The 121,896-nt window shown below is 43.8% G+C and overlaps 1 protein-coding gene across 3 annotated transcripts; it reads right to left on the reverse strand.

The window, feature by feature from the left end:
- Window positions 1-50,648: 50,648 nt before the first annotated feature.
- Window positions 50,649-121,637, reverse strand: LOC142370423 (melanoma receptor tyrosine-protein kinase-like). 3 transcript variants are annotated; one of them, XR_012767858.1, is made up of 28 exons: window positions 121,427-121,637; window positions 79,228-79,379; window positions 78,867-79,074; window positions 77,068-77,202; window positions 76,919-76,987; window positions 76,689-76,807; window positions 75,322-75,463; window positions 74,107-74,220; window positions 73,902-74,028; window positions 71,793-71,866; window positions 71,620-71,713; window positions 68,451-68,644; window positions 68,202-68,334; window positions 67,174-67,264; window positions 66,658-66,815; window positions 65,358-65,390; window positions 63,179-63,323; window positions 62,973-63,095; window positions 62,792-62,890; window positions 61,332-61,517; window positions 59,106-59,261; window positions 58,812-58,887; window positions 57,252-57,398; window positions 56,863-56,960; window positions 56,129-56,272; window positions 55,755-55,848; window positions 52,244-53,446; window positions 50,649-51,446 (listed from the first exon to the last, which is right to left on the reverse strand). XR_012767858.1 is itself a non-coding variant. In XM_075452993.1 (27 exons), exons 1-27 carry the CDS (start codon window positions 121,515-121,517, stop codon window positions 53,142-53,144), a joined length of 3,507 nt encoding a protein of 1,168 aa, XP_075309108.1. In that variant the 5' UTR covers window positions 121,518-121,637; the 3' UTR covers window positions 50,649-53,141. The 3 variants fall into 3 exon arrangements, 1 of the variants encoding a protein (XP_075309108.1); XR_012767857.1 differs by having other exon boundaries at window positions 50,649-51,538; XM_075452993.1 differs by having other exon boundaries at window positions 50,649-53,446.
- Between the last annotated feature and the right edge of the window lie 259 nt (window positions 121,638-121,896).

Below are 121,896 nucleotides of genomic sequence, written 5' to 3' on the forward strand. Positions count from 1 at the left end.
AAATTGTTGCAGGTGCACCTGTTTAAAAGGTTGTAATGTGAATGTATGTGAGTGTGTACGTGGGAATCTCCGTTGCAGTCTTGGCTCACCACCGGAATGTCGTCCTGATCCGGATTTTCACGTCCTCTCAAAACCTATAAACAAGGTCATATTTATTACACTCTACTCTCAGATGCATCGTTTAAGGTTTAAATGTCTAAAATCCAGAATAATGCATCAAACCTCACATAAATCTTATCAAATCTACAACATTCAATGTTCAAGTATATCAAATATGAGGACTAAACATTCAAGAACTCACATGTTTAACTGTTCCAATCACACTTATGGTAGGTAACCATTCGAAATATAAATCATAAACATATCAAAACCATGTGCAAATACAGTAACAGTACACATTGAGTTTGTTCAGAGGTATCAAAGAAGTGTGCTTAATTACTCCTACAATAGCGGCCTACTAATGCGAGAAACTGCACCAAAAATTACCCTCTGAGCTGCTTTAAACTTACAGTTAGGGGTGGGCGATATGGAAAAAATGTTGTATCACGATTTTTTTGCATAAAATCACGATCTTCCATCCAAAAAAAAAAAAAAAGACCAATTACAGTAGAGTTAAGTCGACATGCTGAACCACAGAAGAGCTAAGGAGTAAAAGAAAGAATTTGGCAATCAACACATTGTAATTCAACTGTAACCCAATTCAAGATGAAGAATAATGATCTAATTAATGACATCTGACACAGTGAGAGTGAAGCAACCGGAAATAGAAAAACGAACCACTGATGACGACTTGACTCCACCTCATGATGCCATTTAGCAACAGATGAGCAACGCTGCATGTTCATTTACTGCAGCCACAGTCACGCACTGCCATCACCAGAGCGCCCTAAAGGAATACTTTCCAACTGTGTAATGTTTGTCACGGTCGCGGTGCATCCCTTTTCTCTTGCACCGTAGTTAGCTTACGAGCTAGCGGTTTCCTCATCCGACCCGAGAGTGCTGCTGCTGGCCGTGAGTTTCTCCCGTGCGCCGCTATGGATGTGCTGTAGATGGTGGCGCTGCTGCCGTTCCCATTCCTGATGTGGACCAGCAGCAGTGGGTTAGGGTAGAAGAAAACCCGAACCAATTCCAAGTTACAGAGGTGGATTTCCTCTTCTTCACCAGCTCGTCGGCTTGGCTTTCAGCCATGGCTGTCCATGCGTTTTCTAAGTTTTTACAAACACAACATGGAGGCGTGTAAGAAAGTGTCACGACGCACAGTTCGCTATGATTGGTCGGTTAGGTTAAGGACGCCCTACGTCTGCCGCATCGGCGGGAACCAGCATTGAAAAAAAAATAAAATCATTGCGCTGATTGGCAAAGGCGATCTATACGGTTTCTCTAATTTGGTAGATCGCGTGCGATTCTCCACTCTTCCTCGCCAGTCACGATTTTATATCGTCAGATCGCGCACCCCTACTTACAGTTAAAGTTAAATAAATTCCTTCAATTAGTTAAAATACTACAGAATAAAATATTCTTTTACATTCATCATGACATATCAAAATTACTTTCTTTTTCCCTTTAAATTGGCATTAGAAAAACAAAACAACTTCCCCTTAAGGCGAGACACGGCAGGCAAAAACGGTGATTTTTGAGATTTTGGGCCAGTCTACTCCTTCAACATGTGTTCTTTCAACCTGCTATAAAGAAAACGTTGAAAACATCAATTTAAATGTTTAGTTTATTACATTTTGTTTACTCGCTGCAGTACTTTTCGCCAGAATTTACCAAAAAGTTAGCATTCCTACGCGCCGTGCCGAGCCTCGTCTATTTACTGAAGTCTGTCATGACCGGAAAGCTCCGAGTCTCCTGCACAATGATATGTCACGCAAATAATGGCGCTTCCTTTCTATCAGTAACCAATCAGGAATGTCTAAAGGCGGATTTATAGCTAATGACCAAATCTCATTGGCTGCTGCTCGTTTCTGCTAACGGGATTCGCTCAGACGCATCACGTGGTGGACTCTGACGCTCTGACTATTGAGCTTGTATTCTTTATTAATAAGATTATTTTATTCTATATTAGCATTACTAAGGGCCTGAGCATTTATTCGGTTTTTGAGCATTTTTTTCCAATACAAATGTATTGAATTCCCCTATTTAAATCTTTAAATGCCGTTTTCTCAAAATCAGTTTTTTGTATTTTTCCAGTATCAATATCTCAGCCTATGGAGCACCTACTAACACCAAACTTTCCAGTTATACACTTAGCAGTATTCTGAAGATATTTACAGAAGGATTTGTTGATAAAGCATTCCTAGCCTGATTTACGTGACATTATAATGAAAAAAATATGGCGAAAATCTATATTTTTTAGGCTATGGACAGTATATTTTGATTGAAATGAAAGCATATATCCTGAAATCCCTCTGTAATATTCTTTTCATTTTGTGTGTAAACAAAATAAAAAAGAATTTTGCACCTGGCTTTATTATATGTTCAGAACTAGCTTCCGGAAATATATGCAAATCTGTGCATATTAAACGAGATAATGCATCATTTGCATAATTAAACATACAAATTTCTAAAACTTGTAATACATTTTTTTTTCATACTTGAACAAGTAACCAACTGAGGAAGTTTCATGGTGATATCTATTATTTTAAAATATTACCCTATTCACCTCACCTTAAATATATGTATATATACTGTATATCGGCATTAAATTAAAGACTCAATACACACAAGTTCCAAAATATTGCACCATTATCCACCTCAGTTCACTCTCATAGACTTTTATATCACCACAGCTTTCTTTAGCACACAGAGAAACAACAGAAAAACAGCTTCAGAGCAGCTAAACAGACGTTTCTCACCGTTGCTCTGAGCTAGCAGCTAGCAGCGGCTCTACAGGTGACAGTTAAGTGGTTAGCCTGTTAGCCACAGAGCTAGCATTAGCATGGATGACGACGGTAAGCGTTAACAAGCCCTTTTTTTAAAATAAATGACTCGTCTTACCGACGTACTTGTCTCCTTTGTGTAGCCACTCGGCTCCGGACTTCCAAACGGTACGTGCTCTGACTTTCTCTTTCAGTGAAACTCGGGATTTTTCTCCTTTTTCTGTCCTTTTCACACATAGCTGCCCTCAGTTTTCTGGCTAAGGTCAGAAAAAAACGGAAAAATCACGCGCCTGCAGTTCACCTCCGAGCTGAGAGGCTGAACGTGGCCTGCGTAGCCCCTGATTGGCTGTTGAGGCACTCCCCACGTGGGGTCATAGCAACTGTGAGTTTCAATGCGTCCAGCACTGTATAAACGAAGTAAACACCTGGATGAGAATTTTCTACAATTAAATGAAGACAAATCTGAGATCATTCTGTTTGGTAAATCAAATCAAATCAAAATCAAATCAAATTTAGTTATATAGCACATTTCATGTACAAACAATTCAAAGTGCTTTACATAAAATAAAAGCATTGCAGCAGGGAGTGTAAGAAGCATTAAAAATACATAAAAGAATATAAAGAGAAACAAATAAAATCATTTATACGAATTTAATAACCAGCAACAGTCCAGATAAGTTCAAAGATAGCGTGCAGATTCCATGCATAGACACATGAGAACAGAAATGTTTTTAACCTGGATTTAAAAATGTCTCCATTTAGTGAAAGTTTAATCTCCACTGGCAGTTTGGCACGTTCTGTTTGTGCTTCTCGGTGGAACCTGACTCTCCGCCTTCGCCTCTAATTGCTGCTTTGCACAAACATTTTCTGTCAGAATCTCCACATCTCCACCAGTGTTTGGCTCTCCTGTTTAATTTATCGCCCTGTTTATGCCGCTCGCACTTGACAGCTGCAAACATGTCTGCACCAAATCCAGACACAAAAGGACCCCGATGCACGGCTGAAAAACATTCCCGCCACCCGGCCCTTTCATCCTCCCTCTTCCTCACCTCTCTCTGGCTCCTGCTCCTGATTTTCTCCGGGTTTTTGTCTCGTTCGCGCCACGTTTACTGACTGCAGCTGCTGAATTATTCATCCCTGGCTGTAATGTGAGAGGGGTTTATGTAATATTATGTATTTTTGATGACTTGGTGTCACACGGAGGCTTCAGTCTCCTGAGAGGACTTTATGTAACTCAAATGAATCATTTCACCAGCGGGGAGTTTTCCTGCTTCACGCCTTGTTTGTGTGAGTAAAACGATGGAGTGAAACCGAGCTGAAAACTAACCGTTAAAGAGAAATGCCGAACGGGCCTCACATAAGTCTTTGTGAAGGTTAAAGTTAGAGATCAAATATTTCTGTCAGTGTTTGAAAACAGCCTCGTTTTATTTCAGACTGAATAAAAAAGCAAAGATTCCTCCAAAGCTTTTTACTCTTTTACCAAAGCCTTTTTGTTTTTTAAATCACCACTATAAAGAATCCTCAAACCAGGTCAACAATCAGCAGCCGGTGCTTTTTATCACCTTTAAAGTGTCCTGATCAGCAGTTCTGCAGCTTCCTGAAGCTCTTTCAGAGTTTCTCTTTGGGCATTTTATGCTTCTTCCCTCATCTTCAGTCCTTGTACCTGAGCATCTTCAGAGGAATTTGTTTTCTCTTCGTTAAGCCACTTAACTCTGAGCTGTGAACCATTCAGGCAGGAAAAAGGCTCCTAACTCAAGGGATGAACCAGTGTTGTGTCCACACAGAACAGACAACTTAGTCTAGTGACCCAAAGTCACCAAATAAAACAGAAAAACACAAAATAAAACAGAAAAAACACAAAATAAAACAAAAAAACACAAAATAAAACAGAAAAAACACAAAATAAAACAAAAAAACACAAAATAAAACAGAAAAAACACTAAATAAAACAGAAAAACACAAAATAAAACAGAGAAAACACAAAATAAAACAAAAAACGGCAAAAACACTAGATAAAACAGAAAAACACAAAATAAAACAGAAAAAACACAAAATAAAACAAAATACCACAAAATAAAAACAGAAAAACACAAAATAAAACAGAGAAAACACAAAATAAAAAAAAAAAAAACAAAATAAAACAGAAAAAACACAAAATAAAACAGAAAAAACGGCAAAAACACTAGATAAAACAGAAAAAACACTAGATAAAACAGAAAAAACAATAAATAAAACAGAAAAACAATAAATAAAATCAATACACAGACAACTTAGCATAGAAGCCATTTTAAACTGGATCTTTAGGCACTTTGTTCCCAGCAGCCTGTCACACACTCTCCTCCAGTGAAAGTGAAAAACAGGACTTTATATCACCAAACAGGAATACAATTCCCTTTGATTTGGAGTCAAACGAGCAACAATAAATTATTTGATTTGATTTTTTTTCATTCATTTACTCAAATAGTGGCCTAAAATGAACAGAAACACACATTTAATTATAATTTCTTGTATAACAATTAATGTCCAACCACATTTGTATGATTTTGACAGCCATATTAAGGATTTTATGTGGTTTTTGAAGCATTTTGGTCATGAGACGCCTCTTATTTCTTTATATTTTGCATCCAAGCAGCTTAAGTGATCTTCAGCAATTGTTTCAACACTTTCTGAAGCTCTTTCATAGTTTTTCTTTGGACATTTCCTGCTTTTTTCCTCATTTTCAGTCCAGTTTTTCTTTGTTAAGCCACTTAACTCTGAGCTGTGAACCATTCAGGCAGGAAAAAGGCTCCTAACTCAAGGGATGAACCAGTGTTGTGTCCAACTTAGCAAAGAAGCCGTTTTAAACTGGATCTTTAGGCACTTTGTCATTGTCATTCATTTAAAGAGTTTTGTGAAAGTTAAACAAAAAAAATCAATCTGCTCAGAACTGAAACAACTCTGTTTCTGCCTCAGATTCTGGGTTTACGTTCATGTTTGAACATGTTTCAATGAATTTCTGCAGCTGCTTCCTGGTTTTTATGGAAATAAATAAAGAAATGAAGCTGATCAGGATGTTTGGACTCTGTTTTATAACAGTTCTGGTGTTAAATAACTATTTTCACACATGGATTCAGTCCTGAAACGTTCTGGAGATGTTCTGTTCTTCTGCTGCTCTTCATTCCTCATCACATCCTCACATACATGTGGAAGTGATATCATCACAGAAAGAGTCATCCCTGTACAGGAAGCACATGTCCACACTGAAGGTTTTACATCACATGCTGCCTCCTGTGCACTCTAAAGCTCCAGCTCCCCCCCCCCTCCTGTTTCCAGCTGTCAGAACATCTCCAGCTGTGACCGAACCTGTGGAAACAGGAACATTTCTTACACATCTGCAGCGTTCCTGAGTGAAAACTGTAGCATAGTCAGACCAAAGGTCAGAAGTTCTTCACTCTCGTCTCTGGGGCAGTACCCTCTGAAGGTATAGTTTTGTACCCTTATACTAAAGTAGCCTAACACAGACTGTCTATTGTACCCCAGCATGTAGAAAAAAGGTACATATATGCACCTATTGGACCCTCGAAAAGGTACATATAGGTACCTTTAGTACCAATATGGGCATCGCACCCGTGGGGGATGGGGGTGTTTCGACACCCCCACTTTTATAGCAAGATGATTTCACCTTTTTGAATTTTCAATGACCAAATAAAGTTTTAACAAATCATAAAATGTGTTTTAAAGACTCTTTACCCTCTTTAGAATAATTCCATCCAGATTCGAGCAGTGTAACTATTGTAGTTTCCATACAGGACCCAGTTTAGGGCGATCAAAATGCAAAAAAAATGCAGTAAAATGGCCATATTCTGCATTTTCCCAAATCAGAGAAAAGTTTCACAAATCCCAAACAAGGTTTTAATGAATCTATAGCATCTTTAGAATAATTATATCCAGATTTTAGCAGTGTAACTATTGTAGTTTCCATACAGGACCTGGTTTAAGGTGATCAAAATGCAAAAAAATGCAGTGAAATGGCCCTTTATGCCCATCCATTTATTTCACGAATCGGATGCCAACTTCAGCGTCGTGTCTCTGGGCTTGATGTGGCGCTCATGTGCCCCCCCACATTTAAAATCACTGCTCCACCCCTGCCTTTAGGCCCAATAATTAACCCTAGGGGGTACATTAGTATAGATTGTACCTCAGGGGACAAAAAAAGGACTCTTACTGTACCCCTATTTCTGAGAGTGTTTCATCAAACGTGACAGAAGGGTTCAAATAAAAAGACTTTAGGGCTTTAGTTTCAGTCAAGGACGAGAATCTGGGAACAAGCGTCACAGCTGGACCCTCAGAGTCTCCACACATGGTCAAAAATCTGGATCCAGGCCTCAAAAAAGCCTGAAAATAACCCGAGAATCTGACAGAGCTGCAGCTTTTTTACAGGAAGAAGGAGGGAAAATCCTTCCGAGAAGCCCTGGAGGACCCTGAAGGACCCTGAGCTGCCACAGGTGTCCCTGGATCCTTCACTGTAATCTAAGAGGACCGAGCCTCTGGGTCCAGGTGCAGGAAGACCACAAAAAGAAGCCCAGCATCCCATAACACACCACCAGAGTCAGGAGAAGTCCACCTGTTTGTCTGGAAGATGCGGGCTTCAGTCGCTGCACGGGTCCCAGATTTCCTCCATGAATCAGACGGAGCTGAGAGCAGGACAGAGTGAAGCGGCTGCAGATGTGGAGGCGGCTGCAGATGTGGGGGCGGCTGCAGATGTGGAGGCGGCTGCAGATGTGGAGGCGGCTGCAGATGTGGAAGCGGCTGCAGATGTGGAAGCGGCTGCAGATGTGGAGGCGGCTGCAGATGTGGAGGCGGCTGCAGATGTGGTGGAGGCGGCTGCAGATGATGGAGGCGGCTGCAGATGTGGTGGAGGCGGCTGCAGATGTGGTGGAGGCGGCTGCAGATGTGGAGGCGGCTGCAGATGTGGTGGAGGCGGCTGCAGATGTGGTGGAGGCGGCTGCAGATGTGGAGGCGGCTGCAGATGTGGTGGAGGCGGCTGCAGATGTGGAGGCGGCTGCAGATGTGGAGGCGGCTGCAGATGTGGAGGCGGCTGCAGATGTGGAAGCGGCTGCAGATGTGGAAACGGCTGCAGATGTGGAGGCGGCTGCAGATGTGGAAGCGGCTGCAGATGTGGAAACGGCTGCAGATGTGGAGGCGGCTGCAGATGTGGAAGCGGCTGCAGATGTGGAAGCGGCTGCAGATGTGGAAGCGGCTGCAGATGTGGAAGCGGCTGCAGATGTGGAGGCGGCTGCAGATGATGGAGGCGGCTGCAGATGATGGAGGCGGCTGCAGATGTGGAAGCGGCTGCAGATGTGGAAGCGGCTGCAGATGTGGAGGCGGCTGCAGATGTGGAGGCGGCTGCAGATGTGGAGGCGGCTGCAGATGTGGAGGCGGCTGCAGATGATGGAGGCGGCTGCAGATGTGGAAGCGGCTGCAGATGTGGAAGCGGCTGCAGATGTGGAGGCGGCTGCAGATGTGGAGGCGGCTGCAGATGTGGAGGCGGCTGCAGATGTGGAAGCGGCTGCAGATGTGGAAGCGGCTGCAGATGTGGAAGCGGCTGCAGATGTGGAGGCGGCTGCAGATGTGGAGGCGGCTGCAGATGTGGAAGCGGCTGCAGATGTGGAAGCGGCTGCAGATGTGGAAGCGGCTGCAGATGTGGAGGCGGCTGCAGATGATGGAGGCGGCTGCAGATGTGGAGGCGGCTGCAGATGTGGAGGCGGCTGCAGATGTGGAAGCGGCTGCAGATGTGGAAGCGGCTGCAGATGTGGAAGCGGCTGCAGATGTGGAGGCGGCTGCAGATGATGGAGGCGGCTGCAGATGTGGAGGTGGCTGCAGATGTGGAGGCGGCTGCAGATGTGGAGGCGGCTGCAGATGTGGAGGCGGCTGCAGATGTGGAAGCGGCTGCAGATGTGGAGGCGGGTGCAGATGTGGAGGCGGCTGCAGATGTGGAGGCGGCTGCAGATGTGGAAGCGGCTGCAGATGTGGAGGCGGCTGCAGATGTGGAGGCGGCTGCAGATGATGGAGGCGGCTGCAGATGTGGAGGCGGCTGCAGATGTGGAGGCGGCTGCAGATGTGGAGGCGGCTGCAGATGTGGTGGAGGCGGCTGCAGATGTGGTGGAGGCGGCTGCAGATGTGGAGGCGGCTGCAGATGTGGTGGAGGCGGCTGCAGATGTGGAGGCGGCTGCAGATGTGGAGGCGGCTGCAGATGATGGAGAACTGACCTCGCAGCTCTTCTCCAGAGAGACGAAGTTACAGCTCAGCTCCGGTTTCTGTTCCCTGCTGTCTGCAGACGTCTGTCTGCTTTCTCTTCACCGTTCCCTCCATCATGTTTCTGTGAGCCACACATCCAGAGGGGGGTAGGAACGAGTTACATTTACTTGAGTAAGTTTTTGAAAACATTATACTTCTAGGAGTAGTTTTAAATCTCTATACTTTTTACTTTTCCTTGAGTAGATGTGTGCAGCAGAAACTGTCCTCTTACTCCGCTACATTAGGCTACAATGAGCTGGTTACTTCTCTTCTTACCTCTTTGGTATTCTACGCCTCATTATTTTTATCCCCCCGCGTACGCCTCATTTTAATGTTTTATTCTGACAGAGAGAGAGACTTCCACCAAAGGCTCTACCACCTGACTGTGTTCCACCAATCAGACGCAGCCGTGCGGTCTGGTCACGTGACCGTACTCGATCTCAGCGGCGGGACGGGTTAGCTTTACTAGCCAAAGTCTCAAAAATGGGTTGAACCTGACATGGTCTGCCATACTTTTTATTTGTGTTTCTTATGTTCAGTTTGACCCTAAGAAGCAATAATCAGAGGGTCTGCTCTGCCGGAAACATGGCGGAAAAAAATGGTGGCCATTTTAGTGCATGTACCCGTCATTTTTTTGATAGAAAATGTTGGAAAATTACAATTTTCCACAAATCCTCAGTGGGTTGGGTAAGCTGTCAATAAATGCATTCTATTAGCACAGAACACATGTGGAGACAACATCCAATTAAATTATAACTCTTAAAATACATTTCTACATGAGTTTGGCTCAATTTAATGCAAAGAAAGCAGGTTTTTTTTCACCTTTTTCCAATATTTTCATCTTTACTTCATTGGCAATCAATTATTCCCCCAAATTATGACATCAGTCAACAACTATCGCCAACTCGGCCCAGCAGTGAATCATCACAGATCCAGTGATTTTGGTTGGATCTTTCCATTTATTTCTGTGGAATGAGTTTACTGTTTGGTGAACAGAACGGCATGTTGACTGATAGACACAAAGAGCGTCCATCCAAACTTTATCCAGACTTTATGAGGAACAAACGCACCTCAAACTGCCTCACAGAAGTCTTCATTTTCCAGTTTACGAGAGACATCCTGGCTGGGTAGATGATGAGGGATGGACGTTCCTGATGTTTCACACTGAATTATTCCAGTTTCCTTCGTCTGTCAGGTGTCGTTTCAAAGGCTCAGTTGGGCTCCCCCTGGGGGCAGAGAAGGGGATTACAGAAACAAACACTTAGGGACAGTTCGCCTCTTTAAAGGGACAGTTCGCCTCTTTAAAGGGACAGTTCGCCTCTTCTGACATGAAGCTGTGTGACATCCCATATCAGCAACATCATTTATGAACATCTTCTTACCCCCTGCTGCGTCCTGTGAGCAGAGTTCCAGCCTCGTTTTGGTGTTGATGAAGGTAGTCCGGCTAGTTGGCTGGGGTTTAAAAAATAAAGCGTTTTGCTTCTCAGAACAATATGCGTTCAACAGAGTAATACATTTGCATCACAAAATGGTTCTCCAGGAAAAAGTCAGACCTCACCATCTCTTGGCCCTATTTTCTCTCCCTTCGTATCACTGCCTGCTGCCGCCTGCCGACAGCCACGCCTGTTACGCTGTTTGCTGCTCGGTCTGCACAGCAGGTAAAGGAAAGGAAACGAAACGAAAGGAAACAAAAGGAAAGGAAAGGAAAGGAAACAAAAGGAAACAAAAGGAAAGGAAAGGAAAGGAAACAAAAGGAAACAAAAGGAAAGGAAAGGAAAGGAAAGGAAACAAAAGGAAAGGAAAGGAAAGGAAAGGAAACAAAAGGAAAGGAAAGGAAACAAACGGAAAGGAAAGGAAAGGAAAGGAAACAAAAGGAAAGGAAACAAAAGGAAAGGAAAGGAAAGGAAAGGAAACAAAAGGAAACAAAAGGAAAGGAAAGGAAACAAAAGGAAAGGAAAGGAAAGGAAAGGAAACAAAAGGAAAGGAAAGGAAACAAAAGGAAAGGAAAGGGAAGGAAAGGAAACAAAAGGAAAGGAAAGGAAACAAAAGAAAAGGAAAGGAAAAGAAAGGAAACAAAAGGAAAGGAAAGGAAACAAAAGGAAAGGAAAGGAAAGGAAAGGAAAGGAAAGGAAACAAAAGGAAAGGAAAGGAAACAAAAGGAAACAAAAGGAAAGGAAACAAAAGGAAAGGAAAGGAAAGGAAACATAAGGAAAGGAAAGGAAAGGAAACAAAAGGAAACAAAAGGAAAGGAAAGGAAAGGAAACAAAAGGAAACAAAAGGAAAGGAAAGGAAAGGAAAGGAAACAAAAGGAAACAAAAGGAAAGGAAACAAAAGGAAAGGAAAGGAAAGGAAACAAAAGGAAACAAAAGGAAAGGAAAGGAAAGGAAACAAAAGGAAACAAAAGGAAAGGAAAGGAAACAAAAGGAAACAAAAGGAAAGGAAACAAAAGGAAAGGAAAGGAAAGGAAACAAAAGGAAACAAAAGGAAAGGAAAGGAAAGGAAACAAAAGGAAACAAAAGGAAAGGAAAGGAAAGGAAAGGAAACAAAAGGAAAGGAAAGGAAAGGAAAGGAAACAAAAGGAAAGGAAAGGAAACAAACGGAAAGGAAAGGAAAGGAAAGGAAACAAAAGGAAAGGAAACAAAAGGAAAGGAAAGGAAAGGAAAGGAAACAAAAGGAAACAAAAGGAAAGGAAAGGAAACAAAAGGAAAGGAAAGGAAAGGAAAGGAAACAAAAGGAAAGGAAAGGAAACAAAAGGAAAGGAAAGGGAAGGAAAGGAAACAAAAGGAAAGGAAAGGAAACAAAAGAAAAGGAAAGGAAAGGAAAGGAAACAAAAGGAAAGGAAAGGAAACAAAAGGAAAGGAAAGGAAAGGAAAGGAAAGGAAAGGAAACAAAAGGAAAGGAAAGGAAACAAAAGGAAACAAAAGGAAAGGAAACAAAAGGAAAGGAAAGGAAAGGAAACATAAGGAAAGGAAAGGAAACAAAAGGAAAGGAAAGGAAACAAAAGGAAACAAAAGGAAAGGAAACAAAAGGAAAGGAAACAAAAGGAAAGGAAAGGAAAGGAAACATAAGGAAAGGAAAGGAAACAAAAGGAAAGGAAAGGAAACAAAAGGAAACAAAAGGAAAGGAAAGGAAAGGAAAGGAAACATAAGGAAAGGAAAGGAAACAAAAGGAAAGGAAAGGAAACAAAAGGAAACAAAAGGAAAGGAAACAAAAGGAAAGGAAACATAAGGAAAGGAAAGGAAACAAAAGGAAAGGAAAGGAAACAAAAGGAAACAAAAGGAAAGGAAAGGAAACAAAAGGAAAGGAAAGGAAACAAAAGGAAACAAAAGAAAAGGAAAGGAAAGGAAAGGAAACAAAAGGAAAGGAAAGGAAACAAAAGGAAAGGAAAGGAAAGGAAAGGAAACAAAAGGAAAGGAAAGGAAAGGAAAGGAAACAAAAGGAAAGGAAAGGAAAGGAAAGGAAAGGAAACAAAAGGAAAGGAAAGGAAACAAAAGGAAACAAAAGGAAAGGAAACAAAAGGAAAGGAAACAAAAGGAAAGGAAACAAAAGGAAAGGAAAGGAAAGGAAACATAAGGAAAGGAAAGGAAACAAAAGGAAAGGAAAGGAAAGGAAACATAAGGAAAGGAAAGGAAACAAAAGGAAAGGAAAGGAAACAAAAGGAAACAAAAGGAAAGGAAAGGAAACAAAAGGAAAGGAAAGGAAACAAAAGGAAACAAAAGAAAAGGAAAGGAAAGGAAAGGAAACAAAAGGAAAGGAAAGGAAACAAAAGGAAAGGAAAGGAAAGGAAAGGAAACAAAAGGAAAGGAAAGGAAACAAAAGGAAACAAAAGGAAAGGAAACAAAAGGAAAGGAAAGGAAACAAAAGGAAACAAAAGAAAAGGAAAGGAAAGGAAAGGAAACAAAAGGAAAGGAAAGGAAACAAAAGGAAAGGAAAGGAAAGGAAAGGAAACAAAAGGAAAGGAAAGGAAAGGAAACAAAAGGAAAGGAAAGGAAAGGAAAGGAAACATAAGGAAAGGAAAGGAAACAAAAGACAAGGAAAGGAAAGGAAAGGAAACAAAAGGAAAGGAAAGGAAAGGAAACAAAAGGAAAGGAAAGGAAAGGAAAGGAAACAAAAGGAAAGGAAAGGAAACAAAAGGAAACAAAAGGAAAGGAAAGGAAAGGAAACATAAGGAAAGGAAAGGAAACAAAAGGAAAGGAAAGGAAACAAAAGGAAACAAAAGGAAAGGAAAGGAAACAAAAGGAAACAAAAGAAAAGGAAAGGAAAGGAAAGGAAACAAAAGGAAAGGAAAGGAAAGGAAAGGAAACAAAAGGAAAGGAAAGGAAAGGAAAGGAAACAAAAGGAAAGGAAAGGAAACAAAAGGAAACAAAAGGAAAGGAAACAAAAGGAAAGGAAAGGAAACAAAAGGAAAGGAAAGGAAACAAAAGGAAAGGAAAGGAAAGGAAAGGAAACAAAAGACAAGGAAAGGAAAGGAAAGGAAACAAAAGGAAAGGAAAGGAAAGGAAAGGAAACAAAAGGAAAGGAAAGGAAAGGAAAGGAAACAAAAGGAAAGGAAAGGAAAGGAAAGGAAACAAAAGACAAGGAAAGGAAAGGAAAGGAAACAAAAGGAAAGGAAAGGAAAGGAAACAAAAGGAAAGGAAAGGAAAGGAAAGGAAACAAAAGGAAAGGAAAGGAAACAAAAGGAAACAAAAGGAAAGGAAAGGAAAGGAAACATAAGGAAAGGAAAGGAAACAAAAGGAAAGGAAAGGAAACAAAAGGAAACAAAAGGAAAGGAAAGGAAACAAAAGGAAACAAAAGAAAAGGAAAGGAAACAAAAGGAAAGGAAAGGAAACAAAAGGAAAGGAAAGGAAAGGAAAGGAAACAAAAGGAAAGGAAAGGAAAGGAAAGGAAACAAAAGGAAAGGAAAGGAAACAAAAGGAAACAAAAGGAAAGGAAACAAAAGGAAAGGAAAGGAAACAAAAGGAAAGGAAAGGAAACAAAAGGAAAGGAAAGGAAAGGAAAGGAAACAAAAGACAAGGAAAGGAAAGGAAAGGAAACAAAAGGAAAGGAAAGGAAAGGAAAGGAAACAAAAGGAAAGGAAAGGAAAGGAAAGGAAACAAAAGGAAAGGAAAGGAAAGGAAAGGAAACAAAAGACAAGGAAAGGAAAGGAAAGGAAACAAAAGGAAAGGAAAGGAAACAAAAGGAAAGGAAAGGAAAGGAAACAAAAGGAAAGGAAAGGAAAGGAAACATAAGGAAAGGAAAGGAAACAAAAGGAAACAAAAGGAAAGGAAAGGAAACAAAAGGAAAGGAAAGGAAACAAAAGGAAACAAAAGAAAAGGAAAGGAAAGGAAAGGAAACAAAAGGAAAGGAAAGGAAACAAAAGGAAAGGAAAGGAAAGGAAAGGAAACAAAAGGAAAGGAAAGGAAAGGAAAGGAAACAAAAGGAAAGGAAAGGAAAGGAAAGGAAAGGAAACAAAAGGAAAGGAAAGGAAACAAAAGGAAACAAAAGGAAAGGAAACAAAAGGAAAGGAAACAAAAGGAAAGGAAAGGAAAGGAAACATAAGGAAAGGAAAGGAAACAAAAGGAAAGGAAAGGAAACAAAAGGAAACAAAAGGAAAGGAAAGGAAAGGAAACATAAGGAAAGGAAAGGAAACAAAAGGAAAGGAAAGGAAACAAAAGGAAACAAAAGGAAAGGAAAGGAAACAAAAGGAAAGGAAAGGAAACAAAAGGAAACAAAAGAAAAGGAAAGGAAAGGAAAGGAAACAAAAGGAAAGGAAAGGAAACAAAAGGAAAGGAAAGGAAAGGAAAGGAAACAAAAGGAAAGGAAAGGAAACAAAAGGAAAGGAAAGGAAACAAAAGGAAAGGAAAGGAAACAAAAGGAAAGGAAAGGAAACAAAAGGAAAGGAAAGGAAAGGAAACAAAAGACAAGGAAAGGAAAGGAAAGGAAACAAAAGGAAAGGAAAGGAAACAAAAGGAAAGGAAAGGAAACAAAAGGAAAGGAAAGGAAACAAAAGGAAAGGAAAGGAAAGGAAACAAAAGACAAGGAAAGGAAAGGAAAGGAAACAAAAGGAAAGGAAAGGAAAGGAAAGGAAACAAAAGGAAAGGAAAGGAAAGGAAAGGAAACAAAAGGAAAGGAAAGGAAAGGAAAGGAAAGGAAACAAAAGGAAAGGAAAGGAAACAAAAGGAAAGGAAAGGAAAGGAAAGGAAACAAAAGGAAAGGGAAGATCTGACTTTTTCCTGGAGAACCATTTTGTGATGCAAATGTATTACTCTGTTGAACGCATATTGTTGTGAGAAGCAAAAGGCTCTATTTTTTAAACCCCAGCCAACTAGCCGGACTACCTTCATCAACACCAAAACGAGGCTGGAACTCTGCTCACAGGACGCAGCAGGGGGTAAGAAGATGTTCAGAAATGATGCTGCTGATATGGGATGTTACACAGCTTCATGTCAGAAGAGGCGAACTGTCCCTTTAAAGAGGCGAACTGTCCCTTTAAAGAGGCGAACTGTCCCTTAAAGAGGCGAACTGTCCCTTAAAGAGGCGAACTGTCCCTTTAAGGAGGCGAACTGTCCCTTTAAAGAGGCGAACTGTCCCTTTAAAGAGGCGAACTGTCCCTTTAAGCTGCAACAAAGAAAAGATGCAGCGTGCTCACAGCTCAGCTAGAACAGAAACAGCTGAATGCTGAGCGGACGGAAACTGGCCGTGCGTGAGTGTTTTTATTATCGGTGTCTGATGAACAATCACCAAACCAGACTCTGCTTTGATCCCAGCTTAGATGCTTTAACGCAGATGTACTGAGCGCACGCACGAGGTCACCGGGCCGCGCACGCACACCTGGACTCCCACGCACGCATCACCGCCTCGAGATGTTTGCTGCACACACTTTCTTTCATGACTCAGCGGGGATCAAACACCTCAAAGCCATGACATCAGCTCCTGTCCAGCTTCTGTGATCATTCTGATCGCCCTAAACTGGGTCCTGTATGGACACTACAGCTGTTACACTGCTCAAATCTGGATATAATTATTCTAAAGAGGCTATAGATTCATTAAAACCTTGTTTGGGATTTGTGAAACCTTTTTCTGATTTGTAAAAATGCAGAACAGGGTCATTTTACTGCAATTTTTTTGCATTTCGATCACCCTAAACTAGATCCTGTATGGAAACTATAATAGTTACACTGCTCAAATCTGGATATAGTTATTGTAAAGAGGGTACAGGGTCTTTAAAACACATTTTATGATTTGTTAAAACTTTATTTGGTCATTGAAAATTCAAAAAGGTGAAATCATCCTGCTATAAAAGTGGGACCCATCCCCCACGGGTGCGACGCCCATGCCAAGAAGTATAAAACTGTGTGAATAAAAGGCGACAGAGCAGTAAGACGGACTGGATTTAGTGTAGGTTTAAAGCTCTGTGAGGCTTTTATCTGACTAAATAAAGAAGAATTAAGCTGTTGCTGTTGAGTTTGTGAAGCTGTAAAAACCAGACAAAGAGTCATTCTGACAGCCAGGACCGTGGGCGGTGAGAGGATGGCGTCATCACTCAGAAGGACTTTCCCCCGTTAATGAAGACCATGAAAGGAGCGACCGCACGTCCAAGAAGCGTGTGTTCTTTTCCCAACACCTGTAAAGTTCTCCAAGTGATTAGTCAGCACTGAACTCCCAGCGAGCGGCTCGTCACGGCCCGTGGCGTTTCTGCTTTCTCTGACGGTCTGGGGCCTTTTCAGGGGTTCAGATTTTAGTTTTGGGCACAACGGGTCCTCACGAGACAAAACTAAATCATAGGGAAATCGAACGCGCTAAATATCTTTTATTACTGAAAAGACAAAGCGAAGCATCCAAAAAAAGAAGCAAAAGAGGCAAAAAGCAACTGAAAAAGGACACAGAATCTTCTAAATGGAGCACAAGAAGACACAAGACAACTCGAACAGAAGTACAAGAACCACAAGTAGATTCAAAGTGATCGCTAAAAGCAAAGAAATAAACTGAATAACAACACGAAATATAAGGCATAACACATAAGAACAATGTAAAAACAATAACAATATTAAAACAATTAAAACAATAAAAACAATAACAGAAACAGAGTCTCATGCTGGGTTTTACTCGGCCATTTTCATGTTAAAGTTCTTCCAGACGGCGGAGTCGACAGAACCAAAGTCATCTGTAAACACTGCCAAGTTGAATTGTCTTCTCAGCGTAGTAGTTCCAGTCTAATTTATCACTTAAAGGCAAAACACACAACTGATAGCAGCAAGTCATTCAAGGAAACAGACAGTGGAGCGAGGCTTCTACATAAAAACTACAGAAAGATGCTGATGTTAAAAGTGTGTTTGCACAACAAATGTTATGGCACTTTCATTCATATGGCAGCACATTTAAAATAAAGCTAAATGCTAAAAGCTATACGCTACTTTTGGATTCATTTTTGGATTCTGCGTACAAATGAGATTAATCGTGATTAATCAGGGAAATCATGTGATTAATTAGATTAAACATTTTAATCGTTGCCCAGCCCTAATTAAAATAAAATAAAAGAATTTAAGCTGAATGTGCCGTGTGTTTGAGGCTGCTGGAGCAGTTCTGGGTGGAGGACTGGGTGGAGGACTGGGTGGAGGTCTGGGTGGAGGACTGGGTGGAGGTCTGGGTGGAGGTCTGGGTGGAGGACTGGGTGGAGGTCTGGGTGGAGGACTGGGTGGAGGACTGGGTGGAGGTCTGGGTGGAGGACTGGGTGGAGGTCTGGTTGTATGTGTTGCAGCAGACGTACCGGAGATGATTCAGCAGATTCTCCTGTGTGAGGTGGGCTCACCGCAGCACAGCTCACTGCAGATGCAGTAACACGCTCAAATAAAACGCAGCACAGCTGCACGGAAACACACACAGAGGGCTTCTTCTGTGCATCATAACTGGGTTCTGGCTCAGAAACATCCTGTAGAACCACCAGAGGACGAAAAACCTCTTTCACAATCAGTAAATATAACTCAAGGACCCCCAGTGAACCAGATGATGACCTGCTGAACCTCCAAAGAGAACCAGCTAAGGGACTACAGTCCACCATCACTAACGGTCAGACATCCCCAAGAGCCAAGCCAACCATCTCCAAGAACTTCTTAATGTCTTTCCACTGGGAGACCACTGGGAGTCTACAGGGAGTCTACTGGGAGACCACTGGGAGACCACTGGGAGTCCACTGGGAGTCTACAGGGAGTCCACTGGGAGTCTACAGGGAGTCCACTGGGAGTCTACAGGGAGTCTACTGGGAGTCTACAGGGAGTCTACTGGGAGTCTACAGGGAATCCACTGGGAGTCTACAGGGAGTCCACTGGGAGTCTACAGGGAGTCCACTGGGAGTCTACAGGGAGTCCACTGGGAGTCTACAGGGAATCCACTGGGAGTCTACTGGGAGTCCACTGGGAGTCTACAGGGAGTCCACTGGGAGTCTACAGGGAATCCACTGGGAGTCTACAGGGAGTCTACTGGGAGTCTACAGGGAGTCTACTGGGAGTCTACAGGGAATCCACTGGGAGTCTACTGGGAGTCCACTGGGAGTCTACAGGGAGTCCACTGGGAGTCTACAGGGAGTCCACTGGGAGTCTACAGGGAGTCTACTGGGAGTCTACAGGGAATCCACTGGGAGTCTACAGGGAGTCCACTGGGAGTCTACAGGGAGTCCACTGGGAGTCTACAGGGAGTCCACTGGGAGTCTACAGGGAGTCTACTGGGAGTCTACTGGGAGTCTACAGGGAGTCCACTTGGAGTCTACAGGGAGCCCACTGGGAGTCTACAGGGAGTCTACTGGGAGACCACTGGGAGACCACTGGGAGTCCACTGGGAGTCTACAGGGAGTCCACTGGGAGTCTACAGGGAGTCCACTGGGAGTCTACAGGGAGTCCACTGGGAGTCTACAGGGAGTCTACTGGGAGTCTACAGGGAATCCACTGGGAGACCACTGGGAGTCCACTGGGAGTCTACTGGGAGACCACTGGGAGACCACTGGGAGTCCACTGGGAGTCTACAGGGAGACCACTGGGAGACCACTGGGAGTCCACTGGGAGTCTACAGGGAGTCCACTGGGAGTCTACAGGGAGTCCACTGGGAGTCTACAGGGAGTCTACTGGGAGTCTACAGGGAGTCTACTGGGAGTCTACAGGGAATCCACTGGGAGTCTACAGGGAGTCCACTGGGAGTCTACAGGGAGTCCACTGGGAGTCTACAGGGAGTCCACTGGGAGTCTACTGGGAGTCCACTGGGAGTCTACAGGGAGTCCACTGGGAGTCTACAGGGAGTCCACTGGGAGTCTACAGGGAGTCTACTGGGAGTCTACAGGGAATCCACTGGGAGTCTACAGGGAGTCTACTGGGAGTCTACAGGGAGTCTACTGGGAGTCTACAGGGAATCCACTGGGAGTCTACTGGGAGTCCACTGGGAGTCTACAGGGAGTCCACTGGGAGTCTACAGGGAGTCCACTGGGAGTCTACAGGGAGTCTACTGGGAGTCTACAGGGAATCCACTGGGAGTCTACAGGGAGTCCACTGGGAGTCTACAGGGAGTCCACTGGGAGTCTACAGGGAGTCCACTGGGAGTCTACTGGGAGTCTACAGGGAGTCCACTTGGAGTCTACAGGGAGTCCACTGGGAGTCTACAGGGAGTCTACTGGGAGACCACTGGGAGACCACTGGGAGTCCACTGGGAGTCTACAGGGAGTCCACTGGGAGTCTACAGGGAGTCCACTGGGAGTCTACAGGGAGTCCACTGGGAGTCTACAGGGAGTCCACTGGGAGTCCACAGGGAGTCCACTGGGAGACCACTGGGAGTCCACTGGGAGTCCACTGGGAGTCTACAGGGAGTCCACTGGGAGAACACTGGGAGTCCACTGGGAGTCCACTGGGAGTCCAATGGGAGACCACTGGGAGTCCACTGGGAGTCCACTGGGAGTCTACAGGGAGTCCACTGGGAGAACACTGGGAGACCACTGGGAGTCCACTGGGAGTCTACAGGGGGTCCACTGGGAGACCACTGGGAGTCCACTGGGAGTCCACTGGGAGTCTACAGGGAGTCCACTGGGAGAACACTGGGAGACCACTGGGAGTCCACTGGGAGTCCACTGGGAGTCTACAGGGAGTCCACTGGGAGAACACTGGGAGTCCACTGGGAGTCTACAGGGGGTCCACTGGGAGTCTACAGGGAGTCCACTGGGAGTCCACAGGGAGTCCACTGGGAGACCACTGGGAGTCCACTGGGAGTCCACTGGGAGTCTACAGGGAGTCCACTGGGAGAACACTGGGAGTCCACTGGGAGTCCACTGGGAGTCCACTGGGAGACCACTGGGAGTCCACTGGGAGTCCACTGGGAGTCTACAGGGAGTCCACTGGGAGAACACTGGGAGACCACTGGGAGTCCACTGGGAGTCTACAGGGGGTCCACTGGGAGACCACTGGGAGTCCACTGGGAGTCCACTGGGAGTCTACAGGGAGTCCACTGGGAGAACACTGGGAGACCACTGGGAGTCCACTGGGAGTCCACTGGGAGTCTACAGGGAGTCCACTGGGAGAACACTGGGAGTCCACTGGGAGTCTACAGGGAGTCCACTGGGAGTCTACAGGGAGTCCACTGGGAGTCTACAGGGAGTCCACTGGGAGACCACTGGGAGTCCACTGGGAGTCCAATGGGAGACCACTGGGAGACCACAGGGAGACCACTGGGAGTCCACTGGGAGACCACTGGGAGTCCACTGGGAGTCCACTGGGATACCACAGGGAGACCACTGGGAGACCACTGGGAGTCCACTGGGAGTCCACTGGGATACCACAGGGAGACCACTGGGAGTCCACTGGGATACCACAGGGAGACCACTGGGAGACCACTGGGAGTCCACTGGGAGTCCACTGGAGTCTACAGGGAGACCACTGGGAGTCTACAGGGAGACCACTGGGAGTCCACTGGGAGTCCAATGGGAGACCACTGGGAGACCACAGGGAGACCACTGGGAGTCCACTGGGAGACCACTGGGAGTCCACTGGGAGTCCACTGGGATACCACAGGGAGACCACTGGGAGACCACTGGGAGTCCACTGGGAGTCCACTGGGATACCACAGGGAGACCACTGGGAGACCACTGGGAGTCCACTGGGAGTCCACTGGGAGTCTACAGGGAGTCCACTGGGAGTCCACTGGGAGTCCATATCTCCCATATCCATATCATTCACATCCAAAACACCATTACAACCATCAGAAGGACACTTTGTGGCTTCATCAATCACCAAAAGACACACTTGACGTTCTAATTGGTTTCTTGAGCACCTAAACAGGCCAATAAAAAATCACTTAAAGAGCTCATAGAACCTTCCACATGGAGCCAGTTTAAGACTTATGGCTGGGGTTGAAAATGGTTTAAATGATCCATATCGATGGTGATTTCGGCTCCTGACTCAAAGCTCAGCCTCATCCAGGCTTCCAATCTCCACCAACCACACAGAACGTACGCCTGACTCAGCCAAACTCACAACATCTCCAACACAGATCCCAGAACCACCAACCGGCTTTGAGTTCAGAGGGAATCTTTCTGGGTTTAGTAAATTTGGATGGTTTGTTGGGTTGAAGCTGCCAGACTAAAACCACAACCCACTGACAGAGAGCATGAGCAGGAGGCTAATGAAGCTAATCAACGACCCCAAACCAGAACCCTCACAATCAGGAATCTGAAACCACACGCAGAGTTTAGCTGCTGACGGGCGGAATGTTGCTTCAGAAAAACAAACTTGATGATTATGAACCACAGAAAGAAGGTTTGTCCCTGTTTTCTCTGAACATTAATCTTGTTTTACTCACAATTTATGATTATAGATGTTCTCCAGTCAGGCCCAACCAGCTGATGGACCATAAGAATGATGCTGAGGCTGCTCAGCAATAAACAGAACAAAGCAAAGCCAAAATATAACTGGGATGCTAAGAAATCAGGTTAAAGATTTTTGATTTGAGAAGTCGTTGAGCTGGAGTCAGACAGATGTTGCCTGATGGTGAACCTTTGGTTCCTATCACACAGAATCAAAACTTCATGTGAATCATTGTTAAAAACAGGTCAAAGCTGTTGAGATATTTCAGTTTAAGCCCCAAATCTGCTGGCGCTACATGGATCTATCCTACAAAACCAGGAAGCTCTGAATAAAATCTCATGAAATGTTGCAGAAAATGAGAAATCTCACAAGTGAAGATCAAAATCCGACAGTATTTTACAATAATTGTAAAGTACTGTTGAATATTCATCCCTCACATGTAAATTAAGGGTTAAATCAGTCATTTAACAATACCAGCAGATAACCGTAATTTAACAGCATAAAACAGTATTTGTAATGAATTGATGTCCAAATCCAAAATACATTATTATACTGTTAAATAAATTACGGTAGATGCACTGTAAAATTACTAAAACACAGTTATCCTATCGTCACGTACTGTAATCCAAAAATGGTAATATACTGTTAAAATAAATAACAGTAGTTGCTCTGTAAAATAACAGTAAAATACTGACGCCAGTATTTTACTGTTATTTTACAGGGAAATTCTTTACAGTGTAGAGTTCAACCAAAAGAAACAGAGAACCTCTGAAGTCATCAGTGACAGTCATAGACTGTGTTCCAAACCGCACACTACTCCTACTACTCATACTAACTTTTTGAGTTAGTAAGCGAGTTTGAGTAAGCAGAAGTTCCCGGATGCATACTAGATCCTCCGAAATGTTGGGTATGCATCATGATGCATACTGTCTGATCGATGAGTATGGAGTATGTAGTATGCAGTATGTAGTATGTAGTATGCAGTTTGTAGTATGTAGTATGCAGTATGTAGTATGTAGTATGTAGTATGTAGTATGCAGTTTGTAGTATGTAGTATGCAGTATGTAGTATGGAAGTATGTAGTATGTAGTATGTAGTATGCAGTTTGTAGTATGCAGTATGCAGTATGGAAGTATGTAGTATGTAGTATGCAGTATGCAGTATGGAAGTATGTAGTATGTAGTATGTAGTATGCAGTATGTAGTATGCAGTATGCAGTATGTAGTATGCAGTATGCAGTATGTAGTATGTAGTATGTAGTATGCAGTATGTAGTATGCAGTATGGAAGTATGTAGTATGGAAGTATGTAGTATGCAGTATGCAGTATGCAGTATGCAGTATGGAAGTATGGAAGTATGTAGTATGCAGTATGTGGTTTCGAACACAGCCAAAGTTTGTAGTTTAATGTTTGACCTTCTGTAAATACTATCATCCACAGAGCCAAGCGGCCTGAGGACCCTCTGAGGCCTCCCGACTCTAACACTGAAACACAAAATGCTCGGAGCTGATCTGATTGGAGCCTTTGGGATAAATCTGAGGAGTAAAGCTGGATGTCGTCTTTAAATAAATGATGAAAAACTCGGCAACAGAGGACGACCGCGATGGGCAGAAAGCTTTAGGACGACCCAAAGAGGAGCCTCAGCCGTGGGGAGGCGCTAAGGTGTGGGGCTGTCGACGCCCCGTGGTTTAATAAAGGTTAGCGGACGGCGAGCGGCTGAACACAGCACGGCAGGGATTTCCAGGGATGTGAGCACATTTTCTGCTTCGTAACAGCGGGCGCCGCCGCAGCGGAAACGCACAAATTAGATTTAAGACCTCAAACATTTTACGAGTCCACAAAGTTGGTCTCCATTTCACGCTCGGTGGAGCTCAAAGTTTGGGTGACATCACGAGTTCACCGCGGGCCCCGATCTGCACAGGAAGCACACGGGACTGCGTTTAACCGTGTGTGCGCTGCTCTCCAGCAGGTCTGAATGAAGCGTTTCCACGTCGCTCAGCGGGTAAAAGTCTGCAGCTGGACGGTCGACGAGCGGGTTTTTATATCTGGGAAAAGTCTGAGCAGAGAGGCTGGAACTGAGAAGCTGTGGAGGCAAGGCAATTTCATTTATAGAGCACAATTCGTACACAAGGCAATTCAAAGTGCTTCACAGCTACATAAAATCACAGGCAATAAAATCATTAAAAATAAATAAAAAAATAAAAATAAAATAAAATAAAAATAATAATAAAATAATAATAATAATAATTAAAATAAAAAAACCCATTAAAATAATCATTAATTAATTAATTAAAAAGTGAAGAGTGCAGATAAAATACTTTCAGGTGTCATATGCACAGCTAAACAGAACTGTTTTCAGTCTGGATTTAAACATTGACAGAGCTGAGGCCTGTCTCACATCTTCTGGAAGACTGTTCCAGATTTTAGGAGCATAAAACTGAAACGCAGATAGTAAATGTCATTCCACAAACCAGGAATCCTTCCTGTCGGTTACTCTGCTTATTTAAATCCACAGGAGGCTGGAGGAGCTGCAGCTATGGTGCGAGGAAACAGTCCAAACACTAAAAATAAGACAAAACCAAACATTCAAACCGCTTCAGGAGAGATGTTAGGCTAAATTCCTCAGTTCATTGTTTGGTGGAGATAAAACTAAATGATAACACCTTGCAGCTAAATGTGGATAAAACAGAAACACTGGTTATTGCCCCTGATGACTCCATTCCAGGGATTAACCAGTGCTTGGGTGACTTGGGCCGGTCAGTTAAACCGAGCCTCAGAAACCTGGTGTTGTGTTTGACAAAGACACGTCAAACAGCCGACCAAAAACTGATTTTTTTTCAACTGAGGGAAATCTCCAAACTCAGGAAAATGGTGTCACAAAATGATTTGGAGCCGATCATTCATGCATTTGTGTCTTCGCGTTTGGACTATTGTAATAGTTTGTTTTCATGTGTGAACAAGAAGAAGCCGAATTCTAATAGGAGGACTCACTTAACCCCTGTTCTTAAAGCTCCTCATTGGCTACCAGTTTCCTCTGGGATAAATTTCAAAATGTTGGTTTTTGAACACATTTTCCAAAGGTAAACCCGTTTGCCCCATGGATGTATTATATTAACGGTTTGCCTAACCTCTCAGTGCACCAACATACAATGTGTTTTAAAGACTCTGTACCCTCTTTAGAATAATTCCATCCAGATTTGAGCAGTCTAACTATTGTAGTTTCCATACAGGACCCAGTTTAGGGTGATGAGAATACAAAAAAAAGCAGTAAAATGGCTATATTCTGCATTTTCACAAATCAGAAAAAGGTTTCACAAATCCCAAACAAGGCTTTGATGAATCTACAGCCTCTTTAGAATAATTCCATCCAGATTTGAGCAGTGTAACAGCTGTAGTTTCCATACAGGACCCAGTTTAGGACGATCAAAATGCAAAACAATTATATTCTCTAGAAAAACTGCGTTCAAGTATTTAAAACATTACAACAATACATGCCCAGTAATATTGTTGTTTGTTGCTTTGTATATGGGATTATCGTCCATCGACTCTTTTGGGCTTTCACATGCGCGAGCGTACAACCAGCCGGTGAGTTACATGCTGTTTATAAAGTTGTTTTGTAACGTCCCCATGCCAGTAATGTGAGAACCATGCATATGGTTTTGATGGTAAGGCTTGTGACTTTATTGTCGGATGGTTTATAAAGTGGTGTGACGTTTCTGCAGTGTGCAAGTTGTTGTTTTACGTGGAAGGGTTAGCGCTTGCCCCTTAGCCACCACGTATTAGCCTCGCATGACAGGCTGAGCGAACAGAGCGATCTCCACACAGGGACGCAGATACGCACCTGTCTGTGTCCTACTGTCAGTATTTGACAACCTCTAGCAATGGAAACACGCTTCAAATGCCCCGGAGTTCCCCTTTAATGCCTCATAATTCATAATTAGTGGGTTAATTGATGAACATCCTGACGCTGAATATGTGCTAAAAAAAAAGAAATCAGAAGGAAACCTGCAGCAGAAAGTCTTCTAACAGCCCTCTCTCTCTCTCTGAGTTTATTTGCATTTAGTGGAAACATTGATGCATTAAGTTCTATTTGTTGGTCAGATGTTGGACTTTTTTCATTTAATGAATTATTCCCGAAAACATGGAAAGTGTTTGTTTACCATAAAGTATTAAGTCTTTAGAGGCCATACTGGATAAATACCCCTCAGAAAGTTGGTAGCTGCCCCCTGAGTCCCAGTTTCTGACAAAAGAAACAGAAAAACGTGTGAATGAGAGCAGCTTTACGGGGAATTCAGCTGGATTAATAAACACTGTTTTTACTGAAAGATGCAGAAAGATGGAACTCTGGAGCCTGAACAGAGCATCTGAGTCCAGCTGAGCGTCTCCATGCAGCAGGGCTTTGATCCCAGACTGTACGTAGATATGAGTCCAGTTTGATTTCCTAGAATTTTTCTCCCACTAAAAGGTTTATTTGCATTTTAAAAGTCTTCATGATGAAAATTGGGGGGGGGGGGGGGGGGGGGGGGGGCACGTCAGGATGTCTTTGCATAATAAAGTCTTTAATCTGTCAAAATATTTCCGCTGCACATCACGTCAAATGAGACATGGAGGGTGGATTCAGGGTGTGGAGAGAGCTTCTCCTCCTCTGGAGTTCATTTCAGTTCATACTGGGATCCTATGTGATCTTATGGGATCCTATGTGATCCTATGGGATCTTATGGGATCTTATGTGATCTTATGGGATCTTATGGGATCCTATGGGATCCTATGGGATCTTATGGGATCCTATGTGATCCTATGGGATCTTATGGGATCTTATGGGATCTTATGGGATCCTATGGGATCTTATGGGATCTTATGGGATCCTATGGGATCTTATGGGATCCTATGTGATCCTATGTGATCTTATGGGATCTTATGGGATCCTATGGGATATTATGGGATCTTATGGGATCCTATGGGATCTTATGGGATCTTATGGGATCTTATGTGATCCTATGGGATCTTATGGGATCCTATGTGATCCTATGTGATCTTATGGGATCTTATGGGATCCTATGGGATATTATGGGATCTTATGGGATCCTATGGGATCTTATGGGATCTTATGGGATCTTATGGGATCCTATGGGATCTTATGGGATCTTATGGGATCTTATGGGATCCTATGGGATCCTATGTGATCTTATGGGATCCTATGGGATCTTATGGGATCTTATGGGATCTTATGGGATCCTATGGGATCCTATGTGATCTTATGGGATCCTATGTGATCTTATGGGATCTTATGGGATCTTATGGGATCCTATGGGATCTTATGGGATCTTATGGGATCCTAGCCTGGCTGACGCGTCCACAATCTCGATGAGATGGTGGTCTGGGAACTAGGTGTGCATTTTCTCGTATTTGAGGCGTGGTTTACGAATGCCTAGAGCCGTTTATTGGGCGCTACGAATGTCTATCAAATGACGTCAGGTTCTTCCCATGCTGCTTTGCGCGCGATTCATAGCCAATTGTATCACTTATACCAGATGACGACAGAAATTCGACGAGGAAGAAGAAGAAAAAAGAAAAATAAAAGTAAACTTGCGCTCTAAGCTACTTAAATTGACAACAAAGTAGGCCTATATGCTATATTCTACATGTTTTTTTATGTTGTAGAGTCGTGTATTTATTTTAATAATGGAGAAATTGAGCAGCCTTGCTTTGTTGTCTACAGTAGTAGATCAACCCTCATCTTACTTTGAAGCTCCCAGCTCTCTGAAGTGACGTCGACGTAGCTTTAGCTGCAGAGAAGCTATCAGGCTTGTGTTGATAATAATAAACTCCTGAACTATGATCAAACTTCCAAATGCATCGCTTTGTGAGTACAGACCATATTTGTACTACTGTAGAAGTTTGGTGTCATGGCATGTGATTTTAGTGTGGTAATTTTGGAGATACTGCCAGGGTACGTTAGCGCTTGTACTAAGCTATTCGGGATAACTCAGTAACTCAGCTGATGTTCAGCCAATATCGGAAAAACTGCGGGTGGGCTACTTGGCTGGATGTCACGGTTCAAATGACCCCAGGGTGAATCTACTCCGAAACACTTTCTAAGGCTGCATTGAATGGTAACGTTGTGTCCGCTGCCATGTTGGATTAACGCTCTACAAGCTTCGGTGTAGCGCATAGACGTCGTCATTGTCTTGCTGCCCCCCCCCCCCCCCCCCCCCGTTCTGTGATTGGTTCCCAAACTCTAGCAAAAATAAGGGCGGTGGTTTCCAGGCTGACTTTGCAGTGAAAATGAAATCAAGCGCAAAGCAGCATGGGAATTCCCAGGCTAATGGGATCCTATGGGATCCTATGTGATCTTATGGGATCTTATGGGATCCTATGGGATCCTATGTGATCTTATGGGATCTTATGGGATCTTATGGGATCTTATGGGATCCTATGTGATCTTATGGGATCTTATGGGATATTATGGGATCCTATGGGATCCTATGTGATCTTATGGGATCTTATGGGATCCTATGGGATCCTATGTGATCTTATGTGATCCTATGTGATCCTATGTGATCTTATGGGATCTTATGGGGTCCTATGTGATCTTATGGGATCTTATGGGATCCTATGGGATCCTATGTGATCCTATGTGATCTTATGGGATCCTATGGGATCTTATGGGATCCTATGTGATCCTATGTGATCTTATGGGATCTTATGGGATCCTATGTGATCTTATGGGATCCTATGTGATCTTATGAGATCCTATGTGATCCTATGTGATCTTATGAGATCCTATGTGATCCTATGTGATCCTATGTGATCGTATGGGATCTTATGTGATCCTATGTGATCTTATGGGATCTTATGGGATCTTATGGGATCCTATGTGATCCTATGTGATCCTATGGGATCTTATGGGATCCTATGTGATCTTATGGGATCTTATGTGATCTTATGTGATCCTATGGGATCTTATGGGATCCTATGTGATCCTATGTGATCCTATGGGATCTTATGGGATCCTATGTGATCTTATGGGATCCTATGTGATCCTATGTGATCCTATGGGATCTTATGGGATCCTATGTGATCTTATGGGATCTTATGTGATCTTATGTGATCCTATGGGATCCTATGTGATCCTATGTGATCTTATGAGATCCTATGTGATCCTATGTGATCTTATGGGATCCTATGTGATCTTATGTGATCCTATGGGATCCTATGTGATCCTATGTGATCCTATGTGATCTTATGAGATCCTATGTGATCCTATGTGATCTTATGGGATCCTATGTGATCTTATGTGATCCTATGGGATCCTATGTGATCCTATGTGATCTTATGAGATCTTATGTGTTGTCCTGTTGGTGCTGCGCCTTTAGCCGGCAGCGGATAATTTTTGATAATGATTTTTTATTTATTTGATTTAATTTTTTATTTATTTAGTCATTTCTTCTTATCATCATTATTATTATTATTATTAATTAGTAGTATTTTTATTGGTATTATTATTGTTCATTGTAAATATTAATCTTTTTTTTTAGCTACTTGACTAATTTGAATTTCCCCCATTGGGGGATGAATAAAGTATTTTTCTATTCTATAAAACATTCTGCTTTCTTCTGTTGCTCCTCTGTGTCTGCAGTTGCTCTGCAGTTGCTCCTCTGTGTCTGCAGTTGCTCCTCTGTTGCTCCTCTGTGTCTGCAGTTGCTCTGCAGTTGCTCCTCTGTGTCTGCAGTTGCTCCTCTGTGTCTGCAGTTGCTCTGCAGTTGCTCCTCTGTGTCTGCAGTTGCTCCTCTGTGTCTGCAGTTGCTCCTCTGTGTCTGCAGTTGCTCCTCTGTTGCTCCTCTGTGTCTGCAGTTGCTCCTCTGTTGCTCCTCTGTGTCTGCAGTTGCTCTGCAGTTGCTCCTCTGTGTCTGCAGTTGCTCCTCTGTTGCTCCTCTGTGTCTGCAGTTGCTCCTCTGTGTCTGCAGTTGCTCCTCTGTTGCTCCTCTGTGTCTGCAGTTGCTCCTCTGTTGCTCCTCTGTGTCTGCAGTTGCTCCTCTGTGTCTGCAGTTGCTCCTCTGTGTCTGCAGTTGCTCCTCTGTTGCTCCTCTGTGTCTGCAGTTGCTCTGCAGTTGCTCCTCTGTGTCTGCAGTTGCTCCTCTGTTGCTCCTCTGTGTCTGCAGTTGCTCCTCTGTGTCTGCAGTTGCTCCTCTGTGTCTGCAGTTGCTCCTCTGTGTCTGCAGTTGCTCCTCTGTGTCTGCAGTTGCTCCTCTGTTGCTCCTCTGTGTCTGCAGTTGCTCCTCTGTGTCTGCAGTTGCTCCTCTGTTGCTCCTCTGTGTCTGCAGTTGCTCCTCTGTGTCTGCAGTTGCTCTGCAGTTGCTCCTCTGTGTCTGCAGTTGCTCCTCTGTTGCTCCTCTGTGTCTGCAGTTGCTCTGCAGTTGCTCCTCTGTGTCTGCAGTTGCTCTGCAGTTGCTCCTCTGTGTCTGCAGTTGCTCCTCTGTTGCTCCTCTGTGTCTGCAGTTGCTCTGCAGTTGCTCCTCTGTGTCTGCAGTTGCTCTGCAGTTGCTCCTCTGTGTCTGCAGTTGCTCCTCTGTGTCTGCAGTTGCTCCTCTGTGTCTGCAGTTGCTCCTCTGTTGCTCCTCTGTGTCTGCAGTTGCTCCTCTGTGTCTGCAGTTGCTCTGCAGTTGCTCCTCTGTGTCTGCAGTTGCTCCTCTGTGTCTGCAGTTGCTCCTCTGTTGCTCCTCTGTGTCTGCAGTTGCTCCTCTGTGTCTGCAGTTGCTCCTCTGTTGCTCCTCTGTGTCTGCAGTTGCTCTGCAGTTGCTCCTCTGTGTCTGCAGTTGCTCCTCTGTTGCTCCTCTGTGTCTGCAGTTGCTCCTCTGTGTCTGCAGTTGCTCCTCTGTGTCTGCAGTTGCTCCTCTGTGTCTGCAGTTGCTCCTCTGTGTCTGCAGTTGCTCCTCTGTGTCTGCAGTTGCTCCTCTGTTGCTCCTCTGTGTCTGCAGTTGCTCCTCTGTGTCTGCAGTTGCTCCTCTGTTGCTCCTCTGTGTCTGCAGTTGCTCCTCTGTGTCTGCAGTTGCTCTGCAGTTGCTCCTCTGTGTCTGCAGTTGCTCCTCTGTTGCTCCTCTGTGTCTGCAGTTGCTCTGCAGTTGCTCCTCTGTGTCTGCAGTTGCTCCTCTGTGTCTGCAGTTGCTCTGCAGTTGCTCCTCTGTGTCTGCAGTTGCTCCTCTGTTGCTCCTCTGTGTCTGCAGTTGCTCTGCAGTTGCTCCTCTGTGTCTGCAGTTGCTCTGCAGTTGCTCCTCTGTGTCTGCAGTTGCTCCTCTGTGTCTGCAGTTGCTCCTCTGTGTCTGCAGTTGCTCCTCTGTTGCTCCTCTGTGTCTGCAGTTGCTCCTCTGTGTCTGCAGTTGCTCTGCAGTTGCTCCTCTGTGTCTGCAGTTGCTCCTCTGTGTCTGCAGTTGCTCCTCTGTGTCTGCAGTTGCTCCTCTGTTGCTCCTCTGTGTCTGCAGTTGCTCCTCTGTGTCTGCAGTTGCTCCTCTGTTGCTCCTCTGTGTCTGCAGTTGCTCTGCAGTTGCTCCTCTGTGTCTGCAGTTGCTCCTCTGTTGCTCCTCTGTGTCTGCAGTTGCTCCTCTGTGTCTGCAGTTGCTCCTCTGTGTCTGCAGTTGCTCCTCTGTGTCTGCAGTTGCTCCTCTGTGTCTGCAGTTGCTCCTCTGTGTCTGCAGTTGCTCCTCTGTTGCTCCTCTGTGTCTGCAGTTGCTCCTCTGTTGCTCCTCTGTGTCTGCAGTTGCTCCTCTGTGTCTGCAGTTGCTCCTCTGTTGCTCCTCTGTGTCTGCAGTTGCTCCTCTGTGTCTGCAGTTGCTCCTCTGTGTCTGCAGTTGCTCCTCTGTGTCTGCAGTTGCTCCTCTGTTGCTCCTCTGTGTCTGCAGTTGCTCCTCTGTGTCTGCAGTTGCTCCTCTGTGTCTGCAGTTGCTCCTCTGTGTCTGCAGTTGCTCCTCTGTTGCTCCTCTGTGTCTGCAGTTGCTCTGCAGTTGCTCCTCTGTGTCTGCAGTTGCTCCTCTGTTGCTCCTCTGTGTCTGCAGTTGCTCCTCTGTGTCTGCAGTTGCTCCTCTGTGTCTGCAGTTGCTCCTCTGTGTCTGCAGTTGCTCCTCTGTGTCTGCAGTTGCTCTGTATGTAGGTCAAATATCTGAGTCCAATGTAAACATGGTGCATGTGAGAGCAGGCGTAGCGCCGCCATCGAACCAGGACAGAAATGAAACCCTTCAGCCCTTCTCCAGAGTCCCAGCTGACCCCGCGGAGCCTGCAGCCTGCAGACGCCACGTGAACCCGCTGTAACGCTTCAGCGGCTTTAATGATGCAGCGCGGGGGCGGCCGGCTGAGGGGGGGGCACATCTGTGCAGGTCGCTCAGGTACGCCTCAGCACAGGTGGCTGCAAAGCAAAACCAGTGACCAGAATGAATCCAGCTGAGCAGAAAGTCCAGAGCTGAGCAGGTGTCCCACATGAAGAAGACCCCTGCAACGTTCCCACAAACACAGGAACTCATTAAAGTTTCATTCCTTTATCTCAGGACAAAACATCCACAGGTTCACATTCTTTACACACATTTCAGTGTTTAAGTGTTCAAACCAGCCGTTATCCAGAGATGGGGACTCGAGTCAACTCGAGTCGCTGTTTTGATGACTTGTGACTTGAATGTTATTCAGTTCATGTTTTCAGTTTGAATATTAAATTAATTAAAAAAATAACATGGATTACCCGGTAGGAGCGCAGGCTGAGAATGGCGTCCTGATTGGATCCCTACCCTGTCAGTCAGTCATGCCCTCTCTGCATACCTTAGTGTTTATTGGAGAGAATAAACTCATATCAGATATGCATCAACATGTCAGCGGGACTGAGAGTCGTTGTCTTCGGCTTTCGTAATCACCATTTTGACGGCAAAAGACGAACAGCTCAGTGCAAGACAGGGTTGGGGAGTAACGGATTACATGTAACGGCGTTACGGTAAAAGGATACAAAATAAAAGTAACTGTAATCCGTTACAGTACAAGCAAAAACGATGTACTCAGATTACAGTTACATTCAGTGAGAATGGGGGTTACTTAAAGGGACACTATGTAATAAATTAAGTCATTTATTAGCTCAAATCAACATATTCATTCATAAATTAGTCCTCATTGGTGTAAAATGATCTCTGTCAAAAATCTCACTTATCCTCCTGAGTGAAGAATAACTTGTCTGTATCTACATAGAGCGGGCGAGCTCTATGGAGGCTGCCATGTCCTTCCGGTCTATGAAAAACTACGAAGTGCCGAGAGGGACATAAAGCACTTCGAATCGCGATTTCCCCAACGCCAGGCCTGCAAGCGGAAATGACGTCATTGTGACATCATTTCCGCCAAATGGCTTATTACAGCCGCTAATGCTAAATAGATTTTATTCCTTGGCACATATGTCTTTGTGTTCATTAGCTTTCTTTTTGTAAGTGCATCATCTTCTTCTTTTTATTATTATTCCTATGCTCCCCTGGATATCTTCTTTTTGGCATTATGCTCACATTTGTAAACTGTTATTTTGTTGATTTACTAATAAAGTTAAAAAAAAAAAATGCTAAATAGATTTTATCTGGTAAATGATCCCACTAATAATGCATTGATTGTTACCAAACTTCTGCCGTAGTACACATAGGCTCTTAACTCACAAAACGAGGCATTAGAAAGTTTGTAAGTTTACCGGGAGTTTATTTACCGCTGCTAATGCTCCTATTGCTAACACAGGCTAATGCTAACGCTGCGTCAACGTCACTTCCGGTAACTCCCGGAATATGACTAATTGCATTGCTTGCACACCAAAGGAGATGTTATGTTATCTGACATGTTATCTGTCATCTGTATTCATAGTGTTGTTGTATGTGTGTTATGTAATCCTTTGTACTGTGTGTCTTGATTTCTTTTTGTTTGTATGGACCATGAGTCTGAAGCTATAGCTTCTTGAATCTTGACACATTCCGCTTGCCGTAGTTCAAGAAGTTGCAGCGCACATTTGAAAACGTGAGGCGCTAGAGAGCAAATTCATTCAACTTTGCAAAATAAAATTGCACCACTAGACGGGGGAAGAAATTACATAGTGTCCCTTTAACAGGATTACAATTTGTCCGAGGTTGCAGTGACAGAAGTACAGAGCGGCAGGGTCAGACTGGGGAAAAAAAAAAATCGGCCCTGGCAATTTTCCCCGGGACCAGCCCCCCCTCAGTATTAATTAGTATCTCCAATCTAATTAAATAAAAATTAAAAAAACGAGCACAGACCGCTCATACAGTCAATGGCATGTACCCATAGAAAAAATACACTCACACACACATCACACAACCTGACTATCGACTGCTAACAACCATGATCAGTAACCTACACAAACCCAGACACATAATGGCTCGGCGGCCAGCAATCGGATAAACCAATGAAGTGAATCAATCCTGTGAAAGAATGAAAACAAGTGAATGAAACCTGGACTCACCCATTATGAAGTTAACTCTGCCAGCCCCATACTCTTGCTCCTGCTCAGCCAACTCCTTGACGTCGGGTATGGTTGCTAACGTTACGGCGGCTAGCATTAGCAATGAGGCTGCTAGGCTTGCTAAATCGGTAAGCATTAGGCTACTGAAGAAAGCTAGTCTTTTTAGCTACGTTATATTATCATCTTTCTTCTCGGCTATAAGTTAACCTTTGTTTACGGCCACTGGCCATAACCTGACGCGCTAGCTGTCAAATCACCGGAAGTTTTCACCGGAAGTACTGGCGCGCACACAAAAGCAAGGGTGTGCAAAGAAAAATAAAATGTGATGTAAAAGTCTTACTTTGCTTATTTATTACTAAAGTAGAGCACTTCATTGTCATTGCACATGTATTAATGAAATGCAGTTTGGCATCTTATCAAGTGTAACGCGTGCAGATTGTATAGCATGCAGTATTTAGAGATAAAATGCAGTTATTTACAGCTAGTGTAAGGAAAGATGGTTAATAGATATGTGCAGAATAGATCAATTACCTAGAGAAATGCATGTATGTGCAGAGAATGTATAATGTAGTTATGGCAGTACAATGAAAAGAAAAATATCATGGTATAAATAAATGTGATAAATACAGATGGAATCATACAGATAATATACAGATTATCCTATACCTTAAATAGGTAAAAGTAATCCAAAAGTAATCCAAAAGTAATTAGTTACATTACTTTTTTTAAGTAATCCAAAAAGTTACACTACAATTACATTTTAAACAAGGTAACTGTAACGGATTACATTTTTAAAGTAACTTACCCAACACTGGTGCAAGACATGCGGCATCAACATCTCGGAGAGCCAGACGACAACTTCCAACTTTGTTCATCATTTAAAGATCCATTCTGACCAGTAAGTGTTTGTCAAATTAGCTAATATTATCCTGTTAGCCTAGCCGGTAGTTAGCTAACGTTAGCTTGATGTGATACGGGGTGGACAGGTTGGACACATTGGCCGATGATGTTTACTGACAGTTACTTATATCTTTGTGTTTTCACTTTATTAAGATCAGATTCTGCAGGTAAAACTGCAATAATAAGGTGACTTTGACTTGCCCAAGAAAAAAATGACTTGAGACTTGAAAGCTAAGACTTGGTCCCGTCTCTGCCGTTCTCCCTCTGTTCCAACACACAGCTGTCAGCAGCCTCTGCTCTGGGAAGGCAGCACGTACAGAAGTTTGTTTCAGGAAGAAGGAAACCGTCTGCTTGAAGCAGATAGTGAGGCTTCGGTTGGTGGAATTCTGAACATCTATGACACATCGAAGGCGTAATACGGTTCCTTTAATGCTGATTATATTCTCAGAGAAGCCTCATTTGATCATGCTGTGAAACTGTCGGTGAAATGAGTCAAATCTGAAACACCTAAAAGGCCAAAAAGTAGCTCCTGTCCGACATGTCCTCGCACTGAGGGATCCAACCAGTTAGCATCTATAGATAGATAGATACTATCTATAGATACTTTATTGATCCCCAAGGAAATTCAAGCATCCAGTAGCAAGACATAGTAAAGCAATAAAAATGTTTATACAATTATAAACAATCTAAGAATTTAAAAAAACAATTAAAAAACAGTTTAAAAATATAAAGTGAGCAGTGAAATTGCTGAGAGCTGCTGTACAGCCTGATGGCCGGAGGAACAAAAGAGTTTTTCAGTCTGTTGGTGGAGCTGGAGTGAGACAGCATCAACCAGCCCTTTTTATAAGCTTATAGAAAGATCTTTTCTGTGTAATATAACCTAAAGCCCTTCAGCTTGTTAAACTATCTCCATCTGAAGGACTTTTCAGGACTTGGTGACCCAGACAAACTGCTCTGGTGCTGCCACCTGCTGGAGGGTCACTGGATCTGCAGCTGTGAGCTGAACCTGAGAGTTTCACAGCAGAGCAAATTCCAGGTTTGAACACAAGCAGTGAAAACACATTAATCCAGTGGCCATGTGATGCGTTCACCCATTCAGTCTGAAGGAACTAATTCACAGTCTGCAAGGGAAGCCAAACCTGGGCCTCAGACGGGTTAAAGCTGCTCGGGTTGGGCTGTAGCTGCTTGTGGTTTGGTCTTTGTTATGACGCTGCATGTTGCTGTGTTAGCAGACTTTAACGTGACGTCACCGGGTGCAATCCGCACTGCATTTTAAGTCTTTAATTAAAGGAAAAAACCCTTTCCAGGGCTTAGGGTTGTCTGACCGAGTCGGTCGTAAAGCTGTAAAGTCGTAAAGTCGTAAAGTGAGATAGACCACAGCTCAAAGATGCTGAGACAGAAAGATCCGTCAGTCAGATGAGATCTAAGCTAAGTTAGAGCGAAACAATTAAACTGAGACCGAGCTACAGCAGGGACACTAAAGCCAGCAATGAGTCCAAAGAACAACAGTGATGATTAAAAGCTCTAACTGAGGTTATCTGAGGCTAACTGAGGGTATCTGAGGCTGACTGAGGCTGACTTAGGCTAACTGGGGGTATCTGAGGCTAACTTAGGGTATCTGAGGCTGACTTAGGCTAACTGGGGGTATCTGAGGCTATCTGAGGCTAACTGAAGCTAAATGAGGCAGGCTAACTGAGCTATCTGAGGCTAATTAAGCTAACTGATGGAGGCTAACTGAGGCTGACTGTGGCTAACTGAGCTACAGCAGGGACGCTAAAGCCAGCAATGAGTCCAAAGAACAACAGTGATGATTAAAAGTCCACTTCACATCTCTTTTCCCTGGCCTTCCACTAGCTGAAATGGAGTTTACCTTGGCTTTGCGACTTTTATTGTTACTGTTATTTTATTGCTAATTTTATTTTTCATGTCATTGATGACAGTGTTCCTGCTCCTCATTGTTTTCTTCTCCACTTCCCTGGTTGTAGAGTAGCGCTAACCTTCAGGTAGCAGCGACACCTCTGTGACGGAGAAGATTGCAACCACCGTATACAGCCGCCACGAAACCCGTGACGTCATCAACACCGCTCGCGCTAGCAGACGCGGCGACCATGCTAGAGCCTTTCGGCATCCCACCTGGCCTGGGAGTGTTGCTGGGCAGTGGGATGCCAGGCTTCCTGCTGGACCTGTTGCCTTCCAGATCGGCAGCAATGGATGGAAAGTAAACCCTGTGGTGTTTCCTGTTAACTGCTGCCCCCTACAGGCAAGCGGGAGGAAATACAACTCACAGGAAAGTTTCCACATCAGATGAATTCATCACATTTTCTTCATTATCTTTTTGGGCTTTTGTGCCTTTAATGGAAAGTTCAGAGAGACAGGAAGCAGGGGGCAGGGAGAGGGGGAACAACATGCAGCACAGGGCCGTCTGATGCGGGACTCGAACCGGGGCCCGCTGCAGCGAGGACTATAGCCTCTCTACCCACTACGCCACCGACCGCCCAATTCATCACATTTCAACGGTTTCTTTTAACAAATCACAAAGTTTCCTGAGAATGAAGGAAGTGGTGAAGAGCAAGATTATACGCAGGAACCCTGGAAAAGGTTTTACATCAATATGACAACCGTTGTGTTGCCTTCAGTCAGTAACACAGCACTGTCATCACTTTTGTAAAAGTCTGCTGCTCACAGGCTTTTATTTTTGTAAAAGTCTGTTGCTTACAGGCTTTTATTTTGTAAAAGTCTGTTGCTCACAGGCTTTTATTCTGTAAAAGTCTGTTGCTCACAGGCTTTTATTTAGTAAAAGTCTGTTGCTCACAGGCTTTTATTTTGTAAAAGTCTGCTGCTCACAGGCTTTTATTTTGTAAAAGTCTGTTGCTCACAGGCTTTTATTTTGTAAAAGTCTGTTGCTCACAGGCTTTTATTCTGTAAAAGTCTGTTGCTCACAGGCTTTTATTCTGTAAAAGTCTGCTGCTCACAGGCTTTTATTTAGTAAAAGTCTGTCGCTCACAGGCTTTTATTTTGTAAAAGTCTGTCGCTCACAGGCTTTTATTTAGTAAAAGTCTGTCGCTCACAGGCTTTTATTTTGTAAAAGTCTGTTGCTCACAGGCTTTTATTTAGTAAAAGTCTGTCGCTCACAGGCTTTTATTTTGTAAAAGTCTGTTGCTCACAGGCTTTTATTTTGTAAAAGTCTGTTGCTCACAGGCTTTTATTCTGTAAAAGTCTGTTGCTCACAGGCTTTTATTCTGTAAAAGTCTGCTGCTCACAGGCTTTTATTTTGTAAAAGTCTGTTGCTCACAGGCTTTTATTTTGTAAAAGTCTGTTGCTCACAGGCTTTTATTTTGTAAAAGTCTGTCGCTCACAGGCTTTTATTTTGTAAAAGTCTGTTGCTCACAGGCTTTTATTTTGTAAAAGTCTGTTGCTCACAGGCTTTTATTTTGTAAAAGTCTGTTGCTCACAGGCTTTTATTTTGTAAAAGTCTGTTGCTCACAGGCTTTTATTTTGTAAAAGTCTGCTGCTCACAGGCTTTTATTTTGTAAAAGTCTGTTGCTCACAGGCTTTTATTCTGTAAAAGTCTGCTGCTCACAGGCTTTTATTTTGTAAAAGTCTGCTGCTCACAGGCTTTTATTCTGTAAAAGTCTGCTGCTCACAGGCTTTTATTTAGTAAAAGTCTGTCGCTCACAGGCTTTTATTTTGTAAAAGTCTGTCGCTCACAGGCTTTTATTCTGTAAAAGTCTGTTGCTCACAGGCTTTTATTTTGTAAAAGTCTGTCGCTCACAGGCTTTTATTTTGTAAAAGTCTGTCGCTCACAGGCTTTTATTTTGTAAAAGTCTGTTGCTCACAGGCTTTTATTTTGTAAAAGTCTGTTGCTCACAGGCTTTTATTTTGTAAAAGTCTGCTGCTCACAGGCTTTTATTTTGTAAAAGTCTGCTGCTCACAGGCTTTTATTCTGTAAAAGTCTGCTGCTCACAGGCTTTTATTTAGTAAAAGTCTGTCGCTCACAGGCTTTTATTTTGTAAAAGTCTGTCGCTCACAGGCTTTTATTTTGTAAAAGTCTGTTGCTCACAGGCTTTTATTTTGTAAAAGTCTGTTGCTCACAGGCTTTTATTTTGTAAAAGTCTGTCGCTCACAGGCTTTTATTTTGTAAAAGTCTGTTGCTCACAGGCTTTTATTTTGTAAAAGTCTGTTGCTCACAGGCTTTTATTCTGTAAAAGTCTGCTGCTCACAGGCTTTTATTTTGTAAAAGTCTGTTACTCACATGCTTTTATTTTGTAAAAGTCTGTTGCTCACAGGCTTTTATTTAGTAAAAGTCTGTCGCTCACAGGCTTTTATTTTGTAAAAGTCTGTTGCTCACAGGCTTTTATTTTGTAAAAGTCTGTTGCTCACAGGCTTTTATTTTGTAAAAGTCTGTTGCTCACAGGCTTTTATTCTGTAAAAGTCTGCTGCTCACAGGCTTTTATTTTGTAAAAGTCTGTTGCTCACAGGCTTTTATTTTGTAAAAGTCTGTCGCTCACAGGCTTTTATTTTGTAAAAGTCTGTTGCTGTCTGCTGTGGAACAGGAAAAGAAAGTAATCGGCTGATCCACCAAACATGGAGAAGGGTATGGAACTTTTACTCGGCCATTTTCATGTTAAAGTTCTTCCAGACGGCGGAGTCGACAGAACCAAAGTCATCTGTAAACACAGCCAAGTTGAATTGTCTTCTCAGCGTAGTAGTTCCAGTCTAAAATATCACTTAAAGGCAAAACACACAACTGATAGCAGCAAGTCATTCAAGGAAACAGACAGTGGAGCGAGGCTTCTACATAAAAACTACAGAAAGATGCTGATGTTAAAAGTGTGTTTGCACAACAAATGTTATGGCACTTTCATTCATATGGCAGCACATTTAAAATAAAGCTAAATGCTAAAAGCTATACGCTACTTTTGGATTCATTTTTGGATTCTGCGTACAAATGTGATTAATCATGATTAATCAGGGAAATCATGTGATTAATTAGATTAAACATTTTAATCGTTGCCCAGCCCTATTCTTATCACTTAATAAATGTTTGAACTGACATATTTTCTTATGTCCTGGTCATATTTTTTCCACCTTTTAACTGAAGAAGAGTCTTGCTGCAGCATGAAGTTGATGTTTCTGACGCACGTCTGCGCCTCACCTGCTGTGAACTTCATGAGTTTGTGCTGCATTCCTCCTCTGGCTCTTTCCCATCAGTGAATCCATCTGCTTTCACCTCCTCAGCGTCCTGATTCTGATGTGTGGAGGTTGGTTTGGGTCAATCCAGCTCCCTTTTCCTCTGATTCTCTGCTGTGAAGTTTCATCTCTTTCCTCCATTAAACTTCGAAGGAACTCAAACAAGAGATACGTCGATCTGATTGGTTCAGTGAGCGAGTGACCTCGCTGCTCATCCACCAGACTCAGACCGAAGCGCCTCTGCATGCGTCTCCCTGGAGGACTTCCATCTCAGGACTGAGTCTGAGAGTCAGACCGGGTCAGAGGAGGTGGGGGAGTCTCCCTCACTCATCACAAAGTTTCCCCTCAGCCGACCCGAGCTGCTTTAACCAGACAGAACAGGCCGGTTGCATCTTATTACCGTTCATATGGAGATACTGAGCAGCTTAACGTGGCACTCAGTGGGGTCACATGGCCCTGAAAGGATCGGATTATTGGCTAAATTACAATCAGACTGAGTTATTAAAGGGTAATTCTCCTTGGATATCTGGCGGTGAATGAATGGGATCAGAGGCACAAAGCGTGTCATACCCCGGTATGATAGGTGGCGCTGTACCCATTCCAGCTGTTGCTAACAGAGCCACTTCCTGTTGACCTCTTCACCACCAACAACAACAACAAACTCAGGCATTGGAGAAAGATGGAGAACGCAGAGCCAGATGAAGCTACGTCCCTCTACATTTGGTCTGTGATGAGCTGCTTGTTGCACAAACTCGATGCCCAACGGAGCATTCTCCATCGCGTTGTTTGTTTCTTTCTGACGGCGACAACAACAGGAATATCGTCTCCTTTGACTTCCGGGTCACGACCCCGGGAAAACATCTGGAGCATGCGCAGAACGCAAAGTCTGATTCACCACGTGCTTCAGCGTCTACAAGCAGGTTTAGAGTGACTTTCAACCCAGTTATCTCGGGGTCTGAATCCCATCCGATCCAGTTCTTAGTCAGATTAAGGTGTCTACATGCACTTAATAACTCAGTCTGATTGTAATTTAGCCAATAATTCGATCCGGTCCCATTCTTAGTCAGATTAAGGTGTCTACATGCACTTAATAACTCAGTCTGATTGTAATTTAGCCAATAATTCGATCCGGTCCCATTCTTAGTCAGATTAAGGTGTCTACATGCACTTAATAACTCAGTCTGATTGTAATTTAGCCAATAATCCGATCCCATTCTTAGTCAGACTAAAGGCTCGTGTATACTTCGCAGCAGTGTGTCGCAGTGAGCTTGTCGCAGACACGACGCAGTTATTTTTGATTTATGCCTTGAAGCGCTGTCTGCGCTATGTTAATCCCACGCCACAACGCAAGAGGGACAATCATGAACAAGCTAGGATTGTGGGTGTTACGGTTACGGAGGTCATACAACAACAATGGCGACTGGACAAATGCGCACTTTGATTGAGATGCAGCTGATCGATCTAGAAATAGAAGAAATATTGCTACTACTGGAGCTGGCAGAGAGGGAAAGAATCGTCACGGTTAGCACGGTTAGCGTCAGCCGGTTAGCAAACCGGAAATACGCATAGTGTAGAGCGGATGTAGAGTTGACCAATCAGAGGCCTCCTTTCTCTCCTCCCTGCGGCGATATCTGCGGCACTGTCTGCGGTGAGTTACAATTTTGAGGAGGTGCACCAGAGTGTCTGCGTAGTGTCTGCGTTAACTGCGACACACACGCAGACGACCTGGTTTCCGAGTATAAATCAGGCTCAAGGTGTCTACATGCACTTAATAACTCAGTCTGATTGTAATTTAGCCAATAATCTGATCCGGTTCCATTCTTAGTCAGATTAAGGTGTCTACATGCACTTAATAACTCAGTCTGATTGTAATTTAGCCAATAATCCGATCCGGTCCCATTCTTAGTCAGATTAAGGTGTCTACATGCACTTAATAACTCAGTCTGATTGTAATTTAGCCAATAATCCGATCCGGCCCATTCTTAGTCAGATTAAGGTGTCTACATGCACTTAATAACTCAGTCTGATTGTAATTTAGCCAATAATCTGATCCGGTCCCATTCTTAGTCAGATTAAGGTGTCTACATGCACTTAATAACTCAGTCTGATTGTAATTTAGCCAATAATCCGATCCGGTCCCATTCTTAGTCAGATTAAGATGTCTACATGCACTTAATAACTCAGTCTGATTGTAATTTAGCCAATAATCTGATCCGGTCCCATTCTTAGTCAGATTAAGGTGTCTACATGCACTTAATAACTCAGTCTGATTGTAATTTAGCCAATAATCCGATCCGGCCCATTCTTAGTCAGATTAAGGTGTCTACATGCACTTAATAACTCAGTCTGATTGTAATTTAGCCAATAATTCGATCCGGCCCATTCTTAGTCAGATTAAGGTGTCTACATGCACTTGGATGGATGGATAGAGGGGATGGATGGATGGATGGGTGGAGGGAGGGATGGGGCCCAGCTGGAACTAATCTGGGGGTATGATCAGACAGGAATTACTCCCCAAATTGTAATCTCACAAAAATGTTCTCCCTCCATTGAAAATATCTTCATGCTGGTGAGACTGTGGGACAAATCCGAGATCAGCTGGTTTCTATGAGGGGTTGCAGAACTGATGGTTTTACAACCTCTGACAGCTGTTCCTTTGGATTCGTGTCTGTTTTCTATCTAAAATGAAAGCTGTAGAAGGAGAACGTCTAAAAGCTGCTGAACATCAAAGAGCTTTGACCTGAAGAAAAGTTAAAGCCAGCAGAAACAGCTGAAAGGAGATTCTTCTTTTCTCAGCTACAGAAAAGGTTACGCAGTATAGACCGAGCAAACATCCACCAGGGAGGATTCTGTGCTTTACCATTCCAAAGGAAGAGTTCCCAGTCCACACCCAGATTCGACTGGTTCATCCGTTCCACCACATCTTAAGAACTCCAGCAGGTTTGTTTTGTAATTCTGCAAACAGCCCAGCTAACGTGTTTAAGAGTAATAAATGGGACTGTCCATCGGCCCACTCAGGACCGATGATAACGACTCACATTGGTTGTACTCGGGATTCTGGGAACCGAAAAGGCAGCGACCAAAATGAGGATCTTATCTGGGTCAACAATTGGTGAGGATAAACCTAAGAACAAATATGAGACTGCAGTCAGCTAAAAGAGCCAAAGTAAGAACAGCAGCTGAGGATGAACGAGAAGCTGAACTCATTCAAACGGACACAAACAGGAGAACAGATCAAAGAGACGTCCCTCATAAATGAGTGAGAAGGCCTCTGCAGACCACGCCGGACGTCCCGCTGCTCAGGACGGCGTCGTTTCCTCTGACAGCCGTGGACTTCATGTACAGTAACCTGAACAGTGTCAGTGTTGGTGGGTTTGAAAGGACACGGATATTCAAAAAGCAAAGTGGATTTATTTCACAAAAACAAAGTATCAACAGAAAGCGCGGCTGAGCCGGATATAAAAAAACTAAACGAGACTTTGAAAACAAAACATGACTGTGACAAACAAAACAAAGGACATGACTTGACATGAAAATACTTTGCTGTGGCGTGGCGTGGCGTGGCGTGGCGTGGCCTGGTGTGGCGTGGCGTGGCGTGGCGTGGCCTGGTGTGGCGTGGCGTGGCGTGGCCTGGCCTGGCGTGGCGTGGCCTGGCCTGGCGTGGCGTGGCCTGGCGTGGCCTGGCGTGGCGTGGCCTGGTGTGGTGTGGCGTGGCGTGGCGTGGCGTGGCGTGGCGTGGCCTGGTGTGGCCTGGTGTGGCGTGGCCTGGCGTGGCGTGGCCTGGCGTGGCCTGGCCTGGCCTGGCGTGGCCTGGCGTGGCCTGGCGTGGCGTGGCCTGGTGTGGTGTGGCGTGGCGTGGCGTGGCGTGGCGTGGCCTGGTGTGGCCTGGTGTGGCGTGGCCTGGCGTGGCGTGGCCTGGCCTGGCCTGGCGTGGCCTGGCGTGGCGTGGCCTGGTGTGGCCTGGCGTGGCGTGGCCTGGCGTGGCCTGGCCTGGCCTGGCCTGGCCTGGCGTGGCGTGGCGTGGCCTGGCGTGGCGTGGCCTGGTGTGGCGTGGCCTGGTGTGGCGTGGCGTGGCGTGGCGTGGCGTGGCGTGGCCTGGCGTGGCCTGGCGTGGCGTGGCGTGGCGTGGCGTGGCGTGGCGTGGCCTGGCGTGGCGTGGCATGGCGTGGCCTGGCCTGGCGTGGCCTGGTGTGGCGTGGCGTGGCGTGGCGTGGGTGTTGACGGGGAAGGATCTCACAAAAACTGAAAGAGAACCTGGAAACTAAATACTGTGGAGGGTGATTAGGGATTGAGTGCAGCTGATGGGGAACACACAGGTGAGGGACGTGAGGCTGATGGCATGACATGAACTAAACACAAGACCTGAACCTAAAACATGAGAAAACTACGAACTAAACTGAGACATGATCTAAAAACCTAGTCCCATGACAAACATGAGCCCAGATGTTGGTCACACCTGAGCTCCTCAGACTTTACAGTGAACCCACTCTCATAATAATCTGATTTCTGACCGTGCTGATGTCACAAAGCAGAGCAGAAGCCGAGTGGAGCTGGAGTTTCAGTCCCACAGTAAAGAAATGAAGTCAGATGTGGGCGTTGGATCTGAGGAAGTCCGTCTGTGCGTGGGTCTGCTCCTCACATCTCCTGCTTGGATCATATCCTTCTGGTACCATCTCGGGAGGGACATCCCGATAAGAACGTTTCCTCTGAGATCAACTGGGCCGAGCCGGCTGGGTGGAGGCCCCGGGGCCGAGCCGGCGCTCACTGCAGGGATGTGTCCCAGCTGGTGTGGAGGCAGCTGGGGGGGAGGCAGCTGGTGTGGAGGCAGCTGGGTGGAGGCAGCTGGGTGGAGGCAGCTGGGGTGGAGGCAGCTGGATGGAGGCAGCTGGTGTGGAGGCAGCTGGGTGGAGGCAGCTGGGTGGAGGCAGCTGGGGTGGAGGCAGCTGGGTGGAGGCAGCTGGATGGAGGCAGCTGGATGGAGGCAGCTGGGTGGAGGCAGCTGGATGGAGGCAGCTGGGTGGAGGCAGCTGGGGTGGAGGCAGCTGGGTGGAGGCAGCTGGAGGGAGGCAGCTGGGGTGGAGGCAGCTAGAGGACGTTGGATAGAAAGGCCGGTCCTCTGTGCTCCCTGATGAGCTCCTTTAATGGATGGACAGATTTCAGTCTTTTTCTGCTGTTTGCCACTGATGCACTGGAAAAAAAATCAAAGTCTTACCAAGTATATTTGTCTCATTTCTAAATGAGACAAATATACTTGTCAAAATATCTCATTACACTTAATATGAGACACAGCTGCCTAACAAGTAGCATATTTATTTATGGGGATAGTTTTATATATATATATATATATATATATATATATATATTTATATTTGTATATTTACAAGGATATGTGTGTAGTATATATTTATTTTTGTGATTATAGATTTCAGCCAGATATAGGGACTTGTTTTAATACATCTGGAATATCTTAATAAATGAAAAAGTCTTGAAAACAAATTGTTTTGAGTCACATATCATATGAAACAAGCTTTTTTTTTTTTTTGACATTTGCATTTTTGACAAGATCACTTTTATCTCAAAAGTCCTAAATATCACATCTTATTTCAAGAAATCTGGACAAGCCGATTTTCACTAGTTCCATTGGCAGATTTTTTTGCTTATTTCAAGCAAAAACGTTTCGTATTTGTTGTTTTTTTTATTTATTTTTGGAGGGGCATTTTTTAAAGTGTGTCAGCAGCCTCTTCTGGTGCCATGAGTCCATCTAAAGTGTCTCATTTATTCATTTTGTCCCCCACCCAGGCAGGTTTTATTGCTCTCTGCGACCTGGATCTGTCACTCAGAGGCGGTTTGGATCCTGATGAACAGGATTTCATCCACCGTCAGGTCCTTGGTGTGAACATCAGGATTATTCCTGTTCATTTTCATAAACAACACATTTTTATGACCCTCTTAAAGCTTCATGTTGATGAACTTCCATAGTTTTCCTCACAGTAAGTGGCAAATTCTGTGGAAAACGAAACCTATCCGTGATTATAAATCGCTGCACACTCTATGTTACTCATTATTTTTGCCATATCTGACTTTGACTGTGTCGAAATCTGGGGAAACACCTACAAAACCACTCTGTATGCAGAACACAGGAAAGAGCAATAAGGACAATAAACCAAACAGGACGCAGAAACATCACAAACCCAAACTAATGAACAAATGTTCATGAAGTCACACATGGTGAAATCTGTGGATTTGGTCAGATTCAGAACGGCACAATTAATGTGCAAAGCGAGAAATAATCTATCGCCATACAAGGAATGTTTAGTGATGGGGGGGGGGGGCATAATCTAAGGGGAGACCTAAATGTTATTAATTAATTGTGGAACAGTCTGGAGACAGAAATAAAACAAAGTGCAAATATAATTCTGTTTAGAAAAAGGTACAAAAAAAAATATCTTTAAAAGAAGTACATGGAAGAGGAAGGACGATGAGGGATGAATATATGAATAGAATAGGATTAATTAGGTTATTAGTAGGTTAATTAGTATATGGTATATATATATTTACATTTATATTTATATTTACAAGGATATGTATATTTATTTTTGTGATTATATATTTATTTATGGGGATAGTTATATATATATTTATATTTACATTTATATTTACAAGGATATGTATATTTATTTTTGTGATTATATATATTTATTTATATTTACATATATTTGTATATTTACAAGGATATGTGTGTAGTATATATTTATTTTTGTGATTATAGATATTTAGGAAGTGTATATATGGCATATATTTATATAGGTGTATTGTAGTTAGGATATTTACAAACTGAAGAGTAGTTAAAGGGGTGGGAAACTAAAATATTGTACTTCTTTCCATTCCTTTTTCGAACAATGTGCGGTGTTTTGTCATGTATTAGCATTTTATGCGATTTAAATTTCTTTATTTTGTATGTACAAATAGTTACACACGTTTTCTTTTTTACACACGTTGGAAAATAAAAATCTATCTAAATTCCCTCCAGTTACCTGATTTCCATAAATAGGCCCAACTCGTGCTTTTAAAGCAGAAACGTGCCGGAGGCTCTTCTCTCTTTGCACAGATCTCGTGTTGCAGTTGAGACCAAACATCTGGCCGTGCCACACATCTGGCCGTGCCTCACATCTGGCCGTGCCTCACATCTGGCCGTGCCTCACATCTGGCCGTGCCACACATCTGGCCGTGCCTCACATCTGGCCGTGCCAAACATCTGGCCGTGCCTCACATCTGGCCGTGCCTCACATCTGGCTGTGCCACACATCTGGCCGTGCCAAACATCTGGCCGTGCCTCACATCTGGCCGTGCCACACATCTGGCCGTGCCTCACATCTGGCCGTGCCAAACATCTGGCCGTGCCTCACATCTGGCCGTGCCACACATCTGGCCGTGCCACACATCTGGCCGTGCCTCACAACACATCTGGCCGTGCCTCACATCTGGCCGTGCCTCACATCTGGCCGTGCCTCACAACACATCTGGCCGTGCCTCACAACACATCTGGCCGTGCCTCACATCTGGCCGTGCCACACATCTGGCCGTGCCTCACATCTGGCCGTGCCTCACATCTGGCCGTGCCTCACATCTGGCCGTGCCACACATCTGGCCGTGCCTCACATCTGGCCGTGCCACACATCTGGCCGTGCCACACATCTGGCCGTGCCACACATCTGGCCGTGCCTCACATCTGGCCGTGCCTCACATCTGGCCGTGCCTCACATCTGCTCTGCGGCTCATCGCAGCTCGCTGCTGCCACCTGCTGTATCCACCCAGAAACTGCGTCCAGACGCCTCAACAGCTGCAGAAAACATCTGCAAACACTTCCCAGTCCTGCAGGTTTCTTTATCTGCTCTTTGATTTCAGACATTTCATTAATCATCATTATTTTCTGGACAAACTATTTTAACTTTGCAGGTATAGATGATATAGTCTGATTCTTTAATGACAAAGTTTAAATCCAGGCTGAAAACAGTTCTATTTAGCTGAAAGTAATTTATCTGCACTCTTCACTTTTAAATTAATTAATTAATGATTATTTATTTTATGTAGCTGTAAAGCACTGTACGAATTGTGCTCTATAGATAAAATTATATCGAAGCCAATTATTAGGAAGTCATTTTACATAACATTTATATGTTTTTTAATGTATTTACTGCACATGTAACCAAATTTCTTTGCTGTGTTTAAGGCTCGGAAGGATGGAGAACACAACACCGCTTTCTGGGATGTCTTTATTTTCCTCCCCCCACATCCCAAAATAAATGAAAAAAACCTTTAACATTTAACAACCTGCCTTCTTATCCTCCTCATCAGGCTCCTGTGAGACTGCTGGAGATGGAGATGCTTCCATTAATCAGCCAAACTGATCAATCAGCCCCCCTCAGTTCAGCTTCTGTCGACTCTTTAAAGAAGTTTGATCACATTAAACTTCACTGCAACATGTTTTTGTGCCTTTAACATTCTATAAAACAGTCGATTTGATCTTTATTTCTATCAGTTTGTTCCCGTTTGCTCCCAAATTGCTCCTGACATGTTCGTTTTCTTTGAAACTTGAATCATTTGGCTGCACAACATGAGTTTGTTTGGATGGAACCAGCTGTGAAGGAGCCGCTCACATTTGTTATGATTTCACTCTTCTTCTGCTGCCTTAGAATCGACCTGATAAGCTTTCTACCCTCCGCTGTAACATGGCTGGCTCCTTGGATGGCGGGACCACCGGTGGACAAATGGTGAGGTTAAAACGAACAAAGATTACGACTCATCTGATACTTCTTCAGGAGACACACCTTCTAAGGTCAAAGCAAGTATAGGAAAATCTTCCCCTCTCGATTTAATTGTAAAACAAGAGGTATTTGTACATAACGAATGTTTATTCACTATTTTTATTTTATTTTATATTTATTTTATTCTATTCTATTTGCTTGTTTTTACTACTTTAATTGATTTCATATCTTTACTGTATGCTGCTGCAACAAAACAATTTCCCAAATTGGGATTAATAAAGTATTTATCTATCTATCTATATATCAATCTATTAATCAAGAAAAACGTTCGATTTGCCTCCAGTAAACTTATCACAGATCCAGAAGGACGTTATACAATCGTCTCCGGTATATTATACCAGAATCCTGCAGTCTTAGCAGCCGGATCTCGATGGCGCTGGGCCAAACCAAAAGGTTTTCCAGCCGATTGTCGCAGAAATGTCAGAGAGTGGTTTCAACGGGACCGCGAGCCGGAGTGGCGTTAAGCAGAAGAAGCTCGGAGGTGGTTCCACATTATGGATGTTATTTGTTATTTATGCTTCGGCACGCACTCCGCCCACCCCTGAGGGTTCCCTTTGTACAGTGGGAACGCAAGCTGACCCCAAAGAGACCCGACCCGTACTGAACCGTTTTACATCTAACCCCATTGTAACTAATACATTAAAAATTTGGAATGGAATCGGGAAAGGGTTTGGATGGCACTCCCTACCTCAAAGTAAACCTCTTTGTAATAATCACCTCTTTGTACCGGCCAGGATTGACTCGCGCTTTGCAGTTCTGGAAAATAAAGGCCTGAGATGACGGATTGCCCAGCCAGCATGTCCATGTGGGGCCCATAAGGTTTAAATTTGGGCTGCTGTGTTTGTCTGTATTGCCTTTGGAAAATTTCACGAGTTGCGGAAAAATTAGATACATGCGCACATAAAAAGCACTTTATTAGCACATTTAAGGGCCGAGGGTAGGAACTGGTATTGGGTCAAATGGTTGAAGGCTGACAGGGGCCTTCACCTTGTTTTTTAATTATGATTACAATGAATTGAATTCCAATTGGCTTGAATTGGACTTTGTTCTTTAAGTGCCTTGAGATGACATTTGTTGTATTTGGCGCTTTATAAATAAACTGAATTGAATTGAATTGTTTAAGGCTTAGGGTAACCCTAACCCCTAACCCTTCAAGTTGCACTTTGAAACCCATATGGGCAAACACAGGTGGGGCCACCGTGGAAACTGCAGACAAACCCACCTGGGACCCTTATCTGCAGCAGGCTGGAGGTCCCCCCCACAGAGTCCAGACTTTAGGCAGAGGACACGGTCTAACGTTTACTGGGGACGTTTAAAGTCTTACAAAAGTCACAATAACAGGAAAAACATCACATTCATTGTACATTTAATTCTGTTCAAACAATCATCTTCAACCTCATGTCCTGAGTCAGCTGCAGCACCAGGCTGGGGTCCTGGTTTCTGCTGGTGGTCCATCAGCTGCAGCACCAGGCTGGGGTCCTGGTTTCTGTTGGTGGTCCATCAGGTGCAGCACCAGGCTGGGGTCCTGGTTTCTGCTGGTGGTCCATCAGGTGCAGCACCAGGCTGGGGTCCTGGTTTCTGCTGGTGGTCCATCAGCTGCAGCACCAGGCTGGGGTCCTGGTTTCTGCTGGTGGTCCATCAGGTGCAGCACCAGGCTGGGGTCCTGGTTTCTGCTGGTGGTCCATCAGGTGCAGCACCAGGCTGGGGTCCTGGTTTCTGCTGGTGGTCCATCAGCTGCAGCACCAGGCTGGGGTCCTGGTTTCTGCTGGTGGTCCATCAGGTGCAGCACCAGGCTGGGGTCCTGGTTTCTGCTGGTGGTCCATCAGGTGCAGCACCAGGCTGGGGTCCTGGTTTCTGCTGGTGGTCCATCAGGAGCAGCACCAGGCTGGGGTCCTGGTTTCTGCTGGTGGTCCATCAGGTGCAGCACCAGGCTGGGGTCCTGGTTTCTGCTGGTGGTCCATCAGCTGCAGCACCAGGCTGGGGTCCTGGTTTCTGCTGGTGGTCCATCAGGTGCAGCACCAGGCTGGGGTCCTGGTTTCTGCTGGTGGTCCATCAGCTGCAGCACCAGGCTGGGGTCCTGGTTTCTGCTGGTGGTCCATCAGGTGCAGCACCAGGCTGGGGTCCTGGTTTCTGCTGGTGGTCCATCAGGTGCAGCACCAGGCTGGGGTCCTGGTTTCTGCTAGTCAGCCTACTATCACCTTAAGAATATATCGAGGTTAAAGGATCTGATGTGTCAGCAGGATCTGGAAAAACTGGTCCATGCATCCATCTTCAGTCGGCTTGACCAGCGGCATCAATTCCGCCAAAGCTAAGCTAAGCTAAGGCGAGCTCATTATAGTCACATGACTACAGTATCAATCAATAAATATACATGCCCAGCAAATAATCACCACTAACATAACAATGGACTCGTCTCCGTCTCCCTGTTAGCATTAGCATTAGCATTAGCATTAACATTTGCATTAGCATTAGCATTAGCATTAGCGGCGGAGGTGCTGAAGTGGACAGCCTCGTTAACAGCCTGAATCCCGCCTTCACTACCTGGTCCTCTGGGGCAACATTGGGCCCCTTTTTTTGGTGATAAATAAATCTAAAGTCTTCTGCTTCTTTTTCATATTTTACATTAATTAGCAAACAACAAATCCTGCTAATAACATCAGCTTTGACCTCCGTCATCTCGTGGGAGGGGGGGGGGGGGGATACCACATTTCAAAAGGGGATACAAGTGTTGGGGAAGATGATACTGAGATAAATTGTTTGTGTTGTTCAGAATTTCATTTGTAGTTCATTTATATGTATTAAATAATAGAATAATCAATACAAATTGACAGAGTAATTCCATAAATTCATTTAAAAAAAAAAGAGAAAAAGAAAAACGAACATTTACACTTTCCCCTGGAGCCGAGGTGTGGCAGCTGCCGTACCCAGTTGACGCCCATGGGCTTGACTACTGTAACAGCATCTTTACAGGTCGACCTAAAAACTGCAGCTCATTCAGAACTCTGCTGCTCGAGTCCTCACTGAGACCAAAGAACTGGACCCCATCAGACCGGCTGCCTGTCCATCAGAGGAAAGACTTTAAAGTTCTGATGCTGCTCTATAAAGCTCTGAATGGTCCAGGACCAGAATGCATCAGTGACCTCCTGACCCAGTATGAACCTTCCAGACCCCTCAGCTCATCTGGATCCGGTCTTCCATCAGTTCCCAGAGTCAGAACCAGACATGGAGGAGCTGCATTCAGCTTCTGTGCTCCACATGTCTGGAACAAACTCCCAGAAAGCCTCAGAGCAGCTGAAACACTCAGTGTGTTTAAGTCCAGGCTGAAGACACACCTATTTTCAGCTGAATAAAGCTCCAAATCTGAAGCTGGAGTTTCAAAACTTATTCACATTTTAACTCCTGGTTGTATCTATTGTTCTTATTTCTTTTTTTTGTTTAAAATTTAAATCGTGCTTTTCATTTCTACTGTTTTAATGTCTCTGTAAAGCACTTTGAATCACCTTGTAGTTGAATTGTTCTGTACAGATAAACTCGCCTTGCCTAAGGCTGAGACGGGAAGGAGGAAAGAAGAAGAAAGTGGAGATAAACAGGAAGCCGCTGAGGGCTGGATCTTCCTGCCCAAACACGGTTTAATCAGTTCATTGTTCAGTTAGAAACCTTCTTATGAGGGTTTGCTTTGGTCCAAACAGGTTCAGTTCCAGTCTGTTTCCTGGTCTGATTGCATCCTGTGGGCAGCCTGAACCACAGAGCAGTTTGTCCTGTCTGCGCGGTGCTGCCCCCTAGCGGGCCGGAGCGTGCTGTGCAGCTCCCAGACACAGGTACTCCAGGTTCTCCGCCGCCGGCAGGAACAGGCCGTTCCCAGTCTGTGGCAGGAGTACGGCCTCGCTGGTGGGGTCCTGAGCCGCCAGGGGGAGCGAGACCTGAGTGGTGTTCAGGTATTCGTGCTGGGACGGGGCCGGATCCTCCAGCGGGGGGGGCAGCCAGTCGGCCCCGCTGCCCAGGCTCAGGTCGTCGTAGTTGGGGTTAAAAACCTCTGAGAGCCGGCTGCTGGGGCTGGTTCCCCTCACACTCTGATTCATGTACTCTGGAACACAGCAACCAGGAAAGCATTGTGCTTTATCATTCTGCACTGGAAAAAATCTAAATCTTACCAAGTATATTTGTCTCACTGAGTATCTCATTACACTTAATATCAGACACAACTGGCTAACAAGTACCATTTCAGCCAGATATAGGGACTTGTTTGAAGACAATACATCTGGAATATCTTGTTAAAAGTCTTGAAAACATCTTGTTTTGAGTCACATATCATATGAAACAAGCTTTTTTTGACATTTGAAGAGGTTTTTAAACTAATTTCAAGATCACTTTTAACTCAAAAGTCCTAAATATCACATCTTATTTCAAGAAATCTGGACAAGCCGATTTTCACTAGTTCCATTGGCAGATTTATTTGCTTATTTCAAGCAAAAACGTCTTTTATTTGCTGTTTTTTTACTTATTTTCGGAGGTGCATATTTTTCCAGTGTGTTTGTTATCTTACACTGGAAAAAATCAAAGTCTTACCAAGTATATTTGTCTCATTTCTAGTCCAAATATCTCATTACACTTAATATCAGACACAACTGCCTAACAAGTACCATTTCAGCCAGATATAGGGACTTGTTTTAATACAATACATCTGGAATATCTTGTTAAATGAAAAAGTCTTGAAAACATCTTGTTTTAAGTCATATTTCGAATGAAACAAGCTTTTTTTTTCATTTGAAGAGGTTTTTCAGCTAATTTCGAGATCACTTTTAACTCAAAAGTCCTAAATATCACTTTTTTTTTTCTTTTCTTTCTTGTGTATTTGCCTGCCAAGGGACTACGGATGAAAACTAGCTTTGTAGCTATAATCCGGCATATTTACATTTGTTTTTATACTGATGTTCATTAATGTGCATTGTCCCTATTCAAATAAATAAATTAAATTAAATTAAATTAAGAAATCTTGACAAGCCGATTTTCACTAGTTCCATTGGCAGATTTTTTTTGCTTTTTTCAAGCAAAAAAATCTTTTAATTGTTGTTTTTTTACTTATTTTTGAAAGAGCATTTTTTTCGAGTGTTTTTGTTATCTAAATGCATTCATTTAAACCAGAGATACTCATTGCGCGGCTCCTCAAGCTCTAATTGGCAGCTCGCACTTGCATAGCAGCTTATAACAATATGGTAACGATAACACACAGCGAATACTGCACAGTATTAAGTATTTTTATTAAGCTTGCGTTTTTGTAGTATTAAGTATTTTTATTAAGTATTAATTAAGGCTTAATGGTGTTTCCTAAAGGGGACATCTGTTAAACCTGGCAACGCAGCCCGCTTAAACCACCTCACATTTGACCGCAGAGCACGCTAGCTCCTTTAGCCAGCGCACGCTAGCTCCTTTAGCCAGCGCACGCCATGGATCGGTTTTTAATTAAAAAAGGGCAAAAACCAGCACAGAAACCAGCACAAAACCATGCTCATCCTGAATGTCTCACTATGATTACAACAACAAACTACAAATACAACATGAAGAAAGTCGAGCACATGCACGCCAGCTGCCGCTCATCCCAGTATTAAGGTAAATGTGGTCTGTGTTCGAAACCGCCTACTACTCCTACTAACTTTAACTTTTTTTTGCCGAAATGTTGGGTATGCATCATGAGGTTACTACTCATACTCAAACTACCCAAGATGCAACGTAACGTGACGTCGCCGATCGTCATTTCCCGTCAAAACGGGAGTTTCAAGCTAGCTACAACGAGGGTAGGTTCACTTCCTGTTTTCAAAACAAAAGCACCAACTGTATGGTAATGGCTTTCCCTATGATAAAAGGCAACGGGTATTTTATTTTGTGAAAATAACCGGAAGTGCGTTGCTCACTGCGGCTAGCTTTAGTAGCGCCGAATTCGTGGGAACAAAATTGTAAACAGCCGGTATTTTGTCAGGTTTTCAACACGTTGGGGATCTAAACGACTACTTTCTCACCTGAAAATGTTTCAAATGTTGCTAAAGTTTACAGAGTTTAGAGCTTAAGGGAAATCAGCTTCAGGCCGGCTGATTTCAGCTCGGGCAGGAGCGAAATGCATTGTGGGTAAACGCTCTGCATACTGTCTGATCGATCAGTATGTAGTATGTAGTATGTAGTAGGCGGTTTCGAACACAGCCGTGGTCTTATTGAAAATGCATTTTCTGTGTTGTTTCTTTTTCTGCGGGATGTTTTATATGTAGAAATGCATATTTGCTAAAGGGGACTTTAGTATGTTGTGGTAAAAGTGGCTCTTCCCTTGATTCTGCTGCCAATGTGGCTCCTGTGAAATAAATAGTGAGTATCAGTGATTTAAACTAATGTTTGGTGATGGGTACCATGGCCGGGGAAGTCCTCTTCATCCAGAGCACTGTGGGTGGGATCGGTGATGTACCGCAGGGCGATGCTGTTCTCTCTGACCGGGCGGCCGTTCTGATGAGAAGGAAATCGTGTCTTTTATACGCAAATGTTAAGAAAGAGCTGTTTTCTAAGATGCAGTAACAGAGCAGATGGACTCGTTTCACCTGAGCTGTGGGACACATCAGGGAGAGCCCCAAACACTGGAAAGTATTCACTTTTTTACACTTAATAACCACTCACTTATTACTTATCAAGGGTATAACCATCAAAACACGACTAAAATACACATTTAAAACAATTTGTTCCAGCAGCATCACAGTGTTAGTGGGGGAAAAAATCTGAGTGTTTATACCGTGGCGGTGCAGGACCGGTTGTCATGGTTACCCATGCGTTGAAACGGCAGCAGGTACTCGTCTGCGTCCACCACGTCCTCCGTGTCGTCGGAGCTCAGCAGGCGGGAGTAAAACCTGCTGTCCGAAGGACTCGGCAGGTCACCCTGAGACACAAGGCGGGTCACAAGCTGTTCAGTCTCTGACGTTTTTCATCTTTTTATCAATGATCCAGATCGGATTCTCATTGGACAGCAGCTGCAGGATCTATCAACAACTACTGAGACAAACCTGCAGAGTTATGGCCCAAAGGAATAAAGAACTCTTTGAATTTAGTGAAAATTACAATTATTGGTGATAAAATATGAAATACAGAAACGGATGGAAGGATGGATGGATGGATGGATGGATGGATGGATGGATGGATGGATGGATGGATGGAAAGATAGATAGATAGATAGATAGATAGATAGATAGATAGATAGATAGATAGATAGATAGATAGATAGATGCTGTTATTGCTCGCAGAAACAATAAATACGATATTGTTCAGTTTCTGTTCTGATTGCACAAAGTGTCTTATTTTACTAAGTGGATGCTCACTGCTCCTCCCCATCTTCCGTCCTTCCCTCCCTCCTCCTCCCCAGTGAGGAGCTGAACGGTCTGATAAACAGTCGGCTAAAAGACATCTAATGCTGGAATATGGAGTTATAAAATGAACCAAACTGTGATAAAATGCTGAGCGTCTCTAACGTACCTGTATCACCAGGTACCTGGATGGGTCACGGGCCATCTGAGAGAAGTCCACGATCAGCTCCCTGAACCTGGGACGACACGACGGGTTGATCATCCAGCCTGCAGGAAAACAGCGAATCATTTAGGTGTTGTTTTCTCCAGCTGTTCAGTGGATAGTTCTTTGTTCTTTGTCTGTAGCGCCCGCACACTTTTATGCCAAAACGTTTTACCTTTTATCTCAAACATCTAGAGCTCATTTGGTGTTGTTCAGTGTTTAGCTACAAGATCAGCTGATGGTGAGAATGAAAACATTTACGTCCCATTCTGAGCCCCTGTGAGTCCCCTCAGGTTGAGAAGTGATAACTGCCCGATGGCTTTGCGCCCAGCCCCACTTGTGGGGCTTTTTCTTACATTTGACCATGATCATGTAGACGTCGATGGTGCAGATGGGGGGCTGAGGCAGCCGCTCTCCTTTCTCCAGCACCAAGGCGATCTCGCTGGCCGGGATGCCATCGTACGGTTTGGAGCCAAACGTCATCAGCTCCCACACCGTCACACCTGCAGAGCATCGACAGAGCATTGGGGGCTTATCCGGGATAAGCATAACACTGGCTGGTAGAAACGTTAGAGTATTTTTTATGCAGAAAACGTACACGTTCTGTTAAAAGATTGTTGGTTTGCAGCTAAATTTAGCAGGTTTTAAACTCTTTCTTGAAAAGCAACACGAACCAGAAAGAAATAAAAATTAGCGTAAAATCTTCTGCAGGGTGACACGGAGACAAGAGTCTGATGAGGATGAAGGCACTGCCTCCTCTCTGAGGTGCACCTCATCTTTACTGCAGCAGCACATAAAGCACAGTGGATCAATATTCTATAATCTGCAATAATCTGCAAAAATTTGCAATAATCTGTGATAATCTGCAATAATATGCAGATAATCTGCGATAATCTGCAATAATCTATAATAATCTGCGATAATCTGCAATAATCTGTGATAATCTGCAATAATCTGCGATATTTTCATTCAGTTTGGATTAAGGTTTGAGTTAACATGAACAAAGTGGAGGGCTTCACTGTATTGTCCCCGATGAGACCGATGTGGCAGATTGGGGGCTTGTCCGGGATAAGCACAACACCGACTGGTAGAAACGTTAGAGTGTTTTTGATGCAGAAAACGTACAGATTCTGTTAAAAGATTGTTGATTTGAAGCTACGTTTAGCAGGTAAAAGAGCAAAGCAAGATTTAAACTCTTTGTTCAAAAGCAACACGAACCAGAAAGAAATAAAAATTAGCGTAAAATCTTCTGCAGGGTGACACGGAGACAAGAGTCTGATGAGGATGAAGGCACTGCCTCCTCTCTGAGGTGCACCTCATCTTTACTGCAGCAGCACATAAAGCACAGTGGATCAATATTCTATAGTCTGCAATAATCTGCAATTAATATGCAATAATATGCAATTAATCTGCAAAAATCTGCAATAATCTATAATAATCTGCAATAATCTGCGATAATCTATAATAATCTGCGATAATCTATAATTATCTGCGATAATCTGCAATAATCTGCGATAATCTGCAATAATCTGCGATATTTTCATTCAGTTTGGATTAAGGTTTGAGTTAACATGAACAAAGTGGAGGGCTTCACTATTGTCCCCGATGAGACCGATGTGGCAGATTAGGGGCTTGTCCGGGATAAGCATAACACCGACTGGTAGAAACGTTAGAGTGTTTTTGATGCAGAAAACGTACAGGTTCTGTTAAAAGATTGTTGGTTTGAAGCTAAGTTTAGCAGGTAAAACAGCAAAGCAAGTTTTAAACTCTTTCTTCAAAAGCAACACGAACCAGAAAGAAATAAAAATTAGCGTAAAATCTGAGTACAGAGCAGCCAGAAGTCAGCAGCAGGCGCTCTGAAGTAAAGCGTTGCCCGGGGGTCTCCTGTGGGCTGCAGAGCGGGGAGGTTGTCTCACCGTAGCTCCAGACATCGCTCTGATGAGTGTAGGTCCACTGCAGGATTGACTCCAATGCCATCCACTTAATGGGAACCTTCAGAGAGGCGAAAATAACAAAAAAGCAACACAGAGCAGGATCATTTATAAGAGATATTTTAGGAAATCCAAATGACTCCAGATGAATAAATTCAAGTCTTCTGACACGTTTCCAATCCAAACATCGACCAAATCTCCAAAGACTGTCATAGGAAGGCAGCCTGTCCTTATTTCAGCCCTGGGTGTGACACACCAATCAGTCGAATGAAAGCATACCTTTCCCCCGTCAGCATGGTATTCTTTCTCATCAGCTGTCAGCAGCTTGGCGAGGCCGAAGTCAGTGATCTTCACGTGGTTTGGATTTTTCAACAGGACGTTCCTCGCTGCGAGGTCTCGATGCACCAGGTGACGCTCCTCCAAGTAGTTCATGCCCTGCACACAGGCAGAGATTTCAGAGGGAAATCAGCTTATTGGAGCAAACTTTTTCCATGAAGAAATGTTGATGCTGCGTCATGACCAGAGGTGGGTAGAGCAGCCAAAAATTATACTCAAGTAAAAGTACTGTTACTTCAGAATAATATGACTCAAGTAAAAGTAAAAAGTAGTCATCCAAATAATTACTTGAGTAAGAGTAAAAAAGTGCTCGGTGAAAAAACTACTCAAGTACTGAGTAACTGTTGAGTAACGTCTGATTTATTTGTTAACACAAGCATTCAATCAGACAGACAAACACACTAAATAATCATCTTTAGGCAGATTAGAGTTCATCCAATTGATAAAATAAATTAAAATAAACTTAATTAATTTCAAAATAGCTTAAATTAAAATAATCCAGGTAAATTAAAGTACTTCAATAAAAAATAAAGAGACTTAGGAAATGTTTAAAACATATGTAACCCATATGTAACCTAAAAAACAAACATTCACCTATCCATGGGGGGGAAAAACGAGTTTAGGAAACTTAGCGCTACATGTTTCCTCAAGTTAGATGTTGAGTTTCTGCTGAAATGTGCGTTTGTTTTGGTTGCCACAGAAGACACATAATGTAGCTGCTGTTTCTCACTCTTTGTAAGGTAAACATGCTTTCAGTATGAGGCCTCGTCTGCGTCTTCATTTCCCACCGTTGGTTCTGACATTTTTCACCTGTTTCTTTGTTTGTTTGCTGCGACTGCTAATGCTAAAGCTAACCCGTCCCGCCGCTGAGATCGAGTACGGTCACGTGACCAGACTGCACGGCTGCGTCTGATTGGTGGAACACAGTCAGGTGGTAGAGCCTTTGGCGGAAGTCTCTCTCTCTGTCAGAATAAAACATTAAAATGAGGCGTACGCGGGGGGATAAAAATAATGAGGCGTAGAATACCAAAGAGGTAAGAAGAAAAGTAACCAGCTCATTGTAGCCTAATGTAGCGGAGTAAGAGGACAGTTTCTGCTGCACACATCTACTCAAGGAAAAGTAAAAAGTATAGAGATTTAAAACTACTCCTAGAAGTGTAATGTTTTCAAAAACAGGTGCCAACCATGGAAGTTGACCAGTTTGCAATCCAGCCTCCTGTTCCTGAATCTCTGTTTCCATTTTGACCGCATGGTGGTCGTTGAACTTCCCCCGTGGGGCGACCATCATTACCTTCCTCTTCTCTGATTGGTGAGTTTGTGTCACTCCTGGAGCAGGATAACCACATCAGTAGAACACAAACTCACACATCATGTGCATGCCACACACACATTTATTAAGAAATGTGGTGGAGAATTCCCCTCGTGGTGTGTGTTAGACAGAGCTGGAACCCACAGAACCCTCAAACATCTGAAAACCTTATCATCGGCCTTCAGATCCCCCTGTTGTCCTACAGAGACGCACTTTTCATCCCATTTTCACCAAATACAGTCCACAATAACCAATTCAAACGTTTTAAAACCATCTTAGGATCTCCTAGGAAACCTTTAAATCACTTTAAAATGATTAGGCCAAATTTAAAACCTACTAAAGCCTCCCATAATAGAGACTATTTAGTAATGTTAGCGTATGTAGCGGAGTAACAGTACAATTTCTTCTGCACAAATCTACTCAAGTAAAAGTAAAAAGTATAGAGATTTAAAACTACTCCTAGAAGTATAATTTTTTTCAAAAACTTACTCAAGTAAATGTGACTCGTTACTACCCAACTCTGGTCATCCTGCTGTTATTTTGTCTCTGAATCTCAGTCTCTTTGTGTCGAAGACCTTTGTGATCATGTTGAATAAAGTGATCGGGCTCCTGCATGTGTCTCCAGAAAGGACAAAGGCTTCGACTCGTGTGCAAACACAGATTAATGTTGCAGATTTTAGCTCAAGACCTTGATGTGTGTGATTTTCCCAGCGATTAAAAATCCAGCGGAGACTTAAAACAGATTAACAGAGCTTCACACGCAGCTTCCTGCTTCAGGTTAACGGACCTCTGCGGGATTAAATGGAGCCGCAGACAGAGCTGGTGCCTCAGGCTCAGATTCTGAGACTTTCTGTACTCACCTTGGCAATCTGGACACACCAGTTGAGCATCCACTGGGCGCTGATCTGATCCCTGTGGTGCCGGACGTAGTCCAGCAAGCAGCCGTACGGCATCAGCTGCGTCACCAGCTGCACCGACGACGTCAGGCAGATGCCCAGGAGACGGCACACGTGAGGGTGGTCCACGCTCGCCATCACGTACGCCTCCTGCACACATTCACCAGGAAACACATGATAGAACATCAATTTGACTTCATAGTTAGGGACCGAGCAGTAAAACTGCTATTGTATCTGTAGGAGTTCTTCTTTCTTATTCTTTGCAAAAGATGCTCGAAAACTGATGAAATTTTGCGAGCACCACCTGCCAGTCAACGACATGAAAGAATCTAAACTTTATAATTTTGGGAGTCGCTCATTGACTCTGTAGCGCCCCCTACGGTGCTTAAAAACAGTCCCCGCATTGGGCTTAGTTTCACGTGGGACGACGAAACTCGGGACACTCATTCATCATGCCCAGACGCACAGAAAAGTCTCACGCCTCCATGGTCCCACGTCCACAGGAAGGCGGCCATTTTGGATGGAAGGTGCGTTTTGGTGCCATTTTTGACCGATTCCACGCCTTGCATATGATGGAACTCGTCCTACAGATTTAATGCTACAGACTTCAAACTTGGCCAGATTACTCTTAAGACATGACTTAAGACTTAAGCCTGTGAGCAACAGACTTTTACAAAATAAAAGCCTGTGAGCAACAGACTTTTACAAAATAAAAGCCTGTGAGCAACAGACTTTTACAAAATAAAAGCCTGTGAGCAGCAGACTTTTACAAAATAAAAGCCTGTGAGCAACAGACTTTTACAAAATAAAAGCCTGTGAGCAACAGACTTTTACAAAATAAAAGCCTGAGAGCAACAGACTTTTACAAAATAAAAGCCTGTGAGCAACAGACTTTTACAAAATAAAAGCCTGTGAGCAACAGACTTTTACAATAATAAAACCTGCGTTAATACGTGATAAAATATTTATCGGCGTTAAATAATTAACAAGTTAACGCGATAATAATGAGTTAACTCGCCCAGCCCTCGTTTGCATTAAAAGAGTAAAATGACCATCAACATTAAAAGAAGAATAGAAGTGTTTTAACACTGCAGAGTATCTGCTAAACTTTCATGGCGAAGTGACAGTGAGAATCAGCTTCCTGTGTGGGAGGAGCTACAGATAGTTGGCTCCTCCCACACAGGAAGCTGACCGTATCGCCTCAGGACTGATGTTAAGGATAAAGCTCCAGACATTTAGGATGGAGATTATTCCCTGTGACCCCCACAGAGATCGGCGGTCAGACCGGATTCTTCACCGACGATGAACCGCTTTAAACAAGCAACACGGTTATGGCCCAAGAGGTTGTTCTCAACCCAGCCGGGAAACAGAAGTTTGCTTTAAAATGGTGGCAGAGCAAATGGAATGAGGAAGAAAAGTCTTACATCCAGGACTTCTTGGTTGGCTTTGGGTGAGGTTGCCTCTCTGAGAACTTTGATGGCGACTGGAATCTTCACGTTCTCCCCTTCGGGGATCCATAAACCCTGAACACACACACACAAGCGTCTCACTTCTCCTGGAAATCACGCAGAAACAGCCGACTGCGCCCAAAGCAAACGCCGTTACCTTGAAGACGGTGCCGAAGGCCCCCGAGCCGAGCACCCTGACCTTCTTGAACTCCGTCTCCTTCAGGATCCTCAGCAGCGCCTGATTGGGCGCCTGACCGCTCGGGGTCAGCGGCTCCACCAGCTGAAAGTTTTCAGTTAGCATGTTAGCCTTCAAAGTTTTAGTCCACTCGTTGTTTTTAATGAACAAAATGTTGCGATAATAACCTCCTTCTCCTGCAGCAGGCGGCGCAGAGTCCTCTTTCTCTTGATTTTACGTCGCCGTAGCGACACCAGCACGAGCAACGACACGACGACGGCGACCAGGAGTCCTCCGACCACAGCCACCGCGAGCGTGGAGTGAGTGGAAGCACTGAAACACACACACACAGGCCTTAAAGAGGTGTTTTAATCTGGTGTTTAATCCAGCAGGTCGGGCTGGGCAACGATTAAAATGTTTAATCTAATTAATCACATGATTTCCCTGATTAATCACGATTAATCGCATTTGTACGCAGAATCCAAAAATGAATCCAAAAGTAGTGTATAGCTTTTAGCATTTAGCTTTATTTTAAATGTGCTGCCATATGAATGAAAGTGCCATAACATTTGTTGTGCAAACACACTTTTAACATCAGCATCTTTCTGTAGTTTTTATGTAGAAGCCTCGCTCCACTGTCTGTTTCCTTGAATGACTTGCTGCTATCAGTTGTGTGTTTTGCCTTTAAGTGATATTTTAGACTGGAACTACTACGCTGAGAAGACAATTCAACTTGGCAGAGTTTACAGATGACTTTGGTTCTGTCGACTCCGCCGTCTGGAAGAACTTTAACATGAAAATGGCCGAGTAAAAGTTCCGTACCCTTCTCCATGTTTGGTGGATCCGCCGATTACTTTCTTTTCCTGTTCCACAGCAGACAGCAGCAGACTTTTACAAAATAAAAGCCTGTGAGCAACAGACTTTTACAAAATAAAGCCTGTGAGAAACAGACTTTTACAAAATAAAATCCTGTGAGCAGCAGACTTTTACAAAATAAAATCCTGTGAGCAGCAGACTTTTACAAAATAAAAGCCTGTGAGCAGCAGACTTTTACAAAATAAAATCCTGTGAGCAGCAGACTTTTACAAAATAAAAGCCTGTGAGCAGCAGACTTTTACAAAATAAAAGCCTGTGAGCAACAGACTTTTACAAAATAAAAGCCTGTGAGCGACAGACTTTTACAAAATAAAAGCCTGTGAGCGACAGACTTTTACAAAATAAAAGCCTGTGAGCGACAGACTTTTACAGAATAAAAGCCTGTGAGCAGCAGACTTTTACAAAATAAAAGCCTGTGAGCAGCAGACTTTTACAAAATAAAAGCCTGTGAGCAACAGACTTTTACAATAATAAAATAAATAAATAAAACCTGCGTTAATGCGCGATAAAATATTTGTCGGCGTTAAATAATTAGCGAGTTAACGCGATAATAACGAGTTAACTCGCCCAGCCTAACCAGCAGGTCTTAAAGTTCAACCTCAAAGAGAGAAAACACTCAGCCAGTGTGTGAAAAAGTAAGTGAACCCCCTGATCCAGCAGCTTCAGCAGCAGTGGTGAGCTTTGCCATGACCTTTATTCCACAGCTGCAGAGCGAGATCGGTCATAGGAAAAGGTTTTAAAGGGACAGTTCACCGCTTTAAAGGGACAGTTCGCCTCTTTTGACATGAAGCTGTGTAACATCCCATATCAGCAGCATCATTTCTGAACATCTTCTTACCCCCTGCTGCGTCCTGTGAGCAGAGTTCCAGCCTCATTTTGGTGTTGATGAAGGTAGTCCGGCTAGTTGGCTGGGGTTTAAAAAATAAAGCGTTTTGCTTCTCAAAACAATATGCGTTCAACAGAGTAATACATTTGCATCACAAAATGGTTCTCCAGGAAAAAGTCAGACCTTTCCTTTCCTTTTGTTTCTTTTCCTTGCATTTCCTTTCTTTCCTTTCCTTCTCTTTTCCTTTCGTTTCGTTTCCTTTTGTTTACCTGCTGTGCAGACCGAGCAGCAAACAGCGTAACAGGCGCGGCTGTCGGCAGGCGGCAGCAGGCAGTGATACGCAGGGAGAGAAAATAGGGCCAAGAGATTGTGAGGTCTGACTTTTTCCTGGAGAACCATTTTGTGATGTAAATGTATTACTCTGTTGAACACATATTGTTCTGAGAAGCAAAACGCTTTATTTTTTAAACCCCAGCCAACTAGCCGGACTACCTTCATCAACACCAAAACGAGGCTGGAACTCTGCTCACAGGACGCAGCAGGGGGTAAGAAGATGTTCAGAAATGATGCTGCTGATATGGGATGTTACACAGCTTCATGTCAGAAGAGGCGAACTGTCCCTTTAAGGGGGGAAAGAATGAAGATTAAAACAGAGGTGCGTTTACCCTGTGCATCCGAACAGTCCGGGTCCTGAACACCTGCAGACACAAAGAAAAAGCCTCAGAGCAGCTCAGAGCTTCATGCTCCCTCCAGGGAAATAGAAGACTAAATGACGACAAATTTTATCTCAAAACGTAGGCATTTTTGTCCTCTTTCACACAAAGTCACACTCATTGACCTCTGCCACACAGATTCATCACAAATCGTATCTGAGCGCAGAGAGTCGTCCCTCCAACTGACGTCCCCTCCCACTCCTAAAATGATCAAAATAAATGTGTAAAAATTATCTTAAAACTGCCATAAAAAACAAGCAACACATAGCAGCCGAATGAAAATTACACCGCTGGCTTCTGCCGTCCCTTGGGGCGCTCACGGTACAAAAATTATTCGGATACAGCATTTACTTTTCGAACTGTGACCGTTTGTTTGAGACAGTAGGCGAAAGTCCAAAACAGTCAAATTAAACAAGCGATAAGTCTGCGTCAGTTGGAGCTGCTCGCATGCTGACGAGCTGTCTCCTAGCAACAAGCTTAACAGCCTGCTCTGGGGCCATTTTGGGCCTTGTCGATGCCTTATCCAAATACCCACAATGCAATGGGAAAATGCATTGAAAAGCAGTTAACATTAAGCACTTAAGCATTTTTAAAATGGCATAAAAGCTGTATTTTACACAGGACGCAGAGGCGCAAAATTGAATGGGAAAATCGATTGAAAAGCACAAAATGAGGCCATTTTGAAAATGCCATTAAAGCTGTATTTTAAACAGGACCTTGATAAAAATGACATAACTGTCTTCAGCAGACCTGTCTTTGGAATTTTGGGTCTCGCAGAGACCCAAAATTCAATGGAAAAATCGACTGAAAAGCACTTAACGAACCAAAAATGCCAAAAACTGCCCTGTATTGGAGGCCTCATAACTCAGCCATACGACATCACAGAGACCTCATTCAAAGTTTATATATGACAGGAGACTCTCATATTTATAGGTTTGTCCAGGTATATGCATCAGGATTAAAACTCATGGTCATACGGAGAGAAAAAGAAGGCACTTTTGCCTCAAATGCCAGAAACTGCCCTATTTTGGAGTTGCCATAACTCAGCCATTCGACATCAGAGAGACCTCATTCAAAGTTTATATGTGACAGGAGACACATTTTTTTTATAGGGCGGGCAGTATGTTGGCACAACCAAACTCGATTTGAACAATCCTAAACGAAGTAAGAGTATAAATATCAGAGAGTTTAATAAAGGATGGATCAGGTGTCAGGCTCCATCAGGTGGTGCTGATTCAGCAGGGAGTCTCACCCCTGGGTGCAGTTCTGGTGGCACAGCTGGCATTGGCCCGACTTGTCGGCATACTTCCAGATCACCGTGTCCCCGTCTCCTGGCACGCCGTGGGGGCAGCGTGGCACGCAGCGGAGGCCGTCTTTAGGGTGGGCGCACTGGGAACATTGGTGAGGACCCTGCAGACGGACAGAGGAGGGTTCTGTGATCGCACCTCAGGAGCTTCTGCTCCAACTTACAGCTCCTCTTCTGATCTAGCGTCTACGTGTTAGCATCTACGAGTTAGCATCTACGAGTTAGCATCTAAGAGTTAGTATCTACGAGTTAGCATCTACGAGTTAGCATCTAAGAGTTAGTATCTAAGAGTTAGCAACTAAGAGTTAGCATTCAAATTCAAAGAATGAAGTTATTCATAAGGTGCTGCAGTTAATCCATTAAAATGCAACAACCGGGACAGAAACTGAACCAATCCTGTGTTTTAGTGACTAATCAGAAGCAGGACAGCACTTATGAATGACCCCCCCGAGGTGGACTGACCGGCCCGTGGCAGCTTGGGGAGCCCGTCTGCGGCAGACACTCCGGGTGACACTCCACACAGCTACCGTTCACCTCCACCTCTCTGGGCACTCTGCAGGGTGACACGGAGACAAGAGTCTGATGAGGATGAAGGCACTACCTCCTCTCTGAGGTGCACCTCATCTTTACTGCAGCAGCACATAAAGCACAGTGGATCAATATTCTATAATCTGCAATAATCTGCAAAAATTTGCAATAATCTGTGATAATCTGCAATAATATGCAGATAATCTGCGATAATCTGCAATAATCTATAATAATCTGCAATAATCTGCGTTAATCTGCGTTAATCTGCGTTAATCTGCGTTAATCTGCAATTATTTGCGATAATCTGCGATTAATCTGCGATAATCTGCAATAATCTGTAATAATCTGTAATAATCTGCAATAATCTGCAATAATCTGCGATAAACTGCAATAATCTGCGATTAATCTGCAATAATATGCAATAATTTGCGATAATCCGTGATAATCTGTGATTAATCTGCAATAATCTGTGATTAATCTGCAATAATATGCAATAATTTGCGATAATCTGTGATTAATCTGCAATAATTTGCGATTAATCTGCAATAAACTGCAATAATCTGCGATTAATCTGTGATAATCTGTGATTAATCTGCAATAATCTGCAATAAACTGCAATAATCTGCGATTAATCTGCAATACTCTGTAATAATCTGCAATAATCTGCAATAATCAATAATCTGCAATAATCTGTAATAATCTGCAATAATCTGCAATAATCAATAATCTGCAATAATCTGTAATAATCTGCAATAATTTGCAATAATCAATAATCTGCAATAATCTGCGTGAATCTGCAATAATCTATAATCTGTAATAATCTGCAATAATCAATAATATGCATTAATCTGCAATAATCTATAATCTGTGTGAATCTGAGGAGAAAATATTTACTTCTAACTGTAGGATTATCATTATTCCTGAAACCCTGAGACATCCAAACAAAGGTCTGAGTCTCTCACCCCTGCAGCAGGTTGCAGAGCGGCACACAGCGCCCCCTGCGGTCAAAGTGCAGGCAGGACACGCACATGTCGGGCCCCGGGCCCCAGCAGCCGTCCTCAGAGCACTCCTGGTCACAGGTGCGATTCTCCCGCCCTGTGTGAGGCAGAGCAGAACACGTCTCACTCTGCAGGTATGTAGGTAGTTAGGTAGTTAAGTAGGTAGGTAGTTAAGTAGGTAGGTAGGTAGGTAGGTAGGTAGGCCGGACTCACCGCACACGTCGGGCAGAGAGTCGTCCCTGATGGTCTGGTCTGTGGATCTGAAGAGGTGGGCCCACTGCACGGTGTCGGTGTAGCACAGCTCCAGGTTCTCCTTCAGACGCACCCGGCCGGCGCTCACCTCCTTCAGGGAGCGCAGACCCAGCCACTGCAGGTGCGCCACCTTCACCACCACCAGGCTGTACTGACTGGGAGGAAGCAGGCAGTTAAATCTTTAAACCAGTCTGAAAACTAGAGGTAAAGATCTAGCATCTAAGAGTTAGCATCTACGTGTTAGCATCTAAGAGTTAGTATCTAAGAGTTAGCATCTAAGAGTAAGCATCTAAGAGTTAGCATCTAAGAGTTAGCATCTAAGAGTAAGCATCTAAGAGTTAGCATCTAAGAGTTAGCATCTAAGAGTTAGCATCTAAGAGTAAGCGTCTAAGAGTAAGCGTCTAAGAGTTAGCATCTAAGAGTTAGCATCTAAGAGTAAGCATCTAAGAGTAAGCATCTAAGATCTAGCATCTAAGAGTTAGCATCTAAGAGTTAGCATCTAAGAGTAAGCATCTAAGAGTTAGCATCTAAGAGTTAGCATCTAAGAGTTAGCATCTAAGAGTTAGCATCTAAGAGTTAGCATCTAAGAGTAAGCATCTAAGAGTTAGCATCTAAGAGTTAGCATCTAAGAGTAAGCATCTAAGAGTTAGCATCTAAGAGTTAGCATCTAAGAGTAAGCATCTAAGAGTAAGCATCTAAGAGTTAGCATCTAAGAGTAAGCATCTAAGAGTAAGCATCTAAGAGTTAGCATCTAAGAGTAAGCATCTAAGAGTTAGCATCTAAGAGTTAGCATCTAAGAGTAAGCATCTAAGAGTAAGCATCTAAGAGTTAGCATCTAAGAGTAAGCATCTAAGAGTAAGCATCTAAGAGTTAGCATCTAAGAGTAAGCATTGAAGAGTAAGCATCTAAGAGTAAGCATTGAAGAGTTAGCATCTAAGAGTAAGCATCTAAGAGTTAGCATCTAAGAGTTAGCATCTAAGAGTAAGCATCTAAGAGTTAGCATCTAAGAGTAAGCATCTAAGAGTAAGCATCTAAGAGTAAGCATCTAAGAGTAAGCATCTAAGATCTAGCATCTAAGAGTTAGCATCTAAGAGTAAGCATCTAAGAGTTAGCATCTAAGAGTAAGCATCTAAGAGTTAGCATCTAGAGTTAGCATCTAAAAGTTAGCATCTAAGAGTTAGTGTTAGATGTGTGTTTTCATACCTGCCACAGAGCATTACTGGCCTTCTTTCTTACCACATTCTCCAATTATCAGGTTTTTCCCTTTAATTCATCTAGTATTGTAGTGACCATTTGTCCATAAAAAAACAAATTAAACTTAAACCAAACTAAATCAAAAGGCCACTGATGCATCATGGGGGATGTGGTTTAACGCAGGCAAAAGAAGATGAATGTCCAAAATGAATTCTTATGTTTTCTGATGATTTATTTCCAAACAATAAAACAAACAAAAGAACAAAGAAAACCTGCTGCTCTCTCCTTTTTCCTGGTAAAAAAAACCATCGGCCCACCCAGGTGCATGCTGGGACTCCAGATGCCCAGTGTGACCCAATAGGAGGGTTTCAGTTACGTCATCACGGGAGCGAGCAAATTGAAGTTGGTGGGCAGGAAGCTTGACTACAGCAGCACCAACATGGAGATGAGTGAACATTGTAGTGGTTTGGAGCCGGCACATAGGGAAAAGTATTTGGCGTTAGTTGAGAAATACATTGGGCGTGACCCATACTTAATGAAAATGTCAGAATTTTCGCAAGACCAGAACGATTTGCCGAATATAGAGGCTGTGGACATAACGAGCTACCTGCTTCTCCAGACGTCTCACTACACCAAGCGACAGATGAAGGCCCACAAAAGTTTGTAGGCATATAACTATTACCACAGCGGATGGATCAGCAAACTGGGAGTAAAACGTCTGCAGAATGATTGTGTTTTGGTGTTGGCCAGGGTAAGTTTGTTTATGGTGCATTATCCCAGTGGAAAATGCAGTGTGTAGTGCAGGGCTGGGCAGTAAAGCAGAACCTAACATGTTGAATGCCGAGCTGTGAATGTTGGCACTCATGTTTTGATAAAATGCCGAGTTCCAAATATCCAAATGCTGACATTGTGTCTTTGTTAGCCTAATGCACAAGGCAGAGAGAGAGCGATTCTGTTGTCATGTACTTGGGAGCTAATGTGCGCTGTTAGCATTTAAGCACTTCGAGGATACTACTGAAACGTGAAGTTTGTGACGACGTGACAAATTTGTTTTGTTTAGATCAACCACTCTCAGAGATCGCATGAAACACCGATGGCGGTGTGTTAGCTCTGTGTTTGGGTAACCCAGCTTGACCGTCGGAGCCCAGTCCACTGACAGTAGCCAACAACGCGCTGGGGCAGCCTTCAAAACAAAGCCCAAACGGAGCCCGTATTACATTACTGTTGATTGGCATTAAACAACATAATTCTTTACTGCACTACTACTAAACCGTTAGATTTCGCACATGACGAAGTGGTCACCGCAGGCACGAGCATTTGCAGATTCAGCTCCTCCAGTCTGTAAACGTAGGTTAGCTATCCACTTTTTGCGGCGTTGTTCTGTGAGTTTTTTCCATTTCTCACCTCTATGGGCGATTACCTTCGGTACCCGATAGTAACCCTTTCCCTTCTCTCGGTTAGACCGATTGCTACATCCAAAAACGGCACAAAACTGAGGTATTTTGGGCAAAAAAGTGGCAGACAAAACAGTGTTTTCAATGGGCTCCAGCTCAGGTTGCCCACCACTTAGGTTCGCGCGCTTAGAAAAATACGGAAGTGACGTCAAGTGAAACCCTCCTATTACCAAAATATTCCAAACAAATAACTAAAGGAATATTAGCAAAAAATCTAATCTAAATAAAGCACTGAAATTAATCAAATAAAGTTACTCATAATTAACAAATTTAATTTCCAACCAGAACCAAAAAAAACAAAAACCAACTTTGCAAATAGCTCCTACAAGTAGAATCAAACTGAATCACACACACACTCCTCCATGGTGAAGTACCACCGACTGGCCACCGGGGGGAGCTGGGTACCCAGTCTGAGAGCCCCAGGCTGCTCTGATTTACCTGAAGCTGAGTCCTAACCAGCTAAGAGCTGAGGAGGGACTCACTTCTGAAACGTTATCCTTCCCCGGATGATCTCCAGGTTCTCGAACGCCGACAGAGACGTGAGGTTCTGAGGCCAGGACGCGATCAGCAGGTAACCTGGACGACACAGACACTGAGGTCACGCGGCTCAGCCGACAGGAAGCCCAGCGTGAGCGCACCGCCAGAGGAGACCTACCCGTGATTTCCTTCACCGTCCGGAAGAAGCGCAGCATGTCGGGGTCCATGGGGGGGATCTTGTAGTGAGGGTCCCTGAAACAGCCAATCAGAGGATCAGAGTCCGTCCCCACCGAACTGCTCAGGTGAAACACCTCCATGTCTGTTTCACTCTTAAATAAATCAGTGTGCTGGAGCTTGTTTCTATCCAAGTACATTTATACACAAAACGGATCGTTTTATCTTTTATTTTATATCTTTTTATTAGGGCTGAACGAGTTAACTCGTTATTATCGCGTTAACTCATTAACCATTTAACGCCGATAAATATTTTATCGCGCATTAACGCAGGTTTTATTTATTTATCTTTAAAAAAATTTATTTTTTATTTTACATTTAAAAAAAAAAATAAAAAATTTAAACGAAAAGAAAAATTTGGCCGAGAGAGGGGGAACAACACGCAGCACAGGGCCATCCAATGCGGGACTTGAACCGGGGCCAGCTGCAGCGAGGACTGTAGCGTCTGTACATGGGGCGCCTGTTTTTTTTTTTTTTCGTTTAAATTTTATTTATTTATTTATTTATTTATTTATTTACTTTAATTTTATTTTATTTATTTATTTTAATTTAATTTTATTTATTATTTATTTATTTATTTATTTTAATTTATTAATTAATTTATTTATTTATTATTGTTTTTGTTTTAAAGGATTTTATTGCCTTCTTGTGATTTTATGTAGCTGTAAAGCACTTTGAATTACCTTGCCTTGCCTGCTCAACCCACTACGCCACAGAACCCCCTGTTTTATTATTTATTTTATTATTGTAAAAGTCTGTTGCTCACAGGCTTTTATTTTGTAAAAGTCTGTCGCTCACAGGCTTTTATTTTGTAAAAGTCTGTTGCTCACAGGCTTTTATTTTGTAAAAGTCTGTTGCTGTCTGCTGAAACAGGAAAAGAAAGTAATCGGCGGATCCACCAAACCTGGAGAAGGGTACGGAACTTTTAAGGGCCGTGTATACTCTCGCAGCAGTGTGTCGCAGACACGATGCAGTTATTTTTGATTTATGCCCAATTTTGAAGCGCGGTCTGCGCTACGTTAATCCCACGGCACAACGCAAGAGGGACATCACGAACAAGCTAGGATTGTGGGTGTGGTGGGTGGCGTGTTTCTCTTCCGGTTACGGAGGTCATTCAACAACAACGGCGACTGGACGAATGCGCACTTTGATTGAGATGCAGCTGATCGATCTAGAAATAGAAGAAATATTGCTACTACTGGAGCTGGCAGAGAGGTGAAAGAAGCGTCACGGTTAGCACGGTTAGCACGGTTAGCGTCACCATTAGCTGGTTAGCAAACCGGAACTACGCATAGTGTAGAGCGGATGTACAGTTGACCAATCAGAGGCCTCCTTTCTCTCCTCCCTGCGACGATATCTGCGGCACTGTCTGCGGTGAGTTACAATTTTGGGGAGGTGCGCTAGAGTGTCTGCGTAGGGGGGGGGCATGTCTGCGTTAACTGCGACACACACGCAGACGACCTGGTTTCCGAGCATATACTCCGCTTTACTCGGCCATTTTCATGTTAAAGTTCTTCCAGACGGCGGAGTGGACAGAACCAAAGTCATCTGTAAACTCTGCCAAGTTGAATTGTCTTCTCAGCGTAGTAGTTCCAGTCTAAAATATCACTTAAAGGCAAAACACACAACTGATAGCAGCAAGTCATTCAAGGAAACAGACAGTGGAGCGAGGCTTCTACATAAAAACTACAGAAAGATGCTGATGTTAAAAGTGTGTTTGCACAACAAATGTTATGGCACTTTCATTCATATGGCAGCACATTTAAAATAAAGCTAAATGCTAAAAGCTATACGCTACTTTTGGATTCATTTTTGGATTCTGCGTACAAATGCGATTAATCGTGATTAATCAGGGAAATCATGCGATTAATTAGATTAAACATTTTAATCGCTGCCCAGCCCTAATTTATTTGACATCTTTTTATCATTTTTCTTCGATGGCTTTTTCTTCAGCCCTGAGAGAGACTGATGAAGGATCATTTTACTCCTTCTTCTTGGCGTTTTTTAGTGTGTGGGATGCAGCGCACCCCCCAGCTGGGACTGAGCGTCTCACCCGGTGAAGGACGATTCCAGGAGGATGATGTTCCCCTTGATCTTGGTGCAGTTCCTGAAGGACCTGATGTTGGAGGCATTGACAGCGATGGCAGTGGCCAGAGAGTCCGTCCCGATTCCGTCGCATTCTGCAGGAAGAAGAGAAGAAGAAGAATCCGGCTCAGGCTGCTGCTGAATCGGGAGGATTCAGGTGTGTGCGACTGTACCTTTGGGACAGGGTCCATCACAGGCTTTGCAGCGGTGGACTCCCTTCTCCTGCAGCTCGTACATCCCGGCGCTGCAGGAGCGGACGCACGAGCCGTCGGTCACCACGTAGTTGTCTGCAGGAACAGAACACAAACGTTCAGGCTGCAGCAGGACTTAAAGGGACAGTTCGCCTCTTTAAAGGGACAGTTCGCCTCTTCTGACATGAAGCTGTGTAACATCCCATATCAGCAACATCATTTATGAACATCTTCTTACCCCCTGCTGCGTCCTGTGAGCAGAGTTCCAGCCTCGTTTTGGTGTTGATGAAGGTAGTCCGGCTAGTTGGCTGGGGTTTAAAAAATAAAGCGTTTTGCTTCTCAGAACAATATGCGTTCAACAGAGTAATACATTTGCATCACAGAATGGTTCCCCAGGAAAAAGTCAGACCTTTCCTTTCATTTTGTTTCCTTTCCTTTTCTTTCCTTTTGTTTAGTTTCCTTTCCTTCTCTTTCCTTTCTTTCCTTGTCTTTCCTTTCCTTTCCTTTTGTTTAGTTTCCTTTCCTTTCCTTCTCTTTCCTTTCCTTTTCTTTCCTTTTCTTTCCTTTCCTTTCCTTGTCTTGTTTTTCCTTTCCTTTCCTTCCTTTTGTATTGTTTCCTTTCCTTCTCTTTCCTTTCCTTTCCTTTCCTTTCCTTTCCTTTTGTTTAGTTTCCTTTCCTTTCCTTCTCTTCTCTTTCCTTTCCTTTTCTTTCCTTTTCTTTCCTTTTCTTTCCTTTCCTTCTCTTCTCTTTCCTTTCCTTTCCTTTCCTTTACCTGCTGTGCAGACCGAAGTGCAGACCGAGCAGCAAACACCGTAACAGGCGCGGCTGTCGGCAGGCGGCAGCAGGCAGTGATACGAAGGGAGAGAAAATAGGGCCAAGAGATTGTGAGGTCTGACTTTTTCCTGTTGAACCATTTTGTGATGCAAATGTATTACTCTGTTGAACGCATATTGTTCTGAGAAGCAAAACGCTTTATTTTTGAAACCCCAGCCAACTAGCCGGACTACCTTCATCAGCACCAAAACGAGGCTGGAACTCTGCTCACAGGACGCAGCAGGGGGTAAGAAGATGTTCAGAAATGATGTTGCTGATATGGGATGTTACACAGCTTCATGTCAAAAAGAGGTGAACTGTCCCTTTAAAGCAGCCGTGATATACAGAGCTGTGATGAGGTTAAAATGGTGGACAGTCCGTACGTGGGCAGGCTTTGACGCAGGAGGCTCCAAAGGTGTACTTGACGTTGGGGTTGCTGACCTCCTGCTGGGTAATCCAGTTGTAGAGTTTGGGAGGAGGACAGGTATCCTTACAGGTTCCATCGTCGTTAACGGCCCTGCAGGCCTGCAGAGGAAGTGCAAAAGAGACAGTTTACTGCCAGAGGAGGCGGAGCACAACAACACTGCGGTCAGGTTTAGGAGTCACCGCTTGACTAAAACACTCTGGGAGAGCAGTGATCAACACCGTCAGCAGGGCTTAATTTGTGCCAGAACAGGACCCGGCACCTCTTGGTTTTGGTCTGCCCGTGTTCCGGGACTTATTTGGACAAATCCGGTACCTCTCGTATAGAAAAAAATATTAATATTGAAAGAAAGTTAAAAAAAAAATGTAGAAAATAAAACAATAATAATCTGAACAAATCCCATGAATTTAATGTTGTTTATTAAGATAAAACTAGGTCATTTGAAAGACCCGGAGATCTGTTGATGCACTGAAAAGTAGTTTTCATATGTCTGGAACTAGAGTTTGTTCTAGTTGGTAGTTTCTAGGTGTATAGATTGAAGTTCTGTGGTGACCTGTAATCGTTTCTCTTTAGATGTTAAATAGAAGAGGTCCCAGGATGGAACCTTGGGGAACTCCACATGTGACTCTTGTGTGTTCAGATGTAAAGTTACCTTTTGACACAAAGTACTTCCTGTTCTCTAAGTATGTTTTGAACAAGTTTAGTACAGACCCGCCCAGTTTTCCAGTCGTTTGAGTAACATATTTAGGTCTGAGTCCATCACTACACCCTGGCCTGGTTGGTAGTTTCTAGGTGTATAGATTGAAGTTCTGTGGTGACCTGTAATCGTTTCTCTTTGGCTCCAAAGACAGTTACCTCAGTTTTGTTTTTGTTTAGCTGGAGAAAGTTGTGGCACATCCAGTCATTAATCTCCTCAATGCATTTACCAAGAGCCTGTACAGGGCCTCGGTCTCCTGGTGACATTATAATATATATCTGCGTGTCATCTGCATAGCTGTGGTAGTTTATTTTGTTGTTTTTTTATAATCTGTGCCAGTGGGAGCATGTAGATGTTAAACAGAAGAGGTCCCAGGATGGAACCTTGGGGAACTCCACATGTGACTCTTGTGTGTTCAAATGTAAAGTTACCTTTTGACATAAAGTACTTCCTGTTCTCCAAGTATGTTTTGAACCAGTTTAGTACAGTTCCGGAAAGACCCGCCCAGTTCTCCAGTCGTTTGAGTAATATATTGTGGTCTGAGTCCATCACTACACCCAGATTTCTGGCCTGGTTGGTAGTGTTTAGGTGTATAGATTGAAGCTCTATGGTAAAAGTGTGACTCTCACCAGGCACTCGGTGGCCTTGGGCCCGGTGCAGCCGGCGGCGCAGTGCTCGTTGCAGCAGTCGGCGAGTGTGGGGCCGCGACACCTCTTACTGCACTGCTCGGCACACAGCAGCTTGGTGACTGCCGGAGACACAGAGAGAAGGTTCAGCTTACAGCTTCATTATCGGGCTGTTCGTTCAGTTCCTGGATGATTAAAGGAGCAGTCCCTCCCATCAGGGCGTGGGTATTTACATTTCTGGCAGTGATCCGGTCCGGCCGCCCAACAGGAGCCTCTAACACAGCCGAGATCACACTCCTCACCTGGAGACACAAACACACTTTTGTTGGTGAGCCTGCACATTTCACACTTAGCTCAGAGGAAAGTGAAGGGATCTGCTTACATTTCTGTCCAAAGACGTTGTTTGTGATGTCCATGCTGGCGTTGCTGGTTTTGTCCACGATGTCCCACCATTGGATGGTATCTGTGTTGCACAGCAAAGGATTGTGGGTCATCTTCACCCCTCCTTTCAAAATCTCTGTGAGGAAAGACAAAATTAATTCAGGTGGAGTCAGTGAGTGAAGGACATTTCCTCTCATATGCCATCACCGCCACTCAGCTGCCAGCTGAACGTGTCATATGCCATCACCGCCACTCAGCTGCCAGCTGAGCGTGTCATATGCCATCACCGCCACTCAGCTGCCAGCTGAGCGTGTCATATGCCATCACCGCCACTCAGCTGCCAGCTGAACGTGTCATATGCCATCACCGCCACTCAGCTGCCAGCTGAGCGTGTCATATGCCATCACCGCCACTCAGCTGCCAGCTGAGCGTGTCATATGCCATCACCGCCACTCAGCTGCCAGCTGAACTTGTCATATGCCATCACTGCCACTCAGCTGCCAGCTGAGCGTGTCATATGCCATCACTACCACTCAGCTGCCAGCTGAACGTGTCATATGCCATCACTACCACTCAGCTGCCAGCTGAGCGTGTCATATGCCATCACTACCACTCAGCTGCCAGCTGAACGTGTCATATGCCATCACTGCCACTCAGCTGCCAGCTGAACGTGTCATATGCCATCACTACCACTCAGCTGCCAGCTGAACGTGTCATATGCCATCACTACCACTCAGCTGCCAGCTGAGCGTGTCATATGCCATCACCGCCACTCCTCAGCTGCCAGCTGAACGTGTCATATGCCATCACCGCCACTCAGCTGCCAGCTGAGCGTGTCATATGCCATCACCGCCACTTAGCTGCCAGCTGAGCGTGTCATATGCCATCACCGCCACTCCTCAGCTGCCAGCTGAACGTGTTATATGCCATCACCGCCACTTAGCTGCCAGCTGAACGTGTTATATGCCATCACCGCCACTTAGCTGCCAGCTGAGCGTGTCATATGCCATCACCGCCACTCCTCAGCTGGCAGCTGAGCGTGTCATATGCCATCACTGCCACTCCTCAACAGGAAACGATGAGTACTGAACAGTGTTGTGGAAAACCAGAGGAGCTCTTTGTGTCAATATGGAACTAAACCTGACGTGCCTTTGTTTGCAGGGCTAAAGCTCCGGGTTTTAATGCACTTCACACACACACAAGCCGACTGCAGAAAGTGGCAGCATCACAGCTGCGGTGTGATATCTGGAACATCTTTTATTTCTCTGTGAGGTGCTCAGATCAGTGTGTATTTATCATCAGGTGGTTCCCACCTGATGACCCCAATGATATGTTGGTCAGCACTGCTCACTGATCTATATAATAGGGAGTTTAGGGAATAATTCGCTGAGTCTGGTCCTTTATTTTATTTTAATTTTTTATTTGCTTTATTTTAAGTTTCTTGTGTTTATATTGAATCCTAAATTGTCTTTGTTTTCTAAATTGTCTTCCCATCTGTCTCGGTACCTGACTTATCGCACTTACTCTAGCACTAGTTTTGCTCTTAGCTGTTTGGTTTTGGAAGGAAATGCACTTATGATTTCTTGTGACCCGAAGTTCCTTTGCCTACCATGTTGAACGCACTGATTGTAAGTCGCTTTGGATAAAAGCGTCTGCAAAATGACCGTAATGTGATGTAATGTAATACGGAAAGCTGAACTTTCCAAGGCTGCTTTGAACTGGTTCAACATATTCGCTGGAAGCTGCCGTCTCTGAGGGGCCCTGAACTGCTTACCGGCTCAGTGTATTTCCTGGACTCACCTGTCAGGCTGCTCAGCTGCAGCTGCCTCAGCCCGCTGGTGTAGTTGAGCGTGGCGGACGAGTGGTTCCTGTTGTAGTTGGACATGACCAGCAGGGCGTACTGCTCCTCGTACAGGCTCTGTCCCCGGATCAGCCTCAGGTTGGACAGCGGGACGGTCGCCACCTCATTCATGGCGATCAGAACGTAGCCGCCGACTTCCACGATGGACTGAGGAGGAATGAAGGGATTTATGAACTCTGTAAAGAAACTTTAACCCATTTCCAGCTCTGATGTGTTCATGCGTTCTCACCTGATTCAGTAAAATATATTATCAAGATAAACTGTGTAAATTTAGTTCTGTTGGGCTGTGTTTTCACACACCTGCAGGAAGGACAGGTCCTGGTGCTCCAGGCTGTAGGTGACCTCCAGGTTCTCCAGGACCACGGAGCAGTTGGAGTACATCCTCACCATGTTGCTGTAGTGATTCTCACGCGTCCCCAGCAGCGTCAGGTGGTTGCTCATCCCCTGGCACACTGAAACAGAGGCAGAGGCCACCAGGTCAGATCAGGGCCGGTTGTTGCTATGGGCAATGTGGGCGACCGCCCAGGGCGCACCAGCCAAATAAACGGTATTTCATTCCTAAAATGAACATAGACCCATAAACCTTCATGTAATTAACTGGGTTGTGTGAAAAATGTAAAATAAATAAAAATCTGTGCAGCATCTGTGTGAATGTGTTTACGTCCCGTGACTCCGGTTGATTGACGGCTGAACGGACGGTGTTAATGGGAAAAGCAAAGGTAATAATGTGGAGTCATCATGGATCATCATCATGGTGAAAGACCAAAGAAGCCATCAGGTGCCCAGTTTAGAAAGAGAAGAAGAGAAGAAGAGGAGAAACGGGCAGAAGATAAAGGGATGCAGATTTCTATCAGTGACGTACGCTAAAGGCTATCTGTTAGCCTCTTGCTAACATGTTGCTATTAGCCAGAGACTATCTGTTAGCCTCTTGCTAACATGTTGCTGTTAGCCACGACTGTGTTTGATTTTTAGTTTTGCTGAACTAGAATTAGAATTGAGGCATCATGTCATGCAGCTAATTTCACCCAAAGGCAACCTGGTCTGGTTTGTGTTTGCAACACAACAAGAAGTCCAGACTGTGGATTTTTTATTATTATTAAGAGCTATATGCTGAATTAAATAACTTAAATAACTTCTAATATACATGGACATGGCATTTTGTAAGCTACATGTGGTATCTAATCTAATATATATATATAATATAATATGTTGTTGTGTTGGTGGCGGGGTAAGGCTTTTTTTGGGGGCGTAAATCTAGCCAGGACCGCTGCTGAGTCAGATGCAGTTCCTCTATGAGCTGGCAGGTGTTTGGTGTTTTTACACTAAATCTGATCACATTTAGAGCCTCAGTTATGCACAACATTTCTCTGAAATGTCTGAAAAGTGTGAAAAATGTGCAAACGTGTGAGAAAAAGTCGAGTCTTTGAGCAGAAAAGTGTGAAAAACGTGCAAACATGTGAGAAAAAGTCGGGTCTTTGAGCAGAAAAGTGTGAAAAATGTGCAAACGTGAGAAAAAGTCGGGTCTTTGAGCAGAAAAGGGTGAAAAATGTGCAAATGTGTGAGAAAAAGTTGAGTCTTTGAGCAGAAAAGGGTGAAAAATGTGCAAATGTGTGAGAAAAAGTCGGGTCTTTGAGCAGAAAAGTGTGAAAAATGTGCAAACGTGTGAGAAAAAGTTGAGTCTTTGAGTAGAAAAGGGTGAAAAATGTGCAAACTTGTGAGAAAAAGTCGGGTCTTTGAGCAGAAAAGGGTGAAAAATGTGCAAACGTGTGAGAAAAAGTTGAGTCTTTGAGTAGAAAAGGGTGAAAAATGTGCAAACATGTGAGAAAAAGTCGAGTCTTTGAGCAGAAAAGGGTGAAAAATGTGCAAACGTGAGAAAAAGTCGAGTCTTTGAGCAGAAAAGTGTGAAAAATGTGCAAACGTGTGAGAAAAAGTCGAGTCTTTGAGCAGAAAACTGTGAAAAATGTGCAAACATGTGAGAAAAAGTCGAATCTTTGAGCAGAAAAGTGTGAAAAATGTGCAAACTTGAGAAAAAGTCGAGTCTTTGAGCAGAAAAGTGTGAAAAATGTGCAAACTTGTGAGAAAAAGTCGAGTCTTTGAGCAGAAAAGTGTGAAAAATGTGCAAACGTGAGAAAAAGTCGAGTCTTTGAGCAGAAAAGTGTGAAAAATGTGCAAACGTGTGAGAAAAAGTCGAGTCTTTGAACAGAAAAGTGTGAAAAATGTGCAAACGTGTGAGAAAAAGTCGAGTCTTTGAGCAGAAAACTGTGAAAAATGTGCAAACATGTGAGAAAAAGTCGAATCTTTGAGCAGAAAAGTGTGAAAAATGTGCAAACTTGTGAGAAAAAGTCGGGTCTTTGAGCAGAAAAGGGTGAAAAATGTGCAAACGTGTGAGAAAAAGTCGAATCTTTGAGCAGAAAAGTGTGAAAAATGTGCAAACTTGTGAGAAAAAGTCGAGTCTTTGAGCAGAAAAGTGTGAAAAATGTGCAAACTTGTGAGAAAAAGTCGAGTCTTTGAGCAGAAAAGTGTGAAAAATGTGCAAACGTGAGAAAAAGTCGAGTCTTTGAGCAGAAAAGGGTGAAAAATGTGCAAACGTGAGAAAAAGTCGAGTCTTTGAACAGAAAAGTGTGAAAAATGTGCAAACGTGAGAAAAAGTCGAGTCTTTGAGCAGAAAAGGGTGAAAAATGTGCAAACGTGAGAAAAAGTCGAGTCTTTGAGCAGAAAAGTGTGAAAAATGTGCAAACGTGTGAGAAAAAGTCGAGTCTTTGAGCAGAAAACTGTGAAAAATGTGCAAACATGTGAGAAAAAGTCGAGTCTTTGAGCAGAAAAGGGTGAAAAATGTGCAAACGTGTGAGAAAAAGTCGAATCTTTGAGCAGAAAAGTGTGAAAAATGTGCAAACTTGTGAGAAAAAGTCGAGTCTTTGAGCAGAAAAGTGTGAAAAATGTGCAAACTTGTGAGAAAAAGTCGGGTCTTTGAGCAGAAAAGGGTGAAAAATGTGCAAACGTGTGAGAAAAAGTTGAGTCTTTGAGTAGAAAAGGGTGAAAAATGTGCAAACTTGTGAGAAAAAGTCGGGTCTTTGAGCAGAAAAGGGTGAAAAATGTGCAAATGTGTGAGAAAAAGTCGAGTCTTTGAGCAGAAAAGGGTGAAAAATGTGCAAATGTGTGAGAAAAAGTCGGGTCTTTGAGCAGAAAAGTGTGAAAAACGTGTGAGAAAAAGTCGAGTCTTTGAGCAGAAAAGGGTGAAAAATGTGCAAACGTGTGAGAAAAAGTCGAATCTTTGAGCAGAAAAGTGTGAAAAATGTGCAAACTTGTGAGAAAAAGTCGAGTCTTTGAGCAGAAAAGTGTGAAAAATGTGCAAACTTGTGAGAAAAAGTCGGGTCTTTGAGCAGAAAAGTGTGAAAAATGTGCAAACGTGTGAGAAAAAGTTGAGTCTTTGAGTAGAAAAGGGTGAAAAATGTGCAAACTTGTGAGAAAAAGTCGGGTCTTTGAGCAGAAAAGGGTGAAAAATGTGCAAATGTGTGAGAAAAAGTCGGGTCTTTGAGCAGAAAAGTGTGAAAAATGTGCAAACTTGTGAGAAAAAGTCGAGTCTTTGAGCAGAAAAGTGTGAAAAATGTGCAAACGTGAGAAAAAGTCGAGTCTTTGAGCAGAAAAGTGTGAAAAATGTGCAAACTTGTGAGAAAAAGTCGGGTCTTTGAGCAGAAAAGTGTGAAAAATGTGCAAACTTGTGAGAAAAAGTCGGGTCTTTGAGCAGAAAAGTGTGAAAAATGTGCAAACATGTGAGAAAAAGTCGAGTCTTTGAGCAGAAAAGTGTGAAAAATGTGCAAACTTGTGAGAAAAAGTCGAGTCTTTGAGCAGAAAAGGGTGAAAAATATGCAAACTTGTGAGAAAAAGTCGAGTCTTTGAGCAGAAAAGTGTGAAAAATATGCAAACTTGTGAGAAAAAGTTGGGTCTTTGAGCAGAAAAGGGTGAAAAATGTGCAAACTTGTGAGAAAAAGTCGGGTCTTTGAGCAGAAAAGTGTGAAAAATATGCAAACTTGTGAGAAAAAGTCGAGTCTTTGAGCAGAAAAGGGTGAAAAATATGCAAACTTGTGAGAAAAAGTCGAGTCTTTGAGCAGAAAAGTGTGAAAAATATGCAAACTTGTGAGAAAAAGTTGGGTCTTTGAGCAGAAAAGGGTGAAAAATGTGCAAACTTGTGAGAAAAAGTCGGGTCTTTGAGCAGAAAAGTGTGAAAAATATGCAAACTTGTGAGAAAAAGTTGGGTCTTTGAGCAGAAAAGTGTGAAAAATATGCAAACTTGTGAGAAAAAGTCGAGTCTTTGAGCAGAAAAGTGTGAAAAATGTGCAAACTTGTGAGAAAAAGTCGGGTCTTTGAGCAGAAAAGGGTGAAAAATGTGCAAACTTGTGAGAAAAAGTCGGGTCTTTGAGCAGGTGTCCCAGCTTTACGGTAAGTTTAGGAATGTAAACTGTCATGTTTCCACATCAGAGCTGATTGTGTTCTGCAGGGAGCTGAAAGAAGCCTTCAGGCAGGAGCAGAAAGGTGTGACGGGGAAAGCAAAGAGTCGGTGAGGAATGAAGCCCTGCAGGCTTTCAGCTTTCAGCTAATCTGACGCAGCTCAGAGCTGCTCAGAGCTGCTCAGAGCTGCTCAGAGCTGCTCAGAGCTGCTCAGAGCCCACATGTTCATGTCCTCGGTGAGTCTCCTCCCACCTCTGAGGAGGAAACCTTCACCAAACGGGAAAAGAAGAGCAGCAAACACGCTGGTGCTGATAAAACAACTGGCAGGATTCTGATTGGCCGGCTCCCCGCTGTGATGTCAGAAAGACAACACAGCTGCTCTCTGCCCGGCTCTGATTGGCTGATCGCTCATTCAGGGATTACCCCATTGGCCAGAACCTCAGGGGGAGCCCTGCACATCTGGACACACACAACAGTCAACACAGCTCCAGTTCCTTCTTCTTGCTCCGGCCATCCGGCCTCCTCCCACTCGTTTACTCCCCATCCCTCCATCCTTCCATCCCTCCATCCTTCCCTGTGTTCCCAACACTCTTCTTCCCTCTTTTTCTCTGCCGCACACTTTCATCCCGCTCGCTCTGCTAAGATTTCCACATGATGAGGAACGACACCTTCTGTTTCCTCACGGAAATAAAACAAACGTGAAGTGAAGTCCATTTTTAACGTGTCATGAATAAAAACCATCTGGTCTTTAACAGGAAATCCAGCCTCATGTTACATGTTACACTGTCTCATTATTTATGGAACAAAACTGAGACAAAACTAAGTGAACCCATTAATTTTCTTCTCTAATTAATCACATGATTTCTCTGATTAATCACGATTAATCACATTTGTACGCAGAATCCAAAATGAATCCAAAAGTAGCGTATAGCTTTTAGCATTTAGCTTTATTTTAAATGTGCTGCCATATGAATGAAAGTGCCATAACATTTGTTGTGCAAAAACTTTTAACATCAGCATCTTTCTGTAGTTTTTATGTAGAAGCCTCGCTCCACTGTCTGTTTCCTTGAATGACTTGCTGCTATCAGTTGTGTGTTTTGCCTTTAAGTGATATTTTAGACTGGAACTACTACGCTGAGAAGACAATTCAACTTGGCAGAGTTTACAGATGACTTTGGTTCTGTCGACTCCGCCGTCTGGAAGAACTTTAACATGAAAATGGCCGAGTAAAAGTTCCGTACCCTTCTCCATGTTTGGTGGATCCGCCGATTACTTTCTTTTCCTGTTCCACAGCAGACAGCAGCAGACTTTTACAAAATAAAAGCCTGTGAGCAACAGACTTTTACAAAATAAAAGCCTGTGAGCAACAGACTTTTACAAAATAAAAGCCTGTGAGCAACACTTTTACAAAATAAAAGCCTGTGAGCAACAGACTTTTACAAAATAAAAGCCTGTGAGCAACAGACTTTTACAAAATAAAAGCCTGTGAGCAACAGACTTTTACAAAATAAAAGCCTGTGAGCAACACTTTTACAAAATAAAAGCCTGTGAGCAACAGACTTTTACAAAATAAAAGCCTGTGAGCAGCAGACTTTTACAAAATAAAAGCCTGTGAGCAGCAGACTTTTACAAAATAAAAGCCTGTGAGCAACACTTTTACAAAATAAAAGCCTGTGAGCAACAGACTTTTACAATAATAAAATAAATCATAATAAAACCTGCGTTAATCCCCAATAAAATATTTATCTGTGTTAAATAATTAACACGTTAACGCGATAATAACGAGTTAACTCGCCCAGCCCTACTCTCATAATGTCTCATTATGTCTACACACCTTTCAGGTGAGCGTGAATCATCCTTAGATGAGGATGTCACCCAAGCAGCAAACCGACCCAACCTGATCCTGTACAAACAGCCTCTGAGAGTGTTTCATCAGGACTCCCGTCAGCTCATTTATCTGCAGCAGGTTTGATACCTGAGATACCTGAGAGGCTCCACAGTTTGTTTCCTGGTGCTGATTGGTCCCTTCCAGCCTGAAAAAGCCAGAGATCATAGAGGAAAAATGCAGAAAAGCTTTCCAGCGAGGATTAAAAAAAACAGCTCGACAGCAAACAAAAGTCTGACTGGGACTGATTGTGAAACCTAAACCTGTGACGGTTTCAGATTCTGACATGTGCTGTTGGACGTCAGCTGCAGGTCAGGAAAGCTTCTGGTTCTCCTCTGACCGGCGGCTCAGTGCTTCACACAAGAAACTGAAGATCTCCTTCATGCAGTTTGGATTCAGCTGAGATCATCAGGATAAACCACTGCCCGTTGTCATGGTGACACAGAGTGGGGTCACATGGCTCTGAAAGGATCGGATTATTGGCTAAATTACAATCAGACTGAGTTATTAAGGGTAATTCTCCTTGGATATGTGGCGGTGAATGAATGGGATCAGAGGCACAAAGCGTGTCATACCCCGGTATGATAGGTGGCGCTGTACCCATTCCAGCTGTTGCTAATAGAGCCACTTCCTGTTGACCTCTTCACCACCAACAACAACAACAAACTCAGGCGTTGGAGAAAGATGGAGAACGCAGAGCCAGATGAAGCTACGTCCCTCTACATTTGGTCTGTGATGAGCTGCTTGTTGCACAAACTTGATGCCCAACGGAGCATTCTCCATCGCGTTGTTTGTTTCTTTCTGACGGCGACAACAACAGGAATATCGTCTCCTTTGACTTCCGGGTCACGACCCCGGGAAAACATCTGGAGCATGCGCAGAACGCAAAGTCTGATTCACCACGAGCTTCAGCGTCTACAAGCAGGTTTAGAGTGACTTTCAACCCAGTTATCTCGGGGTCTGAATCCCATCCGATCCAGTTCTTAGTCAGATTAAGGTGTCTACATGCACTTAATAACTCAGTCTGATTGTAATTTAGCCAATAATCCGATCCGATCCCATTCTTAGTCAGATTAAGGTGTCTACATGCACTTAATATCTCAGTCTGAGTGTAATTTAGCCAATAATCCGATCCGATCCCATTCTTAGTCAGATTAAGGTGTCTACATGCACTTAATAACTCAGTCTGATTGTAATTTAGCCAATAATCCGATCCGATCCCATTCTTAGTCAGATTAAGGTGTCTACATGCACTTAATAACTCAGTCTGATTGTAATTTAGCCAATAATCCGATCCGATCCCATTCTTAGTCAGATTAAGGTGTCTACATGCATTTAATAACTCAGTCTGATTGTAATTTAGCCAATAATCCGATCCGATCCCATTCTTAGTGAAACTAAGGTGTCTCCCAGATAGCATGCGGATGTGGGCCACTTGAGGCAACGATCCGGCACTGTAGGCATTCTTCTGGCCCGGACAAAACAGATGTGAGCCTAAAGTGGCCCACATATAAGGAAACACACTTGGCCCACCTTTGTTGAAACATACTTGGGCCAGTTTTGGCTGATTTATGGCATGTTAGCAACGACTAATCCGGATGTGAGTTTTTTTTCACTGCCACGCCCCCTTGGTGGGGTTTGATATGTTCCAAGCTTGCAAAAGAAACTGGCCGCATTCAGCCTACTCTGAACCACAGAAAAGTTGAAGGTAAGTTCAGCTTATTTAATTTTATGTGTGAGATGTTTTAGCTTTCATACTCTTAAACTACCCAAACCTGCTGTGTCTACAAATGGCATTGTACCTCTTCAGATAGGGTTGGCAAAATTTGGCTATAGTTGAAATGTAATTACTTTTCAAAACGACCGTAGTGCTGTAAGCTTGATGCTGCGACCAAAAAACAGCCACGAGTGAGGTTGATGCCATTTTTCAAGAAGAAACACGGCTTGTTCTATGTTCATTAGTATGAGTCTGAAGTTGTTGCCACAGTTCCAGACCACCAGGACTGGAGGATTTGCTTTCTTTTGTTTTATGCGACCGAGGACTTCCGTTATGTGTTAGCTTAGCATGCTATGTTATTGATGGACGTGTGATACGGGGGATTTTTTTTTTTTTCTGTTTGCTTATGATTAAGCAATATTGAAACCTTATCAAAAAACAACCCGATTGAACTGTAAATGTACAGAGATGTTGAATAGATAGAATATGCTGAGTTTTGCATTTAAGAGAAGCGTTAGTTTTCATATGAAGAAAGGCAGTTGATCGCGTCCTTCCAGGCGCCATTTTAGATAAGGACGCCATTTTAGATAAGGACCTGTTTTACGTGAGCTGATGGTAGCTTGGTTGGTAGCTGTCAGGTTTAGGCTCAGAGCTCCAGATTGCCACTAAATGGTCGCATTTTGCCCCTAAAATTTTAGACGGTGCAAGTACATTTTTCATCTGCTAGTCCATTTGCTACCAGTAAATTTTCGGATTTAATTTAATTTATGGCCATTTTCTTGGGGTGGCTTCAACTCAAACAGTATAAATATAACATGCCCAGGGAAAAAAAAACATGTTTTCTATTTGTCTACAGCGAAATGGGAATGTGTCTCTCTTTTTGTTTGAATGAATTCATTTTTGTGAAGTAAAAATACACATTTACTTGTACTACATGTGTTTTTAACCAAAGGTGTATTATTGTCATGATGATGATTTTTACAATAAGTGTGCTTATTAAGACATTTGCTGGTGGAATATAGATTATTGAACTCATTAAAGTTAAACTGCTCTGGTGAAATACATGTACTGATATACTATGATGTATCAATGTTTAATACTTGCTCCTATTTCTTTTTCAGAATAACAGCCTGCTGCTGATCGAGCTGCACAAGCTGCCAAACCTCAAATAGGTTAGTGATACTGTCGTGCCATGGATAAAGAACAGTAGAATGCCACACGCAGTCATTTAAAGGGGCACTAGGTAGCATTTTCACCTAAAATGATAGCCTTCAGGAGTTTACCAAAGGTTAAACAAGTCAATAGTAAGCGAATGAAGCCTGTCTCGCTCCCAACAGGGGTCTGTATGCTGAAAATCCCATATGTAACTTCGGCAGGAGCGACCCGCTTCTGAAGTGTCGTGATGCGCGAGAAGAGTCGTTTGTGTTTACGGCACTTAGCTAGGTACTGTATGCTAGCTGTAGCTGTAGCTATGTGTTCGCTTGCGTTGAAGAGCCAACACCAACCGTTTCATATTCTGCCTTTCACAGACTGAATATGAAACGTTCGATGTTGGCACTTCCCATCTTTGTGAAATTTCTCCAAGCGTGATCTTGTTCATCTACCATAGTGATCTGCGTTTTAGATCGCAAAGAGACAGGTGATGATGGTGCTCTAATTCCTCCTGAGTTCGAGACGTAGCCTAGCTTCAGAAATACACGGACTGACCTGATTAGAATAAGAATAGCGTTTTGATCCGAACAAGAATTGTTATCTACAAATGAAAATTGATTAATTTGTGATTGTAATCGGAATAGTGTAGAGCTAGTCTGCGTTTATTGCGGCATGTATGTTGGTAGTGCTTGGGCGCATCTGTCTAAGATGTAACTTTTGTAAGTGTCTGCTAATACAAAGGAATCACTCCACGAATACACCATGATGAGGGAAGAATCCCATTCAAGATCAGCAACAGTCCATCCATACATCCATTATCTGCCGCTTGTCCGGGGGTCGGGTCGCGGGGGCAGCAGCCTGAGCAGAGAAACCCAGACGAGCTGTCCCCGGCCACTTCCTCCAGCAACAATATTATAGCATATTATCTTGAGTTCTCTCTACAGAAAATCTCTGATTATAGTATCTTACGTGGGCAGTCTACACTTGTGAATCAGATGACCTAACTGCACTGACTAAATAACACAACGGCAGCATTCGCCACGATGGTTAGTTAGTGGGTGTGTACAGGTGGGCATTTCTACGACAGTGTAGAATTTCAGTTTGACCAATAGAGATCGCTATACTGCCGCTAAACTACCTTGTATCCCTTTAAGGAAAAGGGCTGTAAAAAAAAGAGTTAACCAATCCAATCCAATTTTATTTATAAAGCACTTTACAACAACCTCAGTTGACCAAAGTGCTGTACAAAAAAATAAAAACAAAGAAATTTAAAAGAATAAAATGCAAGTTCTTTGACTCTTTGCATGAGCTTGAGGTTGACACTGAAGAGGAGTGCAGTTTTCAGGATGAAGCAATCGCTGATTCACCACCAAACTTTGATATAAACAGTGGAGATGGTGGATTAAGTTGTGATAATGATGATGACAGAAGGGATTTAGCAAAATGTTTGAGAGACTGGAGTACACAATTTCTCACCATTGTGTGTAATGTATCAAAAGCTTTACAGTTTTCCCAATTTTTAGGAACAGTCAGAAACCACCAGTTAACTGCCACTGACCAGGAGGCACTTCTCCAAAAACACATCTGTAACATATAAGTGCCACCATTAAAAACCTTGAAACTTCTACTTTTCAAATGTATATATATTAAAATAAATTATATAGCTGGCCCTTTTTAAAGAGATTAAACAGAAATCTTTGGATTTTCTGTACTCTCAGACTGCAGCAGCTTCCTCGGCCACACCTATTGCTATTCACATGTAAAGAACCAGGTGATTGAGTGGCTATTCACAGGTGAGAACACGCCCCATTCAGCCAGCATAAACAAAGCCGAACAGACAATTATCACATGGAGAGTGACAGGGGGGTGGGGGCAATCAAGGGTGTTACACACCCATCTAATTAGTATTCAACTAACAGAGACACTGCCTGGAGTTACAAAAACTTTTTTACAGTTTGTGTGAAAACAAAAAAACATTTCTGACTACACTTTTTACTTTTATGCAGCCAACACTTAATAACTCAGTCTGATTGTAATTTAGCCAATAATCCGATCCGATCCCATTCTTATTCAGATTAAGGTGTCTACATGCACTTAATAACTCAGTCTGATTGTAATTTAGCCAATAATCCGATCCGGTCCCATTCTTATTCAGATTAAGGTGTCTACATGCACTTAATAACTTAGTCTGATTGTAATTTAGCCAATAATCCGATCCGGTCCCATTCTTATTCAGATTAAGGTGTCTACATGCACTTAATAACTAAGTCTGATTGTAATTTAGCCAATAATCCGATCCGGTCCCATTCTTAGTCAGATTAAAGTGTCTACATGCACTTAATAACTCAGTCTGATTGTAATTTAGCCTATAATCCGATCCGGTCCCATTCTTAGTCAGATTAAGGTGTCTACATGCACTTAATAACTCAGTCTGATTGTAATTTAGCCAATAATCCGATCCCATCCCATTCTTAGTCAGATTAAGGTGTCTACATGCACTTAATATCTCAGTCTGATTGTAATTTAGCCAATAATCCGATCCGATCCCATTCTTAGTCGGATTAAGGTGTCTACATGCACTTAATAACTCAGCCTGATTGTAATTTAGCCAATAATCCGATCCGATCCCATTCTTAGTCAGATTAAGGTGTCTACATGCACTTAATAACTCAGTCTGATTGTAATTTAGCCAATAATCCGATCCGATCCCATTCTTAGTCAGATTAAGGTGTCTACATGCACTTAATATCTCAGTCTGATTGTAATTTAGCCAATAATCCGATCCGGTCCCATTCTTAGTCAGATTACGGTGTCTACATGCACTTAATAACTCAGTCTGATTGTAATTTAGCCAATAATCCGATCCGATCCCATTCTTAGTCAGATTACGATGTCTACATGCACTTAATAACTCAGTCTGATTGTAATTTAGCCAATAATCCGATCCGATCCCATTCTTAGTCAGATTACGGTGTCTACATGCACTTAATAACTCAGTCTGATTGTAATTTAGCCAATAATCCGATCCGATCCCATTCTTAGTCAGATTAAGGTGTCTACATGCACTTAATAACTCAGTCTGAGTGTAATTTAGCCAATAATCCGATTCGGTCCCATTCTTATTCAGATTAAGGTGTCTACATGCACTTAATAACTCAGTCTGATTGTAATTTAGCCAATAATCCGATCCGGTCCCATTCTTATTCAGATTAAGGTGTCTACATGCACTTAATAACTCAGTCTGATTGTAATTTAGCCAATAATCCGATCCGGTCCCATTCTCATTCAGATTAAGGTGTCTACATGCACTTAATAACTAAGTCTGATTGTAATTTAGCCAATAATCCGATCCGGTCCCATTCTTAGTCAGATTAAGGTGTCTACATGCACTTAATAACTCAGTCTGATTGTAATTTAGCCAATAATCCGATCCGGTCCCATTCTTAGTCAGATTAAGGTGTCTACATGCACTTAATAACTCAGTCTGATTGTAATTTAGCCAATAATCCGATCCGATCCCATTCTTAGTCAGATTAAGGTGTCTACATGCACTTAATATCTCAGTCTGATTGTAATTTAGCCAATAATCCGATCCGATCCCATTCTTAGTCGGATTAAAGTGTCTACATGCACTTAATAACTCAGTCTGATTGTAATTTAGCCAATAATCCGATCCGATCCGATCCCATTCTTAGTCAGATTAAGGTGTCTACATGCACTTAATATCTCAGTCTGATTGTAATTTAGCCAATAATCCGATCCGATCCCATTCTTAGTCAGATTACGGTGTCTACATGCACTTAATATCTCAGTCTGATTGTAATTTAGCCAATAATCCGATCCGGTCCCATTCTTAGTCAGATTACGGTGTCTACATGCACTTAATAACTCAGTCTGATTGTAATTTAGCCAATAATCCGATCCGATCCCATTCTTAGTCAGATTACGGTGTCTACATGCACTTAATAACTCAGTCTGATTGTAATTTAGCCAATAATCCGATCCGATCCCATTCTTAGTCAGATTACGGTGTCTACATGCACTTAATAACTCAGTCTGATTGTAATTTAGCCAATAATCCGATCCGATCCCATTCTTAGTCAGATTAAGGTGTCTACATGCACTTAATAACTCAGTCTGATTGTAATTTAGCCAATAATCCGATCCGATCCCATTCTTAGTCAGATTAAGGTGTCTACATGCACTTAATATCTCAGTCTGATTGTAATTTAGCCAATAATCCGATCCGGTCCCATTCTTATTCAGATTAAGGTGTCTACATGCACTTAATAACTCAGTCTGATTGTAATTTAGCCAATAATCCGATCCGATCCCATTCTTAGTCAGATTACGGTGTCTACATGCACTTAATAACTCAGTCTGAGTGTAATTTAGCCAATAATCCGATCCGGTCCCATTCTTAGTCAGATTACGGTGTCTACATGCACTTAATAACTCAGTCTGAGTGTAATTTAGCCAATAATCCGATCCGATCCCATTCTTAGTCAGATTAAGGTGTCTACATGCACTTAATAACTCAGTCTGATTGTAATTTAGCCAATAATCCGATCCGATCCCATTCTTAGTCGGATTAAGGTGTCTACATGCACTTAATATCTCAGTCTGATTGTAATTTAGCCAATAATCCGATCCGATCCCATTCTTAGTCGGATTAAAGTGTCTACATGCACTTAATAACTCAGTCTGATTGTAATTTAGCCAATAATCCGATCCGATCCCATTCTTAGTCAGATTAAGGTGTCTACATGCACTTAATAACTCAGTCTGATTGTAATTTAGCCAATAATCCGATCCGATCCCATTCTTAGTCAGATTACGGTGTCTACATGCACTTAATAACTCAGTCTGATTGTAATTTAGCCAATAATCCGATCCGATCCCATTCTTAGTCAGATTACGGTGTCTACATGCACTTAATAACTCAGTCTGATTGTAATTTAGCCAATAATCCGATCCGATCCCATTCTTAGTCAGATTACGGTGTCTACATGCACTTAATAACTCAGTCTGATTGTAATTTAGCCAATAATCCGATCCGATCCCATTCTTAGTCAGATTAAGGTGTCTACATGCACTTAATAACTCAGTCTGAGTGTAATTTAGCCAATAATCCGATCCGGTCCCATTCTTATTCAGATTAAGGTGTCTACATGCACTTAATAACTCAGTCTGATTGTAATTTAGCCAATAATCCGATCCGGTCCCATTCTTATTCAGATTACGGTGTCTACATGCACTTAATAACTCAGTCTGATTGTAATTTAGCCAATAATCCGATCCGGTCCCATTCTTAGTCAGATTACGGTGTCTACATGCACTTAATAACTCAGTCTGAGTGTAATTTAGCCAATAATCCGATCCGGTCCCATTCTTAGTCAGATTACGGTGTCTACATGCACTTAATAACTCAGTCTGAGTGTAATTTAGCCAATAATCCGATCCGATCCCATTCTTAGTCAGATTAAGGTGTCTACATGCACTTAATAACTCAGTCTGATTGTAATTTAGCCAATAATCCGATCCGGTCCCATTCTTAGTCAGATTAAGGTGTCTACATGCACTTAATAACTCAGTCTGAGTGTAATTTAGCCAATAATCCGATCCGATCCCATTCTTAGTCAGATTAAGGTGTCTACATGCACTTAATAACTCAGTCTGATTGTAATTTAGCCAATAATCCGATCCGATCCCATTCTTAGTCAGATTAAGGTGTCTACATGCACTTAATAACTCAGTCTGATTGTAATTTAGCCAATAATCCGATCCCATTCTTAGTCAGATTAAGGTGTCTACATGCACTTAATATCTCAGTCTGATTGTAATTTAGCCAATAATCCGATCCGGTCCCATTCTTAGTCAGATTACGGTGTCTACATGCACTTAATAACTCAGTCTAATTGTAATTTAGCCAATAATCCGATCCGATCCCATTCTTAGTCAGATTACGGTGTCTACATGCACTTAATAACTCCGTCTGATTGTAATTTAGCCAATAATCCGATCCGATCCCATTCTTAGTCAGATTATGGTGTCTACATGCACTTAATATCTCAGTCTGATTGTAATTTAGCCAATAATCCGATCCGGTCCCATTCTTAGTCAGATTACGGTGTCTACATGCACTTAATAACTCAGTCTAATTGTAATTTAGCCAATAATCCGATCCGATCCCATTCTTAGTCAGATTACGGTGTCTACATGCACTTAATAACTCCGTCTGATTGTAATTTAGCCAATAATCCGATCCGATCCCATTCTTAGTCAGATTATGGTGTCTACATGCACTTAATATCTCAGTCTGATTGTAATTTAGCCAATAATCCGATCCGATCCCATTCTTAGTCAGATTACGGTGTCTACATGCACTTAATAACTCCGTCTGATTGTAATTTAGCCAATAATCCGATCCGATCCCATTCTTAGTCAGATTATGGTGTCTACATGCACTTAATATCTCAGTCTGATTGTAATTTAGCCAATAATCCGATCCGGTCCCATTCTTAGTCAGATTACGGTGTCTACATGCACTTAATAACTCAGTCTGATTGTAATTTAGCCAATAATCCGATCCGATCCCATTCTTAGTCAGATTATGGTGTCTACATGCACTTAATAACTCAGTCTGATTGTAATTTAGCCAATAATCCGATCCGATCCCATTCTTAGTCAGATTGCGGTGTCTACATGCACTTAATAACTCAGTCTGATTGTAATTTAGCCAATAATCCGATCCGGTCCCATTCTTAGTCAGATTAAGGTGTCTACATGCACTTAATAACTCAGTCTGATTGTAATTTAGCCAATAATCCGATCCGGTCCCATTCTTAGTCAGATTACGGTGTCTACATGCACTTAATAACTCAGTCTGATTGTAATGTAGCCAATAATCCGATCCTTTCAGGGCCATGTGACCCCACTGAGGGATGTGCGAGGCACAGCTGAGCTCAGGTCAGATGCTAACCGTTGGGACAGAGGTCAGAGGTCACGTCCAGGCTGTGATCCTCACAGCTCAGGGAGGTAAACCAACATGAAGCAGCTGGATCTGTGAATCCTCCATCTTTCTGCTGAAAACCTTCCTGAACTTTTGCTCATGCTCGGGTCCATCAGCAGGAACGCCGTGGCACGCTGTGGGCGTGCGTAGGTGTGTGTGTTTGCTTGTTGGACAAACTGTTCTGAACTCTCAGGGTCACGGCGCCCTGTTTATCGCCGCCGCCGCCGCCCGGCCGAGCGCCTCTCAAGGCTTCGGGTTTAAAGGAACAGTTCGGCCTTTTCTCTGACGCTTTCAGTAGGAAACGAGCTTCTTGTTGTCACGCCATGGGACTATGTTTTTAGTTTTATGTTTTAGGTCATGTTTGGTTTTTGGATCACGTCTTAGTTTAGTTTTCCCATGTTTTAGTTTCCCTGCACTTAGTTCATTCACTGCACCTGTGTTTTCCCCATCAGCTGCACTCACCCTCCACAGTATTTAGTTTCCAGGTTCCCTCATTGTTTTGTGAGATTCTTACCCGTCAACATCCTCCATGCCATGCCACGACCCAGTTAAGTGTTTTGCTTTGTTAAATAATCATTCCACAGTTTAGGTTTTATTTTAATCCGGCTCAGCCGCGCTTTTTGTTTGAACTTTGTGTTTTTTTTAAATAAATCAAGTTTGCTTTTTTGAATATCCGCATCCGTGTCCTTTCACACCCACCAAACTGACACTTGTGTCAGAAGGGGGACTCGGTGGGTGGGCTCCGGTGGGTGGGCTCCATCCACCCGGGCCGTGGAGAAGTGGAGCTGAAAGATGGCGTCTTCGTGGAAAAATCCCAACAAATTCACACGAGGTGCAGACGGGTTTCCATCCAGATGGAACTCAGAATCTGACCTTCACAAACGGAGCGTCTGACGTAATGAGCAGAGCGTAGTCTGATCAGACAGAGCTTTGCTGTTTTCCTGCTGGAGTTTGACCCTGTCGGAGGTAGAACAAACATTTGTCTTTGGGAGGATTTCTTCCTTCGACCGTGACCCGACGAGCCGTTTGATGTCGGTGTTTTTGGGATGTTTTGGTGTCGCAGCGTCAGCGGCTAACACAGAAGAGACCGGCAGTCTGTGCATGAATCCCCTCACTGGATCAGGAATCTGTCAAACCTCTGGGGCTGGTCCTCTCCTCAGAGTTACAGCAGCTTGAGGTTGACACCCCAACCCCACAGAAGCTGGTTAAAAAGGTTCAAAAGGTTAAAAAAGTCTGTTTAAAGAAGGTGGAGCGGTTTGGTCTTAGGCTCCCATCCGACCCAGAACCCTTTATTTAGAGTTTCCATCTCTCTAAAAAAAGGACGAAGCTTCATATTATCTGATTTTTATGGATTTTTATAGTTCAATTCATTTCAATTCATTTCTATTTATATAGCGCATCTCAAGGCACTTAAATAAAAAAGTCCAATTCAAGCCAATTGGAATTCAATTCATTGTAATTATTTATAAAATAATCCGTAATAGTGACAAGTCCTGCTCCATCTGCAAAAGGCACGAAGGAATTTAGCGTCTTTAGCCAGTTAGCTCAAACACGAAGGAGCTGGTGTAGGAATCACGGATAAAACTATTTTCAGCACAAAGCGCAGACGTCTCACCAGTTTTAAAACGCAGAATGTCATGAAGCCACCTATTGACTTGTTTGGCTGCATGTGTGTTAGCTTCATGTGTGTTAGCTTCATGTGTGTTAGCTTCATGTGTGTTAGGCTTCATGTGTGTTAGCTTCATGTGTGTTAGCTTCATGTGTGTTAGGCTTCATGTGTGTTAGCTTCATGTGTGTTAGCTTCATGTGTGTTAGGCTTCATGTGTGTTAGCTTCGTGTGTTAGCTTCATGTGTGTTAGCGTCATGTGTGTTAGGCTTCATGTGTGTTAGCTTCATGTGTGTTAGCTTCATGTGTGTTAGCTTCATGTGTGTTAGCTTCATGTGTGTTAGGCTTCATGTTTGTTAGCTTCGTGTGTTAGCTTCATGTGTGTTAGCGTCATGTGTGTTAGGCTTCATGTGTGTTAGCTTCATGTGTGTTAGCTTCATGTGTGTTAGCTTCATGTGTGTTAGGCTTCATGTGTGTTAGGCTTCATGTGTGTTAGCTTCATGTGTGTTAGGCTTCATGTGTGTTAGCTTCATGTGTGTTAGCTTCATGTGTGCTAGCGTCATGTGTGTTTGGCTTCATGTGTGTTAGGCTTCATGTGTGTTAGCTTCGTGTGTTAGCTTCATGTGTGTTAGCTTCATGTGTGTTAGCTTCATGTGTGTTTGGCTTCATGTGTGTTGGCTTCATGTGTGTTAGCTTCATGTGTGTTAGCTTCATGTGTGTTAGCTTCATGTGTGTTTGGCTTCATGTGTGTTGGCTTCATGTGTGTTAGCTTCATGTGTGTTAGCTTCATGTGTTTTAGCTTCATGTGTGTTAGCTTCATGTGTGTTAGCTTCATGTGTGTTAGCTTCATGTGTGTTAGCTTCATGCGTGTTAGCTTCATGCGTGTTAGCTTCATGTGTGTTAGCTTCATGCGTGTTAGCTTCATGCGTGTTAGCTTCATGTGTGTTAGCTTCATGTGTGTTAGCTTCATGCGTATTTGGCTTCATGTGTGTTAGCTTCATGCGTGTTAGCTTCATGCGTGTTAGCTTCATGTGTGTTAGCTTCATGCGTGTTAGCTTCATGTGTGTTAGCTTCATGTGTTTTAGCTTCGTGTGTTTGGCTTCAGGATCTTTGTCAACCGAGCAGATCCAGAAGCTGAGGACAGCTGCCTGCTGCAGACAGAAACCAACTGTGAGCAGGTAAAAGCTGGAACAAACACAGTGTTTTTACATGCAAACGTCCTCCGTTTGACTTGATGAAGACAGATTTGGTTACAGAACGCTTACAGATAACAATCGCTGCAGCAGCCAATCAGAGCCAAGGGAGGAGTGAAGGATTCCTCAGTTTCACAACATATAGAGATGTCCAGATAACAAGCACACACACACACACACACACACACACACACACACACACCTGTACCTGCATGCACACACTCTCTCATTGCAACATTCATGTTTTATTTAGAGTTTCTCAGAGGACTGAAATGTGCTCACTGAGGCAGAACTGAGTGTGTGCATGTGTGTGTGTGCATGTGTGTGTGTGTGTGTGTGTGTGTGTGTGTGTGTGTGTGTGTGTGTGCATGTGTGTGTGTGAGTGTGTGTGTGTGTGTGTGTGAGTATTGAATTAGCTGTAATCAGAGAGGAGCTACTCTTTAACACCACTGTCAGTGTTCACCAGAACAACACTCTGTCAGTCAACACTGAGTCCGTTTGTCCCTTGTTGACAGTCTGAGGCGTCCAATCAGATGCCTGAACAGCAGACCGATGGACCCTCGCTACAAGCGTCTGAACTGAGCCACCGTGCGGCCCAAAATCTCTGCAGAACCATCAGTGACTAAGCGGGACGTGACCGCGGTGAGGCTTGGTGAGGTTTTGGAACCGTAAAAACAACCTAAACCTAAATCCAAGCCACATTTAGGAATAAGGGTGGAAATGTATTCTGTGCAGACCACCAGGCAGCTTCTTACTGAGACATAAGCAAACTCTTTAAATTTAACAGAAAATAACTGGTCGGACTCCTTTCCATGCGCTGCTTTGGAGGGAATAGACCAGTGAGTGCAGTCAGCAGGTGGCGCTGAAGGGCACGCCCCACGTGGTCGTAATAAACCGGAGTTTGCTGCAGAGCGAGAGTCAGAATGGTTCAGAAGCTCCGCAGTTCAAGCTGAAAGTGTAACGCTGAGGTTCTGAACAGGAATTCCACAGATCCCGCCTCTTTCTTTTCCTGTCATTTTTATTTATGTGGCCTCACCGAATCCCTCTGAGAGGGAAGAAAGTGCTGAGACACAGAAACAACCACCAACGATGTAACCTGAACGTTGGGTTCGACTGGGCCTTAAAGTAAAACCAGCTCCATCCCGGCTGTCCCTATCCCGGCTGACCCCATCCCGGCTGACTATCCCGGCTGACCCTATCCCGGCTGACTCTATCCCGGCTGACCCTATCCCGGCTGACCCGTCCCGGCTGACCCTATCCCGGCTGACTCTATCCCGGCTGACCCCATCCCGGCTGACTATCCCGGCTGACCCTATCCCGGCTGACTCTATCCCGGCTGACTCGTCCCGGCTGACCCTATCCCGGCTGACCCTATCCCGGCTGACCCGTCCCGGCTGACCCTATCCCGGCTGACCCTATCCCGGCTGACTATCCCGGCTGACCCTATCCCGGCTGACCTGTCCCGGCTGACTCTATCCCGGCTGACCCTATCCCGGCTGACCCGTCCCGGCTGACTCTATCCCGGCTGACTCTATCCCGGCTGACTCTATCCCGGCTGACTATCAAGGCTGACCCCATCCCGGCTGACCCCATCCCGGCTGACCCTATCCCGGCTGACTCTATCCCGGCTGACTCTATCCCGGCTGACCCTATCCCGGCTGACTATCAAGGCTGACCCCATCCCGGCTGACCCCATCCCGGCTGACCCTATCCCGGCTGACTATCAAGGCTGACCCCATCCCGGCTGACCCCATCCCGGCTGACCCTATCTCGGCTGACTCCATCCCGGCTGACTCTATCCCGGCTGACTCTATCCCGGCTGACTGACTCTATCCCGGCTGACTCTATCCCGGCTGACTGACTCTATCCCGGCTGACTCTATCCCGGACCCTATCCTGGCTGACTCTGTCCCGGCTGACCCTATCCCGGCTGACTCTGTCCCGGCTGACCCTATCCCGGCTGACTCTGTCCCGGCTGACCCTATCCCGGCTGACTCTATCCCGGACCCTATCCCGGCTGACTCTGTCCTGGCTGACCCTATCTCGGCTGACTCCATCCCGGCTGACTCTATCCCGGCTGACTCTATCCCGGCTGACTGACTCTATCCCGGCTGACCCGTCCCGGCTGACTCTATCCCGGACCCTATCCCGGCTGACTCTGTCCCGGCTGACCCTATCCCGGCTGACTCTATCCCGGACCCTATCCCGGCTGACTCTGTCCCGGCTGACCCTATCCCAGCTAACCCTATCCCGGCTGACTCCATCCCGGCTGACTCCATCCTGGCTGACTCCGTCCCGGCTGACTCCATCCCGGCTGACTCTATCCCGGACCCTATCCCGGCTGACCCTATCCCGGCTGACCCTATCCCGGCTGACCCTATCCCGGCTGACCCTATCCCGGCTGACCCATCCCCCTCCTGCACCGCAGCGCCACCTCTTCAGGCCCTTGTGTGCCAGCTCTCTTTGTTGTGATGTTCCACAGAAGCTGCCTTACGCTCCGCCCGTGTCCTTCAGTGTTTGACAGAGCAGATGAAAACATTTGGAACAATAAAGAGTAAAAGCTGAAATGGAAAATCAATGGTTTCAGAGTTTGACCTGCTGCCTCCTCGCCTGCAGCTGAAATCAAAAATATTCACTCAACAATCAATGCAGCTTTTTATTGTGCCGCCCTGTCGATGGCACTTCTGATTTTAAACTGTCGTTAAGAGCTTTTATTGATTCATTCAGAAACAGCAAACTGAGTCCAGAGGGACGTCCCAACAACATTTGTTTTCTGCACGGTCTCAGTCTGACTGTCCAAAGTGCAACTGCAGGTTAAAAACCTCAGAGACCTGTACAGGTCGGCAGCCCATCCCAGGCCACTCTTACGAGACAAACAGCTGTCACAGAGCTCCAGGGGGAAGTTAGTCAGGTTCAACACATCCGTCCTTTTTCAGTCCCACCTGACCCCCGACTCCAGCGCCTCCTCTGGCCCAAGGCCGAGCCCCTACACAAACCGAATCTATTCAGAAAGCAAAACATCTGGTCTGTCCTTACTGAACAGCTGCTTATTCCAGGATAAGGTCACAGCTCTGACAGTTGTAACAGGTTGTTTTAAATGAGGAGCGACACCTGCAGCAGATGTCTGACATCCAGAGGAATGCAAAGAGAAGGTGCTGTAAGCTGGTGGTCTAACAAAACATCATGTGGAGATAGCTCAGAATCACCCCATGTGGAAGCATCAGTGTTTTAATCAGTGTCTGTTTTAGATCAGCAGTTCCTTCTGTTGAGGTTAGAAAACACATGAAGGTGCTTCTCTGAGCTGCAGGCTGGTTGGACACTAGTGGTGCAACGGATCATCATTGATCCGTGATCCGTTCGGATCAATTATTTCGGTTCGGCACACACATGATCCGCGGATTGATTTATGAAAAAAAAAAATGTGCGCATGTTCAGTCCTCACACAGCCGTTACCATTCCTGCTAGTTCCAGGGACAGAGGTACTTTCCACGCTCTGGGTAAAAGTCCGCAACAGTTCCCTCTTCAACAAGCAAACAGTCCTATGGCTCGTTTGTGATTTATTGTCCTCAGCGTACAACACGTAGAACAGTGGGCATGGAAAATAAAAGTAGGCTAGACTTCGGTGACTACTGTAACGATAACTGCTGCCTCTGTCTGTTTCCATATACTCGCGCTGCCACACAAACCTGTCGCCTAGGTTACCACACAGACATAGCACGTAGCTGACATAGCGATAGCTAACATAAAGAAAACCCCTAACCTGCAACACAGCGTGGTCATGGCGAGCGGAGGAACAGAAGAACCCCACGTCATTTAAATCCCCTGTTTGGGAGCATTTTGGCTTCCCTGTCATATTTAATGAAGAAGGAAAGAGGTTGGTGGATAAAACCGTGACGGTGTGTAGGCACTGTGGCACAAGAAAGCCACACAACAGTGGAAACACATCGAGCATGGCCACGCATTTGCAGCGACATCACCCCGGTGTTTCACTGACAGGAGTGAAACCGAAAGCGGCTCAGCAACCGCTCATCACCGCTCATCACCGCGGTGTTTAAGCAGCCCCTTCCGTCACAATCCGACCGGGCTAAAGCGATCACAAACGCTATCGGTGTGTTTTTATGTTGCACTTTAAGTTGATTTTATATATTTCAATTAAATAATTTAAAAGTGTTAATAAACAAAAAGACAAAACATGTTTATTTGTCTTGTCTATTTTTTATTTTTATTTTTGCTGATCCGAGGAACGATCCGAACTGTGAGTTTTTTGATCCGTTGCACCCCTATTTGACACAGAAACCATCCAAGAACATGTCTGATTTCCACAGCATCGTCTTCACGCCACCTTAAAGAACTCCCACGCCCCGACCTTCCTCTGATGGGGCGGTTTAACTTCAGCAGGAACCAGACCAGGATCCCCAGTCCAGATTATAAGTGCTGCACACAGCAGCTGGTGCTTGTGATCCAGGGTTATATCATATCCAACATTATCCAACATTATCCAACATTATCCAACATTATCCAACATTACCCAGCGCTATCCAACATTATCCAACATTATCCAACATTACCCAACATTATCCAACATTACCCAACATTACCCAACGCTATCCAACACTATCCAACATTATCCAACATTATCCAACATTACCCAGCGCTATCCAACATTACCCAACATTACCCAACATTACCCAACATTACCCAACATTATCCAACATTATCCAACATTACCCAACATTATCCAACATTATCCAACATTATCCAACATTATCCAACATTACCCAACATTATCCAACATTATCCAACATTACCCAGCGCTATCCAACATTATCCAACATTATCCAACATTACCCAACATTATCCAACATTATCCAACATTACCCAGCGCTATCCAACATTATCCAACATTATCCAACATTACCCAGCGCTATCCAACATTATCCAACATTATCCAACATTACCCAACATTATCCAACATTATCCAACATTACCCAGCGCTATCCAACATTATCCAACACTATCCAACATTATCCAACATTACCCAACATTATCCAACATTATCCAACATTACCCAGCGCTATCCAACATTATCCAACATTATCCAACATTATCCAACATTACCCAACATTACCCAACATTATCCAACATTATCCAACACTATCCAACATTATCCAACATTATCCAACATTACCCAGCGCTATCCAACATTATCCAACATTATCCAACATTATCCAACATTATCCAACATTACCCAACATTACCCAACATTATCCAACATTATCCAACACTATCCAACATTATCCAACATTATCCAACATTACCCAGCGCTATCCAACATTATCCAACATTATCCAACATTATCCAACATTACCCAACATTATCCAACATTACCCAGCGCTATCCAACATTATCCAACACTATCCAAGATTATCCAACATTACCCAACATTATTCAACACTATCCAACATTACCCAACATTATCCAACATTATCCAACATTATTTAACATTACCCAGCGCTATCCAACACTATCCAACATTACCCAACATTATCCAACATTATTCAACACTATCCAACATTACCCAACATTATCCAACATTATCCAACACTATCCAACATTATTTAACATTACCCAGCGCTATCCAACACTATCCAACATTATCCAACATTATCCAACATTACCCAGCGCTATCCAACATTATCCAACATTACCCAACATTATCCAACATTATCCAACATTATCCAACATTACCCAACATTATCCAACACTATCCAACATTATCCAACATTATCCAACATTATCCAACATTACCCAACATTACCCAGCGCTATCCAAAATTATCCAACACTATCCAACATTATCCAACATTATCCAACATTACCCAACATTATCCAACATTACCCAACATTACCCAGCGCTATCCAAAATTATCCAACATTATCCAACATTACCCAACATTATCCAACATTATTCAACACTATCCAACACTATCCAACATTATCCAACATTACCCAACATTATCCAACATTATCCAACACTATCCAACATTATCCAACATTATCCAACATTACCCAACATTACCCAGCGCTATCCAACATTATCCAACATTACCCAACATTATCCAACACTATCCAACATTACCCAACATTACCCAGCGCTATCCAACATTATCCAACATTACCCAACATTATCCAACACTATCCAACATTATCCAACATTACCCAGCGCTATCCAACATTATCCAACATTACCCAACATTACCCAGCGCTATCCAACACTATCCAACATTACCCAGCATTACCCAACATTATCCAACATTACTCAACATTATCCAACACTATCCAACATTACTCAACATTATCTCGGAACAGGAGGTAAGGAACTGTTAATCCCACATGTGATGTCAGCACGTGAGCGACACTTCCTGGTTTACTGTCTTTGTAACGTCGGAGCGCTGAGCGCCTTTATGGACGCTGTTCTGATGATGTGGCGCCGTGGCCAGCGTTCGTTCTAAAACATTGAGCTGGAGCTCATGTTGCGGCTCTGCTTCACACCCACGCTGCAGCTTAGTTTCAGGGTTTCACTCGATGCTACGCTGGCTCTGGACTTTAAACAAAGACAGCTCCAGCTTTCTGGTTCATCTGGTTGGCTCCTGTAGCCCCGCCCCCCATAAGCCCCGCCCCCTGCCTCTGATGTCAGCATTCCTTCGCTCTGGAGCTCCTGGAGCGCCACGTTTTTCAGGACTGGCCTAAACCGAAATAACTGGTTCTAGTTTAGGGTTTGGTGAGGATAGATCTGTGATGCGTTCACCAGGACTCTGGGTCCAGGACTCTGGGTCCAGGACTCTGGGTCCAGGACTCTGGGTCCAGGACTCTGGTCCCAGGACTCTGGTCCCAGGACTCTGGTCCAGGACTCTGGGTCCAGGAGTCTGGGTCCAGGAGTCTGGGTCCAGGACTCTGGTCCCAGGACTCTGGGTCCAGGACTCGGGTCCAGGACTCTGGGTCCAGGACTCTGGTCCAGGACTCTGGTCCAGGACTCTGGGTCCAGGAGTCTGGGTCCAGGACTCTGGTCCCAGGACTCTGGTCCCAGGACTCTGGTCCAGGACTCTGGGTCCAGGACTCTGGTCCAGGACTCTGGTCCTGAATGGACGCCTCAGATGTCACACAGAAAGCTCAGTGAGCTTCTCTCTGAGCTCACACACATCAGGAATGTCTCAACCAGCTGAGAATCTCAGCAGGTTTCAACTCAACTTCTGACTGACTCAGAGAGATTAAACCGGCTCTCTGAGAGCTGCTGCTCGGCCTCTCCGTTCATCACATGACCCGAGCACACAGTCTCCCTAACCGGGAGAACCGGGTCCGTACATGCAGCCGGTGGGAGAACCTGCAGGGCGGAGCGTAACCACCTGACCTCTGATGCCTGACGCCTGACCCCTGACCTCTGACCTCTGACCCCTGACCTCTGACCTCTGAGCAGAAACACGGTCCCACAGAGGAGAAGCTGAATGGAACATCCTGAACAAACTTTATCTCAATCAGAAACTAATCACTAAATCTTCTCCGTGCACGTGTGTGTGAATGTTTCTGTGTGTGTTTGTGTGTGTGTGTGTGTGTTTCCGTGCACGTGTGTGTGAATGTTTCTGTGTGTGTGTGTGTGTGTGTGTGTTTTTCTGTGCACGTGTGTGTGAATGTTTCTGTGTGTGTGTGTGTGTGTGTGTGTGTGTATGTGTGTGTTTCCGTGCACGTGTGTGTCTGTGTGTGTGTGTGTGTGCATGTTTCTGTGCATGTTTCTGTGCATGTGTGTGTGCATGTATCCGTGCATGTTTGTGTGCATGTTTCTGTCTGTGCGTCTGTGTGTGTGTGTGTGTGCATGTTTCTGTGCATGTGTGTGTGTGCATGTTTGTGTGCATGTTTCTGTGCATGTTTGTGTGTGCATGTTTCTGTGCATGTTTTTGTGTGCATGTGTGTGTGCGTGTGCATGTGTGTGTGCATGTTTCTGTGCATGTGTGTGTGTGCATGTTTGTGTGCATGTTTCTGTGCATGTTTGTGTGTGCATGTTTCTGTGCATGTTTTTGTGTGCATGTGTGTGTGCGTGTGCATGTGTGTGTGCATGTTTCTGTGCATGTGTGTGTGCATGTTTCTGTGCATGTGTGTGTGCATGTTTCTGTGCATGTGTGTGTGCATGTTTCTGTGCATGTTTCTGTGCATGTTTTTGTGTGCATGTGTGTGTGTGTGTGCATGTTTTTGTGTGCATGTTTCTGTGCATGTGTGTGTGTGTGTGTGTGCATGTTTCTGTGTGCATGTTTCTGTGCATGTGTGTGCATGTGTGTGTGTGTGTGCATGTTTTTGTGTGCATGTTTCTGTGCATGTGTGTGTGTGTGTGCATGTTTCTGTGCATGTTTCTGTGCATGTGTGTGTGCATGTTTCTGTGCATGTGTGTGTGTGTGTGCATGTTTCTGTGCATGTTTCTGTGCATGTGTGTGTGCATGTTTCTGTGCATGTGTGTGTGCATGTTTCTGTGCATGTGTGTGTGTATGTGTGTGTGTGTGTGTGCATGTTTCTGTGTGTGTGTGCATGTTTCTGTGCATGTTTCTGTGTGTGTGCATGTTTCTGTGCATGTTTCTGTGTGTGTGTGTGTGTGCATGTTTCTGTGTGTGTGTGTGTGCATGTTTCTGTGTGTGTGTGTGTGCATGTTTCTGTGTGTGTGTGTGCATGTGTGTGTGCATGTTTCTGTGCATGTTTCTGTGCATGTTTCTGTGCATGTTTCTGTGCACGTGTGTGTGCATGTTTCTGTGCATGTTTCTGTGCATGTGTGTGTGCATGTTTCTGTGCATGTTTCTGTGCATGTGTGTGTGTATGTGTGTGTGTGTGTGCATGTTTCTGTGTGTGTGTGTGCATGTTTCTGTGTGTGTGTGTGCATGTTTCTGTGCATGTTTCTGTGTGTGTGTGTGCATGTTTTTGTGTGCATGTGTGTGTGTGTGTGCATGTGTGTGTGTGTGCATGTGTGTGTGTGTGCATGTGTGTGTGTGTGTGCATGTTTCTGTGTGTCCTGCTTGCAGAGCTGTTTGCAGGTCACAGCTTGTCTCTCACTCTGAAGCTGCTGAAGGAAAATTCCACAAACTTCTTCTTCCTCTCTGACAGTTAACGGTGGACGCCGCCGTTAACTGTCAGAGAGGCGGGACGAGCGGGACGAGCGGGACGAGCGGGACGAGCGGGACGAGCGGGACGAGCGGGACGAGCGGGACGAGTGGTCCGCCTCCACGCCGTGAATCTGCTGCCGTTCACCTGAAACCAGCAGACCGAGCTCGCTGCATCAGAGCTGCAGCTCAGGACAGCAGCAGGAGGACCGGGGGGGGTTTCAGGGTTTCTGTCACACGTGCACTTTTATCAACGTGCACTGCAGGGATCGCATGAGAAAAGTCAAAAGACCCCAACACTGACTCCAGATTCTGGCACAGAGGTGCAGAAAAGGAGCACCAGTGAGCAGATTATCCCTCAAAGCCTGGAGGCGAAAGGACACGCTGCCACGTGCACGGCAGGTTCTCCTGACCTGAGTAAGGTCTCAGCTCTGCTGATGCTCCTCAGATTTCTGAGGCCGGCTGAGAGGCTGAGGAACAGGATGAGGGAGAGATTTAGGTTGAAAAAGAAGCCCGAGTAGGTCCCCGTCCTGAGGGAAATGGAAATAATGACAGCTTTGGACAGACAGAAGCATCATAAATGAGAAATGGGACGAAAGTCGTTCCCTGAACTATGATGCAGATATGTTTTTAAACATGTTTAAAGCTCGGGTTCGTCCCCCCTGCCTCACATGCTGCAGCCCAGCAGCCAGTTTAATCCTGCCAACACTTTCTGAGCTCCATTATTGACATTCTTCACATTCCAGCTCTGAAAATCCTACGAGCTGCATGTGAAGGCTGCTCGCTGTCAGTGTGAGAAAGCCACCGAACACGGTTCCCCCACCGTCCCCGATAAGACCGCCTGCAGTCCACCTGCTGCAATGAGTCCCGTACAGCCTGATGCTGTAACAGCATGAATAAGCATCCCAGAGCACCTTCAGCTCAATGTGTCAAACACTTTGGGACTTCTGAACAGCTAAAGGTATTTATTCATGTGGGATGGAACTACAACACGGCACAAAGAGACGCTATGAACCCAAAAAGAGACCGAAAAACAAGCAAAAGATAAGAAAGAGATGACGACAAACGCCTGAAATCACCCAGAAAAGGAAGCCCAGGTGTCACGATGGGTGGGTGCGATGCGTAGAAGGACACGGATGCGGACTACAAAGGTGAAAGCAAACCGATTTATTTTCAAAAACAAGGTTAACATAAAGATCTGACAAAGTGCAACCTGGAAACTAAATACTGAGGAGGGTGATTGTTGAGAGGGTGCAGCTAATGACCTGAACATGGGAAGTGAGGGAAAAACAATGGCAAAACTAAACTAAACATGAACTTAAAACTAAGACGTGAGATAAACTAACACATGATAAAACTCAAAAGAACTAAAGACACGGGGGAAAACCCTCTGGACATGACACCAGGCAGAGGAAAAGACCCCGAAATCTGTACGAATAAAAGACTGTCAGGACATAAACTGACACACAGGCTGTGTTCGAAACCGCATTCTGCATACTGCATACTGCACACTGCACACTGCATACTGCATACTGCATACTACATACTGTATACTGCATACTGATCGATCAGACAGGATGCAGAGCGTTTACCCACAACGCATTTCGAGCCGAAGCTGATTTCCCTTAAGCTCTAAACTCTGTAAACTTTAGCAACATTTGAAACATTTTCAGGTGAGAAAGTAGTCGTTTAGATCCCCAACGTGTTGAAAACCTGACAAAATACCGGCTATTTACAATTTTGTTCCCACGAATTCGGCGCTACTAAAGCTAGCCGCAGTGAGCAACGCACTTCTGGTTTTTTTCACAAAATAAAATACCCGTTGCCTTTTATCATAGGGAAAGCCATTACCATACAATTGGTGCTTTTGTTTTGAAAACAGGAAGTGAACCTACCCTCGTTGTAGCTAGCTTGAAACTGCCGTTTTGACAGGAAATGACGATCGGCGACGTTACGTTACGTTGCATCTTGGGTAGTTTGAGTATGAGTAGTAACCTCATGATGCATACCCAACATTTCAGAGAATCTAGTATGCATCCGGGGACTTCTCTCTTACTCAAACTCGCATACTAACTCAGAAAGTTAGTAGGAGTAGTAGGAGAAGTATGCGGTTTCGAACACAGCAACAGTAACAATGTGTCTCCACGTGTGATGGGACCACAGGTTCCAGCCTCGGCTGAACGCTCTGCCTTCTCTGAGCTGCCGGCCAATCAAAAGGCCAGAAAGAATCGGGGCGAACCGCAGATCTCAGATCAGCTGCTGAGCCTTTTGAATCCAGCTGATTGTTGGTCCTGCTCGTTATGCTAATGCCGTTGCTACGGTTACGACGGAACTCCAACTTTTCTTTTTTGTTTGTTTCTTTGAGCGGAGTTTGAGTGAAAGCAGCCACACACACACACACACACACACACACACACACACACACACACACACACATACACACACACATGCAGCCAAGGTCTCTGCAGAAAGTCAAACTCAGTGGGAACAAGGCCGACGCACACTCCCACATCAGAGCCTTGGATGTCTGAGCTCCGGGCTGCGACCCCCCCGCTGTGCAGCCACAACAGCCGGCGCTGCTGCAGCTGAAGCTCAGCTTCAACAACACCGCCAACGTCCTGCTCACTCATGACCAACAAAGGCTGCTGCCATTAAAGACGGTAACTCCTGCATACCAATCAAAGAGCCAAGGTTTTTACCATGAAGCGCTCAAAGCTGACCCACTGACTGTCTAAAGCTGTTTTCACACTGCGACCCGCTACCTTAGCGGGTCCAGATTGCCACTTCGTCCCGCGTCGAGCAATGTTAACACTTGGCGTGTTAGGTGACCCGTGTCGCCTGAAGCCGAGTTCAGGGGGCGTGGCCTAGTGGCAGAGCGTCACACGAAACACATAAAATGCTGGGCGTGTACAATGATGTAGGCACAAGCCATGCGTCGGAGTTAGGGTTAAATACACCCGTCTGCATCAAATTTTTCAAACAAACGATGGCGGGACACCTTGAGAACTCGTTTTTGTTGCTGGCTGTTTGTTCAGCCACGCAAGTGTATATGCAGTTCATGGAGATGCTATTTTACGGGGTGTGGATGGTCACAATGTGGGATGCCGCTGAAGAACATATGCGGAGAATACAAGAGCACTATAATGTCCAAGTTGAGGACATCCATCGACAATTTGAAGCAGAAGAACGCGAACAACGTCGACGCAATCGACAAAGACGTTTAGCTGTTTAGCTCATGCTGTCTGTGAGCTGTCCATTCTGTCTTTTAAACTCCTCACGCCACGCCCACGTCCGACCCGCGTCAACTGCTTTCACATCAAATTCGGCTCGGCAAAAAGACTAGGGTCCGATGTGGGTCGAATGGCGAATCGAGTTGACGCGCCAGCCCGGATCGTCAGTGTGAAAGAAACAGCGGACACACTAAATTTGCGAATTAAACGTGGGTTCTTCCTCAGTGTGGAAGGGGCTTAAGACTGAACGGCACCCTTTTAAAGCCTTGGCCCTGTTTTAGGACCACTGGCTTTACCACTACAGTTTCCCTAGGTTTGTTCATCTTCCAAGGACCACTGGAAGCTCCTTCTGAACCTCAGCAAACGCCCTCTGTACCTCTGCAGGATACCCAAAGGATGGCCAACCCCTGAAACATCTCTGGGACCTCTGTCTCTTTTCATTTCTGCCTGATCTAACCTACCAAGGTCATCATATTCCCATCATCATAGACTCCAAAAGGAGCTCCATAACCTCCTGAAATTCATCTGGAACTTCCTTCAGTACTTCTACAACCTCCTCAAATGACACTAAGAATCAGAATAACAGATATTCACCAGCTTTTCCAGGGATCTGTGCCACCCTTTCAAAGACTTCCCGACCTTCTGAGGACCCCACGGCGCACCACTGGCAGCAGAAATGAAATCATTTCCACTGGAACACCTCGTTATTCAACATTTCTTATGAAACAGTAGAAATGAAATCATTCCCACTGGAACACCTCGTTATTCAACATTTCTTATAAAACAGCAGAACTGGAGGGCAGACGGAGTCCTCGACCCTGACCTGCAGCCTCTGACTGTCAGAGCTGAGCAGAGGAACAACACAGCCATTCAGAACAAGTCACACAAACACACTCAGGAATAATACACATTCTCCTCATAATCAAATAGATTCCATGACAAAGAGTAAGTGCAGTCAGCTGTTTTCACTTGGAACAAACAGACAGATACCAGTCTGGGCAGTTCCCAGAATGCCTTGCAGCGCTGCTTTATTCCAACCAACCAGAGGCTGCAAAAGAATGAGCGAATTCAGTCTGAAACCGGCCAAACTCCTGGAGTTAAATCTGTCTGTTAATCTGTTTGTTAAGTTCCTCTGACGGGGGAAAGAGAGGAAACAGAGGTGTTGAGATATCTGGGGCAGATGTAGGACAACCAGAGACGAAAGGTTCGACTCAGAGAACACGACCAGAGCCCGAGTCCCAAGTCTTAGCTTTCAAGTCTCAAGTAAGTCATTTTTTCTTGGGCAAGTCAAAGTCAAAGTCACCTTATTTTTGCAGTTTTACCTGCAGAATCTGATCTTAATAAAGTGAAAACACAAAGATATAAGTAACTGTCAGTAAACATCATTGGCCAATGTGTCCAACCTGTCCACCCCGTATCATATCAAGCTAACGTTAGCTAACTACCGGCTAGGCTAACAGGATAATATTAGCTAATTTGACGAGCACTTACTGGTCAGAATGGATCTTCAAATGACGAACAAAGTTGGAAGTTATGCTAGATGCTTAACACTCAAGTCATTCAAGTCATCGTGTCTCAAGTCAAGTCAAGTGCCGAGTCTTTAACTTCCAAGTCCGAGTCGAGTCTCAAGTCTTTTATTTTTTCAAAACAGTGACTTTCAACCCAGTCATCTCGGGTCTGAATCCGATCCGATTCTTAGTCAGATTAAGGTGTGTACATGCACTTAATAACTCAGTCTGATTGTAATTTAGCCAATAATCCGATCCGATCCCATTCTTAGTCAGATTAAGGTGTCTACATGCACTTAATAACTCAGTCTGATTGTCATTTAGCCAATAATCCGATCCGATCCCATTCTTAGTCAGATTAAGGTGTGTACATGCACTTAATAACTCAGTCTGATTGTAATTTAGCCAATAATCCGATCCGGTCCCATTCTTAGTCAGATTAAGGTGTCTACATGCACTTAATAACTCAGTCTGATTGTAATTTAGCCAATAATCCGATCCTTTCAGTGCCATGTGACCCCACTTTCTGATGCAGAATGGAAGCATGATCTGTTTAACCCTAAAACCTAATCCCTGATAGGGATGTTGTTGCTGATCATTGACATATCCCAGACCATAATTATCCCCGCTCAACAATTCCATTTTGCATTCTATTTATTGAAAATATAGCAGTTTTTTTTTTCACAGAAATCAGCGTTTACATCATATAAAACAGTATTTAAAGGGGTTCATTTTTTTAAAATAATTGAAAACTTGGTAGTTATGATCAGAACTGAAGTGGAATAAAAGATTTATGGGGAAAAAAGCAGAAAAAAATATTAACATGATGTTTTTAGGTCGTTTTAAAAGGGGACAAAAATGTCCCCTTTTCAGAAATGAAGTGTTTTAAATCCGGTATGAGGGTTAAAGGAGCCAACAGAGATGCTTTTAAATCAAACTTCCCTGAATGATCCACATCTGCTCTGATGGTCGCAGACTTTCTGAATGTGGGCAGAAGTTTAATCAGCAGAAATCTGTTCAGATGGGAGTAAAAATACTTCATTCTTGGCTTTTGGGCTCCAGGAGAAACATTGAATTCTCGCTCTGTTAGCATGAAGGTCTGACTGTGGCCCCCTCCCAGAGCACTGCTGGGTTCACAGAGCCGGGACAATGAGCTGCCTCTTCAGTGCTGGGTCTGCAGCCTCAGCTTAGTAAAGCCCAGCCGGCTAAATGTATCCCCCACTGGGTTTTCACTCGTCTGATTGTGTCCGTCTCGCTGCAGCGAATGATCTGGATTTCAGATCCGTCGCCTTTAAAAACAACTTTCTGCTCACGTGCACGTGTGCACGTCTCGCTGCCACGATGTTAGTCTCTTTGCTTTCGTCTCCATGAATCAGGAGCCTCAATAATGTCCCTGTTTGAGTTCCCTCCGTGCTGCATGGGCGTCAACTGGATACGGCAGCTGCCACACCTCGGCTCCAGGGGAAAATGTAAATGTTCGTTTTTCTTTTTAAAAAAAATGAATTTATGTAATTACTCTGTGTCAATTTGTATTGATTATTCTATTATTTAATACATACATCTATGCACTGAAAGAGATTGTAGAGGCATATAGGAGTCAGGGCTCTACTATAATTTTAGGATTTATTGATGCCTCTAGAGCTTTTGATCGTGTCAATCATTTTAAACTGTTCAATAAACTTAAGCAAAGGGGAGTCCCCAGTAGTCTGGTACGAATCTTAGCCTATTGGTACTCCAACCAAAGTGTGCGGGTGAAATGGGGTAACATCCAGTCTACACCTTTCAATGTCAGCAACGGGGTAAGGCAGGGGGGGATTTTATCTCCTGCCTTATTCAACGCTTATATGGATGACCTGTCAAGACATTTGGGGACATGTCAAACAGGTTGTATGGTTGGTGATATGATGATTAATCATTTCTTATATGCCGATGACCTTACTATTCTATCTCCTAGTAGTAGTGGGTTCCAACAGCTCCTCAATATCTGTTCTGACTATGGGTTAGAGTTTGATATTAAATATAATGCTCAAAAGAGTGTGGTAATGATCTGTAGAACCAAGGATGATCTGAAAATTAAGTTCCCTCCTTTCTATTTATCTGGAGAAGAGCTGGGAGTGGCTAATGTCACAAAATACCTGGGGCACATCCTAACTGATACGCTGGAGGATGACGCTGACATGAGCAGACAGAGGAGAGTGCTATATGTCCAAGCTAACATGCTGGTTAGAAAATTCCATCACTGCACTACAGATGTTAAAGTTAACCTGTTTGGAACTTACTGTTCCCCTCTTTATACAGCTCCACTCTGGGTTAGATACAAGGAGAGTCTGCTGAAACTGAAGGTAGCTTATAATGACTGTCTCAGGATTCTCCTAAAGAAACCAAGGAGTACTAGAGCAAGTGGTTTATTCTGCAATCTAGGTCTTACTACTTTCGTGGCACTGCTGAGAAATCTTACTTTTAAGTTCATGAGCAGGCTTGACCGTGCAACAAATGAGCTTATTGCACAATTAGCTGATCCTAGTCGTAGCTCTGTAAGGTACATGTCTATGATCTGGGAACACTGGTATGAGTGCCTTCATTAGCTCCCCTTTTATAGTATATGTATATATGAATGTGTAATGTATTGTATTAATGATGTATGTACTGTAATGTTTCCACTGTGGGCCTTGAGCCTGTAACAAAGTTTATATACATATAAATGAACTACAAATGAAATTCTGAACAACATAATCAATTTATCTAAGTATCATCTTCCCCAACACTTGTATCCCCTTTTGAAATGTATCTCCAAGCCCCCCCCCCCCCCCCCTCCCACGAGATGACGGAGCCTGGAGGTCAAAGCTGACGTTATTAGCGGGATTTGTTGTTTGCTAATTAATGTAAAATATGAAAAGGAAGCAGGAAACTTTAGATTTATTTATCACCAAAGAAAGGGTGATGATGGGTCCAATGTTGCCCCAGCGGCAGAGGAAGGAGGACCAGGTAGTGAAGGCGGGATTCAGGCTGTTAGCCGCTAATGCTAATGCTAATGCTAACAGGGAGACGGAGACGAGTCCATTGTTATGTTAGCGGCTATGTGAGTGAGACTGCATTTGCACACAGATAAGCTACACAGCAGACTTTTGTGGTGATTATTGTATATTGATTGATTGATACTGTAGTCATGTGACTGTAGTGACCTTAGCTTAGCTTAGCTTTGGCTGAATTGACGCCGCTGCCGTGCTGCAGCGATGCGAGGGTTTATGCCTAAAAGCTGTTTTAGGCACAACAAAGGCGCCGATGGGCCACAGCTGCGACCATTCTTTGTTAAAATGTCATTTTCATATAATTTATTTGGGTTTTGGGTTATTTTTTTGTAATTTCAAGTTGAAGAGCAATGATTAAAGAGGGCAAAAAGATGGAAATATCCTTTTTTTTTTTAGGTAGGCCCCAGCTTTTAGGCCCACTGGAGCAGAAAAAGCACGTTTAGTTTCATTAAAACGCTGTGATCCAAACATCCTGTGAAATCAGGCAGAAGTAGGAACCATGCTGGGGAGTTCTCCAGTTAGAATGAGATGAGGTCAGCAAACTAAATGCTCTGTGAGCGACCCCACCCACAGCCTGAACTCCTCCTCTGCGAGTTAACGCTCCCCCCGGGACCTTTCCTGACTGCTTTATCACTTAGCCGTCAGAGTCTGAAGACATAAGAGCCGCGGAGGACCATCACAGGAAGAACTGGAGTCCTAAGAGGAGTCGTTGGAGGTTTGGTCAGGCTGCAGGGAAGAGGCCTTCCTGCCCGGCAGCAGCAGCCGTTTAAAGGCCGTTTAAAGGCTGTTTAAAGAACATTTAAAGACCGTTTAAAGAACATTTAAAGGCCGTTTAAAGAACATTTAAAGGCCGTTTAAAGGCTGTTTAAAGAACATTTAAAGACCGTTTAAAGAACATTTAAAGGCCGTTTAAAGAACATTTAAAGGCCGTTTAAAGGCCGTTTAAAGGCTGTTTAAAGGCCGTTTAAAGGCCGTTTAAAGGCTGTTTAAAGACCATTTAAAGACCATTTAAAGGCCGTTTAAAGAACATTTAAAGGCCGTTTAAAGGCTGTTTAAAGGCCGTTTAAAGACCGTTTAAAGGCCGTTTAAAGGCTGTTTAAAGACCATTTAAAGGCCGTTTAAAGGCCGTTTAAAGGCTGTTTAAAGGCCGTTTAAAGACCGTTTAAAGGCTGTTTAAAGACCATTTAAAGACCATTTAAAGGCCGTTTAAAGAACATTTAAAGGCCGTTTAAAGGCTGTTTAAAGGCCGTTTAAAGACCGTTTAAAGGCCGTTTAAAGGCTGTTTAAAGACCATTTAAAGACCATTTAAAGGCCGTTTAAAGAACATTTAAAGACCGTTTAAAGGCTGTTTAAAGAACATTTAAAGGCCCTTTAAAGGCCGTTTAAAGACCATTTAAAGACCATTTAAAGGCAGTTTAAAGACCATTTCAAGACCATTTAAATGAATTTTAAAGAGCTTTTAAAGACCATTTAAAGGTCGTTTAAAGTTCATTTAAAGGCCATTTAAAGACCATTTAAAGACCATTTAAAGGCCGTTTAAAGACCTTTTAAAGACCATTTAAAGGCTGTTTAAAGACCTTTTAAAGACCATTTAAAGACCATTTAAAGGCCGTTTAAAGACCTTTTAAAGACCATTTAAAGGCTGTTTAAAGACCGTTTAAAGACCATTTAAAGACCATTTAAAGGCCGTTTAAAGACCTTTTAAAGACCATTTAAAGGCCGTTTAAAGACCTTTTAAAGACCATTTAAAGGCTGTTTAAAGACCGTTTAAAGACCATTTAAAGACCATTTAAAGGCCGTTTAAAGACCTTTGTTCCAGTGAGGGGAACCTGAAGCATGGCAGCTGAAATAAAAGAGCTGCACCATGGTTCTGTAGGTCCATGCAAAGGATAAAAAACACGCTGCGCAGGAACAGACAGATGCTATGACAAATGGCTTGAGAAATCCCAGCTATACTTGAACATATCGAAGACTGTTTGTTTGTACTTATCAAAAAGAGCCAAAGTGATCCCAACGTCTAAAAACAACTGAGGCGGTACAAGAGTTTGAATACTCAGGAACCACAACTTCTGTTCAAACGACAGATAAAAAACATTGTGAATGAAATGAAGTCCAACTTTAGGTTTATTAGGAACCATCTAACTGTCGATGATCACGTCCTATAGTTTAATAAGTTGGGCATCGGCCTGTAAAACGACACTAAAACCGATGAAACAGTTCATAAACGAGCTCTGAAAGTACGAGATAAGAGAACAAAAACGTGTCAGATACTGAAACAACACGAGCGCTTAAACTGGGTCGACACAGTTAAACACACTGATGCTATCTAACATGGCAAAGCTCCTCCTCCATGAGAAGAATTAGTGACAAAAAACTCAAACAGATCAACAAGAGCAGCTCCAGAGGTTTTAGTTCCTTTCAGAAAGAAGAATCCTTCACTCAAACCAGGTTTTCTGTTCCTGCTTCTCACACCTGGAATTCAACACGTGACCTCTGACCTCTGAACATCCTAAAGCTCGGCCACTGGAGGAACAATCCTGCCTAAACATGTATATGTGCAACAGTGGCGGCTGCTGACTTTTAAAACAGGGGAAGCCCATATTACGCTTGGCTAAAAGCACGTCAACTACATTTGGTGTTGCTAACTGCTTAGCTGCGAGCATAGCCGCCATTGTGACAAAACTACTAGCGAACACGACAAACAAATCCACAACAGGAATATGATTGACAAAACTTCTAAACAACAAGGATGTGTTTCTTATTTACAGTGTAATATTTACAAAAGTGTATGTGTGTGAGGATGGAAATGGAAACGATGGGAAATGAGTGAAACTCCGACAGCACTTTCACAGACAACCAGACTGAAGTTCCAGCGTGCTTCTCCCCGCTTAAAAGTTCGGCTGCCACAGAATCTCTCATGATGGACACACACTAACTCCAATCATCACGACACAGCCCCTCATAGACACGCCCACGTCTAATCTACCCCCAGAGACGCCGGGCTTCCGGAAGTGATGAGTTTTTGTCGATTTAGCCAATGATGACCTAGAATTGTAGAAAAAACTTGACTCTCCCACCCCCTCCTGAAGCCGGGCAGCCCTCGGCTCGGAAGCCTGGCTGTTAGTGGCGGCTTCATAACGTGATTTCCTCAGTGAACAAATCACTTCATTAAGCTACAGGACAACATGTTGTAGTTATGGGAGTAAATGCAGTATTGGGCATATCTTGTGTTTTGTGAATAACTGTTTTATCGTCAATTTAACATTGAAGATGGAGCAGTTTGGCCAGAGAATGGGAGAGGCTGCCCGGCTTCCCCTGTTGTCTCTGAATAGCCACGGCTGCTGTGCTTCATGATCCACTAAACTCTTCATTGTTCTTGCTTTTCTGTTTTATTTTCTGTCCTATTGGGTTCTCTGTAATTATTCCCTCTGTGCACACTGGCCATGAAGGCTGTTGCTTTATTGATTTTACTATCCTGTGTTGTTGACATCAATCTGCCGAAGGGACTAAAGATGGAAAGTAGCCGTTGGCTATAATCTTGCATATTTACATGTAAAAATAAAATGTTTAAATAAATAAACTCAAACTCAAACTCAAGGGTTCTGTTCTGTCTGAAGCTGCAGATCAGAACAGGCTGCAGGACTTCACCTGCAACAGCTTTCAGAACCACAGCCACGTCTGCGCTGCAACCGCTCTGTTTGAGTTAAAAACCATAAAAACCACGAAACCAAGATTCTGTTTGAGATAAAAACCATAAAAACCACGAAACCAAGATTCTGTTTGAGATAAAAACCATAAAAACCACGAAACCAAGATTCTGTTTGAGATAAAAACCATAAAAACCACGAAACCAAGATTCTGTTTGAGATAAAAACCATAAAAACCACGAAACCAAGATTCTGTTTGAGATAAAAACCATAAAAACCACGAAACCAAGATTCTGTTTGAGATAAAAACCATAAAAACCACGAAACCAAGATTCTGTTTGAGTTAAAAACCATAAAAACCACGAAACCAAGATTCTGTTTGAGATAAAAACCATAAAAACCACGAAACCAAGATTCTGTTTGAGTTAAAAACCATAAAAACCACGAAACCAAGATTCTGTTTGAGATAAAAACCATAAAAACCACGAAACCAAGATTCTGTTTGAGATAAAAACCATAAAAACCACGAAACCAAGATTCTGTTTGAGTTAAAAACCATAAAAACCACGAAACCAAGATTCTGTTTGAGTTAAAAACCATAAAAACCATGAAACCAAGATTCTGTTTGAGTTAAAAACCATAAAAACCACGAAACCAAGATTCTGTTTGAGTTAAAAACCATAAAACCAAGATTCTGTTTGAGTTAAAAACCATAAAAACCATGAAACCAAGATTCTGTTTCAGATAAAAACCATAAAAACCATGAAACCAAGATTCTGTTTGAGTTAAAAACCATAAAAACCACGAAACCAAGATTCTGTTTGAGTTAAAAACCATAAAAACCATGAAACCAAGATTCTGTTTGAGTTAAAAACCATAAAAACCACGAAACCAAGATTCTGTTTGAGTTAAAAACCATAAAAACCATGAAACCAAGATTCTGTTTGAGATAAAAACCATAAAAACCACGAAACCAAGATTCTGTTTGAGATAAAAACCACGAAACCAAGATTCTGTTTGAGTTAAAAACTATAAAAACCATGAAACCAAGATTCTGTTTGAGATAAAAACTATAAAAACCATGAAACCAAGATTCTGTTTGAGATAAAAACCATAAAAACCACGAAACCAAGATTCTGTTTGAGATAAAAACCATAAAAACCACGAAACCAAGATTCTGTTTGAGATAAAAACCATAAAAACCACGAAACCAAGATTCTGTTTGAGTTAAAAACCATAAAAACCATAAAAACCAAGATTCTGTTTGGGATAAAAACCATAAAAACCATGAAACCAAGATTCTGTTTGAGATAAAAACCATAAAAACCATGAAACCAAGATTCTGTTTGAGATAAAAACCATGAAACCAAGATTCTGTTTGAGTTAAAAACCATAAAAACCATGAAACCAAGATTCTGTTTGAGTTAAAAACCATAAAAACCATGAAACCAAGATTCTGTCGGTTCTGTTTGATTGGATCTGATGTCTCAGCATCAGTGAGAGTCCATCAGTCATTAAACCTGCAGCTTCTCCCTCTCTGCAGATCGCTGAAGACTAAACAAAGTTTGCACCTCAGACCTTCACATTCACTGAATTAGTGATTCCTCTGCCGCCCCCAGCTTCCTCTGAGGAGTCTGACAACAAGCCCGGGACGCGCAGGTGTTGCAGATCTGGCTCAGACAGCAGGCCAGCGAGCTTTAAAGGTTTAAACCAGCCCGACTCCTTCCTTTCTGCTCTGACAGCAGCTGATCCAGGAGTTACAACACCTGAGAACCCAGCTGAGAACCCAGCTGAGAACCCACCTGAGAACCCAGCTGAGAACCCAGCTGAGAACCCAGCTGAGAACCCACCTGAAAACCCACCTGAGAACCCAGCTGAGAACCCAGCTGAGAACCCAGCTGAGAACCCACCTGAAAACCCACCTGAGAACCCAGCTGAGAACCCAGCTGAGAACCCAGCTGAGAACCCACCTGAAAACCCACCTGAGAACCCAGCTGAGAACCCAGCTGAGAACCCAGCTGAGACCCCACCTGAGAACCCAGCTGAGAACCCAGCTGAGAACCCAGCTGAGAACCCAGCTGAGACCCCACCTGAGAACCCAGCTGAGAACCCAGCTGAGAACCCAGCTGAGAACCCAGCTGAGACCCCACCTGAGAACCCACCTGAGAACCCAGCTGAGAACCCAGCTGAGACCCCAGCTGAGACCCCAGCTGAGACCCCACCTGAGAACCCACCTGAGAACCCAGCTGAGAACCCACCTGAGACCCCACCTGAGAACCCAGCTGAGACCCCACCTGAGAACCCAGCTGAGACCCCAGCTGAGAACCCAGCTGAGACCCCACCTGAGAACCCACCTGAGAACCCAGCTGAGACCCCACCTGAGAACCCAGCTGAGAACCCACCTGAGAACCCAGCTGAGACCCCAGCTGAGACCCCACCTGAGAACCCACCTGAGAACCCAGCTGAGACCCCACCTGAGAACCCACCTGAGAACCCAGCTGAGACCCCAGGTGTCATCTGCACAGCTAAACAGAACTGTTACTCATTTATAAGGCTTTGCTTTGCTTTGCTTTGCTTTAACAGCGACGGTCAGATCCCAAAGTTAACTTCATAACTTTATATAATGCATAAACCTTTAATCTTTAATAATAATCCACCTTCCGTTTGTTTAAAGTCCTCCAGGAGTCTCCCTGTGTCAGACCCTCAGCCTGAGCCCTGAATAACTCTGAATAAATCTCCCAAAGAGGAACAAATCTGAGAAATCTGACCTATAATTCACGTGGGAGTGCTGCGCGCACCTGAAACAAGCCGCAGAACCACCCGGAAGTTCACTTTTTAAGCGCTGAGAAAGTTAAAAGTGTCCGTGTGTCAGCAGCTCGGCTCCCCCCCGCCCTCCCTCCCTCCCTCCCTCCCTCCGGAGCTCTCACCCCGGGCGCACTCACCTCTCCGGCCGGGACCTGCGCAGCAGCGGCGGCCGAGCAGCAGCAGCAGCAGCGGCGGCAGCAGCGCGGCTCCTCCGGGCACACACTTCATGCTGACGGCCGCTGTGCCTGAATTCTTCCAGGTGACTGTGGAGGTGTTTGCGGGCAGAAGGTTCCTCCGTGAGCCGCAGAGCTCCGGATGTGTGCCTGCTCTGAGGCTGTGTGACGGGTCTGAGCGCATTCAGGTCCGGGCTGCTCCACACCTCCTCCTCCTCCTCCTCCTCCTTTATTAACGTGACGTGGGAAGCATTTAGTGAGCAGGCAGAACAAAGAAATTAACCAGGTTTTTAGACTAAATAAAGCAGAACATTGATTCTTCTGTTTTTCATTTTAAACGCATAAATTCAGCCTGATCAATAAACTGATTGAACGGATCTCTTTAAGTCACTTTCCCTCTCTGCTTCTGTCCTTCATGCATCAGTGAAAACACT

The sequence above is a fragment of the Odontesthes bonariensis genome, chromosome 20 (genome assembly GCF_027942865.1).
Source record: "Odontesthes bonariensis isolate fOdoBon6 chromosome 20, fOdoBon6.hap1, whole genome shotgun sequence".
NCBI lineage: Eukaryota > Metazoa > Chordata > Actinopteri > Atheriniformes > Atherinopsidae > Odontesthes > Odontesthes bonariensis.

Excerpts from the sequence above, each read along its gene's own strand:
- LOC142370423 (XM_075452993.1), bottom strand. The coding sequence starts at position 121,517 with ATGAAGTGTGTGCCCGGAGGAGCCGCGCTGCTGCCGCCGCTGCTGCTG. Across the intron at positions 75,464-76,688 it reads CCAAGGCCACCGAGTGCCTG|GCCTGCAGGGCCGTTAACGA; the intron begins GTGAGAGTCACA and ends CTTCCTCTGCAG. Across the intron at positions 57,399-58,811 it reads GAGCGATGTCTGGAGCTACG|GTGTGACGGTGTGGGAGCTG; the intron begins GTGAGACAACCT and ends GATGCTCTGCAG.